This window comes from Jatropha curcas, chromosome 6 (assembly GCF_041381405.1).
Source record: "Jatropha curcas cultivar XTBG-Jc1 chromosome 6, XTBG_Jcur_1.0, whole genome shotgun sequence".
Lineage (NCBI taxonomy): Eukaryota > Viridiplantae > Streptophyta > Magnoliopsida > Malpighiales > Euphorbiaceae > Jatropha > Jatropha curcas.
The window spans coordinates 7,278,439-7,411,086 of record NC_143156.1 but is presented as its reverse complement, the minus strand read 5'-3'; the positions used below and the strand labels follow the sequence as shown (position 1 = coordinate 7,411,086).

General features: G+C 31.5%; 8 protein-coding genes, 2 long non-coding RNA genes and 1 other non-coding gene across 21 annotated transcripts; 7 read left to right on the top strand and 4 right to left on the bottom strand.

The window, feature by feature from the left end:
* Positions 1 to 17,551: 17,551 nt before the first annotated feature.
* Positions 17,552 to 19,834, bottom strand: LOC149495453 (uncharacterized). Of its 2 annotated transcripts, XR_016321422.1 has the most exons (3): positions 19,627 to 19,834; positions 19,282 to 19,410; positions 17,552 to 18,598 (listed from the first exon to the last, which is right to left on the bottom strand). It is a non-coding gene; the product is annotated as an uncharacterized LOC149495453 (long non-coding RNA). The 2 variants fall into 2 exon arrangements; XR_016321421.1 differs by lacking the exon at positions 17,552 to 18,598 and having other exon boundaries at positions 19,234 to 19,410.
* Positions 19,835 to 33,176: 13,342 nt separating this feature from the next.
* LOC105650683 (alpha-L-fucosidase 2) lies at positions 33,177 to 40,726 on the top strand. 2 transcript variants are annotated; one of them, XM_012237626.4, is made up of 10 exons: positions 33,177 to 33,512; positions 34,095 to 34,243; positions 34,954 to 35,861; positions 37,011 to 37,143; positions 38,035 to 38,193; positions 38,862 to 39,086; positions 39,182 to 39,283; positions 39,414 to 39,549; positions 39,812 to 40,007; positions 40,146 to 40,726. In XM_012237626.4, the coding sequence occupies exons 1-10, from the start codon at positions 33,293 to 33,295 to the stop codon at positions 40,465 to 40,467; spliced, it is 2,550 nt and encodes an 849-aa protein (XP_012093016.1). In that variant the 5' UTR covers positions 33,177 to 33,292; the 3' UTR covers positions 40,468 to 40,726. The 2 variants fall into 2 exon arrangements, with proteins under 2 accessions (XP_012093016.1, XP_020532425.1); XM_020676766.3 differs by having other exon boundaries at positions 33,373 to 33,512; positions 34,035 to 34,243.
* A 2,041-nt stretch (positions 40,727 to 42,767) lies between these two features.
* Positions 42,768 to 52,467, top strand: LOC105650701 (alpha-L-fucosidase 2). Of its 2 annotated transcripts, XM_012237647.4 has the most exons (11): positions 42,768 to 43,095; positions 43,195 to 43,340; positions 43,614 to 44,503; positions 45,917 to 46,049; positions 46,144 to 46,167; positions 46,534 to 46,692; positions 50,253 to 50,477; positions 50,576 to 50,677; positions 50,811 to 50,946; positions 51,545 to 51,746; positions 52,018 to 52,467. In XM_012237647.4, exons 1-11 carry the CDS (start codon positions 42,885 to 42,887, stop codon positions 52,322 to 52,324), a joined length of 2,535 nt encoding a protein of 844 aa, XP_012093037.1. In that variant the 5' UTR covers positions 42,768 to 42,884; the 3' UTR covers positions 52,325 to 52,467. The 2 variants fall into 2 exon arrangements, with proteins under 2 accessions (XP_012093037.1, XP_089578308.1); XM_089722182.1 differs by lacking the exon at positions 46,144 to 46,167 and having other exon boundaries at positions 42,769 to 43,095.
* A 384-nt stretch (positions 52,468 to 52,851) lies between these two features.
* On the top strand, positions 52,852 to 53,046 carry LOC119370354 (U2 spliceosomal RNA). Its single transcript, XR_005177899.1, has one exon. It is a non-coding gene; the product is annotated as a U2 spliceosomal RNA (small nuclear RNA).
* A 608-nt stretch (positions 53,047 to 53,654) lies between these two features.
* LOC105650718 (hypothetical protein) lies at positions 53,655 to 54,571 on the top strand. The gene is made up of 2 exons (XM_012237663.4): positions 53,655 to 53,922; positions 54,296 to 54,571. Exons 1-2 carry the CDS (start codon positions 53,727 to 53,729, stop codon positions 54,349 to 54,351), a joined length of 252 nt encoding a protein of 83 aa, XP_012093053.1. The 5' UTR covers positions 53,655 to 53,726; the 3' UTR covers positions 54,352 to 54,571.
* Positions 54,572 to 56,211: 1,640 nt separating this feature from the next.
* On the top strand, positions 56,212 to 59,931 carry LOC105650729 (uncharacterized). 7 transcript variants are annotated; one of them, XR_002283583.3, is made up of 4 exons: positions 56,212 to 56,529; positions 56,926 to 57,086; positions 57,337 to 57,386; positions 59,666 to 59,931. XR_002283583.3 is itself a non-coding variant. In XM_012237674.4 (4 exons), the coding sequence occupies exons 1-3, from the start codon at positions 56,375 to 56,377 to the stop codon at positions 57,357 to 57,359; spliced, it is 297 nt and encodes a 98-aa protein (XP_012093064.1). In that variant the 5' UTR covers positions 56,214 to 56,374; the 3' UTR covers positions 57,360 to 57,386; positions 59,666 to 59,931. The 7 variants fall into 7 exon arrangements, 4 of the variants coding, with proteins under 4 accessions (XP_012093062.1, XP_012093064.1, XP_012093063.1 ...); XR_002283582.3 differs by having other exon boundaries at positions 57,337 to 57,408; XM_012237674.4 differs by having other exon boundaries at positions 56,214 to 56,529; positions 56,926 to 57,044.
* Positions 59,932 to 70,952: 11,021 nt separating this feature from the next.
* Positions 70,953 to 72,290, top strand: LOC105650733 (zinc finger protein 7). The gene has a single exon (XM_012237677.4). It carries the CDS (start codon positions 70,974 to 70,976, stop codon positions 71,694 to 71,696), a length of 723 nt encoding a protein of 240 aa, XP_012093067.2. The 5' UTR covers positions 70,953 to 70,973; the 3' UTR covers positions 71,697 to 72,290.
* A 1,431-nt stretch (positions 72,291 to 73,721) lies between these two features.
* LOC105650732 (TIP41-like family protein) lies at positions 73,722 to 82,489 on the bottom strand. Its single transcript, XM_012237676.4, has 8 exons — positions 82,212 to 82,489; positions 81,195 to 81,380; positions 78,307 to 78,397; positions 77,508 to 77,621; positions 77,353 to 77,412; positions 77,211 to 77,252; positions 76,727 to 76,855; positions 73,722 to 74,032 (listed from the first exon to the last, which is right to left on the bottom strand). Exons 1-8 carry the CDS (start codon positions 82,349 to 82,351, stop codon positions 73,922 to 73,924), a joined length of 873 nt encoding a protein of 290 aa, XP_012093066.2. The 5' UTR covers positions 82,352 to 82,489; the 3' UTR covers positions 73,722 to 73,921.
* A 1,793-nt stretch (positions 82,490 to 84,282) lies between these two features.
* LOC110008760 (large ribosomal subunit protein uL6m) lies at positions 84,283 to 87,633 on the bottom strand. 2 transcript variants are annotated; one of them, XM_089722193.1, is made up of 3 exons: positions 87,390 to 87,631; positions 86,302 to 86,441; positions 84,283 to 84,830 (listed from the first exon to the last, which is right to left on the bottom strand). In XM_089722193.1, the coding sequence occupies exon 3, from the start codon at positions 84,796 to 84,798 to the stop codon at positions 84,490 to 84,492; it is 309 nt and encodes a 102-aa protein (XP_089578319.1). In that variant the 5' UTR covers positions 84,799 to 84,830; positions 86,302 to 86,441; positions 87,390 to 87,631; the 3' UTR covers positions 84,283 to 84,489. The 2 variants fall into 2 exon arrangements, with proteins under 2 accessions (XP_089578319.1, XP_020532384.1); XM_020676725.3 differs by lacking the exon at positions 86,302 to 86,441 and having other exon boundaries at positions 87,390 to 87,633.
* A 2,874-nt stretch (positions 87,634 to 90,507) lies between these two features.
* On the top strand, positions 90,508 to 92,378 carry LOC149495452 (uncharacterized). Its single transcript, XR_016321385.1, has 3 exons — positions 90,508 to 91,132; positions 91,250 to 91,323; positions 92,096 to 92,378. It is a non-coding gene; the product is annotated as an uncharacterized LOC149495452 (long non-coding RNA).
* A 21,134-nt stretch (positions 92,379 to 113,512) lies between these two features.
* On the bottom strand, positions 113,513 to 123,388 carry HAT3.1 (Homeodomain-like protein with RING/FYVE/PHD-type zinc finger domain-containing protein). The gene is made up of 9 exons (XM_012237678.4): positions 123,179 to 123,388; positions 119,608 to 121,099; positions 117,192 to 117,357; positions 116,931 to 117,054; positions 116,699 to 116,811; positions 116,083 to 116,613; positions 114,966 to 115,343; positions 114,258 to 114,347; positions 113,513 to 114,149 (listed from the first exon to the last, which is right to left on the bottom strand). Exons 2-9 carry the CDS (start codon positions 120,816 to 120,818, stop codon positions 113,715 to 113,717), a joined length of 3,048 nt encoding a protein of 1,015 aa, XP_012093068.1. The 5' UTR covers positions 120,819 to 121,099; positions 123,179 to 123,388; the 3' UTR covers positions 113,513 to 113,714.
* Between the last annotated feature and the right edge of the window lie 9,260 nt (positions 123,389 to 132,648).

Genomic DNA, 132,648 nt, shown 5'->3' with positions numbered 1-132,648 from the left:
TTCTGTAGTAAATTGTCAGAACTAGGGATATGCATGAGACTACTAGAATACCCGACGTCTAAAAACCTATTCCAAGAAAAATCAAATATTAATTTTAATAGTCTCAACCAAATCTCCTCTCGAGAGTAATTTTGAAACGGGACTGTTCTTTGACTAAAATTGAACTATATCAATTCTTTTTCCATTCCATGTTGAACTATATTCCTATTTTCCTATTTTCCCAAAAATTCTAGATGTCTCTGTCTCCTTTTTTATGAATCTCCTTTTTATTTTTTAGTTTTTTTATGACACAAATCACTTGTTAAGATAATAATAATATAAAAGAAAATAAATAAATTTGTCTAAATACAAAATGGATCAATTAATTCATAAATTTTTGTCTATTTTTCTTCTATATGTTTTAGTAAAATCATTAATTTTCATTAAACAGAAAAATGGAATCTTATATGTACAAAAGAAAATATTTATTGTAATCTAATTACTGATTATACTTAATGCTATTATTATTTTTTTATTTTTAAGATAATTTCATGGGAAATATATCAAATGAGTATTAAAATTTGAATTGCTTAAAGATAATAGTAAAAAAAAACAATGACGTTAAAACTCATAAGAAGAAATCTTAGTTGTGATGCCAATTTGGGTACCCTTTGGATATATATTAATCTCTTCTCTTAATAAAATCATTATAAAGAATACAACTAATTATTATGCAAACGACTTGCAAATAAAGTAAACTAACAAAAGAAACACACGAACTTGGAAATGATGATTTATTTGTTTTTGTATCCATAAAAGGAAAAAGATGGAGAAGGTTGGGTGATCACTTAAAGAATGAATAAGAGGGGCAGATGAGTTTTCATATTCTTTATCTAGGGTCCCCTTTTTCATGGAAGAAAGGTGATAAGCTTTGTCCATTACTATACAATATGATCCCAAAAATAAATTTAGCTACACCTGTATTTGAGCAGAACCACTTTTGTGGGAAAGGTGTATAATATGGGAATCGATCCCTTCCAATCCCCCCACACACCCAAGGTGAAAGATCTATGCTATTTTTTAGTTCCATAAATATATGGATCCATTTAAGAAGCTGTGAATTTCTAATGCTATCCAAGTCACTATGGTATCTCCTACTACAGGTATGGCGCTAGCTAAGCTTGTAATTACTGTAGCTCCCCAAAAGCTCATCTGACCCATATTGTTCTGTTTTCAATTGAATCTGCAGTTCTCTTTGCTCGGGAGGCAGCGGTTCTATAGCCGGAGTAGAAAGAAGAAAAGAAAAAAAGGGGCTATGTAAACAAAGTATTTGCAAGGCTAAGAGGTCCCGTCTACTGATTGAACCCTCACCTCAGTTCCGAGGTCTTCTTTAACATGTTACGACTGGATATTGGTATAATAGTATGGTTACTACATTATAATTTAAAGGTAATATGTCAAAACCATAGAAATAAATAGTTTGTAACTTATAAGAGTAAGGCTCAGTTAACAAAATTTAGGGAAATCAGTCAAAGGTATACAAAGATATTCTAATTCCAGAACATAAAGCCTTTGACTAGCATGGAAAGAAAAAAATTTGAAAATGAAAATAAAAGCTACCTAATTCCTCTTCAATCAAATTCTCAACAACTGTAGTTTTTAGCTAACTATTTTGACAATTAATAAAGAAAATTGGAAGTGATCAAAGGGATTCTCTCTTAATGTATAAATGCCAGTCTATCAATTAGTTATTTGTATCTAACATTCCAAATACAGCTCATGTACAACATATATACTTGATATTTTCTCTATGTATATTCAGTATTTGCTTGTATAAAAAAGCAATCTGTCTACATATTAAAATATATACAATTAATCAATTTTCTCAAACTCTTCTTTATCTCTTCTATCATTTACATTCTCTAGCCTAAAGCATTGGTCTGGCCAGTGAGCTAACATGTTTCTTTGTGTTTAACAGCTTGGAAGTTGGTTGAAAATCTCGATTCCAAGTGCCAACTCCAATATTAAAGAGGTTTGGAGTTTGATTCATAGAAACACTATGGTTTGCTTCATAGCATAAAAGTTTATATTCCAGTCAGTTAAGAACTTTCAAGACCAAAGTTAGTTCAAAACCTTGACTCTCGTCAGAAACAACTCTATCCCACCTAACTCGTACTGTTCATGGATGGAAAGTCGAACCAGACCTAGGGCCATATATGGAGGAGAAGAATAATTTGATGCCATAACTTGTTATTAACAAATAAGACTACACTTGCTAACAGAGTAAGACTATAGACATTTAAACAAGGAGTAAGGTAATTAACAAGTTATTATTTCATGAAATAAAGATAAGAAGACTACATAATTGCTACAGACATTCTCCAGTCTGCTGCCTTATATAACCAATAAGCGCAAGCAATACATTATTTATTAGTTCATGCAAAGAACACCATTTAAGCAAATTCATGCCTTGTTCCAAGGGAAACAATCATTGAAAATCTTCTTGTCTTTATTCCACATACAAGGGCCTAAAGGTTGAACAACCCACGAACAATAATTGTCGTCGCATTTGTGGTCATCCCTTTGAAACGAGTAAATATCAAACCAATGAAAGTTGTTTTTCCATGCAAACGAGCAATAAAAGAGGGTGTTGTCTACAAAATTGGGTTTGAAACGAAAAGTAAAGTAGCCATTGTGATGCAATAGTTTGACACCCAGATCATCATCTTTGGATTTGCAATGAACCGTTAGGTCCAACCCTAAAACATTAGTGACATTAACTGTCTGCGTTTTAGGAAACATCCAGCCTTCACACCTACTAAGCACCAAAAGAAACATCGTTAGCAAACACAAGCTTCTGGTGGTCATGGCTCTTATTTTTATGGAGTCCTTAGCCTTTTTACTTTTTTATATTTTGGATTTGGAATCAGAACATAGCATCAACCTGTATGTCAGTGTATAAATAGAGATCTGATAATACTTGCCATATGTATCTCAAATCATATTTTAGGAGAAAAAATCAAATGAATACTTAATAATTTTTGGTAAGGTTTTCCTATTTAACATTTTTAGTATATATTTGAATGTCATGCTATAATCTGATAATCCTTACCATAATCTATGTATCGAAAATCATATTTTAGAGGAAAAATCAAATTAATACTTAACAATTTTTAGTAACCTATTTAACAATTTTCAATATACATTCGGTTCGGTTAATTGATTAATAGAATAGGAAAAAATAAAATAAAATAAAATAAATTCATTATATTAAAATAAATCTATATATATATATATATATATATATATATATATATATATATATATATAATCTTGAAGAAAAAAAAATCTTCAAACAGCTTACTTGACTCTCTTTAATTAATTTTTAAATATTTCTTTTTCTATATTTAATCAAATATATACAATATCTAAGATTTTAAATAATTAACTCTTACAAATTTTTGAATTTTGAAATTAAAATTTTTAAAACTTGAAATATTTTTTTGTTATTTATATCTATTTAGATGTACCTTCATCTATCTATATTATATGTACCTCAGTTGCAATGATTTGTTTTCAAAATGGTTTTCTTCTTTTTTTTTTTTTTTTTCTTTTGTTGCTTTTTAATTATATAAGTTTTGATTATTGCTTTCTTTATTTATTTTTATATATATATGTATGTTCAATTCAGATGTACCATTGTGTTTTTCTTCGATTCGATTGAGGTAATGCTAACTCTTTGATATCTTTTTTTCTTTTGCAGATTTTTTAACTTTTTTGAGCAATTTTTTATGGTTTTTTCTTTTTTGTGCATCCCATGACTTTTCTCATCTTTAATCTTATTTCTTTGATATTTTCTTTGTTATGTCACCAATCGTACGTGTAGGTATGAAAAATATCATATTGATGGAGATGAAGATAAAATAAAAGCTAACTATAAAATCAACTTATGTATTTTTTTTAATTTATTATATTTTTAACAAATCGTATAAAACTGTAAATTGTAAAGTTTTTCATTCATCGCTCCATATTCATATACTTTTATGCAAATTTTAATTAGATATAATTATTTTGATCCATGTATTATTATGATAATAATGTATTTTTTTTGTTCTCCAATTGTTGAGTTTTCTTTTTTGGAAGAGAGAGACCAATTGTTCAGTTAATATAATGAATACAATTCAAGTGTTTCATATGATTATGTTTGATTTGAGTTTTGAAACTAAAATTGGAGAGAGAAATATAAAGTGTAATATATATTTATTTTTATTTATTTATTTATTTATTATTACTGCTACTACTTCAATAGTAAAGAGCATATATTTTTACTATTGAAGGTCTATATAGCAAAATGAATATTTACGTTATTAATTTTAAAGGGAAAAAGGAAAGAAACATTAAATTCAATAAATATATTTAAAATAACAAAGGGATCTTATAAATTAAAAAAATAAATATCTTTAATAAATTAAAAAGAAATGAGATACCTTATTATTTATAGTTAAAATAAGATTCTTATTATTTTAATTTTTAATTTTATTATTTAAATATTAAGAAATTTTATCTAATAATTATATTTTAAAAATTAATATTCATTTATAATAAGTATCTATATATATTTCTATTTTGAATTTATATATTTTTTTATTATATCAGTAAAGATATTTTTTTAAGTTTAAAAATTATTAATTATTTAAAATAATTAGCAATATTTATATTTATATTTGAATATTTGAATTTATCTTAGTTTTAGATAGGATTGTTTAATTTTTTATGTGTTTATTTATTTATAATAATTGAGTTTTACATCTATACATTATTATTATTGTCTTTACAGATGAAATTTTTCCATATGTCTTTCAAATTTATAATTCCGCAAAAAAATTTAACTGATACTTATTGTCTAGCACTTTTGCATTGTGTCCATTTATCTTATTATAGTTTTTAATATACTTTTTATAATTTTTTATTCACTTTTTTTTCATTTGTAGGATTTTTTTATAAATATTTATTTATATATATATATAATAAAAAAATAACCTCAATATAATATACTACAACAAAGTGATAAAACAACACGGGCTTCCCTCTAATTTAAAAATAAAAACACAATCACAATTTTTTTTTCAGTTTCAATTCAGTTAAACTGAAATGTTTTTACTAGAAATGGTTCAAACTAAAATAGCAAAAATTATTAAATTAAAGACTTACTACGGGTCTTGGAGGGCTTAAACCCACCCAGGTTCTAGTGCCGATCCGGACCACGAAATCGGATCGTGACACTAATATTCCAAATACAGCTCATGTACAACACATATACTTGATATTTTCTCTATGTATACTCGGTATTTGCTCGTATAAAAAAGCAATCTGCCTACATATTAAAATATATACAATTAATCAATTTTCTCAAACTCTTCTTTATCTCTTCTATCATTTACATTCTCTAGCCTAAAGCATAGGTCTGGCCAGTGAGCTAACATGTTTCTTTGAGTTTAACAGCTTGGAAGTTGGTTGAAAATCTCGATACCAAGTGTCAACTCCAATATTAAAGAGGTTTGGAGTTTGATTTATAGTAACGCTATGGTTTGCTTCATAGCATAAAAGTTTATATTCCAGTCAGTTAAGAACTTTCAAGACCAAAGTTAGTTCAAGACCTTGACTCTCGTCAGAAACAACTCTGTGCCACCTAACACGTACTGTTCATGGATGGAAAGTCGAACCAGACCTAGGGCCATATATGGAGGAGAAGAAGAACTTGATGCCATAACTTGTTATTAACAAATAAGACTACACTTGCTAACAGAGTAAGACTATAGACATTTAAACAAGGAGTAAGGTAATTAACAAGTTATTATTTCATGAAATAAAGATAAGAAGACTACATAATTGCTACAGACATTCTCCAGTCTGCTGCCTTATATAACCAATAAGCGCAAGCAATACATTATTTATTAGTTCATGCAAAGAACACCATTTAAGCAAATTCATGCCTTGTTCCAAGGGAAACAATCATTGAAAATCTTCTTGTCTTTATTCCACATACAAGGGCCTAAAGGTTGAACAATCCACGAACAATAATTGTCGTCGCATTTGTCGTCATCCCTTTGTACCGAGTAAATATCAAACCAATGAAAGTTGTTTTTCCATGCAAACGAGCAATAAAAGAGGGTGTTGTCTACAAAATTGGGTTTGAAACGAAAAGTAAAGTAGCCATTGTGATGCAATAGTTTGACACCCAGATCATCATCTTTGGATTTGCAATGAACAGTTAGGTCCAACCCTAAAACATTAGTGACATTAACTGTCTGCGTTTTAGGAAACATCCAGCCTTCACACCTACTAAGCACCAAAAGAAACATCGTTAGCAACCACAAGCTTCTGGTGGTCATGGCTTTCATCTTTATGGAGTCCTTAGCCTTTTTACTTTTTTATATTTTGGATTTGGAATCAGAACATAGCATCAACCTGTATGTCAGTGTATAAATAGAGATCTGATAATACTTGCCATATGTATCTCAAATGATATTTTAGGAGAAAAAATCAAATTAGTACTTAATAATTTTTGGTAAGGTTTTCCTATTTAACATTTTTAGTATATATTTGAATGTCATGCTATAATCTGATACTCCTTACCATAATCTATGTATCGAAAATCATATTTTAGAGGAAAAATCAAATTAATACTTAGGAATTTTTAGTAAGGTTATCCTATTTAACAAATTTTAGTATATATTTGAATTTCATACTATAATTTGATACTGGTTGCCATAATTTATGCATTTGAAATCACATTTTAAGGGGAAAAATCTAATTAATACTTTACAGTTTTTAGTAAGGCTTTCCTATTTAACAATTTTCAATATATATTTGAAGTTCATGCTATAATCTGATATTTCTTACCATAATTTGTCTGTCAAATCACATTTTAGGGGAGCAAATCAAATTAATACTTAACAATATTTAGTAAGATTTTCCTATTTAACAAGTTCTAATATACATTTGAATGTCATTTCCATAATTTATGTATCTCAAATCACATTTTATGGGAACAAAATCATATTAATAGTTTCAAACGGAAAGAAATTTAAGTTATGTTTATGTTAAGATATGTATTCAGTGATTGTATATCCAATAAACATGGCATCTCCTTTTGAAAACAGAAGCAAGAATGTAAAACAATTGGTATTGAATTTTGGTTCAACGGTACAAGATTTGTTTTGAGTACGTAATATCTTGAATTTAAACTCCCAATTTGATTCAAACTAATAAAAATATATTAAAATAGTTTCGCACTTGTTACATATGTATGATCTTTAAAGATATAATACAAAAGTTGAATGCCTATTTCTTAGTGGAAAGATCAAAAGCAGAAATTAAGAGCTCGTTTGGAACGAATAAATTATGGTTATATAATTCATTTGAAAATGAATTCCAAATAGAATTTATTTACGAATGAATTTATTATATTTGATATGCTACAATTTAAAATAAGAAATTCAATTGAATTTCACAAAATTATGTTTGGCATAAATTCTTAAATGAAAATTCATTTGTTTTTATTTCTTATAACACCCTCGACATAATAATTTAACAAAAATAAATAACAAACACAAATTATATTTATTATGTACAATATAATAACTTGTCAATAAATATAGTTGAGTTTATAGTGGAAGGTAAATTTGTCAATAAATATTTCAATGGTCAATTTTGTGAAATTCATTTATAAATTACATCAATTTTAGTAGAATTTAAGTTAGGCATACTCAATTTCATAGAATTCAAATCTATATATATATATATATTTTTTCCAAATACAACATTTTGGATTTTCAAATGAATTTCACAAAATTTTGTAGAATATATTTGTTCAAACCGGTTCTAACTGAACTCATTGGTTTAGTTTGGTTTAATTTTAACAATTTTCAATTTGGTTTTTATTCTAATAAAAAATTAATTTTTTTAGATGAAAAAATAAAAAAAATTTTGAATTTAATTCAATCTTGATTATATAAAATCGAAAAATCTAGTAACTGAAAAGCGAAACATTAAAAAAGTTGAAACATTCAAAATTAAAACTAACAAAATAGTATTAATAATATAGCATTTAAACCATATACACTCATAAGAAGTAATTCAAAGTCGTAAAATAGGTTTTCAAATCATGATTAGTCCTCAGGGTACCAAAAAATAATATAGTATCCGTACATGTACTTTCATTTAATAAAGGTTCATGAATGCCACGTATGATCGTTGTTTTTCCTATCCGACAAGTTTACATCAATTCGGTTTTTCGTCATCCCCAGAAAAATATGGTCGTAGATCTTCATGTTTTGCCTGTTTATAAAAACGACGAGTCATTGTTAGATCTTTTGTCTGTTTAATTGTCTGGCTAACTTCATCTGCAACTACAATATGGTAGTCTAAGCAGAATTTGTTCCACTATTAGCAGATCTAAACGACAGTCGTTTTGAAAACATTTAATTACTATGAAACAAAAGAATTATAATAACCAATTTTTATGTGGTAATGCTGGAGGTAGTTTCCAATTTTCAGTTTATCAATTTTAGCCAAATTAAAAAAAATGAAAAAAAATTTGAAATTATAGGGAGAAAAAAAATAGAAGTTATGAATACAATTAATTAAGGGTGTGTTGGATAATAGCTTTCTAAGTAGCTTTTAGCGTTTTAATCGGTTAAAATATTAAACACTATTTTTTATATTGTTCAGTAACATATCTTATTTTAATTAGCTTTTAGAGGTTAAGTTAGCGTTTTATAAGAAGTTAATCTATATAACGTTTAACTTATAGCTGACAGTTAAACACTATTAAACAACTAATAACTACTAAAACGTTAATTTTATCGAATGGACCCTAAGAGATTCTTAAAAGAAAAGAAAAAGATGTAATGGCTATAGCTTTTGCAAAAAAGACAAACAATCTTACGCAATTAATTATTTATTTTTGATTCATTAGGAGCTTTAATGAATCAAAGTAATATTGCAAGATACATAATAGAAGAATCCAAAAGATTTGGATTCATATTAATAGGAAAACCAATCAAACTACACATGATTAGCTTCCGTTAATTATTGTTAACCAAACCAATCAAAACGACAACGGAGGATTCCAAGGAAAACAAATATCCACTTTCTTAGTATCCTGATTTAGCATACAAGGGCCAGAGGATCGGATAAGCCACAAACAAAGAGTGCATCGTTTGTTATCTCTGTCGTCTATGTAAATATCAAAGTAATGGGAAACGTTTTGCCATTTCATGAGGCAATAAAACTGTGTGCTGCCCCAAAAATTTGGATGAAATGTGAAGGTAAAGTAGCCTTGAAAATGGAGCAGCTTTTCACCCAAGTCAGTATCTTTTGATTTGCAGTGGACAGTGAGGTCTGTGTTTGGACCCAAATCGTTTGTTACATTTACTGTCTTCGCCTTTGGACCAATCCCATCTCCTTCTCTAATGGCTGTCAATAGCAGAAGCAACATTATTGACGGGTAGAAATACTTAGGGAAAAAGAAGGGACTCATGCTTTTTGCTTATCTAATTGTTGCTTCTTGATGCTGGAAATGTTCTTGCTTTATAGGTATAGTGAGACCTAACGCTTATATTTCCATATTTGGATATGTGGGCTCCACTTACCATGTATATTAATTACTATATATATTAATACTAACTTACCATATTTACCCAAAAAAATAATTTAAGTTTTTTTAAATCAGATCGGTCTAAACCAAAATTTATTAGTTGGATTCGGTTCGGTTAATTGATTAATAGAATAAGAGAATATAGGAAAAAATAAAATAAAATAAATAAATTCATTATATTAAAATAAATCTATATATATATATATATATATATATATATATATATATATATATATATATATATATATATATATAATCTTGAAGCAAAAAAAAAAAAAATCTTCAAACAACTTACTTGGCTCTCTCTTTAATTAATTTTTAAATATTTCTTTTTCTATATTTAATCTAATATATACAATATCTAAGATTTTAAATAATTAACTCTTACAAATTTTTGAATTTTGAAATTAAAATTCTTAAAACTTGAAATATTTTTTTGTTATTTATATCTATTTACCTGTACCTACATCTATCTATATTATATGTACCTCAGTTCCAATGATTTGTTTTCAAAATGGTTTTCTTCTATTTTTTTTCTTTTGTTGCTTTTTAATTATATAAGTTTTGATTATTGCTTTCTATATATATATATATATATGTGTGTGTGTGTGTGTTCAATTCAAATGTACCAATGTGTTTTTCTTCGATTCGATTGAGGTAATGCTAACTCTTTGATATCTTTTTTTCTTTTGCAGATTTTTTAACTTTTTTGAGCAATTCTTTATGGTTTTTTCTTTTTTATGCATCCCATGAATTTTCTCATCTTTAATCTTATTTCTTTGATATTTTCTTTGTTATGTCACTGATCGTATGTGTAGGTATGAAAAATATCATATTAATGGAGATGAAGATGAAAGAAAAGCTAACTATAAAATCAACTTATGTATTTTTTTTTAATTTATTATATTTTTAGCAAATCGTATAAAACTGTAAATTGTAAAGTTTTTCATTCATCGCTCCGTATGATATACGTTTATGCAAATTTTAATTAGATATAATTATTTTGATGCATGTATTATTATGATAATAATGTATTTTTCTTGTTCTCCAATTGTTGAGTTTTCTTTTTTAGAAGAGAGAGACCAATTGTTCAGTTAATATAATGAATACAATTCAAGTGTTTCATATAATTATTTTTTATTTGAGTTTTGAAACTAAAATTGGAGAGAGAAATATGCATTGTAATTTATATTTATTTTTATTTATTTATTTATTATTACTGCTACTACTTCAATAGTAAAGAGTATATCTTTTTACTATTGAAGGTCTATATAGCAAAGTGAATATTTACGTTATTAATTTAAAACGGAAAAGGGAAAAAGGAAAGAAACATTAAATTCAATAAATATATTTAAAATAACAAAGGGATCTTATAAATTAAAAAAATAAATATCTTTAATAAATTAAAAAGAAATGAGATACCTTATTATTTATAGTTAAAATAAGATTCTTATTATTTTAATTTTTAATTTTATTATTTAAATATTAAGAAATTATATCTAATAATTATATTTTAAAAATTGATATTCATTTATAATAAGTATCTATATATATATTTCTATTTTGAATTTATATTTTTTTATTATATCAGTTAAGAATATTTTTTTAAGTTTAAAAATTATTAATTATTTAAAATAATTAGCAATATTTATATTTATATTTGAATATTTGAATTTATCTTAGTTTTAGATAGGATTGTTTAATTTTTTATGTGTTTATTTAGTTATAATAATTATTGAGTTTTACATCTATACATTATTATTATTGTCTTTACAGATGAAATTTTTCCATATGTCTTGAAATAAGTCACCAAAAATCACTTCCCAAGCTTTAATCTCTAGGATTAATAACTTAAATCAAGTTGGTTGGGGTGAATTTGATGTGTTTAGTAAGGAAGAATTGAAGAAAATGAAGAAGAAGAAGAAGAAGAAGGAGGAGGAGGAGGAGGAGGAGGAGACGTGTAAGGGAAAAGAAGAAAGAAAAATGGTTGCACAATAATTGATGGTTGACTTATATAAAGCAACAAGGGTAGTTTAGTCTTTTCTCCTAATTGGATGGCTAGGATTAAGTCAAGTAATCTCATCTAATGGCTACAAATAATCTCTAAGTAAATTCCTTGAAAATATTATTTATCTCCATAAAATTCTCAAATTTAATCCTTAAAAATAATTCCTCAAATTTCCTTACTTAATATAACACCATAATTCACTATTCACTAATTATCTAAATTCTCCAAAAATATTTATTACTTATTTTCTACCCATAAAAATCATGTATGCATACTCCAAAAATATTAAATAAAATATGAAACATAGATAGTAATTTTTCTGGACCAAAATAATACTGACTCCCGGACCGGTGGTACTATTCACAGACCGGTAAAACTATTATTTTAGACACAGAAAAATTAGAGCGTTACAATATGTCTTTCAAATTTATAATTCCGCAAAAAAATTTAACTGATACTTATTGCCTAGCACTTTTGCATTTTGTCCATATATCTTACTTTAGTTTTTAATATACTTTATATAATTTTTTATTCACTTTTTTTCATTTGTAGGATTTTTTTTATAAATATTTATTTTTATATATAAATAATAAAAAAATAACCTCAATATAATATACAACAACAAAGTCATAAAACAACACGGGCTTCCCTCTAATTTAAAAATAAAAACACAATCACAATTTTTTTTTCAGTTTCAATTCAGTTAAACTAAAATGTTTTTACTAAAAATGGTTCAAACTAAAATAGCAAAAATTATTAAATTAAAGACTTACTACGGGCCTTGGAGCTCTTAAACCCACCCAGGTTCTAGTGCCGATCCGGACCACGAAAACGGGTCGTGACACTAACATTCCAAATACAGCTCATGTACAACACATATACTTGATATTTTCTCTATGTATACTCGGTATTTGCTCGTATAAAAAAGCAATCTGCCTACATATTAAAATATATACAATTAATCAATTTTCTCAAACTCTTATTTATCTCTTCTATCATTTACATTCTGTAGCCTAAAGCATAGGTCTGGCCAGTGAGCTAACATGTTTCTTTGAGTTTAACAGCTTGGAAGTTGGTTGAAAATCTCCATTCCAAGTGTCAACTCCAATATTAAAGAGGTTTGGAGTTTGATTTATAGTAACGCTATGGTTTGCTTCATAGCATAAAAGTTTATATTCCAGTCAGTTAAGAACTTTCAAGACCAAAGTTAGTTCAAGACCTTGACTCTCGTCAGAAACAACTCTGTGCCACCTAACACGTACTGTTCATGGATGGAAAGTCGAACCAGACCTAGGGCCATATATGGAGGAGAAGAAGAACTTGATGCCATAACTTGTTATTAACAAATAAGACTACACTTGCTAACAGAGTAAGACTATAGACATTTAAACAAGGAGTAAGGTAATTAACAAGTTATTATTTCATGAAATAAAGATAAGAAGACTACATAATTGCTACAGACATTCTCCAGTCTGCTGCCTTATATAACCAATAAGCGCAAGCAATACATTATTTATTAGTTCATGCAAAGAACACCATTTAAGCAAATTCATGCCTTGTTCCAAGGGAAACAATCATTGAAAATCTTCTTGTCTTTATTCCACATACAAGGGCCTAAAGGTTGAACAATCCACGAACAATAATTGTCGTCGCATTTGTCGTCATCCCTTTGTACCGAGTAAATATCAAACCAATGAAAGTTGTTTTTCCATGCAAACGAGCAATAAAAGAGGGTGTTGTCTACAAAATTGGGTTTGAAACGAAAAGTAAAGTAGCCATTGTGATGCAATAGTTTGACACCCAGATCATCATCTTTGGATTTGCAATGAACAGTTAGGTCCAACCCTAAAACATTAGTGACATTAACTGTCTGCGTTTTAGGAAACATCCAGCCTTCACACCTACTAAGCACCAAAAGAAACATCGTTAGGAACCACAAGCTTCTGGTGGTCATGGCTCTCATCTTTATGGAGTCCTTAGCCTTTTTACTTTTTTATATTTTGGATTTGGAATCAGAACATAGCATCAACCTGTATGTCAGTGTATAAATAGAGATCTGATAATACTTGCCATATGTATCTCAAATGATATTTTAGGAGAAAAAATCAAATTAGTACTTAATAATTTTTGGTAAGGTTTTCCTATTTAACATTTTTAGTATATATTTGAATGTCATGCTATAATCTGATACTCCTTACCATAATCTATGTATCGAAAATCATATTTTAGAGGAAAAATCAAATTAATACTTAGGAATTTTTAGTAAGGTTATCCTATTTAACAAATTTTAGTATATATTTGAATTTCATACTATAATTTGATACTGGTTGCCATAATTTATGCATTTGAAATCACATTTTAAGGGGAAAAATCTAATTAATACTTTACAGTTTTTAGTAAGGCTTTCCTATTTAACAATTTTCAATATATATTTGAAGTTCATGCTATAATCTGATATTTCTTACCATAATTTGTCTGTCAAATCACATTTTAGGGGAGCAAATCAAATTAATACTTAACAATATTTAGTAAGATTTTCCTATTTAACAAGTTCTAATATACATTTGAATGTCATTTCCATAATTTATGTATCTCAAATCACATTTTATGGGAACAAAATCATATTAATAGTTTCAAACGGAAAGAAATTTAAGTTATGTTTATGTTAAGATATGTATTCAGTGATTGTATATCCAATAAACATGGCATCTCCTTTTGAAAACAGAAGCAAGAATGTAAAACAATTGGTATTGAATTTTGGTTCAACGGTACAAGATTTGTTTTGAGTACGTAATATCTTGAATTTAAACTCCCAATTTGATTCAAACTAATAAAAATATATTAAAATAGTTTCGCACTTGTTACATATGTATGATCTTTAAAGATATAATACAAAAGTTGAATGCCTATTTCTTAGTGGAAAGATCAAAAGCAGAAATTAAGAGCTCGTTTGGAACGAATAAATTATGGTTATATAATTCATTTGAAAATGAATTCCAAATAGAATTTATTTACGAATGAATTTATTATATTTGATATGCTACAATTTAAAATAAGAAATTCAATTGAATTTCACAAAATTATGTTTGGCATAAATTCTTAAATGAAAATTCATTTGTTTTTATTTCTTATAACACCCTCGACATAATAATTTAACAAAAATAAATAACAAACACAAATTATATTTATTATGTACAATATAATAACTTGTCAATAAATATAGTTGAGTTTATAGTGGAAGGTAAATTTGTCAATAAATATTTCAATGGTCAATTTTGTGAAATTCATTTATAAATTACATCAATTTTAGTAGAATTTAAGTTAGGCATACTCAATTTCATAGAATTCAAATCTATATATATATATATATTTTTTCCAAATACAACATTTTGGATTTTCAAATGAATTTCACAAAATTTTGTAGAATATATTTGTTCAAACCGGTTCTAACTGAACTCATTGGTTTAGTTTGGTTTAATTTTAACAATTTTCAATTTGGTTTTTATTCTAATAAAAAATTAATTTTTTTAGATGAAAAAATAAAAAAAATTTTGAATTTAATTCAATCTTGATTATATAAAATCGAAAAATCTAGTAACTGAAAAGCGAAACATTAAAAAAGTTGAAACATTCAAAATTAAAACTAACAAAATAGTATTAATAATATAGCATTTAAACCATATACACTCATAAGAAGTAATTCAAAGTCGTAAAATAGGTTTTCAAATCATGATTAGTCCTCAGGGTACCAAAAAATAATATAGTATCCGTACATGTACTTTCATTTAATAAAGGTTCATGAATGCCACGTATGATCGTTGTTTTTCCTATCCGACAAGTTTACATCAATTCGGTTTTTCGTCATCCCCAGAAAAATATGGTCGTAGATCTTCATGTTTTGCCTGTTTATAAAAACGACGAGTCATTGTTAGATCTTTTGTCTGTTCAATTGTCTGGCTAACTTCATCTGCAACTACAATATGTTAGTCTAAGCAGAATTTGTTCCACTATTAGCAGATCTAAAGGACAATCGTTTTGAAAATATATAATTACTATGAAACAAAAGAATTATAATAACCGATTTTTATGTGGTAATGCTGGAGTTAGTTTCCAATTTTCAGTTTATCAATTTTAGCCAAATTAAAAAAAATGAAAAAAAAATTTGAAATTACAGGTAGAAAAAAATAGAAGTTATGAATACAATTAATTAAGGGTGTGTTGGATAATAAATTTTTAAGTAGCTTTTAGCGTTTTAATCAATTAAAATATTAAACACTATTTTTTTATGTTGTTCAGAAACATATCTTGTTTTAATTAGCTTTTAGAGGTTAAGTTAGCGTTTTATAAAAAGTTAATCTATGTAACGTTTAACTTTTAGTTTTATAAAAAGTTACTGAAACAGCTAACAGTTAAACGCTATTAAACAACTAATAGCTACTAAAACGTTAATTTTATCGAATGAACCCTAAGAGATTCTTAAAGAAAAGAAAAAGATGTAATGGCTATAGTTTTTGCAAAAACGACAAACAATCTTACACAATTAATTATTTATTTTTAATTCATTAGGAGCTTTAATGAATCAAAGTAATATTGCAAGATACATAACAGGAGAATCCAAAAGATTTGGATTCAAAACCCTTTAACTCTTCATATTAATGCGAAAATCAATCAACCCATACATGATTAGCTTCCGTTAATTATTGTTAACCAAACCAATCAAAACGACGACGGAGGATTCCAAGAAAAACAAATATCCACTTTCTTAGTATGCTGATTTAGCATACAAGGGCCAAAGGATCGGATAAGCCACAAACAAAGAGTGCATCGTTTGTCATCTCTGTCGTCGATGTAAATATCAAAGTAATGGGAAACGTTTTGCCATTTCATGAGGCAATAAAACTGTGTGGTGCCCCAAATATTTGGATCAAATGAGAAGGTAAAGTAGCCTTTAAAATGGAGCAGCTTTTCACCCAAGTCATTATCTTTTGATTTGCAGTGGACAGTGAGGTCTGTGTTTGGACCCAAATCGTTTGTTACTTTTACTGTCTTTGTCTTTGGACCAATCCCATCTCCTTCGCTAATGGCAGTCAATAGCAGAAGCAACATTATTGACAGGTAGAAATACTTAGGGAAAAGGAAGGGACTCATGCTGTTTGCTTATCTAATTGTTGTTTCTTGATGCTGGAAATGTTCTTGCTTTATAGGTATAGTGAGACCTAACGCTAATATTTCCATATTTGGATATACGGGCTCCACTTACCATGTATATTAATTACTACATATATTAATACCAACTTACCATATTTTACCAAAAAAAATAATTGAAGTTTTTCTAAATCAGATCGGTCTAAACTAAAATTTATTAGTTGGATTCAGTTCGGTTAATTGATTAATAGAATAAGAGAATATAGGAAAAAATAAAAATAAAATAAAAAAATTCATTATGTTAAAATAAATAAATAAATATATATATATGTATATATAATCTGAAGAAAAAAAATCTTCAAACAGCTTACTTGCCGCTCTCTCCTTTAAGAATTGCTGTTTTTCTTTTTTTACAATTTTTTTAATTTTTTAATTAATTTTTAAACATTTCTTTTTCTATATTTAATCTAATATATACAATATCCAAAATTTTAAATAATTAATACTTTAAAATTGTTGAATTTTGAAATTAAAAATTTTAAAACGTTTGTAATTTTTTTTTATTTTGTTATTTATATCTGTCTACATGTACCTGTCACACCCATTTCCATGGACCGGACTGGCACTAGGACCTGGGTGGGTTTAAGGCTCCCGAAGCCCGTAGTAAGCCTGTATTATTTAAAACTCGCATTCTATTCACAATTGTGGATTCAGGCCCAATAATTTATTTCACAAATATATCCAAAGTACAGTCCATATAATAAATGTCTATACTCTATTTATTCATTTACAACCCAGTTGGAATACAATTGCGGAACTCTACTTTTACATTTACATTGATATTTCAATTATTAACAGTCTTTTATAAATAATGTGTCAACTCCATAAGGTCTTTCTTTCTTTCTATTACCTAAAAAAATAGTAGGCAGGGGTGAGCGCCAAACTCAATGAGTAGGGTTAGATAACCCTCTCACCCCACACAATCACACAAATGCTAAAATATTTTAATCTGGTCATTCGTTTAATTATATGATCATGTAGTTTGTCACACAAATGGCAATACAACAGCAATCACAATTATTATCACCTTCATATAATCACGTCACGTGAAAATTAGTCAGTGGAGTCACCGAACTCCCGATGAGTCGTCCTCCCACATGGCTCATCCTCTCACGTGTGCACCAGGGAGCCGATCCCCCATACTGGCCGACCGGTCTAATCCTCACTTGACCAGCCCTCTCATTATTTTTTCATTCTCTCTTTTCTTTTCCATACTAACAAGAGGCAACCTGGTGGTCTCCATCCAATCTAGATCATCAAGCGCTCACAACAGGAGGCCACCCTGCGGGCTGCAATCAAATCTAGATTTTCAGATGCGAAACAACAAGCGGTCATCCTGTGGTTAACGATAACGGTAACGGGGGCGCCAATCTCCCATTTACCTGGCCAACGATAATCAGGATCCATATAACGGTAACAGTAATCATAATCAGGATTCATATAACGGTAACGGTCTCACAAACCCATGGTGACCCACTTCATCACAATTCCACACAAACAAAGCACAACATAGTCACAACACAAATAATCAAACAATTTTTAATATCAAAAAATAGTGCATCACAGTATGATAATTCAACAAAATAATGCATGATAACATTTAGCCGTGAATGCATGAATGCAAGCGGATGATACTAGTTATCTAACACTACTCACAATTTTTTTTTTTTTCGTCCTTAAAAGGACTATCTCTACTACTGCACGCTTCCAGCTTTTGTCTTCATATTCCGGAACTTTATAAGCATCTAAAATAATAAGAAAATTCTAAATAAGAATCCTAATTCGAAAAATGTTTGCACATTTATTTATTAGTTTGGTTACTAGATAATTAACTGACTTGTCAACTACATTGTACATATACTGTGTTTTATTATTTATTTATTTATTCTAATTTCTAACCTTTAGATGAAATTTCTAATTATTCGGTAAAGTAATATTTTATAATAATAATAATATTATTATTATTATTATTATTACTAATAATAATGATAATAATAAAAATACTTAAAGTTCTAATCGTTACTACCTACTAATTTAATTCTTCATTAATTGTTTTCCTGAAAATTCGGCAGCATTTCCTCAATAAACTGGACTATCCAAGTTTTACATAATCCACACATCAACACGCAGCCCATCTATCGGGCAAGTCACATTAACTGATCCCATCCGCCATAAACATCATTCATCCATTCATTCATTTCACATAGTTCATTATAATTAATTGTTCTATAATTATTTATTTATTACTAAAATTCCTAAAATTTATTATTAGCTAGTAATATATATTTTAGTACCAACCTTATAGATATAATTACTATTCATGAAATATATTTAATAATATTTAATTTAATTTACTTACATACTTACTTAAGTTCATTAATTAATTAATTTGGGATTTATTCAAAACGAATTAAGCTTTACAGTGTACCGATTGAAAATCGGATGACAAATCCACAGTCTACACGAGGAGAGGAAGATTCTGCCTTTTTGGTGTCTCACCGGTGTATCGCCGGACCGCCGCCGCCGCCGCCGTGCACGGTGGCCGGGAAAGTCAAATCTTCACCAAAATTAACAAACAATACATCATTTTATTCGTTTCGATGAGAGGATTACTAATATGTATTCAAATCAAGATGAGTGTGAACTATTTGTCCAGAAATTGACCGGAAAGGTTCGGTGATACCCATTTTGGGTTTTCCGATTCCGGCTATTACAGTCGACGAGGAGGCCACCAAATGAAAGGGGAAGAAGAGAGGAGTCATTTGGTACTCACCTTGCGCCCAAAGCTTGCCTGAAACGGCGTGAATCATCGGAGAAAGGTGTCACTACGGTGGCCGAAACTTCAAGCTCTTCCCCTTCAAAAAAGGCGCAGTTTCAGTTCAAGTCAAAGCCATATTCTTCTTCCTTGCGTTGAGTAGATGTTTTTAGAGTATTCATTAGCCGGATTTGGTGGCCGGAGGACGGAGATCGAAGGAGAGGAAGAGAGGGTCACGCGAAGAAGAAGAAGAAGAGGAAGAAAGAGAAAGAAAGAAAAGAGGTTCTAGAGAGTTCTGGCCCATTTTGGTTCGATTCGAACCGATTTGGTCCAAATCAACAATTCGACTCGATTTCTATTTGGTTTATTGGTTTTTCTCTTGGTTTTTGAAAAATTAAAACGAATTTCCGGTTCCTGTTATTAATAATTAAATATTTATTGTATAACCCTATTTTTATTCTTTCTCATTTGATTTATTTAATTGATTTAATCAAATTTAGGATAAAAAAGTGGTAAATCTAATTTTATTAATTTTAAGTCGTCCGATATCAATTCTAAGAAGTTTAAATTATTTTCGACTAGGTGTTCTGATAACTTGTTTTGGGCTTGAGTTCAACTCGCTTTTTAGGCCCAGATTAAAATTGCTCAGTACTTAAGCCCATATCGTCATAAATTCAGATTTTTTTTTTTGATTTATTAAAAATTCAAAAGTTTTGAAAATAAAAATTCAGGGTATTACAATACCTATATCTATCTATATTATATATACCTTAGTTCCAATTATTTGTTTTCAAAGTGGTTTAATTATATGAGTTTTGATTACTGCTTTCTTTACATATACGTATGTTCACTTCAGATGTACCATTGTGTTTTTCTTCAATTGAGGTAATGTTAACTTTTTGATTTCTTTTTTTCTTTTTCAGAATTTTTAATTTTTTTAGCAATTATTTATGGTTTTTTCTTTTTCTGCATTCCATGACTTTTCTCATCTTTAATATTATTTTTTTAATCATATTTTCTTTGTCATGTCACCGATCGTATGTGTAGGTATGAAAAATATTATATTGATGGAGACGAAGATGAAAGAAAAGCTAACTATAACTCAATTTATGTATTTTTTTTTTAATTTATTATGTTTTTAGCAAATTGTATAAAACTGTAAATTGTAAATTTTTTCCTTGATCGCTCCATATTCATATATATTTATGTAAATTTTAATTAGATATAATTATTTTGATCCACGTATTATTATTATAACAATGTATTTTTTTGTTCTCCAGTTGTTGACTCTTCTTTTTTGGAAGAGAGATCAATTGTAGAATTAATATATTGCATACAATTAAGTGTTTATATTTGATTTGAGTTTTAAAACTAAAACTGAGCTAATAAATTGGAGAGAGAAATATAAAGTGTAATCTATATTTATTTATTTTTATTTATTTATTATTAGCACTACTACTTCAATAGCAAAGTGTCAATCTTTTTAGTATTGAAGTTATACATTGCAAAGTGAACATTTTCGTTATTAATTTAAAAGGAAAAATGAAAGAAATATTAAATTCAATAAATTAAATATACATAAAATAACAAAGAGATCTTATAAATTAAAAAAAATAAATATCTTTAATAAATTAAAAATAAATGAGATACCTTATTATATTAACATAAGATTCTTATCATTTTAATTTTTAATTTTATTATTTAAATATTAAGAAATTATATCTAATAATTATATTTTAAAAATTAATGTTCATTTATAATAAGTATCTATATCTATATTTCTATTTTGAATTTCTATTTTTTTATTATATCAGTTAAGATATTTTTTTAAATTTAAAATTTTTTAATTATTTAAAATAATTAGCAATATTTATATTTATATTTGAATATTTGAATTTATTTTAGTTTTAAGATAGGATTGTTTAATTTTTTTATGTGTTTATTTAATTATAATAATTATCTATTTTTACATCTATATATTATTATGATTGTCTTTATAGATGAAATTTTTCTATATGTCTTTCAAATTTATAATTATGCAAAAAAAATTTAACTGATACTTATTGTCTAGCACTTTTGTATTGTATCCATTTATTTTATTTTAGTGTTTAATATACTTTTTATAATTTTTTATTTGCTTTTTTTTCATTTCTTTTAAGATTTTTTTAATAAATATTTATTTTTATATATACAATAAAAAATAATATCTAATATAATATATAAGAAAATAGTAATAAAGCAATCGGCGCAACGCACGGGCTTTCTCCTAATTTAAAAATAAAAACATAATCACAAATTTTTTTTTTTTTTTCAGTTTTGATTCAGTTAAACTGAAATGTTTTTACTAAAAATAGTTCAAACTAAAATAGCAAAAATTCTTAAATTAGAAACTAAACCCACTGTGAATAAAAAATAAATAAAACCTCAACCCACTAAACAAAACAAAAAGCTGAATTAAATTGGTTGAATTCAATTTTTACGTTGTTCACCATTTTGTATTCACCCTTGTATATTGGGAACGGTATTCAAGTAAGTGAATTTCCTGACCAATAATAATTTCAAATTTTGAAATCCTAAAATTATACTCTATTATACTAATTAACAATTTAGGGTCTGTTTGCAAATTTAATTTTTCTAGCGGCTATTAATTGTTTTAATATATATTAATTATTTTAGTCGCTATTAGCTATTAGATGTTAGCTTTTAACTATTAAGCAGCGGTTGAAAATGATAAAAAATGAGTAAACTTATAAAAATTTAATTGAAAGGAAAACTACATTTAAAAAGATTAAAAAATTTAGCCCATTGTATTTATTAATAATGATAGCCCATGGTTTATTTTATCATTTTTGGGTTAAAAACTTTTGTCCACTAGTTTATCACAAGTAAGTATTAAACTCATTGCGGTTTGACACGATTTTACCATAATTACAAGTAAGTATTAAATTCACCAATTCCATCGATTTAACACGATTTTACCATAATTTCACTAATTTTTAATTTTACCATGATTCAACTCGATTTAGTGAGTTAGGAGTTTTGAGTTTACAATCCAACTCACGTTTTTCAAACAATAATTGGTTCAATGGATGAAAAAAAAAGGAATATTTTTGAATGAAAGGCCCGTGTTGTTTGACAGTAATAAATTTAAAAGACATTTAAATTAGTTTTTAGAAATGAAAGGACAGTTTTTTAAATTAGTTTCTATAATTTTTAAATTTTACACTACACTAAAACCCCTGTAAGCATACAACGAAGCATAATTTAATGATAAGTGCATATACGACCTAATAATAAACTCAGATTCAAATTCCATCTGCAATACTAAAGAAAACAAAACCATATAAGCACTATGTTTACTTTATATTCCTTTGTTTTTATCCATTTCGCTTTCCTCATTTTTCACCTTTAATTCCTCCATATGCCAGTGCAATTTTACCTTTTGCATATATATATTTTACCGTGATAGATAATTTGTTTTTAAAACATACATATTTTACCCTTAATATTAAAGGTGGATGGTACTCGATACTATATATTCTAAATATTAAATTATTTTTCTTTTTGATCCAAAATACCCAACTTTGTTGCATTACAAGCCCGTTAGAAGGAGCTGCTAAATAAATTAAAATTTTAAGATTTAGAGTTAACAACATGAACGAGAAAAGAAATTGAAAAATAGAATTGGGATAAGGGCAAGAAATATATTATTTTATTATTTCATGCAAATGCAAATTCATTCCTTATTCCAAGGGAAGCAATAATTGAAAATCTTCTTTTCGTTATTCCACATACAAGGGCCTAAAGGTTGAACAATCCAAGAACAATAATTATTGCATGTGTTTTGATCTCTTTCTGTTGAGTAAATATCAAACCAATGAAAGTTATTTTTCCATGCGAATGAGCAATAAAAGAGAGTGCTGTCTATAAAATTGGGATGGAAACGAAAAGAAAAGTAGCCGTTGTGATGTAATACTTTGACACCCAGATCATCTTCTTTTGATTTGCAATGAACCGTTAGATCCAACCCTGGACTCAAAACATTAGTGATATTAACTGTATGCATTTTAGGAAAAGCCCAGCCTTCACACCTACTGATCACCAGAAGAAACATCATTAGCAACCACAAGCTTCTAGTGAGCATAGCTCTCATTTTCATGGAGTCTTTAGCCTTTTTTTATTTCTTTTTTTTTATTTTTGGAATTTGGAATTGGAATGTAGCATCAACTAGTATGTGAGTGTATAAATAGAGGTTCAGTAAGATTTTCCTACTTAACATTTTTTTTTTTTTTTGAAAAGCCTATTTAACAATTTTTAGTATATATTTAAATGTCATGCTATAATCTGACAATCTTTGCATATTTTATAAATCAAAGTAGTAGATTCGTTTTTAGTACGTGATTTCTTGAATTTAAACTCCCAATTAGAGTCAAACTAATAAAAATATAGTAGTAAAATAATTTAGCAATTATTACAAATCTATGATTTTTAAAGACATAATATAAGAAGTGAATGCCTATTTTAGTACATATAGTGCAAGCAGAAACTAATTAGACGGATTTGGTTTTGTTTGATTTGATTTTAAAAATTTTAAGTTCGATTTTAGTTCTAATAATAAAATCAAAATTTTCTTAATTTAGCCCAATTTTAATTATGTAAAATTGAAAAATCTAGGAACTGAAAAGCCAACCATAACCAAGTTAAAAATACTCTATCAAAAACTTGACCAAATTGTATCAAATCAATTTGGTTCAATTATGTAACTCAATTGAATCATATCAGTTTGCATTTTAAAAAAATTCTAATTTATTTATCTTTATCTGGTTTAATTTACTTTTTTGAATTAGAAAACCATTTGAACTTCCATGGATTGAACCATGGATCTCGCATAGATCATTTTTTGAACTCAAACATATTTTACTACTTAGTCATTCATAATTATGGACTCCAATAAGGATTTTTTTTAATATATATACTCGGTACTAAAAAATAAAACAGAATAAAAACTGAAATTTGAACAAATTAAAAATTGATTCCAAGATGAAAAATTATTGTACACATTAATTTTGATTTTGCGAATATAGCATTTTCACATGTCTATAAGAGGCGATTTAAATGGTAAAATATGCTTGAATTAAAAAAAAAAAAAAAAAAAAAAAAAAAAAAAAAAAAAAAAAACTCATAAAAGGTTCAACCACAAATTCCAAATCAAGATTAGTCGTACCAATAAAAACAGAATATAACATCTGCACATGAATGTTCATTCAATAAACTCTTAAGTAATTAGTTCATACCACGAAACGCCCTGTTAGTTTTTTTCCTATCCGACAATTTTACGTCAATTTGATTTTTTCGTCATCTCCAGCAAAATATGGAGCTACCTTATCTTTTACCAGTTTATAAGAACGACAAGTCATTATTAAATCTTTTGTCTGTTTAGTCGTCTGTCTATTTGCGACTACATAGTTGTCTAAGCAGCATTTATTCCATTATTAGCATTACCTAAACGACAGTCATTTCAATTTTTATGAAACAAAAGAATTACAGTAACCAGTTTTTATATGGTAATGGCGGAAAATTATAGGGAGAAAAAAAAAAAAAAGAAGTTATGAGCAAAATTAATTAAGAGATTCATAAAGAAAAGAAAAGAAATAATGGTTATAGTTTGTGCTAAAGCAACAAAAAATCTGACAATTAATTAATTATTTTTTTATTCATTAGGAGTTTCGACAATCCAAAATATCATTAAAAACTATATAATAAGGGAATGCAGATTTGAATTCGAAACCTTATACTTTTCATATTAACGAAAAAACAAATTATTATTAACCAAGTCAACTACCTTAGGCTTATTAATTAATCACGATCATTCGTTCTAATTTCACGCAACGCCAAAAACTGAAACGAGGAGGGATCCCAAGGAAAACAAACATTCACTTTCTGAGTATCCCGATTCAGCATACAAGGGCCAGAGGCTCGGATAAGCCACAAGCAAACGGTGCATCGTTTGTCATCTCTGTCGTCTATGTAAATATCAAAGTAATGGTAAACATTTTGCCATTTCATGAGGCAATAAAACAGTGTGGTACCCCAAAAATTTGGATGAAATTGGAAGGTAAAATAGCCTCTGAAATGGAGCAGCTTTTCGCCCAAGTCGTCATCTTTTGATTTGCAGTGGACTCTGAGGTCTGTGTTTGGACCCAAATCGTTTGTAATATTTACTGTCTTTTTCTCTGGAAGAAGCCCAGCGACTTCGCTCATGGTTACCAGTAGCAGGAACAACGTTATTGACAGGTAAAAATACTTGGGGAAAGGGAAGGGACTCATGCTTTTTGCTTATCTAATTGTTGCTTCTTGATGTTGGAAATGTTCTGGTTTTATGAGTGTAGTGAGACCCAAGGCTTATATTGCTATATAACTATACTAATTTACCATATTTAACCAACAAAAAAAAAAAAAAAAAAAAACTGTAGCATGTGTATAGCAAAGAGATAGAGTTCTTTGTACACAATGAGCCTTCCCGTGACTTATCAAATTGGTGAAAATTTTCATGGATCACATTAATAAAAACACCAACCAGATCACACATGGTTAGCAAATATAAAATTTATTTAAAAACAATCATAACACAGTTTTTGTTTCAGTTTCTGTTAACATACAATAATAAAATATATTAAAATAATAATATTAAACTTCTAAACAAACTCTAATTAGTAGATAATATATGATTAGTAATCTTTATCCTCACACAATTATTCTGAATCCAATATATATACTCTAAATTTACTCAAAAAGGGGTGAATTCACAATTTACTCAATCCTCAATTTCACAAATCCTCAATTTATGCGAGTTTAACAAATTGTTCAAATTGAAATAGTTAAAATTCCTAAATTTAAAAACTAACGCACTCAACAAACCAAAAAACTGAATTAAATTGGTTCAATTAATTTTTATGTTCCTAACCATTTTGTATTCACCCTTATATATTAGAAATGATATTTAAGTAAAACCTTCACAATAATAACAATTTTAAATTTTCAAATTTTCAAATCCTAAAATTAAACTATTATATACTAATTAAGTAATTTTATTTATACAAATTTGTGCAGTTTTCAAATGATTTTGATAAAACAAGATGTGTAATTTTTTTCTTTTAAGAAAAAAGTTTGTGCGGTTTTCAAATAATTATTTTTTTTTAAAAAAAAAAAAATCCAAGTCCATGGTCCATCTTGATTACAGTCGATGTAGAGTGTCATAGTCAATAAGAAAATCATCAAATTTGTATATATGTGGGGTAATACGTGATTCTCAATTAAAGAATTCAAATCCTTATCTCAATCCTGACCAACCTCTTTCCAGATTTTCATTCATGAAAGATACATTTTTAGCAATTTAGGATTTTCCCATAAAAATAAGATAAAATTTAAAATTAGGATGAAATTGTAAATAAATATGACTGCTAATTTCAATTTAGGGTCCAATTATAAGAATATATTTGCTATAATTTAAATTCGAGGTGCAATTGTAATAAAAAGTTAAATTTGAATTATTTGAGGGATTAAAGTGAAATACCCCGAAATTTTATTTTCAAAACTTTGGAATTTTTATTAAATCAAAAATCCGAATTTTTGATAGTATGGGTTGTTAAGACTGAGCAAGTTTAACTTGAGCCCAAATTTGAATTGGGCCCAAGCCCAATAAACAGACTGTCCGGAAATTTTGATGAAATAAAATGGAATGCTACTATATAAACTAATTATCCTGAATTAACTTAGTGTTATTATTATTGTTTGTATTATTAGAAAGTAAATTGAAGAAATGTTTTATGACCCAACTAAAATAATTAAATAAATCGAACCGGACCCGGAAATCAATTTGAATTGTCGAAAACCCCACGAATTATCTGAAAACCGAGTGAAAAACTCGAAAACCAAACAAAATGAGACCAAACCATTAAATCAGACCAAACCGGTTCAAATCGAACCAGAATGGTCTAGAAGCCACTTTCTTTCCTTTTCTCTTTTCTTTTCCTTTCCCTCCTTCTTTTCTTTCCTTCTTCTTCTTCCTCGCGCGACATCCTCCCCTCTCTTGCTCACTACGATCTCCGTCCACCAGCCATGGAAGTCGACACTAAGCACTCCATCTTGCTCCTCTTGTCGAGATGAACTCTTCTATGGTCTTAGTTCGCGTGATGAGGCCTGAAATTGAGAGAGATCGCGATTGGAAGGCTGTCCACCGCGCGATGAAGTTTTCCGACGAAATCTCATCAATTCCGTCGACTCCAAGTGCTGGGGTTGGTCTCAAACAACTCCTCTCCTACATATGAACCTTTTTCCCCCATTAATTTGTGATGTTGCTTGAGTTTTGATAAACCACCATGGACGGCGGCTTGAAGGTGGCTGTGGAGCTAGATCCAGCCAAACGAGGCACTGGCTCAACAAAGTGATAGCAGATTTGGATTCCTTACGAAAATTGGAGGCGGGTGGTGGTGACCTTGCAATTTTCTGGGCGGTTTCACTTTTCCGGCCACCGTGCACGGCGGTCGGCGGTGGCGGTCCGGTGACCGGCCGGCGGCACTCCAGTGAGGCCCCGAGAGACAGAATTCTCTTCTCTTCGCGCTGATCATGGAATCGTCGCTCGATTCCCAATGGGTACGTTCTAAAACTCAATTCTCAATTTTTATATATATAGAATTAATTGATTAATGAATTTAATTGAGTTATTAAATAGACTAAATTGAATAACAAGAAATTAACTTATTGGATTAACTTAAAAATATATGAACATTTATAGTCTTTTGTAAATAAATTAGATTGATTAGTGTGCGTATTTGGATAGCGAACATGATTTGTTAACTGGTTTAGGACTTTAGAATAATGTAATTGTAAATTAGTTTAGAACATTGTCAAATAAATTACATGGTTATTGTTATAAATAGGTGAATTGAGGGGGAAACTAAATTAGAATTAGTTAATTAGTTAATTAGATAATCATTAGTTTAAAACTAACCGATTGTGCATAAGAAAAGTGAGGCAAATTTTAGTTGGTTAACGGTTAGATCCGAAATTTTGATTAATCAAGATTTGGGAGGCCTAGCCATTGTTGATATTGATATAAAAAACCGAATTTTAATAGGTAGTAGTTATAATTAGTTATTGTTAAAATATGTTTTAGCTGCTTAACAAATTAGTTACGGTAAAACTAATAATTTAGTTAACTAATGACTTAATAAATGATCTTATATGGATATTATTAGAATTAGTTTGTAAATTTTTGATGGAGTGTTGATATTGTTGTTTTTGGAAGGAGGATGGGATTTTAAATTGATTGATTGCCCGACGGATGGGCTGTGTGCACTGATTGATAAAGATATGATAATATTGTGATATTTGAGCAGGTAGATAGCCCAATTTTTAGGGGAGGTGCTGCCGAAATTTTGACAGAATTTAGACAAATTTTAATTAATAATATAACAAATAAGCTTATTAGATAAATTTCTACAATTTGATACATAATAAATAAAGTGCTTTAACTACCTTGTCATTATCATAGTTTATTATTATTATTATTATTTATTTTATCGTTGCTGTTATTGTTAATATTATTTATTTAATTATTTAATTGCATTTGAGAATGGATGTTTAATTGTACATTGCAGTCCAATATGTAATTGATCGATATGTCTGCATTTAATCGCAATGTTTGATTAATTGTGTTGTGATATTGCTGTGCTTTGCTTGTGTGGAATTGGGATGAAGTGGGTCACCATGGGTTTGTGAGACCGTTACCGTTATATGGATCCTGATTACCGTTACCGTTATATACTGTTACTGTTATATGGATCCATTACCGTTAGCCGGGTAAATGGGAGATCGGCGCCCCCGTGTGCACCTACCGTTACCGTTACCGTTAACCACGGGTTGGCTTCTCGTCGTTGCGCACCGGACAGTCTAGATTTGATTGCAGCCCGCAGGGTGGCCTCCTGTTGTGAGCGCTTGATGATCTAGATTGGATGGAGACCACCGGATTGCCTCCTGTTGGTATGAAAAAGAAAAGAGAGAATGAAAAAACAATGAGAGGGCTGGTCAAGTGAGGATTAGACCGGTCGGCCAGTATGGGGGATCGGCTCCCTGGTGCACACGTGAGAGGATGGGCCATGTGGGAGGACGGCTCATCGGGGGTTCGGTGACTCCACTGACTAATTTCCACGTGATGTGATTATATGAAGATGTTAATAATTGTGAGTGCTGGTGATATGCCATTTGTGTGACTGGCTGTGTGAGCATATAACTAGTCGGGTGACTAGATTGATATATTCATACATTTGTGTGAATGCGTGTGTTGTGCAATAATTATTATTCATTAATAAACTCACATCTCTTGTTTAAATCTTCCAGGAAGTAGCATTTTCTAAATCCCAGCTATAACTCTGCTCCTTCACTGTTAAAAAGAGATTCTTTAATTTTAATGTTGATATATTAAGTAGATAAATGTCTGAAGACTTATCTGTATACATCTGTTAGTGAACTCCGCAGTTGTAGAATTTGTGTGCAATTAGTCGTGTATTAACATAGACGACATAATTATGTGAGCCCATATTAAAAATATGATGTATTGTTAATTGGGCCCGAACTGTGGAAATGTTGTAATTGATAAATTTGGGCCGAAATTTAATAGAATCTTAAGGTTTATTTTTCTATAATTATAGGCTGAATGTTTTAAATATTATATTGAGATAATAGTTATTAGTGATTCAGGCTTACTACGGGCCTCGGGGGCCTTAAGCTTACCTGGGCCCTAGTGCCGGTCCGGCCCATGGAAACGGGTCGTGACATAAAGTCATTTTTTGAGTGCAATTATTACAACTATCAAAGTTTAGGGTATCTTATATAATTTAATCAATTCATTCTTCAGGTTAAATTAACTCAAATATGAATTGTGAGACCCTCATTTAATATTTTTTTTATTAGCTAATTTTGACCAATTTCAAGTTATGATAAAAAGTTACAACTTGAATGCTTGAAAAGTTAAATTGAATTTGGGGTGCAATTGTTATAAGATGCAAGGTTTGAAATATTTTTAATAGTTTAATCTAAATTAAAACAATGCCAAATCTGATCAAGACATCATCATTTATTAACATGATCCACTGCCTAAATTATACCATCAAATCTCCATAAAACCGCTGATTATATTTTTTAATATAAGCACTAATTAAATTATTTAAGATTATTTTAATATTAGCACTACTTAATTTAGTATTATGCAAAGAAAAAACAGTAACTAATTAAGATTATCCATGGGAAGGAAGGCAATGTATCTATTTGTGCTCGTGATTTCTACCCGGGCAGCGCTGTTCGCGCTCCAAGATTATCTCTTGCTCCTGCTATACAGTCGATGTGTTCTATCTATTGCATTGACTGAATTACCCCTTCTATTTTCTAGAGGTGTGTGTATCAATCGTTCGAATCAAAATTAAACAGAGCCAAAAAAAATCAAAAATAAATTATATTTTTTAATTCAAAATAAAATCGAATTAATTTAATTCCATTGGTAAAAATGTATATAACAGCAAAAAATGCACTTTTTCGACAAAAATACTAAGTACTTTAACAATTCTAAAAATCAAGGACAATTTTAGTTATTTAATTATAATAATTAATAAGAAATTAAATAGTAATTAAAGTGAAATCTCAAAACTAAAAAGTAATTTACTCATATAGTATTAGTGCAAGATTAATTCAATCCGCAAAACTCCACTAATTACGGTGACTATCATTGAATACTAATAATTATTCACATTTTTAATTATTATTTTTTTACTTTTTTCATCTAAAATATATTTACTTGTTTTAATTTTATAAGTTAGTATGTAATAGAATAATTTTATTAATTAAAGTGTTTATTAAATATAATTTTATAAGTTAAAATATTTAATTATTCAAAATAAAAACTCATCGTATCACAAGATTTTTAATAAAAAAACACAAAAGTAAATTTATAATTTTAGTTAAATTTTAGGCTCCAACAACGGTAAAAAATAATAATTTGAATATACGAGTTGTAGCTCAGTTGGCAATGCAGATTGAATATGTGAGAAAAGTTATTGAATTCGATTCCCACTAAACACACTTGCAGGGAATGGCGAAGAGTTTTAACTGTAACTAAGTCCCGAGTCAGATTATGTGGTATCTAGTAATAGGGTCCGGATGCCGGTGGTTTAAGGAAAAAAATAATAATAATTTGAAACTTTTTCAACATAAATATAATACTATAATTTATCCTTTGATCGGTTCTTAATACTTACGCTTTCTTGTCTGTAAAAATAAATTCATTTTAATTTTCATATAGATTAAGATTAAAGTTATATGATTAAACTTAATTTTTTATAGTATATTCTTATCGCTTGTTGTTAATATTTACGTTAATTCCTTTAAAAAAATTTTATAATATATTTACTAAAAAAGTTTCATCAACGGAAATTCCGAATGCCAAAAATTTGATTAATAGTTAAGTTAATTCCTTTAAAAATATTTTCACATATTATTAGTAAAAATATAAATAAAATAAAATATTGTAAATAATTAAAATTTGGTATATGTGGAAATAGGCATGGCAGGTTCATCGAACCGCTGGTTCCGTTTCATTGAACCGACAGATCAAAATTTTTAAAATGTTAAACCTAAACCAGTTCTTGTATCGCCGGTTTCAGCCTGTTTCGTTGCGGATCCAATCACGGATTCCGGCAATATATGATTTTTTTTTTAAATCGGTTCCAACATTACATCTTTCTTTCGAAAATATTAACATGAGTTTAAAAAATATTGGTAAATTTTATTTTTAATAAATTTTAGAATGCTCATACTCGTATAAGAATAAAATTAATTAATTTTACAAATTAATCAAACAAATTTCACTTTATTTTATTTAAATGTTATTAATTAAATAAAGTATAAGAAAATTTTGAAAAATGTTTTAAAATAATGTAATTTTAAACTTAGTAAACAATTTAAAACTGTAAAATAAAAAGTTAAAAATAATATAAGTTTAGACTAAATATTTCTCTTTTTTTTTACTATTTTACTTTTTAAATTTTTAACTTTTAAAGTAAAATGTATTTAAAAAAAAATCTTAAGTAAAATATATCACGTAGTAAAATATTATTGAGACTTTTAGATATATATAAAATAGGCCAAGTGATTATTATTTTGAAAGTAAAAATAGAAAATTTCCTATTTGAACCAGACCGAAACTGCCCGTTAGCTGCGGATCCAGATTCAATTTTTAATATTCACATGAATTTTAACCGGCCCTTAAACCACCAGTTATGGTTCAAAATTTTGAACAGATAATTTCAGTCCGATTTTAATTCATCTATAATACGATTTAGTTCCGTTCAAAATTAACTCGTTACCGTGTCTACCCAGTAAACCCATTATCTACATTTTTATTACACATAATTTAAAGCACAAACAACACTGATTGATTGATAATGTCAAAAAAAAAAACACTGATCGATTGATATATAGTATATGCCAGAACATGCATGGGTCCCACACACCAGACATAGGCCGTGTGCATTCAAATCTCACCGCTCTTTCAGTTTACACGCACTCCTTAACTTCACTAGCTGCTTTGCATTGCCTTTAGCTGTGGAGCTGAAGTACAGAGAGCTAGAGGAAAATGCTGGTAGAGGATGAGGAATGGGTGGTGGTGCGGCGTCCGGCGGAGAAAGATTGGTGGAAACCGAGTTTGGTGGAGGATGGTGAGAGTTCTACTAGGCCATTGAAGATAACTTTCACCGAACCGGCTAAGCACTGGACAGATGCTATTCCGATCGGCAATGGCCGTCTTGGGGCCATGGTTTTTGGCGGTGTTAAATCTGAAACTATCCGGCTTAATGGTGAATGATCAAAACTCTACAAAATGTGAAAAGTGATTTTTCTACTGTAAATTTTTGTACTATAAAAAGGTTAGGTTTAGGCCCCAAAACAAGCATTTGGCTGGTTTTGGCCGTGATATTTTGTCGATTAGGTGCACATAGGAGAAAGTAGAAGAAGAAAATTGTTTGACTTTGAAAGTTGCATAAGATTTCTTGTTATCTTGTCAGTGTTTGGATAATTTCTTATTTTGGTGTTATGCTTTTTATGTTGGTAGAATTAATATTCAATCTCTTAGATTTCATAAAACTTGGAAAAATAGGTGGATGTGTGATCAATTGATAGAGATTTGCATGATCAATTTTGGAATTCAAATAAAGAAAGAAGAGTTCTATTATTTTTTCTTTTTTAAAGTACTATTTTTTTTTTCAAAGGAAATGCAATAAATGTCTAGCAGTGTTATAGATATCATAGGAAAATTTAGTTGCTTTACTGCATTGTTTGATATAGCCTTGTTTCTTTCTGCTTTTCTCTCTGTGAAAAAGGACACATCAAATGAGTTCTACACAGAAGAAAGTCACTGAATAATATTTGGATTCTTGTAGAAGATACGCTCTGGACAGGGATCCCTGGAAACTATACTAATCCCGATGGTCCAGCAGCACTAGCAGAGGTCAGAAAACTTGTTGATCAGGGAAAGTATCTAGAAGCTAGTGACACAGCATCAGAGAAGTTGTCAGATTCACCACCTGATGTATGTGTCTTTTCTTTATCCTTGACATAGCCTTTGTTTTTATTGCTATTATTTTATTTGAATGGATGATGGCAATTATCTATTGTTATTTCAATTATCTGATGTATGTATGAAATTAACATTGAGGTTTGAGGTTTGTGACGATTCAAATATCCTTCTGAGGTTTATATGCTGGTAGGAGTTCCTCTGTTCACAAGCTGCTGACAAATGACAATGGCACTTTTGAACCCTATATTGTTTGTCTTCGAGACTCAGACTTGCATATAATGCACGAGAAGTTTGTTAAGTACATTTCTTGGTATGGTAGCACGTTCAGATTGCTGGTTTTTTGCTAATGGCATTAGTGCTTTTGTCAGTTCTTGGCTACATTTGCTCTGACGAGGTAACCTAAGTCCTACCAAATCAGTATGACTGGTCCTTTAAGGGTTTATTAGGACTACTTGGGGCATTCATAGTATTTAGATAAATTGTTGGATAGTTATAGTATGTACAATTAATTCTAACTATAAAAGCAAAAATAGTTTGAAAACATGATTGTATTCTTTTTTAGCTAAAGCACCAAAATTGCCTGAGAGCTTCACGGTTGACATATAGAGTTTCTATTTTGATCAATGCTGATCTTTTTTTAATCGTTGGCGCCTTTATTCAGTCCAAAAATATTTCAATTGTTTGAGAATTACATTGCTAATTGTTATTTTCTGTTGTTGAAGGTTTACCAACTGATTGGTGATATCAATCTTGAATTTGATGATTCTCATCTAAAATATGATGAGAAAATGTACCATAGGGAGCTGGACTTGGACACTGCCACAGTGAGAACAAAATATTCTGTGGGTGATGTAGAATTTACAAGGGAACATTTTGCTTCTAATCCTGATCAAGTGATTGTAACAAAGATTTCTGGAAGCAAATCAGGGTCTGTATCATTTGTAGTGTCTCTAAGCAGTGAGATGCAGAATGCTCATTCATATGTAAAAGGTGAAAATCAGATCATAATTGAAGGAAATTGTAAACGAAAAAGAGACCCTCAAAAGCTGAATGCTATTGATGATCCCAAGGGAATTCTGTTTACTGCAATTCTCAAGTTACAGATTAGTGAGGGACGAGGAATGATAAATGTTTTGGAGGACCAGAAGTTGAAGGTAGAAGGTTCAGATTGGGCAGTTTTACTTTTGGTGGCTTCATCTTCATTTGATGGGCCATTCACTGATCCCATGGAGTCCAAGAAAGATCCTACTTCAGAGTCCATGAGGGCATTGGATTTGATAAGAAATTTGTCATGTGTTGATCTCTATGCACATCATTTGGATGATTATCAAAATCTTTTTCACCGTGTTTCTCTCCGGCTTTCAAAGAGCTCGAAGCGCATTTCAGAAAGTGGACCTGTGGATGGGAAGAAATTTATGTCTTTTAGTAATGATTCATTCTTCAAGGAAAGTGAAGGTAATACTATTTCAACTGCAAAAAGGGTGAAATCGTTTAAAACTGATGAAGATCCATCATTGGTGGAGCTTCTATTCCAGTATGGTCGATATTTACTTATTTCTTGTTCGCGGCCTGGAACTCAAGTGGCAAATCTACAGGGTATATGGAGTAAAAATACTGCACCACCATGGGAGTATGCTCTCTCTCTCTCTCTCTCTCTCTCTCTCTCTCTCTCTCTCTTTCCACTGTGTGTATATATTGTGTTTTCCTTTCTGTGTAGCTTATTAGTTTGGTATGCTTAGAACTTTCCTTTCTGATTCATACAGATGTGGACATGTGTGTGGAAAAGACTTTGTATTATTGTATATATGAGTTTAGATTGAGTTTTTCATGTAAAAGATCAAGGCATTTCAACTACCAAGAATAGAGAGCAGGATCACCTGATTTCTAGATGGCTGGTCACCATTTCTTTCTTCCTCTTTTTGTTAAAGGATTGAGGTTACAAGTGGCGTGTTAGTGCAAGTACTAGACATAGTTCCTTTAGAGACCATTTGAGAACTGGGTAGGGAGTTGGAACAGTAATATTGTATTAGTGCAGGTACTAATTGCCACTTCTTTTTTTCCCTTACTGTCGCTGTACTTGTCAGGATAGATGAAGTTCTGGCTGCAGTATGAATCCTAGGTTATTTAATGATGATTTTCCTTTGACTTAATAAGGTCACCAATGCTACAATGTAGGTTATAACTTTTAACTTTCTTTGGTGGGGAATTGCAGTTTGAGTGCTGATCTTGATCTTGATATAACTTCTTGATCACTCATTAAAACAGTAGCAAGTGGAGGAATGAGGGTATATGTAGCAACCGTATATTAAGTTTCTAGAGAAACAGTCTTTTAATTTATCATTTCTTCCTTTCTATCCTCACATCTTTGGTTAAGCAACTTTGGTAATATGCGTTTTTATCAGTGGTGGACCCAGCCCAAAATGGTTAAGGGGGCCAAAAAAATAATTTTGCTTAATTGTTGGGGGGAACTAAAATAGATTTTTTTTTTTTTTTTTTCAAAAAATGTTTGCTCTGAAAGATTGAATTTGTTTTAATTTTTTGGGGTTTGGGGGCGGGGCTGCTGGGCTTAACAATGCTCTATATCCGCCCCTGCTTTGCATGCTTTCTATTTGATATTTTTGAAACAGAGAGTACCAGGAATGGGAATTTCACTTGTTCCGTTTGTTACAGGATTTTCATTTGATCAGTAATCAGCATAAGTTATTTCAAAGCACTGTTATAAAACCTTTCACTCTTTCTGTCTATAGTTCACTTGTCTGTTCTTCTATTGTAATTTCAGTGCTGCTCAACATCCGAATATTAATCTACAAATGAACTACTGGCCTGCTCTACCCTGCAATCTTAGTGAGTTGCAAGAACCATTGTTTGACTTTATATATTCTCTATCAATCAACGGGCATAAGACAGCAAAAGTAAGCTTTTCTCCTTTTATTTTGTGTGATTTGAAGCATTTTAAAACTTCTCTTTTAACAAATTCATTTTTGTTAATTTGTTGATGTATAATTTTCATAGATTTCATTAAATGAGACAATATAAAGGTTGAAGTAATTTTAAATGTGTTGATTATTAACCAGTATTTAAGATCTAGTATGGGCCATTGTATACTTGCTGAGTTACTAGAGGATGTACAAGCCTTCTTAGAAGCAGGCAAGCATTTTTTGGTGATCCTATAGAACCTGCAACTTTGTATTTGCAGTACTTTGTTCCTTTATTGTTGCCTTCTTCTGTAAGACAGTTGTGCATCTACTTTGTGGAATAAGACGATTAGGTTTTTATACCTAGTACAATCTGTTAAGTTAATTAGATGACCGGAAGCCAGAATCTTCCATTCTGCTAGACAAGATTCACTTATGCTAACTTGCTAAGGCATTGATACTGTTTTATAATTTTATTTCCAATTAATATTCTGAAATGAAATCAAAATTTCCCTTTTCTTCTGTCTTTTCATTCTCTATCTTATCTTCAGTTGGAAAGCATTTCTATTCTCAACCAACCCAGATGTATTTTTCTGTGGCTTACTGTTTTATTGCTTTGATTGAAATTTTAAAAAAGATAGATCAGGAAACCAAATATGTCCTTATGTTTCCTTGCCCTTTAAATTCTTTAATTGGAATTAGGTGACTGGAAGAAAGAACTATTTGGAGAAGTCCTACTCGCAGGCTAACTAGTCGAACTAGAAACCAAATTACCTTACTTCCCTTAAGGGATTAGGACGACATGACTTAATTTAATCTTTTGACTGACCGATAAAGGGCTTATCAAATGTACAGCTGTTTTTCTTATTCAATCATTGATTGTTGCAGGTGAACTATGAAGCAAATGGTTGGCTGGTTCATCAAGTGTCTGACATATGGGCAAAAACATCACAAGATAAAGGTGATGCTCAGTGGGCTATGTGGCCAATGGGTGGAGCCTGGCTTTGTACACACCTGTGGGAGCATTATTCTTACACCATGGACAAAGTAAGATCTTACTTTCATTAATTTGCCACTTCTTGAAATACCGTGGATCAAAAAATGATGATAATTTTGTGTTTCCAAATATGATTTGTCCTGTAGAAGGTATTATTTACAAAAGAGAAGAAAAGAGCAAGTAGAGGAGTAGCAAAAGCTGAGCCATGAAACTATTCTCTCAACACCAGTAACAATTTTCTGCTAAGTGATGACTACTATTGTCTGTTAGTATAAATAACAAAAATGAGGAAAAGTGAGGGGATAGGAGGGAAGGAAAGGTGAATGTTAAAAACAGTTTCTCAACACCTGTACAGCAGTCCTTGTTGAGGAAGAACCTGCTGCCTACATCCAAATTGCAGGTACAATATAGTTTCCAGAAGTCAAACCTAGGAATTGTGATTACCCAACCCCATAGTCTCGAGCGAGTACTCTATTCATGCGGGTAATTTGCGCTGTTTGAGGTGTAGAAGCTAACAGTCAATATCTGGAAATGCCTGAGTCAAATTTGTCTGTTAAGACCTTTTTTGTAGTTTAAATATAACATTTTTGTATAGGGCGTGAGTGGCATTATTGCTTTTTAGAAATGAGACTCATACTTAACAGACAATCATGCTTGCTTGCAATATCTACTTTACTTTTAGCCAGTACGTGATTGCTAATATATGATGTATGATTAGGATTTTCTAAAAAATAAGGCATACCCTTTGTTGGAAGGATGTGCGGCATTTTTGCTGGACTGGTTGATTGAAGGGCACGGAGGATATCTTGAAACTAATCCATCAACATCACCAGAACATAAATTTATCACTCCAGATGGTCAACAAGCGAGTGTGAGCTACTCAACAACCATGGACATTTCAATCATAAGAGAGGTGTTCTCTATAATTGTTTCTGCAGCAGAGGTTATAACATTTTCTACACTAGTGAAACATAGTTTAGTCCTTAATCTTTTTTGCTCCACCTTTTTTTTCTCAACTAGAAAGTTCATTGAAAACAGGTTCTCGGGAGAAATGAGGATGAACTTGTCAAAAAAGTACATGAGGCCCAATCCAGACTTCCACCAACAAAAATATCTAGAGATGGTTCTCTTATGGAATGGGTAATTATTTTGAGTCTGACTTAAATTTTTCTGGTCTTTGTGAAGACATTATGGAGGAATCGCATTCTCTTATGTACCAGACATGATGAATTAGTAGGGGATGTAAAGGATTATCTTTATCTTTTTACAGGCTCAGGATTTTGAGGATCCAGAGATTCATCATCGACATGTATCTCACCTCTTTGGCCTGTTTCCAGGACATACAATAACTGTTGAAAAAAATCCAGACCTCTGTAAAGCTGCTGCAATTACCCTTTACAGAAGAGGTGTATTTCCAATGACCTTTTAATGTAGCACTTGTATACCACTGGTGCACTTTTTAAACTCTTCGGATAGTAGTTTTCCGAAAAGAAATCTGTTGGTCCTATCTAGAGGAGTTATCTTTTTAGACCTGTGCTCATTTATTTACCTGAGTTTGATCTGTGAAACTCTATGATGTTTGGCCTTCACTTGAGCATGTGTTTTACTGGAGTTATCTCAAGTTTTCTCTATTTATTTATTTATATTTTTTGTATAATGTCAAAACAGGAGTGGAAGGTCCAGGATGGTCATCCATGTGGAAAGCTGCTCTTTGGGCACGCCTACATAATAGTGAGCGTGCATATACTATGGTCAAGCATCTGTTTGACCTGGTAGATCCAGATCATGAGGAGTTATATGAAGGAGGTCTATACAGTAACTTGTTTACTGCACACCCTCCTTTTCAAATTGATGCGAACTTCGGGTAAGAAACATCCTTAATGTGTTTAGATTGAAACGTAATAATCATCAGCTTTAATAAATCCTGTTTCTGAAATAAGAGACTTTGATTTATTGCTATTTTGGTGCTTAATTCTGTTAATATTGCAATTTTGGGTTTCAGTTTTCCAGCAGTAATTGCAGAAATGCTGGTACAGAGTACATTAAATGACATGTTCTTTCTCCCTGCTCTTCCGCGGGACAAATGGGCAAATGGTCATGTCAAGGGGTTAAAGGCGCGAGGTGGATTGACAGTCAACATATCCTGGAAAGAAGGTGATCTTCATGAAGTTGGTCTTTGGTCAAAGGAAAATAATTCTATTAAACGATTACATTATAGAGGTAATGCAGTGAATGCAAATATTGCATCTGGTAGAGTATACACATTCAATAGGCAGCTAAGATGCATAAAGACTTACTCTCTTGCAGAAGTGGCTTCCTTTTGAATGGTAAGTAGGAATTAGTAAGAGCTTTGTTTCAATTTTCCCCAATAATTCCATGGAGGAACTAGGAATAAAATATTAGTTTATCTATCATTCTTTGGTTAGGCATGTGCTTCCCTTTTGCTGGTCCTGATTCTAGGAAAATTAAGTAATTAGCCTTGATTTTGGTTGAAGAGAATCTATTGCGGGAATATTATTCTACTTTGTAAGTAGAGAATCATTCTTCCCAAATCAGTTGAAAGATTTGTGATCATTTGGTTGATTTTCATGCTTCTTGGATGTTTTCTTTCCTTATTGATTGTTTGGATTATTTAAAGAGCAGTTATCGCCTCGTAAACCCTTTTCGCATTCCTGTATGGAGAGTAGAACTTAAAATTTCTTGGTAAAATCTTAGATTATGACTTTTCTAACCAAAAAAAAAAAGTTTAAATTAGGGAAATTACATTTGTCTCTATGTTTTTACATAATTAACTACTTTATTTTTGTATTTTAAAAATTACACTATTTTATCTATATAGTTTGAATTTATTAAATGAAATTATTCTTCTGTCCATCATTTGAGATTTAGATGGTTAAGTGCTAGTGAAATTACAAGACTAATCATATATGCATATGAACTAAAAGAAGAAAAATAACATGTGTTCCTATATTTTGACATAATTAATTATTTTATCCTTATATTTTAAAAGTACTAAATCACAAAAGAAAAAAAGTCTGGACTTTGAAGTTTTTAACAAATTTAGCCAATACTTTTAATTTTGTTAATTACTAAAATTTATTTTTCCTTATTAATTATGGCCTTGTCTAATTTCTATTAGTTTGTTGCTTATGTGGGTGTTAGTTGGCCCCAGAACACCTCATCTCACGTCCACGTGATCATTTTTCAGTATTCATTCTTATTTTTAGAATCTATAAGTTGAAAAATTATATTGTTAAGAAAATCTCGTACCATCTTACCGCATGCGTGAAATAATTTGTTACACTTATATAATCAATGGATTATTGATGGACCTTCGTCGAACAACTAGCACCGTTAATAATCCGAAGGAACATCGAGTGAGTTTCTTCGCTCCCGGATGCGTCACTTGATCATACCCAATTGGACTTTGAACTTGATCATACCCAATCGGACTTTGAACGGAGTCCGTAATTGACAATATAAAATAAGCAGAAGGTATTGATTGAAAATTAAAATAATTAGCTAAATTTGACAAAAACAACTTAAAAGTTTAAGCTTTTTTAGTGATTAAGCATTTTAAAATTAAACTATTTTATTACTGTAGTATAGATTTGTTAACGGCTCAAATCTCAAACAATGGATGGAAGGATAATTTCATTGTAGTATAGATTTGTTAATGGCTCAAATCTCAAACAATGGATAGAAGGATAATTTCGTTGAACGAGAATGAACTACAAAGATAAAATAATGTATTTTTAAAAATGTAAGAACAAAATAATTAATTATGCCAAAAGGTTAGGATAAAATTATATTTTTTTCCTTTAAACTATTTAAAAAATTACACATAAGCCTAATGGCAAATATACGTACAACCTGATAATATATTTAAGTTTAAATTGATAATAGATTTAAGTTTAAATCCCTTCTCTCCTAATATTTAAAAAAAAAAATTAAAATTCATTTAACATATTCAATTGTTAAATAAATAAGCAAATTATGAAATTAATGAGCTCAAAGTTAAAAAAAAAAAGTATAAAAAATTATTATTTGTAAAATAAAATGTGAAAATTTTATTATGCTTCAAATTGAAATGATAAAGTGGTGGCTTTTGAGCCATAGCAAAGTGATATAATGTAATGTACACCAAAATATACTCCATGATCACTAGGTATAAATATATATACGATCTGATAATAATTTCAGATTTAAATAATTTTATTTTCCCCTTACTCAGAAAAAAATGTTATAATGTAATCAACTGCATCACAACTTAATAAATAAAGTTCTTTCGTAAAAAAAAAAAAAAAAAATTCCAAATAAGGTGTAAGTTAATACATTTTTAGCAAGGGTAAACTAGATTAATCAATATCGAGGTTTGATCCAATTCCCTGAAAACAAAAAAAAAAAAAGGTTCGATCCAATTCATATTCAGTCCAATTCTGATCCTATTTCAAGTCCAAACGCTTGGCTAGGATATATATATTTATATTTATATATGTTAGTTATAAATCATTCTTTGCATTGCGCCTACAAGACCCGGGTATACAGTAGCAGTAGCGAAGACAATCATTAATGATTAACCCATATATATATATATATATATATATATATATATATAAAATATTAATTAGCTGTCATTCTGTTTAATCATTAGCCTCTTTGCACCTAAAATTACACAAACCAGTAGCATAGAATTTCCACTTCCATTCCTACTTATCTCTTCTTTAACTTCCCGCCATTTATGATGGACGACGAAGGGTGGGATATAGTGCAGCGATACTCACCGAAAACCATGAGGGTACCAACCTGGACCCACTCTACCGTTTCTAAGCCGTTGAAGGTCACTTTTGATGGGCCTGCCAAGTTCTGGACGGACGCAATTCCGCTTGGAAATGGCCGGCTCGGTGCCATGGTCTGGGGCGGCGTCTCCTCTGATACTATCCAGCTTAACGGTACAGTGCAGAGAAGATAGATATTCTTTTTTTTTTTTTTTTTTTTATTTTTATGATCACTCTTAATTTATTAAAATTTGATTTTGAATTGGTCCTCAGAGGATACACTGTGGACAGGAACGCCAAGTGACTTTACTGATCCGGATGCTCCCAAGGCATTATCAGAGGTCAGAAAGCTTGTTGATGCTGGTAAATTTGCAGAAGCTTCAGCTGCAGCTGTCAAGTTGTTTGGTAAACCTGCAAATGTATGTTCTTTATTTTTATTTGTGGTCTGCTTATTAGTTTTGTTTCCGTTTCCAGCTGCATGATGAGTATAGTGTCTTAAATTACTAAAAATGTTATTGTTAGTTAGTTTATCACAGGTGATTAAAATTTTTTAATTATGTATACAATTGTCTAAGTAAATGTGAAACTGTTAGAAAATGTTTGTACATTTGAAAAAATGAAAAACTAAATCATGATTTTCATTGCATTTTGTTCAGTAATTGCATTCTGATTATTTGAGTTTGATGATCAAGGTTTATCAATTGCTTGGGGATATCAAACTAGAATTTGATGACTCTCATCATACATATGCTGAAAAAACATACTATAGAGAGCTAGACTTGGATACTGCAACAGCAAGAGTGAAGTATTCTGTGGGTGATGTAGAGTTTACTAGGGAACATTTTGCTTCTAATCCTGATCAAGTGATCGTGGTCAAGATATCTGGAAGCAAATCGGGATCTTTATCCTTTGGTTTGTTATTAGATAGCAAGTTACATCACAAGTGTTACATAAATGGTCATCAGATTATAATGGAAGGAAGTTGCCCTGGAAAAAGGATACGACCAAAAGCAAATGCGAGTAACAATCCAAAAGGAATTCACTTTGCTGCTGTTCTTGATTTACAGATTAGTGATAGAGGTGTGATACATGTTTTGGACAATGAGAAGCTGAAGGTAGAAGGTTCAGATTGGGCTTTGTTGCGTTTAGCTGCTTCATCTTCATTTGTAAATCCATTTACTAATCCTTCAGATTCAAAGAAGGATCCTACTTTTGAGTCTCTCCGTGTTTTAAAATCGATAACAAATCTGTCATATTCTGATCTATATGTACGTCATTTAGATGACTATCAGAATCTCTTTCACCGTGTCTCTTTTCAGCTCTGGAATAGCTCTAATAGAATTATAAAAGATGGGTCTGTATTTGTCAATGCTTCTGCAAATTCCTCGTATGTCAAAGTGAATAAAGATGATGTGGTTCCAACTGTTGAAAGGATAAAATCCTTTCAATATGATGAAGATCCATCCTTAGTTGAGCTTCTATTCCAGTTTGGCCGATATCTGCTTATTTCTTGCTCACGCCCTGGAACTCAAGTGGCAAATCTGCAGGGACTGTGGAACGCAGATCTTGAGCCAGCATGGGAGTATGTTTTCAATCTTATTTCCTTTCCTTCTCCTTTTATTTTTGTGTATGTTATTTGATGTGGGAGTGAGCCTTGGAGCAACAATAAGGTAGTTCATTTGTTACTTGAAAGGTCATGCATTTGCATCGGGATGCCTTTATATTTTGTTTGATGCATTTCATTATTTTTACTTGCAAAGTTCTGTCACACCTTCTTGCAGTTGTTTGAGTGTAGTTAATCTATAGAAGGGAAAATGGTTTCATTTGATATATGGATGGACTTTTTGACTCTACATATCTATGGAGCACCCTGCATTTGCAATCTAATCTTTTGATATGAAGCACGAGTATCTGATGTACGATTACTTTAGGTGTTGAATAGAGTTAGTATCATGATCTTGTGAACTTATATGGTTTATTTAATATAACTGCACTATCAATCGAAATATCAAATTGATTGAATTTCCTTTTCATTCATTTTCAATAAATGTTAAATAAAAGAATATGGGATGGAGATCAAAACCTGAGAAACAAAATGAAAAGACAGCTTCAATTTCTTTTTCGTTTTTTTTTTCCCCTTCCAGTTGCTTAAAATATCCTTCTTTCATACATTTTCTACCAAAAAAAAAAAAAAAAAGACAAGGTTTGATTATTTTAATACGTTCATGAATGGAACTATTGATTTTTGCAAGTAAATAAAGTGTACTGAAAGCAAGTAATTTTTCTTGGATGAAAATTGTGAAATGACATGTCTTCGAAATGATCTCCTGTAATGTCAAATTATTTCCTGATTGTCCTAGACAAGTCATTTTCCTAGAATCATGATTACATACAACCTGGTCTTATGGAAGTTTCAATAAATATTTCCGTTTCTAGGCGTACAACATATTTCTGTAATCCTAACTTTACTGTTATTAATCTTTTAGTCAATAAACCCACCAGACACAGGCTTCCACCAAAAGTGGGTTGAACTTGAAAGATTGAAATTTGACTTCTTAGGCTACATTCGTGTTCCCAGTGTTTTTGGTGTAACATGTATTAGCAGACTTTCTGTGTAAGTACATGCATTTGGTCATATTCTTTTACTTAAGGACATTAATCCAATGGTTTCATAGTATTCGACCTTGTTTATTTGAAAGGTTATACTTGATAATTCTATCTAGAAGGTTGTAATGTATTGATGCACTGCAATGTAAGTTCTGTTCTTGAACATCTGAAAAATTTTCAGTTCACTACTTAAGAGGAAAAAGAATTGCTTCTTCTTCTTTTAGGAATCTAAAATATGTTTTATTGCCTAAAATTACATAGTGCTGATCCACTGTGTTTTACTAATTATCTATCGAAGTTTTTAAGTTATGCGATGACTTACATTTCTTTCTTTACTTTCGTCAAGTTTATAAGAATTGTTATTGAACCCTTTTATCTCTTTCTTTAGTTCCACTCCACACTTGAACATCAATCTTGAAATGAACTATTGGCAATCCTTGCCATGCAACCTTAGTGAATGCCAGGAGCCTTTATTCGATTTTATTAAGTCCCTGTCAGTAAATGGAAGGAAAACTGCACAGGTAGAACTGATCTCTTATTATCATTCATATTGAAAGCATCAATGAATTATTTTAGTCTTTTATCATTCTAATTTGTTTCACTTATTGTTGACAGAGGAAGAATAGGAGAAACAACAAGGTTTTCTATTATTCTGTCACACAAATAATCTACAATAATCTCAATTGTAAAAATAGGAAACTGCAAATATAGAAAGAGACAACTATGCCTAAATAGAGAATAATGAGTCCTCCTAAATGATTGATACAAGATACTGCAAGATACAAATCAACAGTTATCATGCTGTTAGGGGTTTTTGATTGTACAGGTTGTAATCTGCAAAGCAGTTTTGTACTCTGACTAGAATAACGAAGTTCATATTCCTTAATCCTTAGCCAATCTAACATCCCAAGGTCCCTGGAACATTCTTGTCTAAGCTCTTAGTCCCTTGTATTTTTGTTTTCTCCATTATCCAAATTTTTGTTATATACTTGAAGAATGTTGCAGGTGAACTATGAAGTGAATGGATGGGTTGCACATCATAAAACTGACATATGGGCAAAAACATCTGCTGATATAATAGATCCTGTATGGGCAATGTGGACAATGGGTGGGGCATGGCTTTGTACCCATTTATGGGAGCACTACAATTACACAATGGACAAGGTACTTCCCTCCTCCCCCCCCCTCCTTTTCCCACAGTAGTCTACACATTTGTTTATTTGATTATCTGCATGCAAATTTCTTCTCTATGAAAAAGAAAGTTCCATGTTTCCCTGATTGTCACTGCATTAACTTGTTACTTGAGAAAATTGTTCTGATAACAGCATTTTTTATTTTTTTTGAAATATGTCTGTGGTTGAGATCCTTACATTTTCCTAACAACCAAAGCTGCAGACAGCACAGTTCAATCTAATGGAGCATTGCATTGTCATGTAGTGTATGGGCTGGGCCAATAGCTACATTCTCTATGAAGTTCATATATCAAATGGGTTTGGCATTCAGAAAAAAAAGATTCCAGTTGATATGTGTTAGCCGCCGTTGTTGAAAACAAAAGAAAAAAAATATATAAAAAAAATTAGTTTTTGCTTAATCCCACATCGGGGAGATAAGCAAAGTGAAGGTAGTGATTTGGCTATAAAATGGAAGCAATGTTTAGGTTTCCATACACACCAAAACACACCAAAAACATTTGAATGTATTTTATATTAGGGATTTAAAGCAAGTCTTTTGGAGTCCCTTGAAGTATAAAATATTTGGGGTGTTTTGAGGGTGTCGAGTAGAAAAATATTTTGTAATTGTGGTTGTAACAATTTGCCGCATAGTGAATATTTTTCTTGATTGTCGTTTGGCAACGGCCGTGGTTTTTCTCCACTTGGGGAGTTTTCCACGTTAAAATATCGTGTTCTCTTTAATTTCTCAGTCATTATTTTATTTTCTCATTTGTTCCTGCTTGAAGCCGATCCGAAGGGCGGGAAAAATAGCGATTTTCCCAACAAGTGGTATCAGAGCCTAGTTGTTAGGCGGAACTTTTAGTGTTAAAATAATTTCTTGTAATTATAAGTATGCTCTGTGGTTGCGGCTTAGTCTGATCTTCCACATCAGAAATACTGTTGTTAGAAATTATTTTATTCTAAAAGCAGGTGGAGTTTTGGAAGTCTTGAAGCGGGTGGAGCTTTGCTTTGGTGTGCTTAAGTATCGGTGGTGAAGGTCCTGACGATAATTATTGAAGTTATTCTGATACGAAAGTTCTGATAATATACCGTGCACGTAACTTCTGTCTAGAAGGCCGGATTTTAAGTGGGACCACTTGTGACCCCTCCGTCCAACTGAGATTTTACGTGGAATGGTAATATTGTCTAGGAGATCATTGTGATCTTTCCTGGGTATTGCCGAATTGGTTTACTTCATTAATTATTGGGTTCACTGTTATAAGCACAAATAAGCATGTCGGCTATGAGATGTGAGATTGAGAAATTTGACGGGAGAATGAATTTTGCACTGTGGCAAGTGCAAGTCAAAGACGTGTTGATTCAGTCTGGACTGCATAAGGTTTTGAAGGGTAAACCAGTCAGCGGAAAGAATTCAGGAAAAGACAGTAGCAGTGGAGACTCAGAAAAATCCAAGATTAGCGATGAAGAATGGGAGGAGCTGGATATCAAAGCGGCAAGTCAAATTCGCATGTGTTTAGCAAAAAAATGTTCTTGCTAATGTGCTTGGATTGTCCACGACAAAGGAGTTGTGGGAGAAACTGGAAGAATTGTACCAGGGCAAAAATATATCCAACAGGTTATATTTGAAAGAGCAATTTCATACGTTGAAAATGGCGGAAGGTACAAAGCTGTCAGATCATCTGAGTGTTCTTAATGGCATCGTCTCTGAATTAGAAACTCTTGGAGTACAAACCGAAGATGAAGATAAAGCTCTCCGACTCATCCTGTCACTTCCTTCGACATATGAGCACATGAAACCTGTTCTGAAATATGGTAGTAAGGAAGTGGTGTATGCGGATGTGGTTAGTAAGCTCCTTATTGAGGAGAGAAGACTGAATGAAATGAAAAATAAATCATATGAGGATTCAGCTTTATTTGTCGGTACCAAGAAAAAGAATAAAAGCTCCGGAAAGAGGAAGGTTGTCTGCTGGGTTTGTGGTCAAACTGGACACGTGAGGAAGGATTGCCCGAACGGTGGAGCTGATTCGGCTAGAAGCTCTAACGTTGTTGCTGCCAATGTGATCTCCTGTGGCGAAGGAGATGATGTGTTCTCTCTGTAATTGAGAGATGTGTGTCCTCATGGCATGATTGCTACCCGTTGAGATGCCATGGAAGAGGATGGATTATTGGTGGCTGGTTCACGGAAATGCGCACGGCATTGGTTGACAGTTGATGCAAAGTGTGTGGTGAAAAAAAAAATATGTCGATGGCTAATGAACTCTCGGAAAAGTCAACAGGAGGGTTGCACCATAAATTATTAGCGGTATCCGACATGGCCGATGGAAAATTCTTGGAGTCGGTAAAGTGGTTCCAAGTGGCAATACTCTTTTATGGTGGAGTATGATAATTCTTGACGATAAGAATTATGATTGTCGGTAGCAGACAATGTTGTGTTTTTTTATTTTATTTTCAAGGTGGAGATTCTTAGCCGCCGTTGTTGAAAACAAAAGAAAAAAAATATATAAAAAAAATTAGTTTTTGCTTAATCCCACATCGGGGAGATAAGCAAAGTGAAGGTAGTGATTTGGCTATAAAATGGAAGCAATGTTTAGGTTTCCATACACACCAAAACACACCAAAAACATTTGAATGTATTTTATATTAGGGATTTAAAGCAAGTCTTTTGGAGTCCCTTGAAGTATAAAATATTTGGGGTGTTTTGAGGGTGTCGAGTAGAAAAATATTTTGTAATTGTGGTTGTAACAATTTGCCGCATAGTGAATATTTTTCTTGATTGTCGTTTGGCAACGGCCGTGGTTTTTCTCCACTTGGGGAGTTTTCCACGTTAAAATATCGTGTTCTCTTTAATTTCTCAGTCATTATTTTATTTTCTCATTTGTTCCTGCTTGAAGCCGATCCGAAGGGCGGGAAAAATAGCGATTTTCCCAACAATATGATGTATGATGATGTAAATGCTGACTAATTACATTTTTGTGTTTTCTGATTGCTTCTTTACAATGTTAGCTGGCAAACTCCTATCCTACTTGGGATGGGGTTGCAACACATATGAAGTTGACAACATGCTAACGGGAATTAGCAAATGTGATAGACTTGGCTGCATTTTCCAGCCCCAACTTGAGCAACTACTTTTAGCTAACTGAGAAATTGAAAATGCTAAATAGAAAAAGCAGCCAAGTTCAGCAAGTTACTTATGGTATGTTTACGCCCAAAAAATCTCTCTTACTACTCAGAAAGATGAGGAGAACCATGGAATTCTGGACTTAGCCAGCTGGTTTTCTATCTCTGCATAGAAGTGGAAATCCTCCTGCTAAATTTTCAAGACTAATTCATCTTCCTCTTTGAGTATGTTGTGCTTTCGTGGTATACGGGATGGAGCCTATAAATTGCTGCAGCCTAATAAAATATCAATTATGATCTTATTTCTAATTGAGAAACCTGAGATTTGAGCGTATAATTACATGTGTGTTACTGTTACTGGATTCTTTACTAGAATTGTAAATTATATTATATACCTTCTATGTCCTATGTTTCTAAAATGTTGTACATAATTAGGATTTTCTCAAAATTAAGGCATACCCTCTTTTAGAAGGATGTGCGACATTTTTGTTGGACTGGTTGGTTGAGGGGCATGAAGGATATTTGGAAACCAATCCATCAACTTCTCCAGAACATATGTTTATTGCTCCAGATGGTAAGCCTGCTTGTGTCAGCTATTCATCAACCATGGACATCGCAATCATAAAGGAAATTTTCTCATCAATTGTCTCAGCTTCTGAGGTAAAGCTCTCATTCTAGACTAGCCATAATGATAAGCTTTTATATTGCATAGATTCGCTTGTACTCTACCTTAACATCATAACTTTACTTGATAATAGATTTTGGGAAGAAACAATGATGTTCTTGTTCAAAAAGTTCGCATGGCTCAATCAAAGCTTCGTCCGACAAAAATTGCTGAAGATGGTTGTATAATGGAATGGGTAAGTGAGTAGCTTATATATTTAGGTTCATAATTCATTGTGGGACATGGTTTATGGTTAAATACATAAAATGGCTTTTCATATAGTTTAATTGCTCAACTGGGCTTGTGATATTCTCTCTGTGGTGGGGCAGGCACAGGATTTTAAGGACCCTGATGTGCATCATCGGCACGTTTCACATTTATTTGGCCTATTTCCAGGCCATACAATAACTGTCGAGAGAAATCCCGACCTTTGTAAAGCTGCAGAGTATACCCTCCTTAAACGAGGTTTGTCTATGTTAAATAACTAGTTTGGTGCGGCAATACCCCATCCAGTTGGGAGTATTTGATCATCAATTAAAGTCAAGTTGTTCTGCTCTGTTGAATATCTGTTTCTCCCTTTCTTTGAGTTTGTGTATGCACAAATATGTTTTGTTATGGCTATGAACTAGAGAATGATATCTTATAGTGAGAAAACAAGATTCTTGTGTAAAAGCACAAATAAGAACACACCAGAAGTCATTGCTAGTGATCATTTTAAATTTGAAATATGTTATGCTCTTTCAAGTTTAGCATACAACTAATTGCATATCCAGCATGAGCAAATACCCAACTCAGAATCCCCCTTCCCCGTCAGAAAAAAAAAAAAAAAAAAAAAAAATTGTCATGCTTAAAGCAGAAATATTGATGCTAGTGCAATCGAGGCCTCATATTTTGTCACAGGGATTGCAGTATAAATGGTAATATATTTTATGTGCTTTTGTTGCTACAGAGTAACAATAAGTACAACAAATGAGACCATAGAGTGTATTTGTCCTGTATAAACAACATTTCTGAGTATAATGTCGCAATGACGTTGTTTCTCATGTTTTTATCGATGAAACAGGAGAGAATGGTCCAGGATGGTCAACTGCCTGGAAAATTGCTTTATGGGCGCATCTATACAACAGTGAACATGCATATAGGATGGTTAAGCACATTTTCAAGTTGGTAGATCCAGATCCGGATCACAAGATAAGTTTTGAAGGTGGACTATACAGCAACTTATTCGGAGCACACCCTCCTTTTCAGATTGATGGTAACCTTGGGTAAGCTACATTGTTCGAATTATCATTTAAATTGTGTTGGAACTGTGAGTTGAACTTTTGAGCCTGTATTGGTAATGGGTATCATAGTGATTACACAAATGCCTTACTTTTGGTTGCACATGTAGATTTAATTAAGCATTCTTGAGATTTTTTGCCTCTAAATAAATGTTATTTCTCGTAAATTTGAAACTGACTCAAAAAAAAATTCAAGTTTTTTAGCATTTTTAGCCAATGCAGACAAGATAATAATATCTGTAACTTTTGGTTTCAGTTTTACAGCAGCAGTTGCAGAAATGCTCGTACAGAGTACCTCAAAGGATTTGTACTTGCTTCCTGCTCTTCCGTGCAATAAATGGGCAAATGGATGTGTAGAAGGATTAAAGGCGCGAGGGGGATTAACCGTCAGCATATGCTGGAGAGAAGGAGATCTCCATGAAGTTGGTCTTTGGGCCAAGGATGAAAATTCTGTCAAACAATTGCATTATAGAGGAACTACAATAACAACTACCATATCACCTGGAATCATTTATATATTTAATGCACAGTTAAAATGTGTAAAGACTTGCTCTTTTTCATAAGTGGCCACTTTGTATATATATCTACCATCTTATGAGTTCTCTTGAACAAAAAATGTTTGTATGTTATATAAATATATCTTATGATTCAAACTTTATAACCATGAATAGAGAAATAAAATTATCGAGTGGAATTAGAAATGGAATTACTATTTTTCTCAAGTCTTTTGATTGGATCAAAAACTGAAATCAAATCTATAGGCTATTTATTTTCCTTCATACAATAATTAAAATCAATATAAAATTTTCATTTTAATATTAAATATAAAAAAAAAAACACAAATCATAGATCATGTACAGAACAGAAAGTATATATAATTTTGGTTTATGGTTTGATATTTTTATAATTTCCGAAAACTTCAAGAAACGAATATTGATGAAAAAAAATATGCATTTGGAGCTCAGAGATGGACTCGACGCTATAAGGCAAAGAGATAGGCTTTGAACCGCAACATCCCACATCGAAACATGAAGAGGAGATGAGAACGATGAATGCACTATAAAAAGGAATTGGAGAGGCCCATGAAAGCATACCTTTCTCGGCCTTTTGGCTAAGATTAAGTGTAGTATCTGTTCTTATCAGTTTAATATCTGATACGTGGGCCATTGGTCTATATGGTATTAAATTAATTTTTTAAGGGGATGGTCCATCGCAGTAGCTTGCTACTGGGGTTCTTTAGCGTCGCCCATGCGTTGCACTACTGCATGGGCCGGGCGTACCCCATCAAAGCTAGTCTCAAATTCTTCTTCATAAGTCCCCTTGGTTGTAGAAGAAATGAATTAAATTTGTCTTATTCAACTAAGTTACTTATATATATAATTATTATTTTGGACAGTTGGTCGATTTATATAAATGAAAAAGGAAAATTGATGCAATATAATTCTCCTTTCTGTTAATTTTCATACTTTTTTACTAAAACAATTGTCCTCATATATTGAGAATAAAATAAAATAAATTTTGATACAATATAATCGGGATTTATACTAAAAAAAATTAATTTCCATTTATTCCAAAAATTATTTCATTTATCTGACTTCATTTTTAGTATTAAGAAAATAAAATTTAGATCACCAAAAAGTTAAAAAAAAAAAAAAAAAGAAAAGACAACAAAACTAAGTTTCCTACCAAAAAAAAGAAAGGCAAAAGTACAGAGGAATTAGTTTTTAAAAATTTGACTGTCAAATTTTCAAAAAAAAAAAAAAAAAAAAAAAAGATTGTCACGTTATAATGTCTAAAAATAACACAAAACAAACCATATAAATATATTCTACCGCTATTAAAGGATCATCACTAATTAATATATTGGAATCCCATATAAAAAAGGTGAACGATCCTTTCTTTTCTACCAAAAGAAAGAATCACTATAACTTTTTCCTTTTTTCCAAAAGAAAGAACCAGTAGAAAATGGCAAACAAGGTAGCTGCGGTATTGGTTATGTGCCTTGTTGTTGTTACCCTGTTCGAGCTTCCAATGCAGGCTGAAGGTGACAAATTTGGTTCTTGCTTCAACAACTGTGAAAAGGAATGTATAGCTGGTGGAATGAGCCAGAGCGATTGCGAGATGAAGTGTGACACCGATTGCTTCAATAAAGATGTCGCTGGTATGCTTTTTTTCCTTACATCTTCTTATGAGAAATCATAAATAATGTTCAATTTATTCTTTAAATGAGTTCTTTAAAAAATAAGCTTTTCCATCTATTTTAACAAAAATTTTCAGCCCATCTTTTTATTGAAATAGATGCATTAATCAGATCACATATAGAAAAAAATCATATGACTAGCTTTTATTATTATTATTATTATTATTATTATTATTGTTTTAACATATGCTGACAAGAGAAAAAGATGGGTTTTTTTTTTTTTTTTTGGAAATTACTATTAAAATCAATGTAAAACATCAATTTTGATAAATTATACGGACAAGTTTCCCTTAACTTCTGTAGAATATTGTATTAATGCATGTATTTTATGCAGCAAGGGTAGAAGCGGCAGAGTTGGCACCAGGGGCAGTGCCAAAGCAGCATTCGTAGTGGGGTCAATTGACCAAGTCAACTTTTAAAAATATATTTATAAAGTATACTCGGTTGGATAGATATCATGGAATCAAAATGAGGATGATATAATAATTATGGAAGAATTTATTTATTTCTCTTGTTATATGTAACTAGTTATGTGCCGGCACATTGTATACTCTTATTTTTAAATATTCAAATAATATTGTTTGAATGATATAATAAATAGAATTTCACATCTTTTTATAAAAAATTAAAATCAGGATCTGCCCAAATGAAATTAAACAACAAGAAAAAAAAAATGAAATTCCAATCAAATGTTTGTATAAGAAATTGGCCAGCTTGCTCCTATTTCTTTCCTTCTCTAATTTTTCAAGGCATATAGCAAACCTAAACAACACAACATCAAACAATCACGGAGCCAGGAATTAAAGTTAGAGAGAGCTAAAAAAAATTTCAAAAACAAAGAAGCGTGAAATTGAACAAAAAAAATATACTATTTTAGTAGATAAAATAAAAATTTAATATTTGATGGGTGATTTTAAAAAAAAATTTATTAGGGGCGGGCCAATCCCTAGCTCCGGCAATGACATGAACTCAAACCAAATCTCTATAATCCGAAACAAACAATATTTATCACCAAATGACCAAAAATATATGTTAATGTTAAATTTAAGATGACAGATTGGTAAAGTTTACCATAAACTTTTTTGTTCTTTTTCATTCGGATCACTTTACGCTTGGACGAAAGACTAATATTTTTGTATAGAGAAGCAATTTCATATATTTATTTATTTGATTTAATCAAGCTTTTTTTTTTTTTTATTAGGTATTCTTTTCTTTTTCGAGTTTGATTTGAATTTTCCTTCCATGGTTATTTGAGTTTTGAAATTTTTATTAGTGAGACTTCATGCTTAGGCATTTTTTCCATTAAAAAAAAAAACAAGCCAAGGACTAATAAAAAAATCATATATAATATGGATAGTTTTACAAATTGACTCTTAGATCTGCAATGAGGTTTGTATTGGAGATTTTCATAATTTAGTTTCTGCTTGTAAAAATGCTATTCCGCTTTCCATCCACCATTTTGGGGGTGATTGTTAAAAAAGTTTATCATGAAGTAAATTCGGTTTCTGATGCTTTATCTAATCAAGCTCTACAAAGGAATAGAGGTCTTCTGATTCTGCATCCGTCACATAGTTTATGCTAATACAGTAGGATTTTCTTTTTTAAGCCAAAGCAGGAAATTAATCAAACTAAAAAAATCTCTTCCCTAAAGATCTATTTAGCAAAATTAGTTATTAACTATTTGAGTAGTTTTTTATAGAACGTAAAAAACTAAATATTGCATGATTTAACTTTTTATAAAACGTTACTTTAACATCTAAAAACTAGTTCAAACGTTATATTACCGAACACTATAAAAAATAACATTCCAATCAAAATGCTAAAAGTTACTTAAAAAACTATTGTCGAACGTAGCCTCAGGTCTGTTTGACAAACTGTTTTCATAATTATTAGCTATTTTAGTGGTGTTTAGTTGTTAACTATTCGAGTAACTTTTCATAAAATGCTAAAAGTTAAACGTTATATAGATTAATTATTTTATAAAATGTTGCCTTAATCTCTAAAAATTAATTCAAACACTATATTATTAAATATTATATAAAATAATGATTTGATAGATCAAAACGCTATAAATTAATTAAAAAGCTTTTGCGTAACACGTCAGAACGGTGAGATTAAAACCCAATGTTTATTGGATAGCAACTACAAGTACCAAACCTTTTCATCTTTTGGGCCTAAGCCTAAACCTGCATTTGTAGGCAGAAAAAATCATCCCCTGAGCATGACGGTCAGCCAATTAAAATCCTACTAATCACACGGATCTCAGCATCCCAATTTTAAACTGCCCTACACCCAATCAACATCCTCAACACCTGTTCCTTAAACCCTAAACCCCTTTTTTCTGTCTTTTTCTTTTTTCACTTCACTTCACTCCCTTCAAAATATCCAAAAATCTTAACTTTTCACACTTAAAATGGCTTGGCGCAGTTCAGGATCGCTTTCGCGTACGCTCATGTCCGCCGCCAGGGCTCCGTCCCGTATCTCTTCGTCGCCGCTTCCCCGCATCCGTCCACCGGCCACTGCCTCTCCTCGGCTTCAGTCCCGCCGCGTCTCCTTTGGTCCTTCCAGGTACTGTTTTATAATAAAACCCAATTGTTTTTACTTAAATATTTCGATTTTGAAAGAGATTTGTTAGCTCTGGTGTTTCTAGATCTAGATGCATTGTTGATTATTTTCCAATTTATGTTCCTATTTGTTTTAGTATGTTTTATAATGCATGGTTATTCAAAGGGTATTCATTATAAAATTTCACACTTTACTTGATATTTTGAAAGAAAGAAAGTCTTTTGTTTGCCTAATATAATCCAACTGAAGTAAATGGGTGTTCAATTTAAATTTTAATTCTTTTGGTTTTGGCTACTATTTTTGTTATAAAGTCAACTGAATTCAGCTTAGTTGGGTTAATTTCTAGCTATCTATGAGTTTAGTATTTTTTGCTGCTTATTGTTTAAGCACTTTTTGTAGGAACTTGGGAGAATTGGGATGTTTGCAATCATTCTTGCCTCTGCATAGCATGGCCGGCACAAATCTCCTCACATCACGTCTCAATGCTAACTTGCGGGCTTTTTGCGAGCTGTCTCACGGTACCTTCTACCGTACTTGTCAAGATCGCTAGTAGTCTCTTTGTGAGTCTTACTGTTTCTAGGGCAACATAAAAAACTAAAAAATTGGAAGCAGAATGCTTTCGGATTGTTGTTATTCATACATTGTTAATTTGAATAACTTCAATTGCATATTGTAAATTTGTTTGTTGGTCTTTTCAGTAAGTTTAACAAAAAAATTCGGTTGACTGATTTAATAATAAAGAAAGTTGCTAGGTTTTGTTAGATTTCATAAGATTTTCTTAATGAGAAGGCTTGGGATTGGGATTGATAGGGAGGAATGGAAAAGACGGGTGATGCAGATGGACTTTCAGTCAGCTAAAGGTGCAAGATTGTTGCCAACATTGTAGGTTTCTTTTTTTCTATGTTTCTTGTTCTTTTGAAAAAAAAAAAAAAGGGAAATAACTAGATGAATTAGAACTGGATAGATAAACACCTAAGCTTTCAATAAAAATGTTTTGTACGTTTAACATCTCTGCTCAGTGATCTACCTCTCCTGTAATTCATTCGTTTTTATGCAAGAGCTTAATAAAATTAGGTCTCTGTGAAAAACACCGAAAAAAAAAGGAACAAGAAAACACTGGCTCTTTAGGTTTGTTATCTATTTATCAATGATTTTTTATTCAGGTTATTTCTTTTATTTTCTATGCATGTCAGTGGTACCATATAGACTTGGTTTGAACCACCAGTTCCAACCCCCCCTCCCATAAAACAATAATAATAATAATAATTTTGGGGAAAAAATTTATTTTCCTCCTGCTAATTTATGTTTGGAAATGTTCAATGACTTTTTTCATGAAGGAGAAGGATTTTCCTTCCATATTCCCCTTCTTCCTTTCATATCTATATAGCTGTCATTATTTGTCAATCTCATCAGAAATACACATTTGTGCTTATAGAATGAGGACATTCTCCCCGTCTCCCCTCTTTTTCCTCTTCTGCAATGCAAGTGTGTGTTGCAAATTTCTAACTCACTTCAGCTAGAAATATGCCTGAAACATGAAGTTCCTCTTCATTCTGAATACAGAGCAACGCTGTGATTTTGTCCTTGTTCATGTTCGTCTATAATGAAGCTACTTTCTTGTGTCAGTGATTTGCTTCTTGCTCATCATGTGTATTTCTTGCTATCTATTTCAGTATCTCCCTTGAGCTCAACTTTCCATTTTTAAAATTTGAAGACTTTCAATATGTCCTTCATCACTAAGGGATTATTAGTGAATTTAGACAGCAGTATTCATGATCCACATGTTTTCTTCTTGGATTGTCATGTATGTGTGTTGGTTCCTTTTTGGCATCTTTTCTAGCATCATTTCTCATTTGAAAAGAGATTCGACTTTGCATGTAATGAGGAGAATGAGTAACATTTTCTAAAGTCATTAAAGGAATTTATAACAGTCTATGTCTTGGGTTATCATGTATATGTCTTGGTTCATGGAATCTCTTTCAATATTATTTATCATTTGAAAAGAGATTCGAATTAGCATGTTATAGAGGGAGAATGGATAACATTCTTTCAATGTTAGTAAAGGAATTTATAACAGCCTACAGATGCTTTGTTAGTATGAATTCTGCTATGTCTCACTAGAAGTATATTAAAAGCATTAGGTTGGTGTTCAGTAATGCTGGAAATTAAGTGCTGAAAATTTAAAACCTGAGTCTTAAGTGCTGAATAACTTAAGTGACGAAAGTTTTTAACTTTCAGAATTATTTTCAATTGTATTGACTCTGTATCCAGTGCAAATCTTAAGTTAGTTTTTTTTTTTTTTTTTTTTTTTTTTTTGTTCACCATTTTGAGTGAGTTTCAGTTTAATTTCAGCACTTAATCGTAGAGTATTTTATTAATAGAATGCTGAAGCTTTACTGTAACCGGTACAAAATTCTTTGTGATTAGTATTTGACTCGGAAAACTCTCCTCATTTGAGCAGCTTTCGTACATATCATAACATAGAGGGCAACATGAGAATTTTGTTCTATTGTTGAATTTTCTTAAAATTCTCTCTTGTGGATAATCTTTGGGCACTCACAAGATATATTGTGCTGCAATTTGTTTCAGATTAGACTACTTTGTATTCTTAAGATTCTTTTTTGTACTGGAAAGCATCGAGTTTCGAAGAAAAATAGATCATTCTGTTTGCATATATTATCACCAGGAGCATCCTTCCAAGTGTTGTCCTGATTATGTGCCCTTTCCATATTTCTACCATGTAAGACTAACAGAATCAAATTCCAAGTTTCTAGTTGTTGAATGAGCTATGTTCTCCATGATTCAGAATTGTGTTTTTTTAAGCTCAAGATATGTTGATTTTTTCGTCATCTCACTCTGCTGAGGGATAAATTTCATCTTCTGTTACTGTTTTTCTTTTCCCATCACTTTTAAGGGTACCCCATAATGTTATGTGGCTTGTGCAATTTTTAATTCATCGTTTCTTCAACAAAATATAAATTCTGGGGAGGATTAAGACTTAAAGAGATTCATACATCTGATAGTGCTACATTTAGAGTGTCAGTGTCATGACTCATGAGAATTTTTATGATTATAAAGCCACTCGGCCTTTCTTACATAGAACTTTCTAAATTTTGAGCCATTTGCTTCATTATTGCAGGTACTTAAAGAGCCATTGGATCTGTGCAGCAGCATGCAACAGTAGATTGAGGAAGTCAGAGTGGATATATCCTGTGGGATAGACTTTTTAGGCAGGAATATTTTAATAAAGAATTCATGTATTAAAGAGTTTAATATTGAAATTGTATTACTTTTTGTGGGCACTTATATGTTACTTGCAATTGTGTCCTGTTCTATTTCCTTTATTTCTGACTAGTATCTGTAAGATTATGTTGATGTTAACCTATCAGTTACTGGGATTCTGCATCTTTGTTTGTGGTAGGCAAGCTTTTTCTGGTTCTTTTTTTATCCTGCATGCATGATCATGATCCAAGATAATGTGGTTGCCAGCCGCAGGAATCTTGGGATAGAAAGCATGTTGTACTATACTATATGTATTTTTTTAGACCGTCTATGTGACAAATTGGGACATGGCCAAAAAGAGGAAAGAGAAAATGCGAGCTGTACTGTAACTCATCATTTCAACATATTTTGTTGTGATTTGATAATTTAGTTGATGGTTTTGGCACAACTTGCATCAGATATATTTGAAATGTCTACAATATCCTTAGTAAATGTAGGTGATTTGTTTAATGGAAAATATTTTCGGATCATTGGATGAACTTGGAACATTGAATGGTTTAGATTTTCAATGTGCATGCATGGAAAACTTTTGTATCATTAAACTCTTCCATTTAATTAATGTTTTTCAAGGTTTTACAATATTTTAACAGATCAATATTTGTCAATTGAAAATTAAAACTTGTTTAACCAACAACATGTATAAGAATTGATTGATGGAGAAAACAATAATTCAGCTGTAACTTTAGGTATCTTTAAAATTTTCTTTTACAGGTATCAATTAATCATAAAATTAGTTCCAATCTTCAAATAAAATTTTGTTTTTTGATATTTTTTTATAAAACGGACAACATAGATTTATATATATATATAAAATAATATAGAGACGGACAAGTCAAGTTGTATTAAAAAAATAGGCTTATGAAAAAAAAGTCAAAGATAAATCACAGTATAAGTTCAATTTTCTTCTTAATTTTCTTCTTAAAATTCAAATTCATCCCATTCGTAATGCCCATTTAAGTCGGATAAAAGGAGCATCTTATCTTCAGAGCATTTTCAAGAAATAATATTACTCCATCCCTTCCATTTTTTTTTTTTTTTATCATTCCATTTTTGCATATTCCAAAATATTTGCAAGGTTTTTAAATTTATATATGTAAACAATTATTTTTCACATCATAATCTTTACGATCCTGAATGACTTTTATTAATACCTTAATGAATTAAGGATAAAAAAATGATACAACAATTTTTATTGACTAAATTTTTGATATGCGTATTTTGTCAACTCATGTAAACAAAAGGGGACGAAGGGAGTACTAAATAAACCGTTCTACCTAGATGTGTAAATTGGCTAAAAACAGAAAATAGAGTTCCTTCCAAATTGATCCAAATCAAAATAAATTTGAAAATCGAAACAAACTGATCGGTTCAGTTCGGTTCGGTAGGCATTACTTCAGTTAAACAGTTCAGTTTTACTCAAAAAATAAATGTTTTGGAATAATTGATCCAAGGACCAAAATTGGAATTATGAGAGATTTCAAACTGAAATCAAAAACCGAAAATAATTTGGTTCGGTTTGGTTTTTGTTTTTTTTCCAAAGTTTGTTCACCCCTGCTACCATGTAATTTGTCAAGGACAATGAACGTAGAGGCATGCGGATGTACAAACCATTGGTTGTCGAACAATCGACTCAATGTTTTTTGTCCTCCAAAACAAATAGCTTTTCCTATAAATTCTTTTCTCCAATTTCAATAGGATTGCATTAATAATTTCTTGATAATTTACTTAATCTGGTAATATTTGTTAGAGGGAGCTTGTACAGGAAATTCCAGATGTAATGCAATGAAATGAGGCATAATCGGCCCTGACATTTCGAAGAGGAAATATTGGTGGACACATGGGATGTCTATATCCTGAAAATCATTGGCTAAGCACGAGGGCTGCTGTTAGTTCTTGCACCATGTCCCACTTCTGGACAGGACTCCACTCTTTGTTGGAGCAACTATGTTTCAACCTGGAGAAGAGAAAGTCTATGGTTTTCTCCAATCACAAGTGCTGTCCTATGTGCCTTCCAATCACTGTCTTCCCTGTTTTTCTTCTTTTAAGTCTTATGATGTCTTCATTATTTCCCTCGCTCTTGTACTGTGCTGGGTTCTAAGATGTAGACTTAAATGGGTGAACAGAAGAAATTGATCCATACAGTCAGGTAAAGCTGAGTTAAGAAAGAGTGCTCCCTAACTTAAATTCCAATTCTTACCGTTACATCTCACCCTTCAATGATAAATATTGAATTCAGTTTAAATTTAATGTTCGAAATAACTAAAATTCAACTCGAGTTTACTTAGTTACTTGTTTTTTTTTCAAATGTAATTTATTAATAATAATATCAAGAATTATGATTACTCGTATAAAATAAATATAAAATTTTAATATTAATAGCTAATAGAATTCGCTAATCTTTTAATGATACAATATCAAAAGATATAATATTAGATATTTTCGTTTGGAGTTAATCTTGATAAAAGATATAAATCTAATAGTAGAAATTAGTTTTTTATTTGATTTGGATGACAAAATAATAAATTTCTCTAAATCTTCTATACCTTGATTGTTTTTCAAGAACATGCATCAGACCTGCAAATCACTAAAATGAAGTTACTCGTTATAGCCAAGTTAGAAAGTTGAGTATTGAAGCCATCCATTATTCTTGATGAGACCATTGGCACTACGTAAAAGGTAGGTCTGACACCGAAATGTACAGTAGTAGTAAGTTTCTTTATCCAAGTCCCACGGTAGAGGGAGATTGGACCCATTTAGTGCATCAAACATTGGCCAAATCGTAGTGGCTGACGCTGACCTGATATTTCCTAAAGTGACACCATATTTTGGGTCCTCATGCAACTTGTATATCGTCCACATTCTGAATGACTATTTGCAGAACTCATCCCAGAAACATATATATGTCACCCATTAGCAAGTGGTCCATTTTTGAAGCCTCTCTCTCTCTCTATATATATATGATTATGACTCTTCAAGATCCTAAATTGTGTTTTTTTGCTTTATGAAAATTGATCCTGTAGATAGACAAAAATATGAAAATTAAAAATTATATTGTTAAGTAGCTGCTTTAACATTAAAAATATTTATTTAATTTACTTTGAAAATTTTTTCTTTAAAGGTCATGTATAAAAGTAGAGTTTTCTGTCTTTCTTTTTTATTAAAAGATATATGGCAAATAAAGACAAGACATTTTTTTTATCAAAATTAGAAGATAAAGACCGTAATAATTTTTGTAAAGTATATTTTATACCGGTACTTCCTTATTATTATCCTTCTCTTTCTACTTTCCTCCAAATTTTCTTATATATATATATATATATATATATATATTCTTGAATAGCGTTTGAGAAAATTCTCTAGTGCTAAAAAATGAGGAGGGAAGGAGAGAGTTCCTGAGAAGGATCCCATATGGGTTGGGTTCAATTTGGATGAGCGGATGGAAGCTAGTGTTTAATGTTTAATGTTTTAAGAAGATCTCCAATTGTTAGATTAATAATTAGTCAACACAGTATTGAAAATAACACGTGTTTTCTTTCAAAAAAAAAAAAAAGAAAAGAAAATGACACGTGTTTATTTTATTCTCCACACTGAAGAACCAAACCAAAACCTATATTAATATGGTTGAATTTCAGTCCATTCCCACAATAACCTGTGCAAATCCAGGAGGTTTTTCCAAAAGGTTTCCAAGCTCAAATTTTTAAAAATGATTTAAGATTTCAATTAATTCTTTGAGAATTATAAAATTTTCAATTAGGCAAATAAAATAAGGAGAAGAAAAAATTAAACTAAGACTTTTAATTAAAAAAACTTCATAATTATTGTAATAATTTGAGTTCATTATTTCTTTTTTTTTGCGAGATTCCAGAACTAGAACCAAGGTTCCAACTTAACCTTGAATTAAAAACTTTTTGAATTAATTAGTTTTTGTTTCTATTTAATAAAAATCCATCCCATTTAATTTTTACCAGTTGAATATGAACTTGGCATAAATTTAAATTTTGAGTTTATTATTCTTTTTGGCGAGATTTTAGAACTGGAATTAGAACCAGAGTTCCTATTGAGGATAACTCTTTTGTACCAAGTCAAACTAGTTAGTTTCTGATATTTGATTTTGTTTAACTGTAAACAGTTTAGATATGATTTGGAGATTTTCTGTATTTCAAATGTAATCTGTAAACTCTATAAATATGTATCTTGCTTCCTTGAATAATATAACAAACATTTACACAAACAATCTGATCCTTTCATGGTATCAGAGACCAAAATACTCAAACGAGTTTTTTTCTTTAGATCCTACAATGGCTACAACTCCTCAAGTTGCTTCTACAACGATTCCCGTTAATTCCCAAAATACTCTGATTACCATCAATGCTGCCACTCAGCTTTTGCTTAAATTAACCACCCTTAACTATCCCTCATGGCGTGCTCAAGTTTACGCCCTTTTAATTGGTCTTGACCTCACTGGCTACATTGATGGCACGTTGCCATGTCCACCCTCCACCCTCACCAATGGCGAAACCGTTTCCGTCAATCCTGCTTATGCTCTTTGGTTTCGTCAAGATAATCTTCTTCTTCATGCTATTTTAGCTTCTGTTTCTGAATCACTGGTTACTCTTATTTCTTCGTCAAAAACATCAGCTGAGGCTTGGAATAAGCTAGCCTTACGCTTTGCGAATAAGTCCCGTTCTCGAGTCATGCATCTCAAAGAAAGACTCTCACAGCCTCATGGCACCAAATCTGTTTTTGATTACCTTCAATCTCTTAAATCCACTGCTGATGAGCTTGCTCTTATTGATAAGCCTTTATCTGATGATGATCTCACCATTCTCATTCTAAATGGTGTTGGATTCGAATTTCGAGAACTAACCACTGCCATTCGAGCACGGGAAACACCCATTGTTTTTGAAGAACTACATGAAAAACTCCTGGACTTTGAAAATGTTCTTAAAAAAGATAATTCCCCTGAAATTTCCATTCAAGCCAATGCTACAAGACGCAACTACCAGCCTCGAAATTCTTTTCAAAATAATGGCAACAATTTCAATCAATCTAGAGGACAATCCTCTCATTCTTCTCAACCACACAACAATGGAGAATTTCAAATTCAATGTCAGTACTGTGATCGGTTTGGTCGTTCGGCCAAAGATTGCTTCAAGATTAAAAAACGATCAACTCCAAATCCAACTGCTAATGCCACAATGACCTCGAATCCCAGCTCCTCCCCCTGGCTTCTTGGTTCTGCAGCTTCCCATCATGTCACAAGTGATCTTGGTAACTTGTCTGTTCATTCCGAATACACAGGCCTTGACGAAATACTTATTGGTGATGGCTCAGGTTTGAATATAACACACACAGGACAAACAAATCTTAATCACTCTTCTCTCTCCTTCAAATTGTCTGATGTTTTATATGTTCCTACCATGAAAAAAAATATAATCTTTGTTGCCCAATTTTGTATTTCCAACAATGTTTCCATTGAATTTTTTTCCTTTTCTTTTTAAGGTGAAGGATCTCAACACGGGGGTGCCTCTCATTTAAGGGAAGAATAAAGATGGCGTGTATGAGTGGCCAATGGCGGCTCGTTCACCGTTCACCACACCTACAGCTGCTGCTAGTGTTGTGGTCAACTGGCATCATCGTCTTGGTCACCCGTCTACCAAAGTTCTGTCTCATTTGTCAAAAAACAATTCCTTTATTATCTCTTCTAGTAATTCATTTTGTGAGTCTTGCTCTTGTAATAAAAGTCATCGATTACCTTTTGGGGAATCGTCGTTATCGTCCAAATCACCTTTAGATCTTGTGTATTCTGATGTCTGGGGTCCTGCCTCTATTAATTCAATTGATGGTTTTCATTTCTATGTTATTTTTGTAGACCATTATACTCGTTATACATGGTTATTTCCAATTAAACACAAATCTGATGTTTCGTCTCTCTTTCAAACATTTAAAGCTCAAGTTGAAAAACAATTTCAAAAATCTATTGTTCGTCTCTACACAGATGGAGGTTGTGAGTTTCTAGCTCTCAAATCTTTTCTTGCCGCCCATGGTATACAACATTTACTTACTCCTCATACGCCACAACATAATGGCATTTCTGAAAGGAAACATAGGCACTTAGTTGAGACTGGTCTCACTTTACTACAAACAGCTTCTCTTCCTGTTCAATTTTGGTCCCATGCTTTTCAAATAGCTTGTTACTTAATTAATCGTCTACCTACACCAATACTCTCTATGTCTTCTCCTTATGAGAAACTCTTTCAAACTTCCCCAAATTATTTAAAAATACGGGGCTTTGGTTGTCTTTGCTTTCCTTGGCTATGGCCATATACGCGTCATAAATTACAACAAAAGTCGTTTCCGTGTATCTTTTTAGGGTATTCTTCTACTCAAAGTGCCTATCTTTGCTTTGATTTTAAAACTGGAAGAACATACGTTTCTAGACATGTGAATTTTGAAGAGTCCATCTTTCCTTATGTCTCTCATAATTTAAGTCTCCCACGTGTTGCTAACTCTAAGCCTTCTTGGCTAAATTCCATTACCCAAACTCCTTCCTTTTATCATGTTCTAGTTAACCACGACACTACATATTTACAACAGGTTGGTGAATTGGTGGATTCGCCGTCGACTACTCAGGTACAACTATCATCTCCTTCTTCTTTGACTGATGGGCAATCCCACCTTCCACCTAGCTCTTCTACTCTATCTCCACCTTCACCACACCCGTTATCTCCATTACAAACTTTACCCCTAGCCAGTCCTACTCCATCTCCATTAACGTCACCACCAGAAGTAACCTCTCCACACCAAACTCCAACAAATTCTGCTTCTCCCTCACCTGAGCCAGTTTTACCCACTCGTGTACATTCTATGACGACACGGTCTATGAACAACATTTTTCGACCAAAGCAACTTCACTCTTCTGTTAAACATCCACCACCTTCGTTTGTTGAGCCAACTTGTGTCACTCAAGCTCTAACAGATAAAAATTGGAGAGTTGCTTTATCTACTGAATTTAATGCTTTGTTACAGAATCGCACATGGAGTCTTATTCCTTTACCTACAGGTAAGAATGTTGTTGGATGCAAGTGGGTCTTCCGTATCAAACGGAATCCCGATGGCAGTCTTGCTCGACATAAAGCGAGACTAGTCGCGAAAGGATTTCAACAACGTCCAAGCCAAGATTTTATTGACACATTCAGTCCTGTTGTCAAACCGGTTACTATTCGTGTTGTCTTGACTATTGCTTTGACCAATGGATGGAACTTGCAACAATTAGATGTCAATATGCGTTCCTTCATGGACCGCTTACTGAAGAGGTATACATGGTTCAACCTCTTGGTTTTGTTGATCAGACTCATTCCTCCTTTGTTTGTAAACTGCACAAGTCGATATATGGGTTGAAGCAAGCACCAAGGGTATGGTATAGCTCTTTCGCAGTTTTTATGATCCTTTGGGTTCAAAAATTCCAAAGCAGATGCTTCGCTTTTCATTTATTCGGATGCAGGTTCTGTGATATATTTTCTTGTTTTTGTGGATGACCTTATTGTTACTGGCAATAATAATCAACTTATTTCGGATTTCTTGTTGAGTTTGGCCAATAAATTTTCTATCAAAGATCCACAACAATTGCATTATTTCCTTGGCATCTCTGTTAATCAGTTTAATGGTGGACTTCTGTTATCTCAGCATCAATATATCTTTGATTTGCTCAAGCGATGTCGAATGGAAGATGAAAAATCTGTTGGCTCTCCTATAAGTTCAGTGACTGCTCTTCGTCTCAATGATGGTAGTACTGCAGTTGATCTGAAACAATATCGCAGTGTAATTGGATCTTTGTAATATCTTTCCTTTACCCGACCCGATATTTGTTTTGTTGTCAATAGGCTATCTCAGTTCATGCATCAGCCCACTGAACTACATTGGCAAGCACTGAAACGAGTTCTCCGATACCTCAAAGGTACTGCTTATCATGGTTTACATCTTCGTCCTTGTAATAAGTTTTCAATTACAACTTTCTCAGATGCTGATTAGGGGGGGGGGGTTGATAAAGACACTTTGCTTTCTACAAGTACATATGTTATTTTTCTAGGTACTGCACCAGTGTCTTGGCATTCAAAACGACAGCGAACTGTTGCTCGGTCTTCCACAGAAGCCGAGTATCGCTCAGTAGCAGCCACAACGTTTGAGGTTTCATGGCTTCAAAGTTTGCTTCAAGAACTCCAGCCTACAGTTATTTATAAGCCATTAATCTTGTGTGATAATATTGGGGCTACATACTTCTGTGCCAATCCTGTTTTCCATTCTCGCATGAAGCATTTATCTCTTGATTATCATTTTGTCCGTGAGAAGGTAACTACTGGTCAACTTATTGTTCAACATATCTCTAGTCAGGATCAGCTTGTTGATTTGCTTACTAAGCCGCAGTCCAAAGTTCGATTACGTGTTTTTCGACCCAAGATTGGCATCTCTGATGGAAGCTCAATCTTGCGGGGGTGTATTGAGGATAACTCTCTTGTACCAAGTCAAACTAGTTAGTTTTTTATATTTGATTTTGTTTAACCGTAAACAGTTTAGATATGATTTGAAGATTTTTTATATTTCAAATGTAATATGTAAACTCTATAAATATATATCTTGCTTCCTTGAATAATATAACAAACATTTACACAAGCAATCTGATCCTTTCAGTTCCAACCTAACCTTGAATTAATTAGTTTTGGTTTCAATTCAACAAGAATCCATCCCGTTAATTCTGACCCACTGAAAATCAGCTTGGTCTAAGTTATAGAGTTAAAATGAAAATTCAAATTCAATTTTCTTTCCCAGATATTTAAAATCAAAATAGAAATAAGTATTTAGAGGAAAAAAAAAAAATTGTCCTTTATGCACGAAACACAATATCTAAACAAACCATTTATCTTTTTTCTTATGTTATGCTAAAATTTGTTGCGTCTAGACCTTTTTAACTTCTTTTTCTCGTACAACCAACCCAAGTTGAAGCCAAGTTGTAAAAGTTACTTCAACCTGAAAGTGATATAGAGAGATCCATTAATTTTGCATCATCAACTTTATCATGTAGACTACCTTATCCCATTTCCTTGGCCTAAATGCTATGATTCCTTTTTTTTTTTTTTTTTTTTTTTTTTTTTTTTTTTTTTTTTGAAGCACTTCAATGGTTAGATTGACTAGAAGCATTTTGTGGCATTTTGTGCTGACACCATCTTTTTAAACGTCTCCTTCAACAAATTTTCAATCAATTAGTGGTCTAATATATCACCAACATATATATACCTGTTGAAAAGAATTACAAACCCCACTACAATGGCAATGTTTGGCAGGACTTCAACCCTAATTATTGAGGGAAACACATACTTTCAATTACCTATTAGTGCGTTTCATAGGTATTTGTTTGGAGCAGTTGTTTAATAATTGGGTTAAGGTTAATCAGATTATGCATTGCTCAAAAAAATAAAACGTCGGCAATTAACTGCAGCTCGACTCGTCTGTTTAACACTATTAAACTATTCTTATAAGATTGGAGCTTTTAAGTAAATGTCAGATTCATCTTTAGTGGCACAAATAAAGATGAATAAGCACCTAATAGAATGTCTATATATTGTTTATTTGATTTTGAATAAGCCCATAACCCAAACTAAGTCAAGTTTTTAAATCCTACCTCTAATTTGATTTTGAAATGCAATTAACCTTTTAAGTTACAAAGATAGACTTAGCCATGGCAGCTCTTGGCCTCCTCTACATCCTGGGAATCAAAAGTTATTAACTTCCAAAAACTAAACCTAACAACATCGAAACACCAAAACACCATATAATAATGAGAAATTTTTTTGCTTGGTCCTACCCACTACACTGAACGCACGAATAAAGCATTATAATGCAATATGTTAACAAGGAGGTTTTGATCTTAGAAAATGGAGTGTTTTACTTTAGAGAGAGCCCTCATCTCTTTCCCATAACTTTCTTTCATAAGAAAACTAAAAGTAGAAATGACTCCAAATGCATGTACAGAAAGAGTGACCCAAATGGCTCCAAATGCAATTCTCCGTTCTACATGTTTAAAAAAAGCAAGCCAAGGAATTCCCAAAACCTAAAATGACATGAAGAGACAGACCCACATAGATACTCCTGTTATAAAGCAAACGATATCGAAATGGCAAGATCTCATTTCTTTCCTTCAGGTTATTATTGGCAATTCTGTGGTCCCATCACCCAGCCACTAAAACATTAAATCAACTCAACATTGAACCTTATTATTCACTCACTTCCATGAATAGGAAAATGCACTCCCTTCTATCTCTGTTGTTCAATACCTACTGGAAATGACATAATTTACGAGATGCTCAGTTTATTTTGTCTCTGTTGGTGGAAAAAAAACAACGATGAGTGTCATTTCACTGTCTCAAACTTGAATTGGTGGCTAAGAAGAGAGCAGAAAAGAGCAAATTTATTTCAAGTGAAGGTGAAAAAAGATACTCCCTAGATTTTTTTACATTCCAAATTCACATTTTATTTTTAAAGTCTTTTTATATCCTATTTAAAATTTTCAAGAATATGGTAATTCTACACAACAAACCTTCCCCTCCTTCCAATTTTTTTTTTTTTTTTTAAAAAGAAAAAAAAAAAGAGTGAATTTCTAATTTTCCTTATCGGATAAACCTCTCATTTTCTTCCTTCCAAGTTTTACTCATTCCATCATACTGTTTAGTGCTACAATTTTATGTGTCTGTACATCACCTAAAAAGCTTAGAGTATCTTTAGAGCCAGCACAATGAAGACACAAAAGCAATACAAGTAGATTTGTTTACTAGAGGATAAGAAGCACTCAAAGGAGGCAATGTTAATTAATTGGAAGTTGAAAGATTATGATTTTGACCATAGATTACACCTTTACTAGATATTGTCAACCTTGTCTTTCTTTAGTTACTCCAAAAGAGAACCATGTAAAGTTGGTTTGATTTGAGAAGATAAAAGAAGAAAAAGAAAGAAAGCAAGAAAAAATGAAAGTGGGGAATCCTAAGCTTGATGAAGGCAACAGTAAAGATGACATAAGCTTGTCGTCTGGAACACCAAGCATCACTCAGTGGGGTCACTAAATTGGAACTAGATAAATTTAAAAACATCTAATCTTACTTTTCTTTTTCTCCAATATGATTTCCTATCTATATTTATGCTTTCTCTTCCACTTTGATCTAACCCTTCAAACACTCTGGCAACAATTCCATCTTTTTCCTACTCATTTCAACTTCCATCTATGCAATTACACAAAATTTGAGATTTGTAGAGAGATGATTTTCACCGAGGAAGAAACCTCAGAGATACCAACCAACAAAAACCAAGAAGAAATAGGAATCAGCAGCAACAATAGCAATGAAGGAATTGAAGAGCATAATCCAGGAAAATGGTTGAATCTGAGCCTAGGTGCGAATTCACTTTCAACAGCAGGAGACTACGATACACAATCAAGACCTAATAATTCAAGTAAAATTTTCTCATGTAACTTTTGCAGGAGAAAATTCTATAGTTCGCAGGCACTAGGAGGTCATCAGAATGCTCATAAAAGGGAGAGAGGCGCAGCAAGAAGATACCAGTCTCAGAGGATGATGGCTATGATGGGTTTTCCAATGAATACTTCAATTAACAGATCGCTTGGGGTCAGGCCCCATGCTCTTGTTCACAAGCCAAGTAGAGAAGAAACTACTGTTTCAGCAAGATTTAATGAAGCTAGTAATATGCGGTTTGACACAACATGGATGCCCTTCATGCTTGAAGATGCCATGGATTTAATGTGGCCAGGCAGCTTTCGGTTGAATCCACAACAATCAGAGCCACCATCAGAATCACTCAAGCTCGACTTAAACCTGAAACTCTGATTGTTAGTCACCCACACTGTTCCACTTCAGAATTCATTGTCATGTTACTTCTATTGGAACAGTTATCAAGGTTAACTATTTCATTCATCAAATATACAGAAACTAGTATAGGAGGGAGAGTAACCAACCTCTTTGAAAAGTTGTAGTCCTAAACCACTGGTTCTTTCTCAAGAACTGGAAGAAACATGAAGAATGACTTTTCATGTATGCATGCCATACCGCAAGAAAACAAGCCCTCCTCTTCAGTTTCATCTTGAAAAATAAATGTGACATCACCTAGTTACTGGAACCAAGTTTGTAAGGATTTTCTATCCTCAACTATAAAGCACAAAGTTTACTCTAGCCTACATGTGTTCTTCCAGTCACCAATTTTCATTTTTTTTGTTTTATTTTTTTTTTCCGGTGTATGTGAGAGATAAATTAAACAAATATGGTTGCCCCCTGTTGGATTGTACTATTAAACCTAAATTGGGTCTACCTGCTGAACGAACCTTCCCAGAAGGTAATTTCAACTTGGCCGATTTCCCCTTTCTCTGTAATTATTGTTACTTATTTTTTCCATATAATATGCAAGAACGCACACGTTTATGTATATATTCCTTCTGTATAGCACCTCATGAGTTGTTCACTCATCATAATCCTCAGACTGAGACAAATCATGATGAGATGATCACAGGGGAAAAAATTGAAGTAATTGTATAATTTCATAGTTGAGAACTATCATAGATTTAGAGAAACAACAAATAATTGAAAAGGAACATCAACAGTAAAACAAGAAAGCTAACTATGATGAGATTCCAAGTAACATGAATAATAAAAATTTTCAACAAAGTACTACATGAAAGCTCTGGATTTCTCATCTACGCTGTTACCTTTTAGTATAGAATAAATTACAAGCTGAACCAGCACTTTGTCACTCACCACAAACACTGCCTAAAAGTGAAAGATGATAAAAAGGAAAACAAAAGGAAAGTTGAAAATAATGGTGGACATCTTGTGTGCTACTGTTGCTTCCTAACTGGCATTTGGCTTTCCATGCAGTGCCCTATTACTTTCAAATTACATACTTTTCCCCTAAATTATTCTGATACACATAGTTAAAAAATTTCAACTGGTCACAAACAGTCACTCATGTCTCTAAATATAGAGGATTACCATTTAACTCCATGCAATGCTCAACCTCACAGAAAGCGACCACCAAAATAGAACAAAGAAGCCATCTAAGAGATTGTCTTTGTTACTGGCTAATCATTTCCTACCTGCAGAACTGATTTGGTAAATACAATAAAGGTTCCTCTACCATTAAATTAAATCAGGACCATATTTTTAATCAAACTCAATGTCCTTGTTCTCTGTTCCACCTCAGTCCAGGTCTTTTATGGCCCTTCCTTATTCTTGAAGTTGAAACAGGGTCCAATGCAAATCAATTCCTTCAATACTGCTGCAAATAACTATCTCATCTAATCTTTAATTATTTCCTTTTCATATTCTGGTTTTGATGTTTTCTCCACCCATTGATCCCAACACGCAGTTGGAAAATAATCCAGGTCCAAATATCTTGGTCTTCTTGCACTAAGATGTCAGGAAATGCCACGTGGCAATGAAATAAAAGGGGAACAATCTATCTCGCTATTGTCGTGTAGTTCTACTTTCGTAGTTTATAATCTCAAATAAATTTAAGAGTTAGAGCAGTCTAACGTTATGCCTACTTGTTCTTTGGTCTTTCTATTACTGATTTTCTTTCCTTCCATGCGCTAAGACCTTGCAATCTCTTACAGTTGATGAAATATTTCGACAACATATTGCTTCCCCAATATTCTATTTTTGATCCTCTTGAAGCCCCCTTTTCAACCTCTCCCTCCTTATAACAAGTATATACATCTTATTGTTGCTTCTTTCACATACGCTGAACATTCCAGTTTCTTTCCCAACACTAATTATGCATCTTAGCGAACACTGTGCATTCCTGCTTCTTTTTATTTTTCTTGGCCTCTATTGCCAATGTCATGAAAACCATGAACTAGATACAGGTAAAAATAGGGGACTTCAGATTAATTTTTTTTTTCTCTCTCCACAATTACATTCATCAAAATGGCTTACTGATTTAACATGAGTATTAAATGGAAAAAAAGCCATATGCAAATATAATCCATCTAAAAGAACACGAATGCTATGACCACAACTTGGGAACATATAAATCTTTTTACAGAAGACAATCTACAGACTTATGAATTACCATGAACTTTAAGCTTTTGGGTCTTCTGCAGGATTACAGGAAGCCTCTGGCTGATGATGCTTGGATCACTATATGCTGCAGAATCAGAAGGATACCCTTTCTGCACCACAATGAAAAAAGCATGCATGAAAATCAGAAAACACTTCTTATGCCTTCTGCATTAGGCAAGCAAAACCACTTCAGTTAGGTAGAAATCTAAGTGAGGGTGCCAAATGCCTCCAGAAAAAGGCAAAAGAAAGCATTCTAGAATTGTATCTTTGGAGTTCATTATGGAAACTTCAATCGTAGTCCATTTTTTGTCAGACATCACGCAAATGAAAACACCAATGGACTTATACCAAAACAAAATGGGGTCATGAGTTCAGCTATTTTGTCCGTGCCTTTACAGTCCAAGTATCACACATAATGCTTCAATAGCAAAACATAAGTTGCTTTAACATGGAGTGGATGCAATTTAAGTAAGAATTAAATACCCATAACTCAAAAGTAGAAAGTATATTCCCAAATATAATAGAATCGTCTGCAAACAACAGAGATAATGTTTTCCATAAATCAATTAATGATGCAAAGATTTGTACAATGATTGAAGCATGTGTAACTTTTGTTTTAAACAGCAGCATGCTTAAAACTAAGGTTTCTTGGAGAACATTTGTTGCGATCCTATCAGATTAGCATAGATTTTTCTTTTTTTCATTTCTATCCATTTTCTACTAATTTCAACACACAGACACACACACACACACACACATATACACATATATACCCCTTCCATGATGACTTGAATGATATTGATGTAATATCAATTGAATATATTTGTTATAAGATTATACAAATAAATAAATATCTGTGTGTGCATGTAAGAAAACTCTTTTCTACATATACTAATTCAATACTAATTATACAAAAAAAAAAAAAAAAAAGGTTTTGTAATTTTTCCATAAATCCAAATTATTTAATATAATAATTCAATTATTTAAAATTGATAAATGAGAAAAAACTAATGACATTGATTTTTTTATCATAAATTTACACAATATTGATTTTTTGCAATTAGTAACAAAAGGATATGCACTAAAAAGAATAAGTGATATTATACTCCCTCTTTGTTTGCATGGTTTGACAAAACACGACTATTAAGAATTTAGTCAACAAAAGTTATTTTGCCCTTCTTTACCCTTTAGAACTCGTTAAGATACTAAAAGTCATTTATTTAATGATCAATTATAAATGTTATTATGGGAAAATAATTGTTTATATGTCTAAATTTAGAAACCTTGCAAACATTTTGGGACATCCAAAAAAGGAATAAGAAGCAAACAAAATGGGACGGAGGGAGTATTAATGAATAATTAAATAAATTTATTAAAACAATTATTAATTTAATAAAAAAAATGAACCCGTTCAAGGCATGGGCTAACTTCTAGTTGTATCAACTTTGAAAGTTATTTTATGTACTCAATTGTTAGGCCAAAATGGCAAATGGCACAAAAAAAATCCCAATCTTTTTCTGTATTTCAAATTTTATGGCTTTTTACCAATTTTAATTTTATAAATTTTAACCAATCCTCTTACATTGGTACGGTAGACTGAAATTAACAAATATTGACCTTCTATTGATAATTCAAACAAAACATTTGTTTTCCCCTTAAAATGAAAAAAATAAAATGTTCGTTTTTAATTGTTTATTAAATAGTTCTAGTCTCTTATTTTTGTTTTCTCCCTTCCAACAGCATCATTCAAGTGATTCCTAGTCCTCTCTCTCCTTCCCACACCTTTACTAAACATTAATTTGGCAATGCTGCGTACAAGCAGATTTGCAGAAGTGACCGAGCTTATCAGTATGTATTTGCTTCAAATCAATGGCGCAATTAATGCCTGTATGTTTTTTCCAAAAGCATCATTTACAGCTTAGATGGTGTTCCAGCCAACAACAAGAGCCCATGGATTTGACTACTGGTATGCAAAGGTCAAGGTAGAGCTTGTTGGAAGTCATACCATCATAGGAATAGACAAAGTAAGACCATTAAAAGCTGTGATGGCCAATACTAAAAAGAGAGAGGAGATGGTGTCTGGAGATTGAATTGAGTTCTTTAACAAGAGCTAAATGGGAAATAGGGGATGAGTTTTAGAGATCAAAGGTGGCCAGTGGAAGCGCAGTCTCATTGCTCAAGGGATAGAGATCAGGGCATAGAAAGTAAAACGAAGGGGGGAGAGAGAGAGAGAGAGAGAGGGAGAGAGACAGAGAGAGAGAGAGAGAGAGAGAGAAGCAAAGGCTTCCAACAACAATGGAAGAGATAATAAAAAAAAATTTAGGTATGAAGTAAGCGATAAAAAAAATTAGTATTTGATTCAGCAATCAAATAAAACTGCCAATTTCAGCCAACTAGCTACAATTGTTAACAATGTCATAAGATGCATCATGCATAAAAAATAAATAAATAAATAATCAAAAAAGCATTGGCTAAAATTGGAAGTAAACACAAAGGTTGAGATTTTTATGTCATTAGCCATATCTTTATTCAAACAACAGATGATGATTCCACAACAGCACCTAAGGACAAACAAACATCTCTCTGTTTATATGGTAAAACAAATAAAAATAGCTAAAGAAACCCTTAGCAGAGTACGAAAAAAGTAAGTAGGAAAGTGAACAAGAAAATTTGTCCACCATGTGCATGCTTGCATTCAAGCATGGATAGAAACACGCATGCCCATTAACAGAATCATGTGTACAACTGTGCATGTCTTGAGACAGAGAGAGAGAGAGAGAGAGAGAGAGAGAGAGAGCTCTTACAGCAGAAATAGATTGAAAGGTGGCTTCTCTCCAGCAGCTTTCTCGAAGAATGACAGGCTTAGAACTGTCACCAAAAATGCAATGCATGCGTGTGTCCCTTAATCTCATCAAGACTCCATCAACTCTAAGCTATGGCCAAAAAGGGAAACGAAAGTAAGGGGAAAAAGTATGTGGATGAACAGGAAATGAAGTCGGTCAAATAAAGGGGAAAAAAGAAAGAGAGAAGAAAATTCAACAAGTTGCATGATATGGCATAAAAGATATTCCTTTTTCCAAATGAAAATAGTTCAGTGTTTCTTTATAATAGACATGTGATAAAGCATGTAGGTATTTAAGTTGTACATACGAGCATGTATGCATGCATGCATATATAGATAGAGAAATATATATATATATAGAGAGAGAGAGAGAGAAAGCATGTGAGTTTATTAGATATTTTATCGCAAGATGATTTGAAATTAAGAAATAACATCAAGAAACTTACCCAGAAACGCAAAAGAAGAAACCAACAGCTTGGCATGACTCTCTGCAAAATCAAAATGTGATGTCCTCAGTACACAGAGACCCTGTTATATTTTTTTATAACGTGTTTCTAGCATTACAGCTTTTAAGAATTAGTATATTACCACTTTCACAGTTAAAAGTGAAACTCCACTATCAGCCAGCTCATCTTCATACAAGACAACCTATAGTGTTAAACTGACTACTTTCAGCGTGGCAGGCACATATAAAAAAATGGAAAATTATGATAGTCTCTCTGAGTTGAATAAAAGTTGACAACCTCATCATAGAAAAGAATAGGCTCTTTTGACGCTAGGGAAGCCACATCAATTTGCTCCTTGCAATCCTCCCAGTGGAGACTTGAACTTGTGTCCATGTGTTCCCCGCTTTCATTCTGATAACAAGACCAACGACAGTGGCATCATTTTTTAAACTAAAATAGGTTGAATAGAAAACCCTGATTTTAAACTCTTATACTTCATTTTCCCCGCTTTCATTCTCATAACAAGACCAATGACAGTGGCATCATTTTTTAGACTAAAATAGGTTGAATAGAAAACCCTGATTTTAAACTCTTATTCTTATCCTATGTATTCAGCAAGAGCTTAATGATATCTTAGTGAGGGACAAGAGACAAAGGAGCATGAAGGAACAACTTTATCTTTTAAAGTTCAAATTATTGCTTAACCAATATATGAAGTACCAAGGAAGCCCAAACAAAATCATGAAGACTTTCTCTGACTTAACCAAAAAAAACGACAACATGCATGGGGATGCAACAGAAAAGGAAAGAAGAGAAGCAAAGAGCAGAGATATAAGCTGATATTGCTGCTTATTCAATGGATGAACCACACCTTGAACAAAGAAAAGAGAAAAGGAGACTCAAGGAAGTCTGAAATGAAATAGGAGAACATAAAAATGTGAAATTTTGAACGTAAAACAAATCCTCAAAGACAAAGTCTTCAAATGCATGGCCAAGCACTAAGCATTTTACCGCTTGGAAGTTCACTTTTTCTGTTCCAACTGCACAATCAAGAGAAAAAAAGAAGTATACTGAATAATAAATGAACAAAACAAACCTTCATTGAGTCAACCTCAATTGTCTCGCTTCCACAATATGGTGTTGTGAATGTATAGTCATAATCTAGTATCACCTGTTCGGATGGTTTGCTGCAAATTCACATTAGGTGCTATGTGAGGCAACAGCAATCCCTTTCAGTTGGTAAATGCTGCTATATCAGTTTAAACACTTCAACTATGACAGGGAGAAGGGACAAAAAAAGGAAAGGAAAAATTCTGAATGAATGACAAATTCACAGAGGCTCAATCTGTATATGTCAAGGTACAATTCACAATCAATGTGAAACCCCATCACATCATACATGTTTCCTGTGTGAAATCTTTTTACCCTCCAGTGGACTTTCTAACTATTTTGAGTACTGATGAATCACAAGGAACTTATTCCAATGAAATATCATTGCAAAAGGAGGGGAAGTCAAGACAACTTTCACGTTCCAAAAACAAACTTAATAGTATATTTTTAGGAGATATGATATTAACTCCATGAACCTGCAATTATTTTGTGAACACAGGTTATAGTGATTGTGCTCTATTCCAAACATGTAGATATTTATAGAGTGACAACCTGCAATTTATAAATTAGGGATACACAACAGTCATTCTGGCTGGCTTAATGCCTAAATTTGGTTTTTAGTGTCTCAGAAATTGATCTTGAAAAGATATGCCATGTGTTAAGACTGGGGTAAGATAAAAATAACTGAAATTAGCCATTTAACGGACTGTCTGGACATGCAAATTTAGTGCCAAAACTCGGTATCTATTTCAAGTACAAGCCTGACCAATATGGAGGAAAAAGACATCAGTAGTATGTGTTAAGGTTAATTACAAAAAAATGTGAGCTCTTGTACTTTCTGTAATTATTTTCGTAGTCAAGCCTAAAGCAAATAAAGAGAAGCCCAATGCAACAGGTAATGTTCTCCTGACATTTTTTTGTTCTACCTTTCTTCTAAAAGTTTCTTAAGCACCTAGCAATCATATCAGATCTCATATGCAGATTCTGAAATGATCTGCTTAGAACTACATGTTCAAGAGCTTATATCCATGAAACAGGAAGGTTCATGCAGTGGGACACTTCTTTTCTTTTTCTTTTTCTTTTTGTTTTTTTTTTTAAAGCAGATATACAATACAACAATTCAAGCAATTCAAGGAAAGTATGTGCATGTATCCATTGCCTACTGAGAAATATTTTGTGGAGCTAAGAGTAATAATGACACAAACTTGAAAGAATTTTTAAGATCATAATATATTGCAGAAGCTTAAGAACTTCAAAAGGTCAGGTCTTTTTCTGGTGTGCAGTTCTTCAAAAGAGAATGTTAATAATTTTAAAGGAATCTGAATAAGACTTTAGGCCTGGATTTATGTACTTTTTTGCTAACATGGTGTATCTTTTGTTGTCACGTTGCGAGATAGCTTTAGCTATTTGAAATAGTCTGTTAGGAATTTTTGACATTCGAAGATGTTTATTGGCTTAATATCGAGAGGCTTTGGTGGCAGAAACAAGGCAATAGTTCTTTGAAATTGCACATTCTTTTTGGTAAAGTGGATATTTAGTCACAGAAGATTGCTTGCAATCATAAAGGGATTAGTATGATGCACAGACACGGAAACGGGGAAACGCGGAAACGCGGAAACGAATACAGGGTACAGCATTTTAAAAAATATAGGAAACGAAAACGTGGGGGAAATGCGTAAATATAAAAATATAGGGGTTTATTTATAAAATTTAAAAATATAGGAATAAATATAAAAATAATTAAGAAAGAGTACATTTATAATTTTTAAAGCACAATCAACCACAGATAAAGTTTTTTAACTATAACTAAAAATAAATCAGTATAAATCATATCCAAAAGAGAGAAAAAAATGTTTATAAATTCCACACTCAATAAAAAAAAAAGGAAAAAAAAATATTCAAATGTCAAAATGGAAAAAGATAATGAAATTCTGTTAAATTTGAAGTTTGAATATTGAAATTAAAAGCAGGATTATTTGTTCTTTCCCAAATAGGATTGCAAATCATCCAAATTTGATTGGATTTGCAATCTGATTTTTTCTTAATGCAAGAAACGTTTCTGGAAAGGGAAACGGGTGTCCGATTTTCAGTATTTACAGAAACGGACCCGACAATGCGAGCCGTTTCTGGGTTTTTTCATTTCCGAAATGTTTCTAAAGTGGAGAAACATCAAGCCTTTCGCGTGTCCGTGCAAAACTTTATCCATCGTGGAACAAAGTGTTTGCCTTTGCCTATTAGGCAGATTATTTTCAAGGAGTTGTTAGAGGAGTATCTGAAAGTGTTATGCAATTCAATTGGAGGGCTAATCTACATTAGTTATTTTTTTTATTTTTTGCTCTCTGCAGGATGATACTTATCCTACAAATTTTGGTCTTCCACAAATAAATTTATTTTCCTACAAAAATTATTACCGAAAGTAGCCTGTAGTATAGCGTCAATCTCCATTCAAGTCCTGACACTTAAAACATTCAAACCTCAAACAATTAAGAATTTCAATGTAATTGTGGTAGATCTCTTTCTTTTCTAAGATTCAAATAAGGCATCTAAAGAAAACTTCCTAATCAGAAGCTTACAAGTCCAATCTAAAAATAAACAACTGAATAAAAAGTGGTAAAATAGTTTCAGATAAATCACAGAAGAAAATTCTGTCAACGTTCAAAATGAAACATTTAAATTGTTTAATTTCAATCACAATATTTTAAAAATTCACAAGTTAATTGAAATTGGCCACATACAAAAGTTCCCAAAAAGCCCACGGCCTCCTTCCCATCTAACCCCAGGGAATAAAATATATATAAGAGAGCAATATTTGAAAGCTGAAGAAAAAATAAATTCTAAATATCAACAATGAAGCAAATAAGAGACCCTAATTACCTTCTGAATTTCCATTTTGCGGCTGCAGGAACTTCAACTGGAGGCAAAGCTTCCTGCTTCCACCCAGCAAGGGCATCAAATGCACTGAAATAGATTTTGGTGCCACTATCCACATGTTTAAGAACTAAAGAGCTGTCCCCAAAAACCATCTCTGGTAAGTGAGATGTGCCAAGCTTTTGTTCCCACCTGGGGCGCATCAGTAAACAAAATTCAAGTTATTTTCAAAATTCAGAAATGAATATCACAATTTGAAAGTTCAGTCACTTGTACAACAACACAAACCACCAATTTAGAGGTTGGTATTCTGTTCTCCATAATAAAAGTTTGTATCTTAGGAAACAGTTTTATGAAGCCAACCTGTTTTCCTATTTTCAAATACTAAATAATAAAAAATAATATATTTTAACAATATATTTTCTACATTTGTAAACCAAAGACAGACAACAATAACTGCAACAAACCCGCCACCACATTTTCAGAGAAAGGATCTTTAAAACTTCAAACAGAAGAAGTAAAAACGCAATTTGATTTCTGAAGAAAACCATCCACAGCGTATGTAATCAATTTGAAAACAAAGATAACTCTAGCCCAAGAAATAACCAACCACATTTCATACAGACTTGAATTTCATAGAATTTCTATCTTTCTCGGAAATTGTGATCATAAGCTATAATTCAACTAACATAGCTGGAAATAAACAATTTGGAGTTAGATGGACAGTTGAATTGAGTACGCAAATTCGCAACATTTGAAGAAAACCAAATCGACAATCCCAATTTCAGCAATTTTAACGAAGTATCCACAAGTATTAAACCCAAACGAGCCAAATTTCCGAAATGAATAAGCTAAAATGCTGCTTGAAATGCACGGTAATCCAATTTTTTTTCCTGGGAATAGTCACGGAAAACAGGAACAAAAAGAGAGAGAATAATTTTGTTCTCTCAAGTACTTCAAGATTTGCAAACTCAACACACATATACTTGTGCAAATGGATCGTGAGAGAGAGAGAAAAAGTACTGTTGAAAAGTGGAGGAGTTGAGAATGGAGCCTTTATGGGAAACTATCTCCCAGCCATGGATACGCAGTCCAAGACGACCGTCGTTTAATAGCTCGGCACCGGCGGCTTGAAGGTCCTTGGCGTCCACTTCCACTGCCATCTTTGTTTGCTTTTCTCCGGTTGTTTATTTTTTCTATCTCCGGTCTTCGCGTTTCCTTCTATTACGGATTTGGTGCTTTTTCGCGTCACTTTTGTGGGCTTTATGCTGTTTTTAACACTCTGTTTGGTTTGGAAAAGAGAGGAAAGAAAACAAAGATGGAAAGAACATGAAGGAAGGATTCTATTATTTTCCTTCCTTAATTATTTTCAAATCTATGTTTGGAATAAAGAAAAATAAAATGATAAAAGAAAATAAAATATGTTTTTTTATTTGAAGAAGGCACATTATAAATGAAAGAAAATATATTTTTGCAAATTTATAATTTTAACATTGTTTTGCATTATTAATACAAAATGCTCCAAAAGGACTTTAAGACTATATTTAATTCAATATAATCAATTATGTAATGAAATGAAGATTACATTACACAGTTGATTGTGATATTAATGTGCTACAATTGTAATTACCATATTTAATTTCACCCAAAAACCTATTTAATTGTCATTCCATTTCAGTTTCTTAAAAATTGATAACCAAATTCTCATTACACCACCGCCACTCAATTACTGCATTATTATTAATACAAAAGAAATATCGGCATATCTTTTACTCTCTATAGTCAACATCACAAGTTAATAGAGCAATATCCAAAAAAAGAATTTTAAATTTTAAATTTATTTCAAATATAAAAATTCCTTTACAAATGAATTTTAATTCTATTTAAAATCCATTTATAAATGAATTTCACATTTTGGATTGATTTACAATAAACGGGTCTAAGTAAAAAAAATTATAAAAATCGTATCATCCAACCCTCAATTGATAATCGTTGTACTATTATTTTTTTGTTGCTTAATTACCATCTTTTAGAAAACATTGGCATATGTTTACTCTCTACGGTCAATATCAATAATTATATGGAGCAATTTTTCGAAATTGTAGGATATTTTAGAAAATAACAATAAATGAATTTTTAATTTTTAATTTGCTTGAAATATTAAAATTTATTTCCAAATGATTTCTAATTTTATTTAGAATTTATTTGAAAATCTGATCTTAATCAACCCCTTTAGATAAGTGTTCTTCAATTGTTTCCTAACTTTAAAAAAAAAAAAAAAACATTGACACATGCTTTACTCTACAGTCAACAACACTAATTATATAGAACAATTTTTCCAAAATAGTAGGATATTTAGAAAATAAAACCAAATAAAATTTTAATTCAAAATTTATTTCAAACATGAAAATTCATTTATAAATGAATTACATTCATTTGTAAATAAACTACATTTTAAATTTATTTATAATAAACGGATTTTTAAATTAAACAATACGTGTGAAATATGTCATATTCACTTTATATGACGTATATAATAAAATAGTATGTCAAGATGCTCGCTCATTTCAATTCAGTACAATTAAATAAATTATTTATTAGAAGTTTCAATAATATAAGAGGAATGATTTGAAATTTTTACTAATGATAATAATATTATTAATTTCATTAATTATTAAAAAACTAAAAAAAATTATTATTTGAAATAATGAATGATATTATTAATTATTTGGTGAATTATTAGAAGAAAAAAAAACATTCAGTACTATTAACGATATTAATATTAATATTACCTCAATCTATTGTATAAATTTAAAAAATGAAATTAAAAAATAACATAAATATCTATTTCCTTTGCCAAGTCTAACACATTACAAATCATATCCTTTATTACCTTACCTCAGAGCTAATGTGATGCTCTTATTTAATTATCATATAACAAAAATAAAAAAATTTTTTTAAAAAATAATTTTTAATACTAATATCTATTTAGTATGTCAAATTATTTTTTGCTTCGAATTAATAATCTTTGGGGTACCATCATCTGTCCACCACTTCATGACAATAACGCCCTGAAAAGAAGCAAAAAACATGCTTCATGCAAGGGACAATTCTATTATTCCAATAAGTAAAATCTTTTACTCCTTTTGCTGACTTAAACTGTCAAGTTAGTTTGGAAATTGAACTTGGTTTTACAGAACAAGAAACTGCATTTCCGATTCCAACCATGGAATTAAGCAAAAAAAAAAAAAAAAAAAAAAAAAAAAAACTTTGCGATTATAATTATACACCCTTGTTCCCATTATTTTGACTTCTTTCCTTGTTTCTTCTTGATCACTTCATCGATGTACATTATACCCTTACCTTTGTAAACTTCAGGAGGTTTGCAACTACGAACAGAAGCAGCAAACTGGTGCACCCTCTGTTTGTCGATACCAGTGCAACAAACTACATTGTTCTTGAAGCAGAAAACACGGACAGCAGGAGGAACTGTTAGTTCAACCTCATGACTGTATCCCAATTTGAGATATAAGAGACGCCCTTCTGATTCAGCTCTGGCTTTGTAGCCGACACCCACTATTTTAAGAAAGCGAAAAAATTTGGCTTCCATGATAGTTAAGCAAATTGGTTGCCCGAACACTCCTGAAATAAAATAAGTTGTATTAATTCATAGCCCTAGCAATGTGCAAACAAAATCCTGAACTAGAGAGTGGGGAAATACTACAGAAATAGCCAATTATCTTTCAAGAGGAAAATTTCCATATACATTTGACATTACAGTGAAATCATAAGAGATAGAGCAAGTTGGGGATTGCCTCTTAACCACATAAGGATAAAAAAACAAAAAAAACAAAAAACAAAAAAAAAAACACTAGAAATTGTATAAAGAGCCAACATCCATTGTTTCGTTCCATCAGTAACTCATAAGCTTAAAAGTTTTATATGCAAATGCATAGTTTGAAACACATAACTAATATTTTGATTTTATGGAAGATACACTTAAAAGGTACTTCGTACAACCAATAGCAAATAGCAACATGCATTCAGTGTTAAACATTTGGAAAGTTCCCGATTGCCTATAAATTGTAAGACAAACAACCAGTCATAATAACAATTTGTTACAAATTTGTATCTGCCCAGACATCGAACAGACTGCTATCAGGCCACCTAAAATTAATTAAATTGTTGAATCAATCGACCTGTCTAAATGCAAAGATGGTATATTCATGCATTAAATCCACTAACTAATTCAAAAAGAAAAGGCCAAAGAAGCTTTTAATAGACTGATGTCATTTTGCAGAAAGAAGGTTGATAGGAGATTTTCCAACATCATACAGAGCACTTTATGTATTCAATTGAAAAGTTATAAATAATTACATAAATTGCTATGCCTGTGAATGTAATAATGAATAATTGATCTCTCATTGCATGAGTAAAAAAAACAGAGCTTGGTGATTGTTAGGCCAGCTATAGTTGATTCAAAGTTTTAATTCAAGGCATCACTAAATTGGACGATACCATGTCATAATTTTGATAAAATCAAATGAGAATAGTCCTTACAATTGTAGGTTTTAACTTGAACTTTGATAATTAAGCAATTCAATTGGACTGAAACTTCTGACATGGCCCCTAGTTTAAATTTGAAATGTCCTCTTTTTAGTTTTAATTTTTACAATTCCAATGAACAAGTCAGTAAGATAAATAAAATTGCATAACTTATGAGAGAGAGAAATAAATGGAAACAAGGAGCAAACGGAATCAGCTAAATAACTGAAGCTCGTTCTTATTTTAAATTCAACATTATAATTTGTGCCAACAATCACTTCCATAGCACACAACAAATAGGAATAAGGCTGTGCTTCCATATAAACAAGGTATGTTTATCACATCAGAAGCCTTATAATTTACGCCCATATAAATACAAGTAGAAGTACCATTCTATTAAAACATTTATTTCCAGAAATCAAAACACCATGCATCATTGAAGAATAAAAACTAGGAATTGAAGGGTGCAAGATACTAATATGGGTTTGAATGTATGGGAAAATGATAAACTATGAGCTTGTAGTCAATTAGTCAAAGTGATTATAATTCTGTAAATTAGATAGCTTACCTGTCGTTCTTCTGGGATGAATGTCTATAATTAGTCAAAGTGGTAATAATCATAATATTGAACTGAAAAATTAGTTTCTTAAAGCTTCTCCTCTTTCAACATTTTTCCCTTTAAACATAAATTGATTCCTAAGAAGTAACCTACAAAACAGAAAAACAAACAGAATGTCAAGAAAAACAAAAATTGAAATCAATCAAAAGCTTTATTAATTTCACTCATTTTTTTTTTTTTTTCCAAATCTCCAGTAAAACAGAAGAAGCTTTTAGACTTTCATTTCATCAAATCAAATAGAAGTGCAGATTTCTCTCTTTCTTTTTTCCTTCAAATCAAAATAATAAAGTCAAAAGATTGAAGCCCAAACCAAATACCAAATATTAGTTAGCACCATAATCAACACTTGCAAATACAGCAACCCAAAACTCAACATTTCAAGCTAAGAAGAACGAAAATTAATTTGCTGAAGGAATAAAATCATATCAATTCATATTATTTTTAAAACCTGCAAATTAAGCTCCATATCAAGTGAATATTGATAAAATCTAACAGATTTTCATCAACATTACACACCAATAAAAGCGGCTCACCACTGGGATTAACCAACATTTATGCTAGATTGTTTTGACACTTAGAATCAAGCACAAGTATAACAAGCAAACCTCTTCCATTCAACTTTAAAATTAGAGAAGCCAAGGATTACAAAGTATAATAACTTTTAACCACTAATTAAAAATCATCACAGTCAAATAGTCAATCTCACGGAAAATAACAACTGAAATCAAAAGCAAAAATTTCAAACAAATCTTCTGACTAAGATTCATCAGGATTAGCTTATTATTTTTTTTTATTAAGCCCTGATATCAGATTAGCTTCATTTTTCTTCATTAAATCCTAAAATCAAAATTTCTTATTCAAAAAATTGATTTTCATGACTCGTGTGACCTCTATCTTGCGAAAGATACTATCAGTCGAAGGAAATAATCTACTCCTCTAGACCTAAGGCTCGAGGTGGGATTATATAGTGAAAACATATATTATTTATAAATAAGTAAAGAAATGAAAATTTTAAGAATCAAGCAAGCTGAAATTACTCTTGATTAGTCTTTTTCTTGTTTGAGCGAGTGCTTCGCCTTCCTCAACTTCTGTCGCCGGTGTCAAAGAGAGGCGGAAGGAGGTGATTTAGTGCAGATAAGATGAATTTTTTTCCCCTACTTTGAAGAGGCTTCGAGGTCGTGGGGCGGCTACGGCTTCTTTTTGGGAGGAAAGAAGAGAAAATCAGATGCCGGTAGGTTTTCTTAAAGAAAACTACTGTCGCTTCCGCGAGCCCAGAAAAATGGAAATTGGAGAACAAACGCTATTAAAGCGCGTGAAAAATGGTTAAATATTGGGGTTAATTACTATCCGGAGGTTTTGCTAAAATATATTAATAACCACTTCACTATTTAATTTTACTTGTTAGTTTTTTCTGTTAAGTGACTGTGAAAAATTGAAAGCAACCCTAAAAATAATAACTGTGCAGTTCTTATGGTTTGATGAAATATATTAATAATGTCCTTAATTTTTTTATAGTTTATAATATTTAATCCCTATGTAGAGAGGTGGATCTACCATAAATGATCATCCAATGTTCTAAATTTATATAAAATTTTATGGGTGTATATATACATTTGCTCCACTAAATTTATAAAAATGCCTCATAAAACATATTGATATTGCATGTATTTCATTTAATGCTCATATTATGCCCTCAAGGGAAGTATTAATTGTTCTTAAGGATATTTTTTATATTTTACAATCACTTAGCAAAAAAAGTAACCTTTGAACCTCGTAATATAATAAAATTATAATGTAAAAATTAAAATAGTGACAATCAGGTAGTGGTTAAGTTGGTCTTCTTAAAATTCTGAGTCCATTTGATGAGCTAACGGGGAAAAATGCCTATTAATCAATTAAAAAGTCTCTAAAATTTATTTCCTCAAATAAAATAGTCTCCTCATTAAAAAATAAGGATTTGGAGAAAATGAAATTTAATAACCTTTCATTAAATTTTTCGTCTTTGTTAATCATTAATTTGTGTTTATCAAACATCAAAACTTAGAAATATACCTTGAAAACCAAAACCAGAAAAACTTACATTACTGGTTTCAGCTTAGCCAATCAAAAAACCATTTTATGGCCAAAGACTAATTTCTTCCTTCCCAATGATATCTATCCAAAAAAGTAACAAAAAAATACCAATACATAATTTCTTTATAAATTGAATAAAAATCAATTGCAATTAATGGTAAAAGCTCTCTTTTTAGATTGAGAGACCATTTTCATTGATAAAAATAACAGTAGTGACATTTTAATTGGTTTTCCAAAATAGAGGGAGGAAGAGATAGTGAATTCGATTAAAATTTTAGGGATTAAATAATTTATCCAATATTTTATTTTAACCAAAAGATGCTTTATTATTATTCTTTTTATTTTTGTTTTTTCCACTAGAAAATTAAGTTAATAAATTTATTATTTCTATTTAATTTTCATTGATTTCCTCCTAATTGGTCTTTTTTTTTTTTAATTTCTACTTTCATGTTTAATTTTCATGATTTTCCTCCCAAACTGATAACCCCAAATTCTTGATCAATGTTAAAAGCAAAAAAAAAAAAAAAAAACAAATGATTAAAACACTACTAATTTATTAAAAAGGAAAAAAAAAAAAGAAATTTAATTTTTTAATATATTACTTTGTGTATAATATAATAATGATATATTTTCACAATTCACCTTGGAATAACCACGAAACTGATTCAAACAAATGTAGCAAACCAGCCAGGCAGCCAGCCTTCCATCCGTGGGCAGAGCCCTTGCAATTGTAGTGGGTCAGCTTTTAGGAAAATATTTATAAAATATAATTAAATTGATAAAAAAATACATATTAAGTTAAAAATTTTAGAATTCTTGATCTATTGGCCCCACTAAAAATTTAATTAAATATATTAAATTTTTTTTTCTAGTTCCGTCGCTGCTTTCATCCCATGGCACATTTTATAACCCTAATCTTTTCTGAAATGCACACCTAAATTTATAAATTTCTTCTTAAACTTACAAATCAGTAAGAGCAGGTTGAGAGAGGTTTGTAACCAACCATTATAGGTCAGCAATAATAGTTTCTTTTTAAACTCTAGAATGTTGGCGCGGTTGAGCCCATCCATGGATAAATCCCCATGCCAGTAGAATAGAAGATGTACTAACAATACTATAATTAGTTATCATAATAGGAAGAGTTAATTTACTCAAATATCTCAAAATTTGTTGCAGATGAATACGTAGCTATATATTGTTTATTTAATAATATTTTCAGGTATTATATGGTGTATGTATCAATAGGTCATTTACAATATACAGCATAGGCATAATATTAACATGCAATAAACTAAATGCAAACCAAATTTTGTGATTTTGGTTATTCACAAAATTTATTATTTCACAAATTTTCATGTAATATTATAATTAAAAAAAATATTTATATCAAACAACATTAGAAATAAAATGGATCGTTTGATTAACTTTGATTTTAAAATGGATTGTTGATTTATTCTGAAAAAAAGATCGTTAAATTAAGCTATAAGAGATGAAAAATAGCAAACTTTTAAATTTAAGCTCAACAAATGGAGTAATGGAAAAAAAATTATAAATATAAATGATAAAACGAAAGAATTATCTTAGTAAAAATGGAGAAATGATGAAATGAAAAATATTAATCAAATAAAATAAAATAATGATAATGATAATAATTTGCCTAGAAACAAAAATCTTATTCTCATGTGTCAAATATTTTTCATTTATACTGCAGTTAAAACTAAAAAATAATATATTCGTCTATAAATGAAATTCTCTCTTTAGACATATGGCGAATATCACTTTTGGTTCAGTTCGATTCAATTAGATCATATATTATCTTTGGTTTAGTTCAATTTCACTCATGAAAAGTTTGGTTTTATATTTTTCTATCTAATTCATTTCAATATGAATCGATCTGACCATTTTTTTACCCTATCTATTATGTTTATAAACTATTACTATTATCATCAAAGTATAAGTTAAGAAATAAAACAAATTAACTAAAAAATTAGTTTTGAAAATGTAACGCCCTATTTTTCCTGTGTTGAAATAGTAGTTTATCTGTCTGTGAATAATACTGTCGGTCCGGGAGTCGGTATTATTTTGGTCCAGAAAAATTATTATATATGGTTACTATTTTATGTCACATTTTTGGAGCATGCATGCATGCATGATTTTTATGGGTAGAAAGTAAGTAATGAATATTTTTGGAGAATTTTAGAGAATTAGTGAGTAGTAACTTAAGATGTGATATTAATTAAGGAAATTAGAGGCAATAGTTGTATGGACTAAATTTGAAATGGTGTTATATTAATTAAGGAAATTAGAGGAATTATTTTTATGGAGTAAATTTGAGAATTTTGTTGTGTTATATAATATTTTGAAGGAATTTAATTTGGAGAATATTTGGAGCCATTAGATTAGATTTACATTCAATCCTAGCCATCCAATTTTGGTGAAAAGTCCAAACTACCCTTTAGTCAACTCCATTATTTGAGCAATATTTTTCTTCCTCTTCTTCTCCATCTAACGTGAACTTCATCTTCTTCTCCTCCATTTCACCTTTAGCCTCTCTTTCTCTTCTCTTTGTTTTCTCCATTTTCTACTTGAATAATTCACCAAATTCACTCCATTTACCTTGAATAAAGTAAGAAAATCTAGAGATTAAAGCTTGAGAAGTGGTTTTTAGGGATTAATTTCAAGGAATTTGGAGAATTCATTAGCTGAAGTAAACTTCATTATTTTTAGATTTAGAGTTTTCTTTTAGCATATACATACTTAATCATGCTCCAATTTCTTCTTTTCTTTGTTTTCTTTGTTTTGATTTTGAGCTTATTACATGTAGAGGGTGGGGAGCCTTCTAACAAAGATAAAGGCAAAACCAAAGTTTAAGGAGCTTTGATTCAAGTTGTTTTAAAGGTTTGTGTTCATAAACACACTAACCTTACTTCAATTTTTGGATTTGTGAAGTTTGTACTACTTTGTGAAAATTTGGGATTTGGTATGAAATGATTTGATTGCTGGAATTTGGTTGTATAAATGTGTTCTTGAGTGTTTTCTAAGCCTACCTATATGTTGAATTTATGAAGAAATTATTTTTCTCTTCTTCTTCCAAAAGTGGCAGAATTTTACCAAGGGAAAATGTTAATGGGTGTGTTTAAGGACTGTTTTTCTATTCGTTTTATTTTCCCTCTGTATTTGAGTCCTTCATAAAAGTTGTAGGTATATTTCTTAGCTTTCCAACCCATCCTCTTGTGTCCAATTTTGATATATATAGCTCAACTTATGACTAAAACACCTAAACTGACTCTGTTGTAACGTACCACATGCAGCAATAGATTGAGTGACTATTTTGACCACCATAATGGCAAGATTAGGTGTTGAGCTCTTCATGAGATTTGTTACCCTGTGTCTTGAGATTTCCCTGGTGTTGGATTGGTTTAATTTGAGTGTCTGGTTACGGAGAAATTCAATAAACATTGGACTTGGTTCTGCTGAATCCGGTCTGGACTATCAGTCTGTGTTCCTAGCTTATTTTGCCTATCTTGCAGATTTATCTGGGTTATGGTTCCTTCATAACAATTGTATAATTGTGTTTTATCTTTCTAATGAATCTAATTTCATTCAATTTGGAGATATATAACTCAAGTTATGTATTAAAAACTCAGCGTGTTGATTTTATCACGCGTAGGTTGGAGTCTATATTGCTGATTGAAGACCAAAAGAGTAGCATCAGAGCTGAAGAGATATTTTGATAGTTGATTAGTGTGTTATGTAATTAAGTATTATGGCATGTATAAGTAGTCCATTTTTGGAGACTCTATTATGTAATTTATACTGTAAGTATATTATTGTAAATTAATTGGGTGTATTTATTGGAAGATAGACTTGGAACTTATTTATTGTGCAGAAAATTCAAAGTAATATGTTTAACTAAATGTATCTAATTGATGCATACGCAAATGTTGTAGTTAGACCTTAGAAGAGTGTTATTGTGTTGTTCTTGGAGTTTGATGGAGTTTGGAGTTTTGAAATTGGGAGTGTTTTGTATTCACTTGTTTGGCAATGTCTATGTTTAGGGGAAACTCTTGCAGTTTTTCTATAGGTTTCTCTCAAATCATTTTTTTTTTTTAAAAATAATACTACTTGTTAAACTTGTGAATATTAAATCACTTCTAATTCATACTAGGATTTTCTGATTTATATGTTAAGTTAAGACGGTGCCTCCGGCACCGAATGTGACATCCGCCGTCGGGTCTCTCGGGACTGGGCGGTGGGTGTTACAGAAAATCTACAATTTAATAATGTTAGGAATTGGGATAGAAAATTAGTTGTAAATTCAAAATCTACAATTTAAATTGGGATAAAAGAGCTTCCCTCAATGGTTGGAAGATTGATTAATTCTGATAATGTTGGGGCTTTTTGTCTACAATATCCGAGGCTAATTTAGGGATGACAAAATTAATGATGGGTATGCAATCAATCTGAGCCCAATCAAATCCGAATTTTAGGGCATTGACTAGGTTTGGATAGGATATAGCAAAATCCAAAAGTTTTATTTTGGATATGGTTAAGATACGAGTATCAATGATGGAGAGAGAGGGCCAAGGGTGGCTCTTGCCTCCTATAACCAAACTTTTCTTTTAAAGAATTACCCCGTAAAAAATTAAATTTTTTATTTTTAAAAATAGTAATTTTTCTAATTTTACCCTCCTTAAATCTTGAAATTTTTCTTAGCACTTTTAATTTTAATTTTAGGCTTTGTCACTGTGGGTGTTACTATTATAAACCTGAACCCGACTCGTACCTAAAATTTGAATCTCAAGAGATTTAAAATTTTATTATTTTTAAAAATTACAGTATAAAATTTTTAATAAATTGGGTTATTTGTAGTAAATTATATATTTAAATTATAATTTTACATTTAATCTAATATAATATAATGCAAAAGAACTTTACTCTAGTTTTCATATATTATTTTGAATTGGTCAAATTTTTAAAATTTTGAATTTTGAAATTTTGATTTTAATTTCGAATATTTGATTTAAATTTCAATTTCAAATAATGCAGAAAAATTATCATGCGGTTCAATTCATTAAGCAAAGAAGAAAGTTGATAATTTTGAAGCGTTTAGATAATAACATTTTATGGTTAATGATTTTGTTATATGAGTTTTTTAGTTATTCTATTAATTGATTTTCGTTATAATTATACTTGATAGTCTGTTATTATTACATTTGAACAGCAAAGTATTATGGTAAGGAGAACAACTTTGAAATTAAAATTTTAATTTATCATTGTTGGAATATTAATTTATTTTCATAAATTTTTATGTATTATGTAAATCTTTATATAAATATTTTAATTTTTTTAATTCAATATAATCTAATTTTTAAACAATATAAATTAGTAGATAAATGTGTATTCATGAGTAATAGATACACATGGGTATTCACGGATATTGGATACCTTTAGGTATATTCAAACGCATTGGATTTGAGGATGAATAGAATATTCCCTACTCTATAGGGTATTAGGTAGGATACGAGAATTAAGTATGTAATTGGATTTAGGTATGAATATGACCCGAACTCTACCCATTGTCATCCCTAGGCTAATTTAGGTTTTCAACCCTCCTTTTTGATTAAAAAAAAAAATCTACAATTTAATAAACTTAGAATCACACATCTCCATTTATTTTGATAAAATTTTAAATTTATAAGTGTCACGACCCGATTCCATGGGCCGGACCGGCACTAGGGCCCAGGTAAGCTTAAGGCCCCCGAGACCCGTAGTAAGCCTGAAACACTAAAAATTTATTATCTCAATATAATTTTAAACATTCAGCCCATATTATTATGAAAGATAAACCTCAATATTTTATTATTTCTCGGCCCAAGTTTATCTTCTACAGCATTCTATAGTTCGAGCCGAATTTACAATACATCACATTCTAATATGGGCTTACAGAATTATTTTGTCTATGTTAATTTACAGCTAAATATATGTAAATTCTACAACTGCGGAGTCACTATTTCTTTGGTATACATAGCTTTTTATACGCATAATTACATAGTGAAATAATTATAGAACCAGGAAAATTTTCCTATTGCCCTGCGCCGAAGAAACATAGCCTAAACTGGATTAAAGAAAAACTTACTTCCTGGAAAAATAAACAAGACATGTGAGTTTTCTAAGAAGTAATACTTATTGCACAACACATGCATTCACACAAATGTATAAATATATCAATCTAGTCATCCGACTAGTTATGTGCTCACGCGACCAATCACACAAATGGCATATCACCAGCACTCACAAGTAATGTCACCTTCAATTAAACAAGCAAGTGGAAATTAGTCAGTGGCGCCACCTGAAACCCCAACGAGCCGTCCTCACACATGGCTCGCCCTCTCATACATGTGCACCAGGGAGCCGATCCCCCATACGGCCAACTGGTCTAATCCTCACTGACCAGTCCTCTCATTATTTTTCCATTCTCTCTTCTCTTTTCCATATTAACAGGAGGCAACTCGGTGGTCTCCATCCAATCTAGATCATCAAGTGCTCACAACAGGAGGCCACCCTGCGGGCTACAATCAAATCTAGATTATCAGGTGCGCAACTACAAGAAGCCATCCTGTGAATTTCCATATAATGTATATCATCAGGTGCACAAGGGGGCGCCGATCTCCCATTTTCCCGGCCGACGGTCAAGTATCATATCATAACCGGATCCATATCACAGACCGTCCTCACAAACCCATGGTGGTCCACTTCATCCCAATTCCACACAAACAAAGCACAACATATCACAACGCAATTAATCAAGTATTGCAATTAAATGCAAACATATTAATCAATTAAACATCGTAACGCAATGCACAATTAGGCATCCAAAATCAAATGCAAATAAATAAGTAATAGTGTTAACAACAAACAATAATAAATCAACAAATAATAATAATGATAAACAATAACAATGAAAATGAATAAATAAATATTCGAATACTTAAATGAATAACAATGATAATAAATAATTAATCAGAGTACTTTATTTATAGAATTTATTTAAATAAACTTATTAATTATATTGTTAATTAAAACTAATCTAAGTTCTATCGAAATTTCGGCAGCATCTCCCCTAAAAGTGGGATTATCTACCTGCTTAAATATCAGCAATATTATATCCATCAACCATTACACACACAGCCCATCCATCGGGCAATCAAATAATTTAATTTCCCTTCCTCCTTCAGAAACAACAATGTCAACATTCAACTAATAATTCAAACATGTTCCATTCATATTTCAATCATTCCTGCTTCACATCAATATAATTAGCCACTTTAGCTAAATACCGAATAAATGAAATCGTTTATACATACATATACAAGCAAATCTTATACTGTTAAGTTAGTTAATTTCATATAATTCTTATTCCAAATACATATACCTTTAATAATCTTATGCAATTATAATTCATAAACTCTTTTATTTTCTTGATTATTAACAAGGATCTCATAATTGAATTTAATGATCTACGAATCATCTTCCTCACCATACATGATCATAGCTAACAAACCCATTTTAATCGTCTATCAAATAAAAATAAGCATTTATATATCAACCAATACAGAAACTTGGAAAATATACTCACTTATATATTTTTGTTGTTCTAAAACAATGCAAGAACTAAGGTCATTGCTGCCAAAATACAAAAATTCATAGCTCTTCTATACTAAAATCATAGATTACACAACAACTAACCCACCTTGCAAAAATTGAACTTACAACCTCATTCTTAGCTTTGATTAGTCAAAATTTATAAGGATCAATTTCATAACAGCTGTCAATTCGCAAAGGAATTAAGTTTTTCTATCTTAAAATCATGGATCACACCCACTAACTAAGTCCACGCAAGAATTAGATTTACAACCTTAATTGTACCATGTCAAACCAAAAAAAAAAAATCAATAGAAATAATTGAAGATAGCTGCTGCCAACCTAAGCAAATCAAGGTTTCTCGATCAAAATCCATATTATAAACACTAGTTAACTCATTTACCAACAAAACTTAACTTATCATGTCAAATGCCTCATATCAAGCAGAAATTTTTAAGCAAATAGCTAGGTTGGCTGCTACCCTATCACAATCATTCTAAGTTCTTTCATAGGACCTACCATACACACCCTAACTTACACATTTCCTTGAAAAATGCAGTTATAGTGTCAATTAATAGTCAAAAATCAGATTTTTCCCAACTTCCAGTCGTGTGACTAGTGTTTCAGGAACCTAGCATTTCTCATTCATGATTCTAACAACCCTTTCTTCAAATGAGCTATTGAATAAGCTAAATAATTGAAGGAAAAGGGATCATATAGAGCTCACCAAGGTTTTGAATGCGACTTTACCCACTACGCTGTGATCGCAGTTTCTTGGTTCGCTGCGCCAGCCGGAACGGGAAGGAGAGAGTGAAGAAGAGAGATCGAATCTTCTTCCTCGACAATACTGAATCGACGCCGCTGGAAAATCAGGCAGGAGGAGGCTCGACGCGAACTTCCGATCGAAGGATGTCGCGGTTCTCCTGCACCTCCTACGTACACCAGAGACGAAAGAGAGAAGGGAAGGGAAGCCGGGACCCGCTGCGACGTGGAGGCGATGGCGAGGAGGCGCGGCGTTGGTCTTCGATTGTCGGAAGAAGAGGAGGAGGAAGAGGAGGTCGCGCGCTGGTGCTGGCGCAAGGAAGAAGAAGGAAAAAAAAAAGAAAAAAAAAAAGAAAAGAAAAGAAGAAAAAGAAAAAAAAAGGAAAAGAAAGAAAAAAATCTTTGAGCTTCTAGACCCTTCCGGTTCGATTCGAACCGGTTTGGTCTAATTTCAATGATTCGGCTCGACTTGCTTGGTTTTCGAGTTTTCAAATTGGTTTATGGGTCCAGTTTAGCAATAATAAAATACTAGCTGGTATGATTTCATTGGTTGAAATAAAAAAAAATTAGTTTTTAAATGAAAATTCTACGAAATTAAATTTTCGGGTCGTTTCAATAAGTATCTCAATATTAAAAATAATTATTTAAATGTTATGTGCATAGAAAAATAAAAATTAAATCCCACGTAGCAAAGAAATAAATATAAGACTAATGAATTTTCATTTAATTTAAAAATTTTAGCATCAAAATTGTAAAATTTAAAATTCAAAGGTCTTACTATATTTAATTAAAGAAAAAAGAGGCACAAAAGAATAAAAATTAAGAAAAAAAAAAAGTGAAGTGATAAGATGCTAATCTATATAACTATCACACAAACTTTTATATAATCAACGTATAATCCTCAAGGAACAATCCATACTATGAATTGAGAACTCACACATTCAACACAAAATAAATGAATTGAAAATATATCACAATCCTTTAATAATAAATTTGGCGATCGAACTTTCTAAAATTTCTATTTTGGTATTTGAATAAAAATCTTTTGCAATTAAGTTTTTAAGCTATAAAAAAAATTTATCAATTAAGTATTTTCTACACATATGGCTTGCCTAAATAGGACGATAAGGTCCTACTTTGTTTCACTAATCAAGCTAACATGGGATTGGGTGCAAAAGTACTATTTCACCCATTTCTTCATCGATGCCTAAAAACTTAGCTAATCTTTTTCTTTCTGTAAAAAGATAAGATAAGATAAGAGCAAACACTTTAACTGTTTTTTTTAAAAAAAAAAAAAAGAATAAGATATAAAATATAAAATTTTTATATGGATTTAGAGATGTGTTACATGGAGATAATCAAAAAAAATATTTTATGCCAAACTAATTTCTTCTTCCCGTAGATATCTCTACATCGAAAAAAAAAAAACCAAATACATAATATTTTTATAAATTGAATAAAAAATCAATTATAATTAACAGTAAAAAGCTCTATTTTTTTGAAGAGATAAATTAGTTGATGAAAACAATTATGAAATTTTTTTAATTGATTTTCTAAAACTGAGAAAGAGATAGTAAATTTTATTAAATTTTAGGGCTAACTAATTCTTTATCCAGTATTTTTATTTTGAACAAAATGACACCTTATTGTCATTCTTTTTATTTTTATTTTTTCTACTAAAAATTTAGTTAATAAATCTATTATTTCTATTTAATTTTCATAATTTCTTTCCGAATTAATGATTTTTATTTCCATTTTTATATTTAATTTCATGATTTTCCTCTTAAACTGTTACCCAAATTTTTTTTTTCTTTCCAAATCATTGTACGAACAATACTATTAAAAATACTATCGTAATATTAATAAAGAAAAGAAAGAAATTTAAAGTTTTAATATATTTCTTAGTGGATAATATAATAATGTGGATTGTCACCGTTGTGCAGCTAACTTCCAAAACAGCTAAACTGATTTAGGTAAGTATAGCTATCCGGCTAGCCTTGCATCCCATAACACATTTCATGATTCTAATATCTTTTCCAACACCCACTTCACATTACTAATCCCTCCTTGAACTTACAAATCTGTAAGTGCAAGTGCAAAGAGGTTTACAACCAACCATTATAGCTTGATAATATTAATTTCTTTTTAAACTCTAGAGTGTTGGCGTTGTTGCCTCCCGCCATGAACAAATGCGCGAGCTGAAATGGATTTACAACGAATATGAATAACATAAAAGATATTTGAGTCGATAGAAGGATTGAGGATTTAGGATTAAAGTGTACATAAATTAAGATCAGTGGTTATTAATGATATTTTAGTATTAAGAGCATAAATGTTTAACTATGAGATTGATTTAATTTAAAGTAAAATATTTAATTATTACGACATGCATTTTAAATGAAAATAGACTAGAAAATTGAAGGATGGTGAGATTAGCGGAAAGGGAAAAATACGAAAGAATTTAATTTTTACTTGTGTGTTTATGTTAAAATTGATTAAATTTCATAATACCAAGAATCAATTTACTCAAATATCTCAAAATTTGCTTTTTAAAGAAAAAATATATCAAAATTTGTTGCATATGGATATATAGATACATGTTGTTTCTTTAAGAATATTTTCCAGTATGATATGCTATATGTATAAATTAACAAGTCATTTACAATATACCGCGTAGGCATAAGATTAACATGCAATAAACTAATTGCAACACAAAGTTTGTGATTCTTGTTATTCACAAAATTTATTTTTTTCACAAGTTTTCATGTAATATTATAATTAAAATATATTACAGTATTACAGTAATATTTACACCCAATCAATAGACTGTTCTAAAATAATAAAAAAAATACAAAAACATAAATAACACAAAAAAAAGAGAAGTATTTTAGTAAAAATGGACAAATGATGAATTGAAGAATATCAATCAAATAAAGTAACAAAAATATAGAATAATGGTAATGATAACAATTGCCCAGAAACAAAAATCTTATTAGTGACTATGAATCCTCAATAATCAGTTGGTTCTTTAGTGGCTATGAATGGAGGATTCACACATTCCTTTATAAAGAGGTTAATAATAAATTTAGTGATTCAACTTTTTAAAAATTTTCTGTTTTAATATCTAATTAGAAAATTTTTGCAATCAAATGTCTCAGCCGTAAATTTTTTTTTATCAATTAAGTGTTTTTTTTTTTTTTACACATATGGCTTGCCTAAAGAGCACGACAAGGTCCTACTTTGTTTCACTAATCAAGCTAACATGGCAATTTTATGTGTCTTTTGAATTACCCATTTCTTTATCATTGTCTAAAATCGATAAAATGATTTCTTTGTAAATCGATAAAAATCAATTACAATTAATAGTAAAAGGCTCTTTTCTTTTTTGCTGGAATAATTTTTATTGATGAAAATAATTATAAAGACTTTTAATTTTCTAAAATAGAGGAAAAAGAGATAGTGAATTTAATTAAAATTTAGTAACTAAATAATTATTTATCTAATAAATTTAAGTTAATAAATTTATTATTTCTATTTAGTTTTCATAATTTTCCTCTGAATTGATAATTTTTATTTTTATTTTTATCTTTAATTTTCATGAATTTCCTCAAACTGATAAAGAGTTTTTTTTTTCCAAAATTCTTGATCAATACTAAAAGGAAAAATAATTAAAAAAAAACTAATGTCTTACTAAAAAAAGATAAGAAAGAAATTGAAAGTTTTAATATATTCCTCCATAGATAATATAATAATGTATATTGTCACTAATCACCTTAAAATTTCAAACAGCAGCCAACCCAATTTAGGCAAGTGTAGCAATCGAGTCAATCTTGCATACCACGGTACATTCTACGATCCTAATATCTTTTCTAATCCACTTGACATTACTAATTCCGTGCAGAGAGGTTTACAACCAACCATTACTCAAGAGTGTTGGTTTCATTCCGTCCAGCAATGAACAAATCCGCGAGCACAGATGGGTTCACAGCCAATATGAGTAGCATAGAAGATATGGGAGTTAATGATAAGGTTGAGGATCTAAGAATGTTTAACTATTAGATTGATTTAGTTTAAAGTAAAATATTTAATAATTACTAAATGCATTTTAAATGAATATATATTAGAAAATTGAAGGATGGTCGTTCTAATAGAAAGGGAAAATACCAAACAATTTCATATTCCCTTGTGTGTTTATGTTAAAATTTAATAATTGTCATAATCACAAGAATTAATTTCCTCAAATATCTCAATCTTTATAAGGAAAAATATCTCAAAGTATGCTGCATATATGTATATAGATATAGATCATAACATTAACATGCAATAAACTAAATTGCAACCCAAATTTTGTGATTTGGTTATTAAAGTTTTTTTTTTCACAAGTTTTTTTAAAAATATTTATATCAAATAACAACAGAAATAAAATGGATCGTTCTACTTGCTTATTCTTAGGCATTGTCATGCATTTATTGCTATTAGTATTTTTTTATGACGTGCATTGCATGTTAATTATGCTCGCTATATACTAATTTTTTACATTCTTCTAATTTTTTAATGCTATTTATTATGTACTTAATTTATTTTTATATAATGAAAGTTGTATCAAAATGAATTTCAACCACGGCCTAATATTTCAGTTCCTAATTTATAAATACAGATTCTTAAAACTCTAATTGGTGCCTAAAAAGAAAATCAAGCAGTTACTCAATCTCCAAATCAATATTAAAAAAGAAATGAGAAGATAATCTGAATTGATCATGTAATTACTTTGACTATAATGACAGTATTATTTATCTAACACATTAGAGAAATGAATATATGGACATAGATGCAAATTCTTGAAACTTCAAAAAGTTATCAAAAACAGAAATATATAGTTCTCGTTTTTTTTTTCACTTTCATAAAAATTATTTTCTTTCAAGTCAAACAGATTTAGAATATAAGAAAAAAATAATAAAAAAATTAAAAATGATTTATCATCAAGAGAACATCTATTTATTTTAAGAAAAATATAAATCTCTTACTAAATTAAAATGATAGTAGTTAAAAATTAATTCAGTAACAAAAAAAAAATAATTATTATTAAGAATAAAGTTCTTTTCAAAACTCAACATATAATAAGAAACAAATTATATTAAAAGAATTATTAATTTGAATTATAAAAATTAACTCCTTCTTCAACTGGAAATGTCACAATTTAATGAAATTTAATATTGATGGATAAAAAAATGATTAAAGCCAAGTCAACAATTAAAACTACAAAGCAAATCATGCTATGATTTAATATTAGTCAGTTAATCAGTTTATTCAAGTATTTTACTTCTCTGTTGTTCTAAGTTGGAGATTTAAAATAAATAAATAAGTTAATTAATTAATAAAAAAAGATTAGGTAAAAGCAACATTCTATCCTTTCCAAATAAACTCTCTATCTTTCCTACAACCATACAAAAAAATTTTTTTTTTCTTTTTTTATCTCTCTCCTAAATAAAACATTATACATATTCTATTTGAAAATTTATGTTTTAAAAATATATCCAATCAAATCATACAAACATAAAGAAAAAAGAATATCGAGAAAAGAATATACTTTTTTTTTTTATATATCTCCTAAATAAAATATTTTAAATTATAATAAAAATAAAATCAAATATTTAAAAAATAAAATATAAAAATTTTCAAATATCTCATTATCATATATATATATTTATTGAAAAATAAATTTAAAAAAAGATAAAACTTAAAATTTTGGAATTCTTAGTTATTTATATGTTGACTGATAAAAAAAATTGTATAAAAGAAACATTTTATCCTCTTCAAATAAACCCTCAATTTTTCCTACATATACAAATAAAAAAGGCATATATATATTTTTTTATTTTTTAGCTCTCTCTTAAAAAAAATATTATGTATATTCTATTTAAATATTTATTTTTTACAAAATATATCCAACAAATTATACAAACATAAAGAAAAAAAAAACAATATTTTTTTTCTCCTTTTATCTCTCTCCTAAATAAAATATTTTAAATTATAATCAAAATATTTAAAAAATAAAATATACAAATCTTCAAATGTCTTATTATCACATATATTTATTAAAAGATAAATTTAAAAAAGATACAACTTAAAATTTTGAAATTCTTAATTCTCTATATATGTTTATTTAAAGAATATTTTTTACAAATTATATCCAATCAACTAATGAAATATAATTTTCTAATTGGCTAAAGCTATTTTAAAATATTTCAAATTTCATTAAGACGATACTGATAATTCCATTATTCTCCTCTCATTTACACTTTTATATATAATATAGAAAGATAGATGGATATAGATATAGAAGTTTAGATAAACAGAACAATTTCTTACTAATACAACAATGTTCAATTAATTCAAATTCAAAAATGTCTACAAAGATTTTTTTTTTTTTTCGGCTGTTTGTATTTAAGAAAGGATAATTTTCCATGCCTTTTGTTATAACTATTTAATGGAGGCAAATTGAATAAAAGAAAAAGAAGGATTTGTTTCCTAAAGATTGAGAATTTTTCATGCATATGATGCTATGTATTTTCCTTTATTTTTTGTTTTCCTTTTGTTCTAGTAAGGAGTATATATCCCACTGGTTCCTTTGTAGAACAATAAAACAAAAGATAAGAGCATACTCTCGTAACTGTTTTTGTTTTTTTGTTTATTTTTCATGACCTGCAATTAAATAGAAAAGGAAGCACTTTGCAAGCTATAAGAGACAAATACAGAAAGCACAAGGTATTCTAGTCTGTAATCCTCTCATCAATTTTTACATCTTGCAGCTATCTACATTTATTTGTGTTGTGTACCAAGGAAGCATAAGAAGTTAATGTTGTCATGGAAAAACTAATTCGAGAAGCAGAATAGAACGACACAACCTTGTTCTTGCACAGTCATAACCTAACAAGGAATTTGAGACACATTTCATGACTTGATGTTTGCAGATTATTTCATTAAATTTAGGTCATGAGGTTGCAACTTCTTTACAAAATATATGACACATTTTCTTCTTTTTTTTTTTTTTTCTTTTACTGGGAACGGTTCAAGTGTGCGGCAACACTATCTTCTGTTGGTGGTGGTGTGCCCACTCAAGTGGGATCCACACAGTTTGAAAAGAAAAAAAATAATAATAAAGAAAAAACACGTGCTGGTTGAAAAAGCAAAATGTTGGTTGCCAACCATTGAAAGGTCGGCAACCAACTACGAAATTAATAGAGAGCCGTGTGTAATAAACACACGACTCTCTCATTCTCTCTCCTATAAATAGGAGAGGATGTTTCTCTGTTTAGATGCACCAACAAAACGCGAGAGAAGAATTAGAGAGTTCAGTTTTAAGAAGGGTTCTTAAAACTAAGGGTTTAGAAAATAGTGAAGATTATTAGGATGTTTTTGGGAAACACTTGTGAGTGCCACTATTTTGTATTACTCTATTTGTACGCCTACTATTTTTAACAGTGGAAGAAAAATATTCGGAGTTGGTCCCGTGGACGTAGCCCTAAACAGTTGAGGGTGAACCATGTAAATTTCTGTGTGTCCCAATTTTAATTTTTCCGCTACTTAATTATTCTCGTATTTTTATTGCCGGTAACCTAACAAGTGGTATCAGAGCCTGATTCAGCCGGTCAGATAGCGGTACTGGATCCGTGGATATATTTTGAAAATAAATATACCACGAAGACGAGAAAATTACGACGAGTCCGTTGGTGCAGTCCGCTCGGAAAGACGTTGTAAAATTGACTTAGTGATGAATAGTAAAATAGTAACTCGCAGTTGATGGTGAATAGTTACTATTGACGCATACAGGTACTATTCACGTATAGTACTATTTACGTGTACAGTTACTATTCTCGTATACTATTACTATTCACATATACGATTACTATTCACTCAAAAGTCATGGAAGCCAGAACGAGCAAAATGATCAGTCTAAATAGCGCAAATTACCATATATGGAGAAATAAAATGAGAGATCTCCTTATAGTAACCAAAATGCATCTACCTGTGTTTGGTTCAAGCAAACCGGAAGACAAGACTGATGAAGAATGGGCTTTCGAGCATGAACAAGTTTGTGGTTATATTCGACAATTTGTCGATGATAATGTGTACAACCACATCTGTAACGAGACTCACGCCAGAACATTATGGGACAAGCTTGAACAGCTATATGCCTCAAAATCCGGCAACAAACAATTATTTTATTTGACAAAGCTGATGAATTTCAAATACCAAGAAGGTACTTCTGTAGCAGATCACTTGAGTGAAATGCAGGCGACTATTCACCAGCTGTCAAATATGGGCATAAAATTTGATGATAAAATCCTCGGTCTTATGGTGCTTGCCTCCTTACCAGAGTCTTGGGAGACTCTAAAGATATTAATTACAAACTCTACACCACATAGTGGAGTTAGCTGGAAATTTGTTAAAAATGCTGTTTTGAATGAAGAAATGAGACGTAAAGCACAGAATCCTTCTTCATCTCAGTCAGACATTTTTTTAGCAGATGCTAAAAGAAATAACCAGCCCAGAGGGAGGAGCCAATCTAGAAGTTCAAATACAAGAGATAAGAGCAGGGGTAAATCAAACAAATTTGCCAATACTGTGTGCCATCATTGTGGGAAGAAGGGGCACATTAAAAGGTATTGCCGGAAGTTCAAAAGTGATCAGGAGAAGATCAAAGACAAGGCAAAGAAAGAAGAAAGTAGTGATGATGAAGCAAATGTCATTGCTGAGTTCCAACTGTTCATTGAAGACACTATCAATCTTGCAACCTAAGAGACCAGTTGGGTAATTGATAGTGGGGCTACACTTCATGCAACATCTCGGAGAGAAAATTTTTCATCTTACACACCAGAAAATTTGGGTGTGGTCAAGATAGCAGACGGCAAACTGTTGAAAGTCGTCGGTAAGGGAGACATTTGCCTGGAGACAGAAAATGGTTCGAGATTAATTTTAAAAGATGTCGTGCATGTACCAGACATGCATTCTAATTTAATCTCGATTGGCAGACTTGATGATGAAAATTTCTGTAGCACCTTCAGAAATGGGCAGTGGAAGCTCACAAAAGGTTCCATGGTGATAGCAAATGGAAGGAAAGACCCAAAGCTGTATGTAATGCATGCGAAGCTCTCCCGAGATGCTTTTAATGTAGCAGAGGATGACAGTACAGTTGAATTATGGCATAAACAACTAGGCCACATGAGTGAGAAAGGAATGACAACTCTGGTAAAAAACAACATGCTATCTGGATTGAATAAAGTCCATTTAGAGAAATGTTCTGATTGTATGGTAGGAAAGCAGAATAGAGTAGCTTTCAAGATTTCTCAGCCTTCCAGAATGAAGAATGTGTTAGATTTGGTACATTCAGATCTATATGGACCATTGATGATGTCATATGGTGGAAATCGATACTTCGTAACATTTATCGATGACCATTCTAGGAAGACCTGGGTGTACACTTTGAAGTCTAAAGATCAAGTTTTAGAAGTTTTTAAACAATTTCTAAACTTGGTTGAGCGACAAACAGGCAAGAAGCTGAAGTGCATCAGAACAGATAATGGTGGAGAATACACTGGGCCGTTTGATGCTTTCTGCAAAGAGCATGGTATTCGACATCAAACAACACCTCCCAAGACGCCGCAACTGAACGGTTTGGCTGAGAGGATGAACAGAACTTTGATGGAGAGAGTCAGATGTTTACTCTCACATGCAAAGTTGTCTAAAAGATTTTGGGTTGAAGCTCTTCTTACAGCAGTTCATCTTATAAATCGTTCACCTTGTGTTCCTCTACAGTATGATACTCCAGAAAGAGTATGGTCAGGAAAGGATGTTTCCTATGATCACTTGCGGGTGTTTGGTTGTAAAGCATTTGTACATATTCCTAAGGATGAGAGGTCTAAGCTTGATGTCAAGACTCGACAATGTGTATTCATTGGCTATGGTCAAGATCAATTTGGCTATAGATTTTTTGATCCACTCCAGAAAAAGATGATAAGAAGCAGAGATGCTGTAACATCCTCTTGAGTTGAGTCGGGTTGAACCAAACCTGGTTGGGGTAGCATGGATGATAAGTGGACTTATTTGCATGGAAAGTTTAGGACTTGTTTGCCTCCAAACATACAGTGTGGGTATTAAGTTGTGTCTTTGTATACTTGAGGTACCAATTAGAGAGTTTACACAGCCAAATCACTTCTTCTAGAGTCTACCCGTTCCTATCATTTTCACTTTCCTATTTTCACGTTTTTCATTTTCTTCTTAAGTTTCCCTTCCATTTCCTTGCACTTTTCATGCAAGTTACGCAGTAAGTCCACTCCAAGTAAGTAGAATTCCTTGAAGTTATATGTTATCCACTCTTTAATTGAGTTATATTGGAGATGAGTTATGAGAATTCTTGTGTATAGGAGAAGAAAGTTCAAAGGTAGCAGAAAAGAGAAGTTAAAACAGAGCCCCAGCTTTGTGGCAAGACAAGTTTGATATCTCTTGTTATTTCCCATGTTCTTTGCATGAAAAATTGTGTGGAGTGTTGCTCATGAGATGATATGTTGCTTGTTGTTGGGTGGAAGTACTGGAAATGATGTAAAAACAGGGGATGAATATATGAAACGGAAAACAGAGTTTGCTGGAAATGTTACCAGCAACTTCATCTTGATTTTGAACCCATATAATGATGGAATTAGGAATTGTCATAGAAGAGTTATTTGTTCCTTTCTGTGTTAGCTTTACATGGGCTTTTGAATCATTCAATTTGAAGTTGTATATTGAGAGTTATGGCCAAAAGAACACAGACTGCACAATCTGGAATCACGTCGCGCGCTCGCGCATACTGGAAAGCAAGTCGCGCTCGCGATTTCCTATTGCGCGCTCGCGACTTGAGTCAGGTAGCTCTCTGACTCTCAAATGGCACAACTCGCGCTCGCGACTTTCACATGCGCGGTCGCGAGTTTGGCCAGAAGCTCTCTGACTCTCAGTGTGCGCATCTCGCGCTCGCGAATCACACAAGCGCGCTCGCGACTTCATCTCGCGCTCGCGACTTGTGCTGCGCGGTCGCGACTTCAGCCAGAAACACACTGACTCTCAGGATGCACAAGTCGAGCTCGCGACTTTCACATACGCGGTCGCGACTTGTGCTGTGACCCTCTTTTGCCTTTCATTTGCTATGTAATCACATTCCTTTGCTCAACATGCATGCATCCAATCATTTTACAACAAAAATACAACATAAGAACATGGATTAAAACAACATACAAGCATTCATATGATGTGAAATCAAATCAATATGATGAACGATGACGTTGTGAAACCATTTATGTGCTATTGTGTTACAATGTTGACATGCTAATCTTAAGCTCCATTGAGGTTAGGTAGAAACCATGTAGATAAGGCTATGTCGCGACATAGAATAGCAGATCTGCGCCCCATACAGTTTGGGACTCCGGCTACAGGCCGTTGAGTGGATATGATTAAACCGTGCGGTGCGAATCCGGTTAGGGGCACCAAAACGGACAATATTGGCATAGGCGAATCCGGTTAGGGGCCTATAGCATACAATTTTACCCAGTTTCATACAGTTTATCTTATCACTTCGGTTTCACTATAACCTTATGGAGCCATCCAGATATCTTGACATAACATTTCATGAATTATACAGGATTATAAACAGTACAAAAGATAATCAAGATATCATGAAAGTATCATAATGTGTGAGCTTATATGTGCCATATATGTTTCCATGGTTCTTTCTATATATGTATGTGTTTAATTGTTTCTTTATTTGTTGAGATATCCACTGAGCATTATTTGCTCAGCGAGTTACCTGTTTAACTCGCAGGTTTTGAGACTGGTCCATAGAGAGTCCGCGTACAACTGCTGCAGTTCATCTGTAGAAGACTCGGTCTTCAGGGTAGAAACTCATTTTGTTTTTTTTCTTTTTATGGCATGTACAGAGCACACAGTTGGGCCCATTTCATTTTGTAAACTTGTATCATGTTTTGTAAATATAAATTACATTATTTTTGGAAACAGTACCAGCATGTTATTATATTCAATATACAGTATGTTTTCAGCATGTCAGATGATACAGTCAACCAGTGTTGTAGCATCTCGACTCGGTTCATTCGGGTTAACGAGTGGACCGGGAAGGGGTGTTACAAATTTTGGTATCAGAGCCCTAGGTTTAATTTCCCCGGGCTTGAATGCATAAGTCAGTATATGTACATGCCATGACTACCCTGATGAACTAAGCAGTTGTTATTATTTTAGGAGGATGTCTCAGGAAGGTGAAAGTGAGTCACACGCCTCCAGAGCAGTGGAGGGTGAGGCTCCAGCAGCACCAGGTCAAGCTAGAATAGTGGAGGGTGAGGCTTCAAGAGCACTAGGTCAAGAGGTGCTGTTAAAGCAACTTGCAGACACTTTTAGACAAATTGCAGGAGTGATGCCTCAAGCACCCGTAATAGTAGAAAGAGAGAGAAAGCCCCCACTGGAGAAGCTTAGAAAATATGGTGCAAAGGAATTTAAAGCTAGTAAAGATGATAGCCCAGAGCTTGCTGAGTATTGGTTAGATGGGACATCGAGAGTCCTAGAACAATTGCAGTGTACAGCAGAAGACAAGTTGATTTGTGCCACTTCATTGCTGATAGAGGAGGCGTATACATGGTGGACCACTGTGCAACAGAGAGTAACAGCAGATCAGCGTACTTGGCAATTCTTCTTGGATGAATTCAAGAAGAAGTTCATTATCGAGGCTTACCTAGATGCGAGAAGAAAGGAATTCTTATACCTGCGACAGAACAGAATGTCCGTAGCCCAATATGAAAGAGAATTCACTAGACTTAGCAGGTATGGTAAGCAGATAGTGTCTACAGAGGCCGAGAGGTGTAAGAAATTTCAAGAAGGCCTGAATGATGAGATTCAGATGGGAGTGGTAGCTTCCAGATTCAGAGAATTCTCAGCCTTGGTAGAGGCAGCTCAAGAGATAGAGCGCATTCAGGCTAATCAGCGTACTAGACGCCAGCGGTCTCAGCAAAGAAGAGATCAGACTCCGAGTACACCGAGTACCTATCAGCCGGAAAGCAAGAGATTCAGAGGTGCTAGTAGTTCAGCTGGTTCTAGACCTTCTTTTAGCCAAGGCATAGCTAGGGGTGTTCATGCACCAGCAGCATCAGTTGTGGCTAGTTCTGCCGGTGGTATTCGAGGTTCAGGCAGAGGAACTGGTAGAGGCACCGGTAGAGGTGCAGAGTCAGCCGGTTATCCGTATCCACCTTGTGAGCATTGTGGTAGACGAGAAGCCAGTATTAGTCGGTTATACCGATGCAGATATGGCTGGGGATGTTGACTCGAGAAAGTCCACATCAGGGTATCTAATCACATTTGCGGGGGGAGCCGTGTCATGGCAATCAAGATTGCAGAAATGTGTTGCTCTATCAACAACTGAGGCAGAATTCATAGCACTAACAGAAGCATGCAAAGAGTTGCTGTGGATGAAGAAGTTCTTGAATGAACTCGGAATTCATCAAGAACGATATTTGATATTCTGCAATAGTCAGAGTGCGATTAACCTTGGGAAGAATTCCTCCTTTCATTCAAGATCAAAGCACATTGATGTTAGATATCATTGGATCAGGGATGTATTGGAGATGAAGCAGTTACAGCTTGAGAAGATCCATACAGATGAAAATGGATCAGATATGTTAACGAAGATTCTTCCAAAAGACAAGTTTGAATATTGCCGATTAGCTGCAGGGATGATGGAGAGTTTAGCTGACATCCCCACTTGAGCGTGCAGGGGGAGATTTGTTGGTGGTGGTGTGCCCACTCAAGTGGGACCCACACAGTTTGAAAAGAAAAAAAAATAATAAAGAAAAAAAAGCAAAAGATTGGTTGCCAACCATTCAAAGGTCGGCAACCAACTATGAAATTAATGGAGAGCCGTGTGTAATATACACACGGCTTTCTCATTCCCTCTCCTATAAATAGGAGAGGATGTTTCTCAGTTTAAATGCACCAACAAAACGCGAGAGAAGAATTAGAGAGTTCAGTTTTAAGAAGGGTTCTTAAAACTAAGGGTTTAGAAAATAGTGAAGATTATTAGGGTGTTTTTGGGAAACACTTGTGAGTGCCACTATTTTGTATTACTCTATTTGTAAGCCTACTATTTTTAATAGTGGAAGAAAAATATTTGGAGTTGGTCCCGTGGACGTAACCCTAAACAGTTGAGGGTGAACCACGTAAATTTCTGTGTGTCCCAATTTTAATTTTTCCACTGTTTAATTATTCTCGTATTTTTATTGGCGGTAACCTAACATCTTCTTCTTTAGAAATCCCAGTGCATTACTGTTGAGGCCACTTATAAATAATGATTCACAAGACCATCGAACAGGATCGCTTTGAAGTTTGAATAGTGTTTGTTTCTTCAAGTGGATCATACAGTTAAATCTTTTCTTCATGCGACTCTTTCAAGTCAACTTCTGGTTGAAGTTTGGAGTTAGGCGATTCAATACTTTGGCAGAGCTATTGCTACTTCTCATTCTTGGTTTTTAATTCTTTGGCTTTAGTGAGTAGCTTCCCAAATCATTTTAAGAACATTACTTTGCATGCAACATATAGAAAACCTATATTCTTGTGTCCATCATATTATAGTTTATACATGTGTATGATCATTTTTCAAGTTTAACATTTATGGTCTAGTTTACAAAACAAAAATTAGAAAATAAACTTTGCAGCCCAATCTACTGCCTTGCTTGTTTGCAAATTTTCTTGTAACAGTAACAATTCCATCTAAACTGTCACATGTGCTAGTTTCCTGCCTTCAAAATTTCACTCCAGTCAGGTCTTACTCTTACAATATTAAATAATATTTTATGGTCAAAGCTCTTTTTATGCTTGTTTATGGTTGACCATTCAAGATTTGATGGACCTTAGTGAACAGTAATTAACTTCTATCAAGATTTGGTCTTTTAACAATAAACTAGTCTTACATAGACCTGCTTTTGTTCTCAATGTTGGTCTATTAACTTGTAGAAAACAATATGTTGATTATATTCTCTATATTTTCTAATTAAATATTTTGTAAATAAACTTTAACAATTGCCTTAGTTTTAAAGAGGAAAAAAATTAATAAATAAAATACCTGCTCTGCTACTTGATTTATATTAATATTTGTTAATAATTCAAAATATATTACCACCTCTGTTTTATAATGCTTATCGCATTTGGAATTCACATTAAATTATTGAGTAAATTGATTATATTACCTTTAATTTCATACTAAATTTTTAAGAAAACCATTAAATTGAAGTAGTAATTATTGTTGATGTATAAATTATAAATATGAAAAAAAATATTTATTACTCCTTGAAACTACAATTGTGACAAATATTTTGGAACAAGCTATTTTTTTAAATGTGACAATTATTATGAGACGGAGGTTTATGTAAGTTGACATTAAGCAAATAATGACTCAAATTTGAATCTCCCCAAAAGTCAATATACATATCAATTTAATTACAAAAGTTTCTTGAAATTTGCCTTAAAACATTAAACATATCAAACCAATGAGTGTAAAACTCAAACTCAAACTCAAACTTAACTTGTAATGAACCACTACTTTGTTCCACACTGCTCGTTATATTTGAAATTTCACGTTTTTTTTAGAAAACCATTAAATTTGTCTAAATTACAATAAAATATTGAGTAAATTCACTATATTACTCTCAATTTAATACTAATTCTTTAAGAAAATCATTAAATTGAAGTAATAATTATTGGTACAAAGGGAAAACATGGAAAAAAAATATTTGTTACTCTTTGAATCCACAAATATGACAAATATTTTGAAATAAGCTATTTTCTCAAACGGGACAAGTATTATGGAATAGAGGCAGTATAATTTACTTTGAAAAAAAAAAAAACTATAAAAGAACAAAGGTTGGATTCACATAGGACTCAAATGAGCTTAAGCCTAAACAAAGCTCAAGTTTGATTATTCTTAAATAAACTAAATTCAAGCTTAAATTTGAATTCGAATTCACTTCTAACAAGCTAAATTCACTTTTTAAGTTCAATAGAAATTTGCTCGTTTACACACCAACTCGAATCCAACACAACTCCAAATTAGTTGCTGCGGAGGAAAATCTTGCAAGGCATTTTCTCATCTTTCCTCCCAATTATTGATGGTGAAATCAATGATGGATTAATATATTTGGTAAAACCTAGGAGATAATAATAGCTTGCCCGATTCAACAATAATTTGAAATGTAGTTAATATAATTTCTAAAACAATAATTTTTTACATACTTAACCGTATAGTAAAAATTTAATCAGTCTAATTTTATAAATTAAAACATTCAACAAATTAAATAAAGAGTTTAAAAGGTTTAATTTTATAGATTGAAGTTTCAATATATCAAAATATGTTGAGAAATACCACAGTTTTTCACAAAAAAACATAGATAAACTTTTATATATTAAGCCATTTAAAATATACTTCCCATAAATGAACCTTCAATTTCTCTAACGTAAATGACAAACTTACAACATGTTAAAACCGTCCGGAGGAGAAAAAAGGCAACGAAAGGATAAAAATTTCAAATGATTGGTAGGAAGAGGGGCTGCTTCAACGATTTTGTTTAGCATTCTTCTGGAATTAAAAGATGCAACTCACTGGAGGCAAAATGGAGCACTATCAAATTACAGACAACAATAACATCATTAGCGTTACTTTCCTAGGGGGTGGGTGGGTGGAGTTATTCCTCAGAATGAGACTGACAGATCATCTCCAGATGTGTAAATGGTCTCTAGTTCTCCTATGAGAGTGTAAATATATATATATATATATGTAAAAACGCTGAAAAAAAAAAAAATCCTCAAGCAACAGATTTACTTCTCGTTGTCCGGCCACCTGCTGGTTTTTCTTGAGATTTTGGTAAATTAACTGGGATCTTTTCCATTTCCCCGATTGTTGAATATGGGTCCAATGTCCGGGGATCTGATATATGCTTTCGCTTTCTAGAGTCTGGGGTTTTAGATTTTTGTTTGCAGCTTTCCTGACTACCCATTTTAGTGTCTCTAGTGTCTCCAATGTAGCTTCCACCTGTGGCATCATCAACCTTGGGTGATTCCTCACTTTGAGCTCCATTGCTTGTAGTATTTCTGCAAATTTTTTCAGGCTCTGGTGTACATAGTTCTGTATTTGTTTTAGGCAGCTGAGAATCCTCTTTTGTAGTTTTTCTGACTGTACTTGCATCTGTAGATGGTGGATGGTTGAAGCTCCACCGAGTATTCTCAAACCACTTGCTAACCTGCAAAATGCTATTAATTTTGGATAAACAGGACATGGAAATGGTGTTCAATAAACTTAAGGGGCCAAAAAAAGGTCATTTTAAGTTGGCAATGAGTTAAAGTATAACCTGCTGGAAAGTAATTCCTAGCTCTTTTGCAAGACTTTCTTTTTTAGCTCGGTCAGGATATTGATTTTCCTTGAAGGATTTGTAGAGACCCTGCAAAACAAAATAGCCATCAATCTTTATGTTCTATAACCAATGCAGGAAGCCGTCAAAATTCTTATATGGACTGAAAAGGAGGCAACAATTAATATAGCGTGTGGATGCAATTAAGAGCAAGTGAAGGTCCATTAGAACATTTTATTGTACTGAAACATACATTCAAATGAAGGAATCAAATGTGAAACAATATTTTCTGACAACCAGTTGTAGTTTAGTCACTCGCGCTACCTTTTCCACTCTTCCTACTCTACTGTTTTACTTGATCATAGAACTTTCTGCCCTTGCCCAAAAGCTAAAAGGGGCATTAACTATATCATCAATTCACATATAAACCATCCATTTTCAAAGAAAAAGAGTGCTTTTAAGAAAAGAATGACCATCGTTGCTTGATTTTTGTTTTTATTTATTTGTTTTGCGCAAAAGTAACTGGCTATATCGAATAAGGACAAGAAATGTAATTTAGCAGACAAGATTACCTCTCTTGAAGAGAGGTGCAGACATGACAAACAAAATTCTTTCTTTATTTCCTTCGTTCTTTACTGGAAATTCTACTACTTATTTCACATTATCAAACAAACTAGCAGCGATAAACATACTAATCACAACAAATACCTGAGTTACAGTTTCTCCAAGTCTTCTATATCCTGACGACTTAACCGGCTTTCCAGAGGAACTAGATGGAGAAGCTCCCTCGTGTCCTTTAGTTGATGATGTGCTTGTGTTTGCAAATTTAGACTTTTGACGATGTCTTTTGGGAGTTGTGTCTTGCTTTGCAGTCTTGCTTACAAAGGCATTTGCATTCACTGATGCTTGACCAACTTCTGTACTTCTCCTCCTCTTCCTTGGTTCAACATCATCGATGAAATCTTCATCATCACTTGAGTCGGATGAAGTGCTTCCATATGTTTCCTTCCTCCTCTTCCTTGGTTCAACATCATCGGTGAAATCTTCATCATCACTTGAGTCAGATGAAGCGTTTCCATATGTTTCCTTCCCAGATAGGGAAACAAATAATACAAGTTAACAAGACAGAAGAAAACAACAGTATAAGAATGCACAAAAAAGAATGCCTCAAAACATGTTATGTTAGGATTAAAAAGTCATTGCAATGGGAATAATGTATTACACAAAAAGCAATACATCTCTCTTCAAGTGCAAAAGGAGGCTGCTAAAATTTTGGCCTGAAATATATTTCTATAATTTTTTTTAAATTTTCAAACCTAAATAGAAAAGGCTTAACAAAATTATCATCTTTTGCATCAGCTGTAGACACAAGGTATAATTTTTATACACTAGAATTTTGACCAACAATCTTCATTCCCATTTCTTTATAAAGGACAACTAAAATGGGACTGAGGACAGATATTTGTCCTGCATGGTAGAATCCTATTGAACATGTAAGCATGCACAAAATGCTGAAATATTTCCACGAACTAAATTGACTTGTCAGCATTTCCATTTGCTGCCAAAAATCATGTTCCACATGAGCATGTTACATAGAGTAAAAAAATGATATTCTAATAACACATAACTCATTTATGCAGAAAGAACTACTTTACCTCACTTCTCAACAGTAAGGAGATCAACACCATTTTGAACAGAAGATTAGAATCTTGTAATAAAAAATTGTGCATCTTGAAATAGTTAAACATTGAATGAGAAAGATAAGCTGGCACGTATGACTGGAGCAGAGAACCTTGATAAAAAAAAAAGATGAAAGGGAACTCACATCATACAGTTTTTTGTAGTCTAATCTCTCAACATCTCTTTTCCCAGAGATGGGACCAGACCCATCTTTTCTTGAATTCAGATCTAAGAGTGACAATTCACTGTGTGTAGATTGCTTCCCATTTCCCCTGTGTTTAGAATCTCCATGGAGTCCAATAGACATATGGTTTTCATCTTCTCCAGACAAATGATTATCATCAAGAGTAGCAGTGAGATCCTCAGAATCAGATGTAAAATCAGAACTTGAACTTTCCTCCACATTCTCATCACGATCTAGCGCATCAGGGTCATAGTCATCATCCTCTGAATCATCAGAAGAAAGCCCCAACTGCTGCTCATCACCAGGTGAAGCCTCTAGTTCATCAGATGCAGAAGTGTAGTCAGATTCATCATTGCTTGATTCATCTCCCTGACTCTTCTCATCAATTTCTGGTCCATCAGGGTCATAATCATTATCATCAGAATCATCTGAAGGAAGTCCAAAGTTGGGATCTGGGTTTTGTCCAGCCGCTGCAGCCTCGGGGAAAACCTTCTGTATATGAGATACAAGTATGACATGAATAACACAATCAATGAACTTGTAACCAATAAACAAGGCTGGAGATTAGGTCATTTACCTCCCATCTATCACTGATTGAAATATTCGTTCCTTGAGAGTCATTAAGCAACTCAATGCAATCAACTTTGCAATCACATCCAGGGCATAACCAACCCTCGTCATCAGGAGGAACTACATGCAAACAAGAGGAAAAGAAAAAAAAAAGAAAAAAAAAGGTCAAGGAAGCAACTGACAAAGTAGATACTAATGACATCCAATTTATTGCAATCAGGCAGGCAAAAAGGATTTACTGTCTTCTTTTAACAATGGCGGTAGTAGACAAAACTGATGGAACCCTCTGTCACAGGCACCATCGCAAAGTATGATATCATTATCAGCAGTCATGTCTTTGGACCCACATTTTGCACAGAATATCTGCCATAAAAGAATTTCTTAGCAAAGACTTGATATTTCCAACAGACAATTACTAAAAACAAAAAATTCAAGTGATGAGTGTAAATAAGATTCTGTTAACAAGAAAACATGAATTAAAATAAATAATAATCTCCTACATCCTCACTGCTAATTTGTCCGTCAGAATCAAATAATGATTCTGGGAGCCTCCCTTCAGCACATAGTGAATCTACACGTTGAAATAAATCTCTTATTTTCAATTTTCGTCGAAGAATTTCAGATGTGGCTCTTTGCAACTCCTTCTCTGGCTTTAATTTTTCTAGACTGCAAAAACGGTGTCAATGCGTTTGAAATAAGCTATAGGAAGATTCACATTATATGTAAAAATGGATACATATATCATTTGGGGGAGACAGAGAGAAAGGAAGAAGAAGAACTATTCAGATGGCCTTACTTTCCCCACTATATCATATTATAGTGCAGCTAATAAAAGAACATTCTGGACAAAATGGCAAAGTACATGTGCAGAAAGAAAGAGTTGCTGGGAAATCACTAGACAAGTTGATATTGGTATGTTTTCCTAGAATCAAAACTGTCCTAGGGTAAATTTCTGCACGGGATGGGAGAAAGAGAGCTCGACCTGTGAAAGGGAGGATGTGTTCCAAAATCACTCTAACCTCCCACTAAATATTGACTACTATCTGTTATTGATATATTATGCTGGTCAGAAAAAGAAAGAAAAGAGAAACCACAAAATACATAATAAATTATTTAAGTTACTTGGTTTTTAATACGAGTATCAGGTGTGGATGTGTTCCCAAATGTCGGGCTTGTCTATGTTCCAGAATTTTTTATATGCTTCATTGTACCATGTCTGAATATCATTACCTGAGGTTCTTTACTCGTCACTAAAAGGTGCACGAAGCATCCTACATATGTGGACTCTTGGAGGGTTGATGTATGCAGCCTTCGCCCTACTTTTTTATAGAGAGACTGTTTCTGTGACTCAAATCTCATGATATCAAAATCACAAGTGGAGTAATTTTACAGCTACACCAAAGCCATCCTCTTAAAAAGAGCGACCCAGCACATGAGCATCCCACATGTGTGGGCTTTGTGAAGGGTTGACATACACAGCCTTCCCCCTACTTTTTTGTAGAGAGGTTTCCATGTGGAGTAACTTTACGTTACACCTAAACCACCCTCTGTTCTCTGCTCATCACTAAAAGAAGAAAATTCAAACAAGAAAAAAATGACATATTGAAGTTATTCTATCTTTAGAACTTAGTAAATTTAGATTTTTTTCAAATAATTCTTCAATCTTTCTTTTTTTCTTTTCTTTCATTTTTTTCGACTGTTTGACCAACGAAAATCTGCGCATTTCATATCTTCGATTCTTTTCACTTTTTGATGATTCAATAATTTCACATCAATCAGAAAGTAAAACTACAGTGTATAATCCTCAGAAATTCATGCATCAAGCAACAACAGTATGCAAAAAGACAGATGAATGAACAAGGTCTTTTCTAGATGGTTGTGTCTTAAGCAAGATAAGAATAAAGTTATTTGGCTTTCAACAAACAGCACATCTTCCAGAAAACAAAGAAATTATTATAAGACAAGATGGCACCCTTTTTCCAACATAAAGAAGAAGACATTGTATTGCTAAAATTTATCTATTTCCTCATTCTCGTGCATTTTGTAAACTTGAGAGGAGCTTTGATTCCATAGTGATTTTAACTGCTCTTTAACCATTTTATCCCCCTTGATAAATGTTTATTCTTCATTTTAACCAATTTTTATACTAGTTTGCCTCTTACTTATAAGTTTTAGCTCCTCCCCCCTAGTAAGAATGGAGAAAGACAGTAACCTCCAATACTTTTTCATATTGAAAAGTATTAATTCTCATTTGAAACAATTTTAAAGATTTCATAAATTTCAGTATCGAAATATTTCTGCTTTGCTTGTCCAACCATGCAGAGGCAATATGTTTGAAACCCCTTAAAGTATTAGTTTGGTAGAACTGAAATGTAATATTACACTGCACCACACATTATTGTGTGGTCAGTTGTGTAACGTGTTCCACATCACTTCAAACCTTATCTGAAATAAACCAGACCACAATAGACTAGAATTCACAATAAATTAACTTAGATTCAACATCAAAATTTAAAATGGGCATCTCAAATTTGGCGTGGATACATGAAAGACAGTTGATCCATTAGTTTAGATCCAAATTGGATTTCAATCTTTTATTGCATTTCCACAAGACCATTGCACCTAATATAATCCATTTAACTCTTCCTTCACCAGCATGTACTATTCCAATGTTTCTTCTTTTTCTTCTTCACTAAAATATGTTCAGTTTTACATATTTAAGTAGGATGATTCAACTGAATAAGGCAGTAGGAAAGCAGCTAAAATAATGATATTTTGTGCATATAGCTAATGAAAAATGAAAAAGGATCACTAAAAAACATTTGTATTAAATTTCACAGTAGAATCCTTCAACACAGAGAGAAATGCAAATTTGCCTTAAAATTAAACAATGAGAAACATAGTGAAAGTACACACCTTAGTCCTTTCCAACCTTCCGCAGAATAAGCTGTAATCAGGCTTTGTTCATAGCTTATCCGATTCAATAAATATCTTAAATGTTTCCTAATTCTTGAATATTCATCACCTTCAACACTCTTCCGTTGTCTCTTTTTCCTTTTTTTCCTTGTTTTCTCTATATTGGAGCTCGCATTAGCCATATCTGCATTGGGATCAGGACCTTTAGGTTTTTCTTGTGATCTTGACTGCCGTACTCTATCACTTCTTCTCAAGGATCTTAATACATACTTTTTCCTTGTTGATTTTGCAGTTCTTTTGACCCTAACACCCACCCGGCTAGAATTAATGCTTACATCTTTAGATGGTGTATCTGACTGTTGAAGGTTCAAGTGATTATCCATATTGTCATGAGGTGGTTCCAGTTTTTCAGTAGCACAAGTGTTGATCTCACTGTCGGAAGGCATACCTAAATGTTCGAGAGGAGAACTCTTAGTTGTGAGCTGTGTCCCCAAATGCCTAGTAGCAGTACAACAGGATAATTCATTGTTAATTTCCACCAATTCATCTCGTAAGAGATCACTGGCAGGCACTTTACTTTCTTCTAATGGGTCACACGTAGCATCATCAGAAGCAAACTCAACTTTCTGTTCGGATGTAGATAGTTGATGGCATCTATTGATTGCATCTTCACAAGGTAATTCCAAACCCATAGTAAGAGAATTCTTAGCTATATGTGCAGGCAAAAGTTGCAAGGCTTCATTGGCGGAGAAGGTCAATAGTGCATTATCTTCCTTAACAACTCCAGATCCAAGCGAACTTTTTCCTTTTGCTGGTCCACTATGTTCACCTACAACACCAAGCTCTCCATGTGTATCTTCTGAACCAAACTCGAGTTTCTGGTCAACTGCAGTTAGTTTAAGGCCTGAGCTTTTATCTGTCAAACTACTCTTGCATGCACCTTTGGATTGTGGATCTGAATTTTCAGTATGAGTAATTTTTATGTCATCTTCAGAAGACAGTTTCAATGCTTCACTAGCACCAACTGGCGAAACTATAGTGCTAATAGGAACAGGTTCCCTCTGTACAGTTTCTGACCTAATGTTATGTTTCTGTTCTGATATACCATAATCAGATGTTTCCTCAGGTACACTTTGTTTAGAGCATGAATAACTTTTTGTATGACGATTAACTTGTGATGGAGAAACACCCATGTGCTCGGCCTTGAACATAAAGGCTAATTGGCTATATATATCAGCTTCCCTATCTAAAATAAGGTTACCTCAATTTCCTAGCAAGTAAAACTTTCTGTATGGCTGTTATGCTAATAATTAACATGTATCATAAAAAATCAATGTGACACAACTTGTATCCATAGCCAAAAGAATCAAAACATACAATTCAAAATCCAGGCCCATATATGAGGCTTTGCTCCTAAATTGCCGGTAAAAGGAACAAGTGTCACTCAATTCAAGTAATCTGGATGCTATTGAACCATCAATACTTCATACACCTGCTACACATATTAAACATCAGACAGTTTCTCATTTTATTTAGTTAGCAAAATATAACTCTGAGCAAGAGAGAAGTATAACTCATCAGTCCAACTCAACTAAAGAAATATATGCACAACTCCAATTGCACAAATAACTCTTGCTATAAACATTTCAATAAATATAATAGGAAATGAATCAAGCATAAGTTAAGTTTTCCTTCACACGGATAATTCAGGTAGAACTTAAAATACCATTATCAACATAAGCACCTCATATTTAGCGTGGACATAATAAGCTGTCTATGCAACCTTAAGAGTATTGGTTTCTTTGGGGTTAGGTTCTCTTCCAACCTAGAAATTTCTGCTCTTTATTCTGTTTGGAAGTTTCAACGTAAGAGGGGTGGTTGTGACAGAGTTAAGGTGATCACATATATATAAATTTGACATATCCATGGTGAAAAAATTAAGATTAATAGATGATGTTTCAGAGAGGAAGAAAGAAATGGCACAGCCGCACAGCTATTAAAGCTTTTGGATCTGTGAATGAGCATGCTCAACCAAATTGTAAGGCCAATACGTTGCTGAAGGTATTACATCCTTGACTATAGGTGATCCTAACCATAATAATGTGGATGCCTAGGTGTGCTATGTTTCAAGGATGTGGCATATTGTAGTATGTTGTGTCAGTGTTATACGGCTGCAAGCATTCACAAAAGTCATCAATTGAAAAAGATCTAGAATCAGCCTATGTGGCACAACAAAAATATCACATTTTGAAGGGAGTGTTCAAAACTATTCACATTGAAAGATTTAACAAGGGGTTTCTGTATCAGTAAATAAGCCAGTACTAACAATCTAGGACTCCAATTATGACATGACACAGGAAGGACGTTCCATATTTGAATGAGGGGGATTGTAGTGCCTTAGTCCTGCACTGGAAGAATCATTAAAAGTTTGGCTTTATAGTAACTCTTGAGTAAATAAACACTCAGAAAATACTATTTAAATTTTTGAGCCACATTGTCTGAACCAGGAAAAATTTGGATATCAACTGATTTTGCTGATATCCGAAATCAGCAAAATGGGGAAAAATTACAATAATCGTTTATGATGACAAGTACATTAAAATATATAGAAACTTAGAAAGTAATAATAGCAAGCCATAAAAGGGAACTAAAACACAGTTCAGGAAAAATTTTTAAATGCTGCCATATCTTAATACATTGTATGACTAAATAATAAATCGACCATATCATAAGACATTATGACTACTAAACCCACGCACAATCAAGAAAACTCAAGAGCAATATTCATGCAGCAAGCTCTAATGCAAAACTCTTCTCACGCAGTCAAATATCAAGACATGCATGTCTATACTCTCTAGTGTCAACAAAACTCAGGCATTATCATTGAAAGCAATTCATTGCATAATAAACCAAGTTGCTCCAGATTACTTGGAAACAGGCCTAGTTTCTACAAACAACAAACCAGAGCAATGAAAAACAGTAATTAAGCATCTTGCAATTTTTCTTTTTCTTTCCCTTTCTAAGCCACTCTTCAAGCAAAAACTCTGATTTTTACACTTAATGAATATGCATGTATAAATGCATAATACTAAATGCATTGAACAAAAACATTGCCATTTTCCAGCTGTTTCGCCCAACCTTTTTCTAATTACAAAAACAAACTATTGGGACTTTACATAAATTAGCAGAAAGTAAAGAAATCATCCATGGCTAACTTAAGCAAAGAATATCAAGAAGCGTTACAAATTTTTTTCTTTAAAAGGAAAGATAAATGGCATCTTCTCCTTCTCCTCTTTTCTCTCTTTTTCTCAGGTTTCTTGGAAGCAACCATTCAGAAGTAAAATACAATATAAGAACAAGAACTAGCAAAAAAAAAAGGGAAAAAAATGCAACAAACAAATTTCAGGAGACATTTCCAATTCTCAAACTTAAATGGATTACTTTTCTTCTCTAGAAACATAAACGCTTAGCGAATTTAATTTTTTCCTTTCCATTTTTCCGTAGTTTTCCCGAGAAAAAGGAAAATCAAGCAGAAAATAAAGCCAAGAAAAAACGAAAATGACAGCCTGACCTTAGCTTTGGCTCTGTAAATCTCTCGTATTCTCCGGAAGAAAGCTTAGCGGAGGTGATTTTTCTTTTAGAGAGAGAGAGAGAGAGAGAGAGAGAGGAACAGAGGGAAAAAAGAAAGAAGAAGAAAAAAAAAAAAAAAAAAAAAAAGCGGTTCACAGTGTGAGTAGAAGCCTCCAAATCTGGGGCACCGTCGAGCATTAGCTGCAGAGAAAGGGTTCAGTTCTTGCTATTGTGCGCTTGCGGTGTAGCTTTTCCCGATGCTCTTGGGTTGTGGCGGGCTGGGCTGGTCTTTTATTCTTCCAGTTTGGGCTAACGAGTTTATCAATTAGTTTCAAACTTTACGGACGTCACGTTTAGGCTAAGTTAATAAGATTACTCACCCGGTGTCTCAAAATATAAATAATAATTAATTAATTAATAAATTTTCTTAAATTATAATAAAATTAAAAATTTTTTTAAAGGAAAATAAAATTAAAGATAATTTGACCAAATTATCCATTTTTTAATCTCAAAATTAATAATAACCATAGTTATTGTAGTGATATTTTAAATAAGGATATTTAATGCATAATGCAATGGCACCTGTTGACCCGGGTCTAGTTGGACTCAATATGGGAAAAAGTCTTTCAGGCCTGATCATGGTATCTTGGGCTTAGATTTAGGAAAACATTTATTTGGCCCAAGGAAATGCAAAAAGCTTCAGTAAGCCCAATATAAAGAAAGCCCAAGTTCTTAGGTTTTGGGTTAAAGGTGTATTCAAATATAGATAATATTTCCTCCGTCTCATTTTATTTGCTTGTTATTCTTTTTTTGGATGTCCTAAAATATTTGCAAAGTTTCAAAATTTAGATATATAAACAATTAGTTTTTCCATCATAACCTTTATGATCCTTCATTAAATGAGAGACTTTTATTAATATCTTCGATGAGTTTAAGGTAAAAAATAACAAAAAAACTTTTATCGACTTAATTCTTAATATACTTGTTTTGTCAAACCATGCAAATAAAAATGGGACAGAGGGAGTATCTCTTTTAGATTATCGTAGATAAAATTTTAATTTAATTTCTTTCTTGTTTGTTTAATTTTATTATTAACTGTATTATCTATTTTAAAATAAAATTAATATTTAATTATTTATTTTATAAAAAATGACAAGAAAAAATAAAATTTGAATGAGGTCAACATGGTAGCATACATTATTATTATAAGAGGCATATATACTATTATCTCAATGGGATATCACATATTCTTATTATTTATAGTAATAATAATCGAACCGAGTTAAGTTTATTTATTTTTTAATTCAGTTAAGTCGATTTTTTAATATTTCTAATAATCGAATTGAGAATACGAAAACTAAATCTTAAGTAAACTCAAATTAAATTTCGATCTTTCGAAACTTGTATTAAAATTAGAGTTTAAACTAAACAGTAAATATTATATCATCCCGTGTCAACTCACACTGTTGTAATTTCAACTCTATCTAGAGACTCAATGTACATATATCCGACAAGAAGATTTAGAGGTGCCTGAAAATCCTGGAAATGACACCTAGTTATCTTCAAATGGAAAGTGGTCAAAATGGAAGACATGCATGACGGTAATAAGAAGCCTCCATCTGAATAGGAAGCTCGTTTTTCATGAGGTTTTGTACCCTCACTTGACTTCTTTTTGCAAAAACGTGAATCGCACTACGTTTGGAACATATTGATTCTACTCACGAATTCGTTGAAAACAAAGAAAGGACGTTGATTGGAAGTTTACCAATATGGAAGGTTACTTGAATCTCAAAATTGCACATAACAGGCTTCTAGCCTTCTACTATTCCAAAAAAAAAAATTAAAAAAAAAAAAAAAAAAAAAAAAAAAAAAAAGATAAATCACTAAAAGGTTGTTGAGATTTTACTTAAAAAGCAGATCGTTTATTTTATGTAGTGGATAGTTAGATTTGTAATTAGGTTATATTCAGCAATAACTTTTTAAGTAGCAGTCAAAACACTAAATGTTATTTAATATAGTGTTTGGTAATATAATGTTTGAACTAGCATTTAGAAATTAAGATAGTGTTATATAAAAGATTAATCAATATAATGTTTAGTTTTTAACATTTTATGGAAAGTTACTCAAATAACTGCTAGCTATTCAAATAGTTAAATGCTATTAAAACAACTAACAAAATAACTAATAAAACAGCTAATTTTTTCGAACGTCTCCTTAATAATTACATCAAATGTGTTTGATAAAGATTTTTAATTATCGGAGTTAATAGATAGTCTCAATAATCAAATATTTAATTTAAATGCTCCATTATATATTTTTTTGTATTGAAAAAATTTATTAGTATTTATAGTATATTTAAATTATACTAACTTTTTAAAAATAATTACTCCTTATTGAATTGAGGTTTTTTTTTTTTTAAGAAACGTGTCTCGATGCTCAAGCTGGGAGTATTTTCGGGCAAAATATTTTTGCAAGTAGCCACTCTAGAATTTAACACTTAACTATACAAGTAAAATTTATTTGGAGATATAGTTCACTTCTACTGATTAAACCGTCGTTTTTCGAGTCATTATTATTATAATTTTAATTCTAATTAATTAAAGAGTTGAACGATCGTGATAAGATAAACATAACTTACCAAAGTTAAACCTAACCTGAAATGATTCCACTAAAAAGAAACAGTCATCAATATAGAAAGTAATTAGTGATATCTTAGGGGAGAAAAGTTAACAGGTGAAAAAGTAGAACTAGGTAATTTCAAAGTTAATTAGCCAAACCAAAACAAGTGATCGGCAAACTAGCTTAGCTAGCTAGATGGTCCCTTATGCTACCCGACTTTGGACAAACAATGAGTTAGTTATTGACAGTAAGGACTGCTGGTCCGGTTTGAGTCCAAACCCGGCAAGCCTACTAAATACTGTGTACCATCCGAGACAACTCCCAAGGAAAGTGAAACACATCAACCCCCAACCTATAACTAAGATTATCAAAACTAAAAGCTTTGAATTCATAAATACCACCTTTCCATTTTCATATAAAGAGATCCAACGTCTTAAAAATTAAGTGTGGTCTGATTAGTATTCTTATTTATGTTAGAAGTGAAAAATTTTGAATTCGAGTTCATTCAACCATAAGTGATTTCACAAATTGGCTCAGCAAATACCTGCAAATTTTGAACTGTCTGTATACGTCTCAAACTTTGGTGCAACGGGTACCTGCAAATTTGAACTACCCGTATCCATCTTAAACCCATTTTAAATATTCATTTAATTACCTGTATCCATCCTAATCCATTTAAAATACCCCTTAAAAGTTTAAACGGGTAAAATATCCGCACATTTTAATCTATCCAAACCTAAACTTATTTAAAATGTATTTTTTACTATAATACATGGGTAGGGTAACCACGGGTACATATGGGCAAAACTGTTTATTATAGTGGATAATAGATAGCGGATAATAGGTAGCAGATACCTAGAGTCTAATACTCATACCCTTTCGATATCCGTTGCGGGTAGTAATTTCACTACCCGTATCCGTCTAAAACAAAATAATGATTATCTGTATCCTCATTAAACAGATGGAGCGGAGCGAGTACTCAAAAATATCCATCTCACTTTCATCCTTAAGTTCAAGGGAAGACTACTCCTTATTGTTTAGCCAACAATGTTATTTTAATTTATCGAACCTCCCAACTAATAAAAAACAGAAAAGAGTTCCGACATCTTCTTTGATTTTGATATGATAAGCATGTAGCTAGCCAGCAAAACCCACATGAAGAAAATGATATACCAAAACATTTGTGGTGGATCTAATAATCTACCATTTAAAGTGTATCAAATGGCATATACAGCCAGTTGGGGAAAGACATGAAAATTTTTAAGTTTTGTCAAAGAATTGGCAATTTTACTAATTAAGAGTAGCTTCGCTGAAAATCTCAAACTCTTCATTTATAAGCACTAACTGCCAACTTTTGTACACTTGTACCATATAGCTAGGTCTCAAAATTTTTGTCCAAACCAATTGAAAGCCATTTCGATGTTTACCTAATTTATTTTGCAGCACTGAAAGTGAGCATGAGGATTTGAATCTCATAAAGTAAAATGATCTCATATGCAGAGTTAAGCATTAATTTTGGTGAGTTTGATTTAAATGGAATTAAATTAGAGCAAGTCGAAATGGTTTTACTAAAAAAATTTGGATCGCATTGTTTATTAAATTGCACTAAATCGATTCAATTTAAACTTTTAGTTCTAACATAATTTTTGAATTGAAAATCTACTTAAAGGATTTTTATGAACCAAAATATACCTAAAAATTTCTTCTTTAAAAATCAAAACCTAACCATATATTTCAAATAAAAATTAAATTAAATCAATCAATCCGAATCGATTCAATGATTTTTTTTTTTGCGCTTTTCCAATTACTCTCATCCGTACTCCCAAATGCTATAAAAAGGGAAAAGGAAAGTTCATTTAAACAATTTTTTTTAGAAAAAGAAAATGAAGGAAAACATTTTGTTGGAGGATAATGCAATCGATATTAATGACCACAGAAATTTGTGTGGTGTTATAAAATGCAATGTAAGGGTTGAAATGGATGGTTCAGTGATTGAGTGTATCGTATCATCAATCAGCATCTCCATCAACATTTCCATGAACAGAACAGAACAGAACAGATATTTAGAGACAATGTTCATAATTTTGCTTTAAAACCCAAACAATAACAAGGTGATGACTTAATTACCCTCCATATGTGTCGGCATCAAGAATTTTAAGACCCAAAGAACAAAAGAAGACAAGATGTAGACTATAAATTTGACTTGGAGGAGTCATCATCATCATCATCATCAACTACAATTAACAGCATAAGATTTTTTTTATTATTTTTTTTTTCTTTTTTTCTTTCTTGCTCATAATTTTGTAACATCACTACCGACTTTGACCTTGGTGGATTCCAGTGCATTAATTCACCAATAGTATTAATAATACTAATTAAGGAAAAATATTATTGGATTAATTTATGATTAATGTGATAGACATAATCTCATCTAAGAATTTCTCCTTTTGCTCGCTTTTATCATAAAATCCGTTTTATTTTCTTATTTATCGAGTGATCTATTTGTACAATAAATTTTATTTTTATTCACAATCTTTTAAACTGATTTATATATAATATCAGCATAAGCAAACTTATATCCTTGTTTGTTTTATATTTTTCATTCTTCATTTTTTTTCACTGAATTTCTACAAATAAAAGGGTATTGTTGGTTTGGAACTAGCAATTAGGGATGACCACAATTCAGTTTCGTACTGGAACCAGCGGTTCCAAAACTGTCTTAGAAACTGTCTAAAAGCGGTTCGGTTTCGGTTTCACTTTTTTTATAACTGGAATCGGCGATTTTAAAACCGAAACCAATGATTCTAGAACCCTAGTCATGCCTACCAGCAACGAATTAGCTGGCTACCAACTTAAATTGAGAATTGTGGGTATGCTAAATATGTATAATAGTTCAATAATTGAAAAAATAAAATGTGATTATTAATGCGATTAGATCCACGGATATATGTTTCACTAGCCGTGCAATTAAAATAAAATTGAGCAAAGAAAATTATAAAGAGCGCTTTGATTGTTTGAAAAGTAAAGGGAATTTTGATTGAGCTTTGATCCCTTCAAAGTGAAGGGAATTTGGATTGCTTGAAATGTAAAGAGGATGCGATTGTTTGTATTGAAATGAAGCTGTAATTACAGAAAATGTAAACGAACAATGTGTAGGAAAAAAAAGACAAGATTTTAAAACTTAAATTCCTTGACTCTCGTTGGAAAGTTTGATTTGTTTGGTTGAATTCATCGGAGAATTTGGTTGGGGGCCTATAAGTTGTTTTTTTACTCCTTTTATTAGTTCTACAAGTAGTTATCACATGTTTCCATAATTTGGTCACATGTTCTCTCACCTTCTATACGTGAACAATTGCTCAAGGAGCACTTTTGTTTTACTTAACAGTTATCTTAATCTTTAATTTAAGTTAATTGAGAAATTTACTATTCTTTGAACATTACTTCATTGCTTACGTTGAATTTCTAAATTAATATATACTCCCTCCGTCTCATTTTGTTTGATTGCTATTTCTTTTTTGAATGTCCCAAAATGTTTGTAAGATTTCTAAATTTATATATTTAAATAATTATTTTTTCTATAATAACATTTATAATTGTTTATTAAATGAAAGATTTTTATTAATATCTTAATTAAGTTAGGGATGAAAATGACAAAAAAAATTTTATTGACTAAATTCTTAATATGCGTGTTTTGTCAAACCATGTAAATAAAAAAGGACGAAGGAAGTATTACTTTCGTGTTTGGATTATATTTGATTATTTAAACTCAATTTGTTATGCATACATCGTTTTAAAATTCAAGCTAAACTGTATTACTTCAGTTCAATTAAATTTGATTTGTAACTCAAAATAGTTTAATTTCAATTTGAAAAATTCATAAACCAGTAAATTATCGATTTGATTTAAAATTTTCAAAGCCCCCTAATCCAGACCGCGCGTATACACCCATAAAGATAGCTAAAAGAAAAAAGTGGAAATCAAATTATATAATTAAATATAATGGTTTCAACATAATGGCTTTTAGTAACTGACAATTATTAGCATTCTGTTGAAAAAACACGAGCGAATTGAATTTTCAATTTCATAAAACGACAAAGTCACACAATATAGCATTATGATTGCAACAAAATATATAGCAAAAGAATAAATATCAAACGTCTAATATCTTTTTATATACTATGAATATTTATAAATAAAATATTATTAACTGAATTTGTAAGGTTGTTTCAAATAAAATCAAAACTAAATAGAACTATTGTCCGTGGAAGGATTCTCTCTCCACGAAAATCATCTCTGGCCTAGTGAGCCATTTCTATTAGAAAAGTGCACTTCCTTCTTTCTTCCTCTCTTTCTTTTCATTAGAATTTTATTTCCTTTTCTCAATTGAAACACAAAATGAAGCATGTAGATATAGAAAGGTGCTGATTTTTATTTCTTGTGATAGCCTCTCTTTATTATTTTTTATTTCATTGCAAAGTTTTTATTTTTTTGTTAAATAAGTTACGGATCTATGACTATTTGGCATAGATTTAAGTTATTAATGTTTTTGCCATTTTTCGTGGCTTATTTCCATCTTGTATGGAGTTTGTGATCTCTCCATCTTATGTAAAGTTTTTGTTTTGTTTTTTTGCAGTTGTTTTGATTTATTTGGACATGTGTGCAATTTGTAGAGAATTTTTTACATACATGATGATCTCTATTTTTTGGAGCTTGGTTGTGCGGTTTGTTCCTCCATTAGATTTAGTGATTCAAATCCTCGGTGTTCGTCATAAACAACTAGTTTATGGATATTAGACCATGCATGGAAGATTCAAGGAGTTTGTTTAACCAACCACTTTGAAGATCTATTAATTTTTTCAAGTTTACCTTCCAATTTTCATTAGAATTTCTTATTAGATCAGCTAATAATAATTGTTTTAGTTATAATATTTTTGTTTCATGTCTGATATTCAGAAGAAGGTTATGTCATCCCCGCATTATTTGTATTGATTTGAAATTTTTAATGAAATCTTAATATATTATACTCAAAAGAAAAAATAAAATCAAAATTAAACTTTGTCAAATAGGTATTATCTGATTGACCTTCTCATGTCTTGTAGAAGATATGAAGAGTAGGAGGTCTCGGGTTTGAGTCTACATTTATAAACGCCATATACTTTAATACATTATTACTATTCTCTAGATCCATATTTAACACACTATTATTAAAATAATATATATTAATTTTAAAACAGTATTTTAATTAAACTAATCTCATAACACGTATAGTTGTATTTAATGACGTGTATTACATATGTCGCTTCTTATTATAGATACTCGTTGTTCAATTTACATTTTTATATTTATCAATAATTTATTTATTTTCTTTTGTATCCATAAATTCGCTTTTGTAAAATAAATAAGCATAATTTTAATAGTAATTACAAAAACTAATAATTTAAACAAAGTCTACATGTTAACAACTGTTTAATGTACCTGTAACAATGAAAGTAAAGAAATTATTAAAATATACAAATAATGGAGTAGTGGTGAATTTTTAATAGACAAAGTAAACATATATATAATTTTCATATAAAATAAAATAGTAATATAATAGAATTATAATTCTAAAATAATAGAATGATTGTGTAGTAAGAAAAGATACAAATAATTATTTTATAATTTATTTCCTAATAAATAATTATAATATATATAATTAAATATTAATTCATATAATATTAATTTATTACTGAACATATAAACATGCCTAATTTTTTTAGAAAGTTTGCAAAATCATTATTATTTTTATTTGTTTATTATATAAATATTAACAATTCTTACCTAGATAATATATGCACATTTTAGGAAGTTGTAATATGAATTAAAGAGTGTATAATATAGTCCAGAATTTGGGAACGCATTGTTTAACTCAGTAAATATTTCTATTAATTACACTTAGATTCCTTATATTAATATAGTAAATTAATAATTATCACTTACACTTAGGATCTTTATATTAATATATTTGAAATAAAATAACTTTTCACTTTATCTTTTATCCAACAAAGGTAATTATCTTTACCAAACTTTCTTTGTTTAAAAATTAATTTTTTAAAATTATTTGTTCAAACTAAATATTTATAATAAATTAAATTGAATCTTATATCTTTACCATATTTAGGTATACCATATTTAATATATAATATATTTTATTTTATTAAATTGAATTTTATATTTTTACTAATATATTATATAATTTCTTATTCTATTTTCACTATATTTAATATATATGTTATTTAATATGTAATACAATTTTTTATTTTATCCAATAGGATATAAATTTGAATAGAAAATTTATATATCCAATCAAAATTAAGTTACTTTTATTTTTTAAATAATAAATTTAAAATTCTTTAAAATATAATATATATATATATATATATATATATATATATATATATATATATATATATATATATATATATTCGACCAATAAAATTTAAATTCTTAAAAATACTACATTCTTACCATATTTAACATATACCTTATTTAGTATATAATAATATAATTTCTTATTTTTATAATAAAATTTAAATCTAAATAGAAAATCAATAACTAATAATCAAAATTAAATTACATTTATTTTTTTATTTTTAAATCAATAAAATTAAATTCCTTTAAAATATTACATTCTTACCTTATTTAATATAAACTTTATTTAGTATATAATATAATTTCTTATTTTATTCAATAGAATTTGAATTTAATTTAGAATTAATATAACCAATCAAAATTAAAATTTTTTCAGGCAATAAAATTAAAATATTTTGAGATGTATTTATTAATCTATAAACTTAATAGCGGTGCGTTTAA

What these genes read in the sequence shown, in the direction of transcription:
- HAT3.1 (XM_012237678.4), bottom strand. Translation starts at nt 120,818, where the DNA reads ATGTTCAAGGCCGAGCACATGGGTGTTTCTCCATCACAAGTTAATCGT. An exon ending in GCCATTGTTAAAAGAAGACA is followed by an intron (nt 116,812 to 116,930) that starts GTAAATCCTTTT and finishes GTTTGCATGTAG; the next exon opens with TTCCTCCTGATGACGAGGGT. An exon ending in ACTACAAAAAACTGTATGAT is followed by an intron (nt 115,344 to 116,082) that starts GTGAGTTCCCTT and finishes CTATCTGGGAAG; the next exon opens with GAAACATATGGAAACGCTTC.
- LOC105650729 (XM_012237672.4), top strand. Translation starts at nt 56,375, where the DNA reads ATGGCTTGGCGCAGTTCAGGATCGCTTTCGCGTACGCTCATGTCCGCC. An exon ending in GTCTCCTTTGGTCCTTCCAG is followed by an intron (nt 56,530 to 56,925) that starts GTACTGTTTTAT and finishes CACTTTTTGTAG; the next exon opens with GAACTTGGGAGAATTGGGAT.
- LOC105650718 (XM_012237663.4), top strand. Translation starts at nt 53,727, where the DNA reads ATGGCAAACAAGGTAGCTGCGGTATTGGTTATGTGCCTTGTTGTTGTT. An exon ending in CTTCAATAAAGATGTCGCTG is followed by an intron (nt 53,923 to 54,295) that starts GTATGCTTTTTT and finishes TATTTTATGCAG; the next exon opens with CAAGGGTAGAAGCGGCAGAG.
- LOC105650683 (XM_012237626.4), top strand. Translation starts at nt 33,293, where the DNA reads ATGCTGGTAGAGGATGAGGAATGGGTGGTGGTGCGGCGTCCGGCGGAG. An exon ending in ACGGGCATAAGACAGCAAAA is followed by an intron (nt 37,144 to 38,034) that starts GTAAGCTTTTCT and finishes TGATTGTTGCAG; the next exon opens with GTGAACTATGAAGCAAATGG. An exon ending in AATTACCCTTTACAGAAGAG is followed by an intron (nt 39,550 to 39,811) that starts GTGTATTTCCAA and finishes ATGTCAAAACAG; the next exon opens with GAGTGGAAGGTCCAGGATGG.
- LOC105650733 (XM_012237677.4), top strand. Translation starts at nt 70,974, where the DNA reads ATGATTTCCTATCTATATTTATGCTTTCTCTTCCACTTTGATCTAACC.
- LOC105650732 (XM_012237676.4), bottom strand. Translation starts at nt 82,351, where the DNA reads ATGGCAGTGGAAGTGGACGCCAAGGACCTTCAAGCCGCCGGTGCCGAG. An exon ending in CTATTCTTTTCTATGATGAG is followed by an intron (nt 77,413 to 77,507) that starts GTTGTCAACTTT and finishes TTAACACTATAG; the next exon opens with GTTGTCTTGTATGAAGATGA. An exon ending in CACTTTTAACTGTGAAAGTG is followed by an intron (nt 77,253 to 77,352) that starts GTAATATACTAA and finishes TTGATTTTGCAG; the next exon opens with AGAGTCATGCCAAGCTGTTG.
- LOC110008760 (XM_020676725.3), bottom strand. Translation starts at nt 84,798, where the DNA reads ATGGAAGCCAAATTTTTTCGCTTTCTTAAAATAGTGGGTGTCGGCTAC.
- LOC105650701 (XM_012237647.4), top strand. Translation starts at nt 42,885, where the DNA reads ATGATGGACGACGAAGGGTGGGATATAGTGCAGCGATACTCACCGAAA. An exon ending in TGTTTGGTAAACCTGCAAAT is followed by an intron (nt 43,341 to 43,613) that starts GTATGTTCTTTA and finishes TTGATGATCAAG; the next exon opens with GTTTATCAATTGCTTGGGGA. An exon ending in AGAATAGGAGAAACAACAAG is followed by an intron (nt 46,168 to 46,533) that starts GTTTTCTATTAT and finishes AGAATGTTGCAG; the next exon opens with GTGAACTATGAAGTGAATGG.